Here is a 144,179-nt window from a genome sequence, read left to right on the forward strand (position 1 = left end):
GGGAGTTGGTGATGGACAGGGAGGCCTGGCATGGGGTCGCAAAGAGTCAGACACGACCGAGCGACTGAACTGAACTGAACTGGTTTATTTATTAATTATCCACTTATATTAAGAAAGCTTTAATTTGCAATATTGTGCTAGCTTCAAGTATACAGCAAAGTGATCCATTTATAGATATATATTTTATCAAAAATGCTATTCTTTTTTAAATTACTGTTTTGAGTTCCATTTGATGATTTTGGTCAGATTTCTGTGATTTTGGTTTTGATTCTGTCTGTCCTCTGATGGATGAGGATAAGAGGTTTGCTCAAGATTCTTGATGGGAGGGACTAAGTTCAGTAGCTCAGTCATGTCTGAATCCATGCAAACCCATGGACTGCAGCACGCCAGGCTTCCCTGTCCATCACCAACTCCCGGAGATTGCTCAAACTCATGTCCATTGAATGGTGATGCCATCCAATCACCAACCTCTGTCATCCCCTTCTCCTCCTGACTTCAATCTTTCTCAGCATTAGAGTCTTTTCTAAGGAGTCAGTTCTTCTCATTGGGTGGCTAAAGTATTGGAGCTTCAACTTCAGCATCAGTCCTTCCAATGAATATTTAGGACTGATTTCCTTTAGGATTTACTGGTTGAATCTCCTTGCAGTTCAAGGGATTCAAGAGTCTTCTCCAACACTGCAGGAGTCTTCTCTATCCCACAGATGGGAGGGGCTGACTGTGGAGAAAACTGGGTCTTGTTCTGGTGGGCAAGTTCCTTTTATTTTCTTCTGAGGGGTAGGGCTGTATTGCCTTCCTATAGTTTAACCTGAGGCCAAACCATGGTGGGGCAATGGTGACCTCCTTCAAAAGGACTTACGCCAGCACACTGCGCCTCCCAGGACTGCTGGTGTCAGTGTCCACAACTCCTCAGCAGGCCACTGTCAGCCCAAGACTCCCACTCACAGGCAAGTCTGGCTCAGTCTTTTGAGGGGATCACTGCTCCTTTCCCCTGGGTCCTGTTGAACACAAGGCTTTGTTTGTGCCCTCTGAGAGTCTCTTTTCCCCAGACCTGTGGAAATTTTGTAATCATGACTGTAGCCATGAAATTAAAAGATGCTTACTCCTTGGAAGAAAAACTATAACAAACAAAAGTATTAAAAAGTAGAGCATCACTTTGCCAACAAAGGTCTGTCTAGTCAAGGCTATGGTTTTTTCAATAGTCCTGTAGGGATATGAGAGTTGGATCATAAAGAAAGCTGAACGCTGAAGAATTGATGCTTTCAAATTATGGTGCTGGGAGTTCCTTAGACTGCAAGGAGATCAAACCAATCAATCCTAAAGGAAATCAACCCTGAATATTCATTGGAAGGACTTATGCTGAAGTTGAAGCTCCAATGCTTTGGCCACCTGATGTGATTAATTAGCTCCTTGGGATAGACCCTGATGCTGGGAAAGATTGAAAGCAGGAGGAAAAGGGGATGACAGAGGATGAGATGGTTGGCTGTATCACTGATTCAATGGACACGAATTTGAGCAAACTCTGGGAGACAGTGTAGGACAGGGAAGCTTGGCGGGCTGCAGCCCATGTGGTCACAAAGTGTTAGACATGACTGAGCAACTGAACAACAACAGCAAATTTTGAGTTATTTTTGTGTTTAATATTGCCTTATTTTTAAAACCTTTCTGTATTTTGATATGTCTTCATATTTTGTTCTCAGCACTCTAATCTTCATACTGCATTTCACTGCAATTTGAATATAGCAATCATATGATAAACGTTGAAAATGGAATCAATCCCAATTGCCAATGTTCATACAGAAACATCTGTTATGAGTCAGTTGTAAGGTGTAAGCGGCTTCCTGGTGGCGCTAGTGGTAAATCCCCTGCCTGCCAATGCAGGAGACTCAAGAAACTCGGGTTCAATCCCTGGGTCAGGAAGATCCTCTGGAGGATGGCATGGCAACCCAGTCCAGTCTTCATGCTTTGAGAATCATGGACAGAGGAACCTTGCAAGCTAAAGTCCATAGAGTCACAAAGAGTCAGACACAACTAAAGCAACGCAGCCCACACATGTAAGGTGCAAACATCGGCCATTCTACTCCTCTTCATATATCCCATTGGTTAACTCATTCAGATTGGTTCTGTAGACATGGACTGAAAGGTCGCTTCATAAATGCTTTAATATTCTTGCTACTTGTCTGAAACATGCTAGGCAAAAAATGCTGCAAAATATGTAGTAGTGTTTTTATCTATTATCTTCTCCTTTTAAAAGACTAGCATGTTCTGTGACAGAGCTAGTGAACAGCTGTTACTTCATTTCAGCAGCTGATTATTTCTGGGAATTGCCAGAAGAATTATTGTCACTCAGGTTATTTGTTCAGATATCATCACATTTGTTTATAATTTATATACATTGAGGAATTAAAAAAAAGTTTTTGGGATATAGACATTAATTCACAGCTGTGGAGTATGGAATATATTTGAAAAATGTTCAGATTAATACCGTTTAGTATCTTAATGTTAGCAGCACATTTTAACTGGAACTTTGAAAAACCAAAAGTGCTGACCTAGAAAGAAGCCCCTAAAAAATCATTCACTATGGATTTCTAACAGAACTAAATATGCCTCTCTTCTGTACTTTCCATCAATTTCTTGTCAGATCCAACTCAAAAATCTGACCTTGATCCTTTACAACTTAAATGAGGCAGATAAGATGTTCTGCCCTTTACTGAATTCTGCTTTTAACAAAGTGGGTTCTATAAAAACACACATACAGGAGTAGATATTTTCAAGTGATTAAAGTGGACTCTACTACTAATTAGAATCCAGTTTGATGACTTTGCAGAAGCCTTTACAATTGTGACTTACTTCCTATAATGTCTAATTTGCAAGTTTGCTGTTTTGCCACCTGAAACTGCATAAATCTTTTTTATGTTGTGGCTAATTAAGTAACTGAAGTACTTTTAGCATAACACTGTGTGGATTACAAGGTGCTTTCAACATACATCACTCCATGTAATAAATTATAAACTGTCTTTCTCAAAAATTGCCATAAATCTTCAGGATTTTAAATCATTTTGATCAAAGTGAAGACTGTGCTTTTTTGAAATCAGATTGGAGCCATAAGGCGCCCTATATGTATCATATGCTTCCTTACCCTAGAGAGATTATGTAGAAAGAGCAACCATGAGTTTCATTAACAGCCATGGAGTATAGAAGGAGAATCCATAAAGTAGTACTATGACAGTCAAAATAATTAAATCGCATTGATAAAGTCAAATGATTCTTTTGTTGTTGTTGTGATATGCATGATTGTATTTACTTTTTTAAAAAAATATTTATTTTTAATGGGAGGATAATTGCTTTACAATATGGTGCTGGTTTCTGCCATACGTCACCACGAATCAGTCGTGGATGTACCTACGTCCCCTCCCTCCTCAACTTCACTCCATCCCACCCCTTAGGTGGTCACAGAGCAGGGTTTTGAGCTTCCTGCATCATACAGCAAATGTCCACTGGCTGGCTGTTTCACACAGGGCAGTGCATGTGTTTCAATGCTACTGTCTCAGTTTGGCTTACCCTCTCCATGCCTCCCTGGGTCCACATGTCAGTTCTCCAAGTCTGTGTGTCCGTTGCTGCCCTGCAAATAGATTTATCAGTGCCATCTTTCTAGATTCCATACACATGCTTCCATAGCTATTTGTTTTCCTCCTTCTGACTTATTTTACTCTGTATAATAGGGGCTCTCTTTTCTTGACCAACAGCAGCTATATAACTGGGGAGAGCAAATGCAAAATGAAAATCTGAAGCCTCTTGTTAAAAAATTATTAAGAATTTCAAGTTGGTAACAGCAAAGCATGAATTCCAGCATGGGAGTTTTTCTGACTGTGGTTTTCTGTGTGACTGCACAGACTGCCTGCCCATGAAATTGGCCTTGATTGTGACAGTGCACGTGCCATAGGTTAATAATAATTTAAAAAATTGTGCAAAGTACTATGTGTCAGACACAGTGTTAGGCTGTCATTGTCTGTATAACTTTTAACTCCCAGAAAACAACCCCTGTGAGGACTACTGTCACCTCATTCTGGAGAAGAAACTGAGGCTGGGGTTTTGCAAACTCACCTCATGTCTTCAGAAACTGACACTATTTCTAGCCTTCATTTTTCTCCAGAATGAACTTCTACTTAATGAATGATTGTAAATTATAAGGAGTGGGGACTTAAAGGAGGAGTAGTCTAATTAAGAAATTTGAAATTTCTGAACTGAGTTCGGCTGAGAGAAGAATGGTCAGTGACCCTCCCTCCTGTTGCTGCCAGGCTTGTCTGTGGCATTCCTACCTGCTTCTTCCCCAGTTTTGGACATTTCCCCAAGGTGGGGCTTATTTCTTTTCTTTCAAACTTGTGTCAGTTTCTTTGATTAGCATATGGTAATGTATCAACTTATACAAAGGATTTTAGTTCCTGTTTTATCTATGAATGCAAGACTTAGATGAGGTCTCATTTTCACTTCTTTTATACTTCCTGGTGAAACTTTTAAATTTTAGGAACAAAATGAAAATGGTCTGAACCAGAAAGAGGCTACAATGTTGAGAAAACTTTGCCTTATACGATTGTCCAAATTAAGCCATTGTATCTGGGATGGAGAAAACTCAATGTCCACGTTTTCCATTGCTGGTGGGTTTCGTGTAAGAAATCAAGTCATCTACCTATCTACACCCTCTTTTGACCATAATATGCTTTGGAAAAATCATCTTTGACCATGCTATCATATGCTAACAATTACGTCAACACCTTAAAATTAATTCCAATTTTTCCTTCGTTTCAGTAATATTTTAATGAACATGTTTTTGAATAAAGATTTAATGTTCCTTGAAAATATTTCACTAAGGTCTCATATCAAAGGAGTAATTGTTGTCTCAAATGTTATGTATTTTACTTAAATCAGCTTCAGTTGCTTTTCTAGTTATAAAGAAAATTATAAGTTAATTTTAACCAGAAACTGTATAAAATATAAAGAAATGTCACCCCAAATTACAATAAGAAATATCGGTCACTATTAAAATTTTAGCATAGTTTTCAGTCATATTTCAGGCATATTTAGTCTTCATTTTTCTCATATTTCTTTCTCTGTGTATATACATATCTGTATATGTTACTGTTGTTCTGTTGCCAACTCATGTGTGACTCTTCACAACCCCATGCACCCCAGCATTTCAGGTTTCCCTGTCCAAAGTATTGGAACTTCAGCTTCAGCGTCAGTCCTTCTAAAGAATACTCAAGATTGATTTCCTTTAGGATTAGCTGGCTTGATCTTGCTGTCCAAGAGAACCATCTTCTCCAGCACCACAATTTGAATGCATCGATTTTTTGGCCCTCAGCCTTCTTTATGGTACAACTCTCACCATTTGACTATACTGACCTTTGTCAGAAAAGTGATGTCTCTGCTTTTTAATACACTGTCTAGGTTTATTTGAGAGTTTGACCATAAGAAAAAAAGCTGAGTGCTGAAGAATTGATGTTTTTGAACTGTGGTGTTGGAGAAGATGCTTGAGAGGCCATTGGACTGCAAGGAGATCAAACCAGTCAATTTTCAAGGATATCAGTCCTGAATATTCATTGGAAGGACTGATGCTGAAGCTGAAACTCCAATACTTTGGCCACGTGATGCAAAGAACTGACTCATTAGAAAGGACCCTGATGCTGGGAAAGATTGAAGGCAGGAGGAGAAGGGGGCGGCAGAAGATAAGATGGTTGGATGGCATCACCGACTTGACATGAGCTTGAGCAAGCTTCTGGAGTTGGTGATGGACAGGGAAGCCTGGCATGCTGCAGTCCAAGGGGTTGCAAAGAATCGGACACAACTGAGTGACTGAACTGGCTAAGGTTTGTCATAGCTTTCCTTCCAAGGAGCAAGTGTCTTTTAATTTAACGGCTGCAGTCACCATCCATAGTGATTTGGAGCCCAAGAAAGCAAAATCTGCCAGTGTTTCCACTTTATTTGCCATGAAACCATGGGACCAGATGCCATGATCTTAGTTTTATGGATGTTGAGTTTTAAGTCAGCTTTTCCACTCTCCTCTTTCACCCTCATCAAGAGGCTCTTTAGTTCCTCTTCAATTTCTGCCATGAGAGTGGTATCATCTGTGTATCTGAGATTTTTATATTTCTCCCTGCAATCTTGTTCCAGCTTGTGATTCATCCAGCCTAGCATTTCACATGATGTACTCTGCATATAAATTAAATAAGCATAGTGACAATACACAGTCTTTACAGTATACTCTTTTACTTTGAAAATATGCTACAGACATTTTCTTGTAGTTTATTTTCCTCTTTATTATAGGCAATTATATACATATATAACATGTAAAATCTTTATCTAAAGAAATTGAAAAGAGTTTCAGGAAAAATAGAAAATATCTGTAGACATATCTCAGCCCTAGAATATTATAATGGTCAGATTGACTCAAAAGGGTTATTGACTAGAGACCATGGTAGTGAGACTTCACACCAAGTAGACCTTCACCCTAAGCTGAAGTGCCTCCTTCTTTGTCTCTGTTATTTCTGTTACTGGCTTTTTCCCAAAACATTAACATCTAGTTTACTATCAAAATTTAAAATTATTTTCTACTCATTACTGCAATTTTAAATGGAAATGGATTTTGGAATTTACCAGATGCATTTTAGACATTTCTTAAGACCTACAGTTTCTCCACCTTTAATCCACTAGCATGGTGAATCATAGTAATGTCTCTTCTGGAATAAAACTAAACACGGAATAAATTATATGTGATCATGGTTTGTGTCTTTGGGTGATTTCGGTTGCAGTTTATTTAGAATATCTGTAAGCTGAGATCCAACCAGTCCATCCTAAAGGAGATCAGTCCTGGGTGCTCATTGGAAGAACTGATGCTAAAGCTGAAACTCCAATACTTTGGTCACCTCATGTGAAGAGTTGACTCACTGGAAAAGACTCTGATGCTGGGAGGGATTGGGGGCAGGAGGAGAAGGGGACGACAGAGAATGAGATGACTGGATGCGTCATTGACTCGATGGACATGGGTTTGAGTGAACTCTGGGAGCTGGTGATGGACAGGGTGGCCTGGCATGTTGTGATTCATGGGGTCGCAAAGAATCGGACATGCCTGAGCGACTGAACTGAACTGAACTGAATTCTTTATTTGTATATACTTTTTTCTCCTTATCTAATTATAATTCTGACCATATTTTTAATATAAAAGTTCCTACTCTGGGATGTGCTTCAGGTATATTTTAAGTTCAAAATTTATTAATCTCTACACTAATTGTTACTATTCTTTCCCTTTCTATTATTAAACTTAGTTTGCTATTTTTTCTTACTTTAGAGTTAAATGATAACTTTTTATACTTGTTTCATTTGAACATTGAAATACTGCTAAGGCAGTTATTTTTAATAAACACAACTTAGACTATAACATATATTTTGAAATGCAAAATATTAAATATAATTGTTTCATGAATGTTTTAATTAAAAATTTATGTTTATCATTAACTTTATTTAAAACTAAAATTTTGTTTGCTTTATTGTAAGCAGAAAGCATGGAAAATACCATATCATGTATGATTATCACTAATTTGATTTTCTTCAGTATTTTACTGTTTATTTACTGATTTTGTTAGTTAGGGTAATACTAACTACTTGTAATAAATAAAAGTTGAAATAACATGACATGTAGCAAAAATTTTTTCTCCCTCACATTATAGTCCATTGTGGATTTTATGGTTAATAGTTAGCTTTTCACCACTTCATGATTGAAGGAAATGGCTTATGCCTGTTCTTTTCTTTTTTTGTCTTTTCTTTCTTTTTTTTAAGTCTAAGACTTAAGAATTATTATCTTTCATCTTTTGATTCTAATATCACATTTACATGCTGCTTGTATATTTTCTATTCTTCAGCATTTTTTCTTTTTTTATTTCATTTTTTAAAAGTTTACTTATATTAGTAATCCAATTTCTTCAAGTAGCTTTTTCTATATTGTAAAGAAATACTATAAAAAACCAATTGAAGAATTTTCTCCATTTTTTTATTCTGCAAGTTTAGACCCCAGTTAAAATCTACTAACTTAAAGCCTCCCTTGAGTAAATCTTTTTTTTTTTGTAATTAATTTATTTTTTATTGGAGGCAAATTATTTTACAATATTATATTGGTTGGTTTTGCCATACATTGACATGAATTCGCCCCGGGTCTACATAAGTTCCCCCTCCTGAACCCCCCTCCCACCTCCCTCCTCCCTTTATCCTCCCTCTGGGTCATCCCCGCATGCCAGCCCCGAGCATCCTATAACATGCATTGACCCTGAACTAGTGATTCATTTAAATCTTGACACACTTTGCTATTTCAGAATCATTGTTCTAGATGAACGCCAAGGTTCTATTTCACCTATTTTTCAACCTTTTGGAGAAATACCTGATTTTGGATCATTTTAAGACTAAATTGTTGAGCTACATTAATCAGTTTGGGTTGGAGCTTACTGTCAAAAGAACAAAGAGGTAATCCTTCTTACTTGCTCACGTTGTGGACACTGCATTTTTTCACTTTGTGTGATCCCTTTCATTCCTCACTTGGAATCCTCATCACTCTTTGAAATTGACTCTGGTTTCTCTCTAGGATACACTTTCTTTTAAAACCTTACTTGACTAGGGTTTTAAGAGGTTTCAAGTTTATGCTAAAGCTGAAACTGCAATACTTTGGCCACCTCATGTGACGAGTTGACTCACTGGAAAAGACTCTGATGCTGGGAAAGATTGGGGGCGGGAGGAGAAGGGGACGACCGAGAATGAGATGGCTGGATGGCATCACCAACTCTGTGGACATGAGTTTGAGTGAACTCCGGGAGCTGGTGATGGACAGGGAGGCCTGGCGTGCTGTGATTCATGGGGTCGCGGAGAGTCGGACACGACTGAGCGACTGAACTGAACTGAACTGAACTGAAGTTTTCTGCAGTTTTGGAAAAAATCTCATTCCCAAACAAAGAGGTAACTGGAATGGGTTTCAACGTAAAGGAGTTAATGGAGTAACTCACTTAAGTCCCATCATCATGACTTGCATTTGGACCTCAACTGTGCCAGACACCAGGTTATTTAAAGGATTTAAAATTCTAATATACAGTGCTTGTTTAATCTTGTCATCTATTTTCATATATTAGGAGAGTTCTCCAGTGTCATAGAGCCAATAGGATATCTATCTGCCTACTATCTACCATCATTTATCCAGTATCTTCTATCATCTCTCTGTCTACTATTTATGTATATGTTTATGTACTCTCTATGTATTGAGAGATTCATTTTAAGGAAATGGCTCATGTTGTTGTGGAACTTGTTGTGTTCAAAACAGATGCACTAGGCTGGCAAACTGGAGACTCAGGAGAAGTTGTAGTTCAAGTCCACAGTCAATCTGCTGAGAGAATTCTTTCTTGCTTAGGCAAGGTCAGTCCTTGTTCCACTGAGGCCTTCAACTGACTGGATAAGACTCACTCACATGTTGGAAAGTAGTCTGCTTCACTCAAGTTTGCTAATTTAAATGTTAATATCATCCAAAACCCTTTGCAGGTCCAGACAAGTTGACACATAAAATTAACCAGCCCGTCATCCCAACATATATGTATATATATATGACCCAAAGTTACAGACTGGAAGGAAAATATTTTGGTCCTCTTCATAGCTATGCTGCTGCTGCTGCTGCTGAGTCGCTTGTTGTGCCCGACTCTGTGCGACCCCATAGATGGCAGCCCACCAGGCTCCCCCTTGCCTGGGATTCTCCAGGTAAGAACACTGGAGTGGGTTGCCATTGCCTTCTCCCTTCATAGCTATATCCATCACAAAAAAGCATAAATCAGATGGCATAGCATTTAACAATATCTAAGATATTTTTCTTGCCATATTCCTTCTTCAAATGTGTGTCTTTCTTCTATACTTAGAACAGGTCTTCTTTTGATTATGTTCTTACAGGTTGACCTCCACCAGTCTCTACTTACTTTATGCTAATTGGTCTTAAAGGAGTACTAATGAAATTCATTTTTGCTCACTAACTCTATACCTGGATGTGCTCTAAAGCCACCTCTCACTATTTAACTCAAGGGCTATTTGTACATTTAAATTATCAGCTTAGTGATTCAAGAGGTTGAACAGTAGGAACCAGGGTCTTGACCTAACAAGATGCCTTTTTTTCTAGCATTATTTCTCTTAATGAAAGTGTTGTGATGCTTTATAGGTATTTTAAGTTAAATTTTCTGTTTAGTTTAGCCATTTCTACTGAGACAGACTTTTTTTTTTTACAGGTGCTACTTTTGCTATATAACAGAAATGATGGTAAACCCAACCCTAATTACCTGATGACTTTCTCTTCACTGCAGTTGATATAGATTTGAGGACCCCTAAAATCTACTACTAATATTTCCAAATGCTATTTTTCTTACTGAGAAATTAATTCAATTTGGAGATCCTATTTGTCCCATATTGTCCCAATTTTAGTCACCTCACAAATTTGGAAAAGAGGCTAGTGGGATTCTGCTACACTTTTGCTTCCAAAACTCTTTATAGATTTAAAATTAAAAAAATATATAAAATAAAATGTTTGTTAAGGATATAAGCACTTTTCAGTTCTTGTAAAAAAAAAAAAAACTGATTTTACTTTTAAACACTTGTTTCAGTGCAGTCCTCCCTTGGTTTTGTTTTGTTTTTTCCTTATTCCCCTGAGATTTATGTCTATTTTTGATTCTGTTCCTCAAGCCCTCTCTGAGAATAGGAAGGCAATGAACTCATTTGATTTTTGTTTTAGCAATGCCTGTCTTTTCAGTCAGTAAATTGCTCTGGCCATCTGTAAGAAACTCAACTCTCTCTGTTACTGACCTTTTGTTCTTTCCATGCTTGAAAAATGTCTTATTATTTGTCTTAATGTCTTCTGCAATCTTCTTTTCATTTGACACCTTTCCTTTCCTTATCATATTTTCTTTTACACTTCAAGCTTCAAAATCATGTATATATTCATAGGTTTTGCATGAACTTTTCTTTCCCTGATACTATTTTATTTTGCATTTAGTGTTGGTAGTATGAGCATTGATCCCAAGTCTTTACGTTCTGGTGCAGTACATTTATGTCAAAAAAAAAAAAACAAAAAACTTTACATTATCTCTTTCTTATTTCTATCTGAACTTTCAAACTGAACTAGTAAAAACATTATCCACTTAATCAGTCATTAAGCAAAATTATACTAAATACCTGCTCTGCTTCATAGTTTTTGATTTGTTATGTTTAAGTTCAACTTAAGAAAAAGTGCATACTTTCCCAGTTTTTAATATAATGTGTTTGCATTTTCTTTTCTTTCATTTTTTGGCCTTCATTTTCAGTCTTCTAGGATACATATAAAATTTAGGAATATTTCAAAATCTGATAGAAACATTTTCACTGTAGCCCCAGAAGGCAAATATCTCTACTTATTTTAATACACACTTGTAAAAAAGGATGTGATATCATAGTTTGTTAAAACAATCAAAGTTGTTTCAATGCAATCTGTTCATGTAAGTGATGTTTATTCAATGAGAAATTTCTGCAGTAACTAGCAATTAATACATGGCCATGCATGAGTCCCTTTGTACTGTGCATAAAAGTCACCCCAGTTGGGGCAGTCCCAGAAGGCTTAGTTTCTCTGTTGCCTTCAGAAATTCATAAGGTTTAAAATTGTTTATGTATATTGACACTATATTTCATAGGAGGTGGCAGTTTTCACAAAACTTCTCATCTAAGTGGCCTATAAAGATGAGGTGTATTCTTTCGTAACATTCTTCGAGAAAATAAAGCAAAATAGTGAGTAAAATAATAATGCAGCCTTAACCTCAATCTTTTATATTCATTATATTCATTGCTTTTAGATTTTTAGATATTAGTTCCTCTATGATATTGCTTCTGAAGTCTGCAAGGTAATTTGCTTTCTTGTTACACATGAGTAAACTGCCAGACCTAACCACTGAGCTGTTTACTAAAGTGATCTGGCTTGCTCCTGTTAACCATGAATAAGACAGCCCCAGCTAATTGGGCAATGAAAATTAAGGAAAATGCACCCACAAAGAAATTCCCTGCATTCAACTCAACTCAGCATAAAATATTGTTAATTCAACATTAAAATGAACTTCTATCTTAAATAAATACTAGGCTTTGTATTGATCTTTTCTTGATCTAAGGCTATTTTTTAAAAATATATATCTTGCTTGCTAAAAAAGAGTTTAGATTAGATGGAACATTAAATATTAAGCTTTTTTTTTTTTCCCTAGCACTAAGGTGACTACTTCTCTGGCACATCTTGAGCAGTTTCTGTAATAAGGATATAGAAAATGTCAAAATCCAAAACAGATCATAGGCAGTGGTGGAAATGGATCTGTTTCATGTACATAGTATAAAGTGTGACTAGTTCTCCTGTATTGTAATGTTGGTGCTTCTATCATTGAATTGAACTTTTTTTTAGGTGTACATAAGCAAACTTGTTTTATATCATTCTGGCTTCCCTGATAGCTCAGTTGATCAAGAATCAGCTTGCAATGCAGGAGACCCTTGTTCAATTCCTGGGTCAGGAAGATCCTCTGAAATAAGGGAAAGGCTCCCCACTCCAGTATTCTGACCTGGAGAATTCCATGGACTGTACATTTCAAGACTTTCCATGAAAGTTGTAGTCAGACATGACTGAGTGACTTTCACTTCATTTTTGTATCATTCCATATATTTAAAATGATACATGTATAAATGTCTAGCCACAAAACGGCTGCATACATAATTTTTTTACACTGCCACTTTAGAAAAACAAACCTTTCCTATTTTTGTTTTGGCTAACCTTAAGAAGCATTCTCTAATATTTTTTTCCAATTTGTAATTTATTTCCTTGATTCAGGTTATGTTCCTTTCTTTTATTATGCTATTTACAATCATCAGTAACTTCTCTCCGTCATTTCTGCCTATGGAAACAGTGTTTGTCAGTTTCCCTTCTGTATTTACTGTGTCTTTCCCCACACCTCCACAGTTCTTCTAGCTGAAACATTCACCTTTAGTGCCTCAGGTCTGTTATCTGAGGACAGAGATCTGTTAACTCGTAGCAAGCAGTCGGAGAGAAATTGCATTTCTCTTTTCCTGGCAATGTGTGCATGAAGTCTTCACAAGAAATTATTTGGATGTTCTGTAGACAGTGCCTTCAGTTTCCTGGGGTCATTTAATTTAAAGTGATCATGGCCAGGATCATAGTTGGCGTTGTGTGTTCCCGCATTTTGTTACAATCTCACTCTTCTATTCCATGTTAAAAAGATCTGAGCATACTGAACAAGGATGAGGTTTTGCTTGGGGCTCCAAATGCAATGCAAAAGATAAATTGAGGACAGGGAAGGAAGAAGGGTTATTTGCATGGATGTTTGCCTTTGCTATTTTTATCCTTTCCTAAATATTAAGATGATGGTTGAATTGTTGAAGGAATAGCAATTACAATCAGTATGTGAGTTCATATAATTTGCTTTCTGCACTACTCTATAATCCATATTTTTCTGAGTATATATATAACACTTCTTGGCTTTCTTTAGTATCAGCAATTATTTTTATGCAGTATCTGTTGATCCTGTTAGCAGAGATGATATACTATCTGATCATTAGCAAATATTATTACAGGAGTCAGGCAGTCTCTAATACTTTGTATGTAACTATGGAAAGGATTGGAGTAGAAAATGGTAACCTACTCCAATATTCTTGCCTAGAAACTTCCAAGAGGAAGTTTGGTGGGCTATAGTCCATGGAATTGCAAAAAGTCAGACACAACTGAGCATGCACTCATGCGTGGAAAGGATACGAAGTATACTAAACCATTGATTATCACAACAGTTTGTATATATGAATTTTTTACAGGTGCAGCCATTAATGCAATTAAATGTGACTTTTCAGAGTCCCAAGGTGTAAGACAGGTAATAGGCCCGAGAATGCAAGTGCCAACTTGAACCAAAAAGTTAGTAGATTCAACCTTAAAAATATTTTGTAAACATAAATCTGAAGTTTAATGGTAAAATTGGTATAATATTATGCAATGACAATCAAAGTTTAGGACAAAATATTGCTTGACACATATTTTAAGAAGGCGATAGAAAGTGTCAACAAAATCCAAGCTAATAGTCTGTGTTGTGAAGGCTTCATGCTTACCTGTATTAATGTCACTTTCTGTTACGGTTCATTCTAGTTAAGGTGTTCTCTAGCTTCAAGGAAGAATAGCAATGAAGCACGCAGAGGAAGAATTAGAAAAAGGCAAAAGTGTGTTGATGGCCAGTTTCTCCTTATAGATGTTACCTATGTTGTTTCTGACATATATATCAACACGCTGTCTTAAAGTGAGGTAATGTGTAATTCTGTGTACTTAAGTAAACTATTTCAAAGAAAAGGTCAATAGCCATTGACTTCCAAATGCAGTGTGGTGATATATCAACCTCGGTGCAGCTCAGAAATGGTGACTCTGAGGCCTCATTTTAGAACAGTATGCCATAATTTGCATTTCAGCAAAATCTCCTGGCAATTTGCATGCATAGTCAAGTTTGAGGAGCACTGGTCTAAAATGATCTTAGTTTTCTACCAGTTAAATATTATCATGACCCAAGAAGTCCTTTTCTATATGTACTAAGAAAATAGTAAAAGCAAAAATACAAATTTATTATAAAAGGTGCTGAATGGTATAGGAGTAGATGTGAAGAAGTGTCTTATGACCTCACAATTCACTTAAAAATCCTGTGGTATTAACATTCATTTATTGGGGAAATATAGCAGCTGACATGTTTCAGCTAGAGTAACTGGTTAATTACAGGAATGTAGTAACACCTTTTTTTATTTTTTGCTAGTCATACAACAAATTTATTATCATCCTATTCGATAATATGTTAATGATTAAAGCTAGTGCAGAATTCTTTATTTAAAAGGTGTCTAAATCTGAAACTTTGCTTTTATCTCCAAAGAACTTTAAAAAATTACCTTACAATTTTTCTTCCAAATAATTGAAGTCATTATTCAATCGCGGATACATTTTCCATGCTGGTGATACGTTTTTTATATCAACTTTCTTTTCTGCTATTTTTGAGAATATAGACATTTTAAATTTTCTTTCGAGTGTTATTTGATTTCTATTTTTTACTAAATTGTTCTAGTTGGCATAGTCCTTAGAATTCTCTTTAGAGTTCCACAACATTTATTTATCTTTTTTAGAGCCAATGTATATGTATTCTCTGCTGAAATACTATGTTACATAATCCTCACAAGTTAAATTCAGATTTTTCCAGGTCTCAGTGAGCCCTTAAGTAGAGTACCAAAACACCCCAAACAGTTACATGTTCCCTTTGGAGTTTGAGTAGGAATGTGATATTCACACTGCAACACGATTTACGGTTCTTGGAAACAAATCATATTACAAACGTGAAATACGGTAATGGAATTCCTCAAACTTATACTTTTGAGTTTCTGGCATTTTCTTGGGAAAAATGGGAGAGACAAAGAGTGTGCATTTGTTTCCAAGCTGCTTTGAGTTGTGCTGTTTCTTGTCGTATTTCATAATGAGTCTGGATGCTTTCTGGCAAAGACATCTGTGAGCTACTGCAAGATAATTCTTCAGGACATCACAGAAATTAATGACAGAAAGAGTTTATTTCTAAAAGAAATAGCTGCCTTATAGAGCTTGAGAGGAGCTGAGGCTACTGGGGTAATCTGAGTCAATTACACTGAATTCACATGGGTGAGTCTGCAGTTCTCAGCTCCTCCCTCTAACAGCTGTCCTTAATCAGTCCTGATTCCTCAGTTCATCCAATGCCCCCTACAATGCTGACTCTGTCCAGCTCAAGCCACACTCCTTAATAATTGTGCACTCATTTGGATTAAACTCCCCAATCGCTGGCCTTTCCATTTTTGCTTCCTCCCAGGTATTTTCTGACTTCTTTTATCAAATATTTATGACATCTTGTTGTACTACTTTGCCATAAGATGTGAAATTTATACAAAATGTAAAATTTACAATGACTGCTGAGTTTTGTAAATATCAAAGTAGAGGCCAGAGAAGTGTAAGAGCTTCACTTTTACTCACTTGCCATGGCTAATTGCTGGACCTAAAAAAGAAAACAAAACATTAAGAAATGGGCATCTATACTCCCATTTAAAAATTATTTCTTGAACTTTATCTGTAATCTATGATATTGTTGCCTTTCTTTTGCATCCTATTTAGGACTAAGAATGACATACATGCTAAATGAAAAGAAATAACTTATTTGTATCCATCTCAGGTTGACTTTCTCTATCATCTGTTTTTAGAGAGTCATAGAAAAATAGAACTGATCCTACATTTTCTAAGATCATATTTCTATATTTGTATAAAACAATAACTATCGTAAACCAGACAATGAATAATGATTTTATGGAAGAAGCTTCCTTTACCAAACATTATTAGCAAATACTGTGGAGTAACCATGTTACTTTATGCTTAAAAATATAAACTGTTTATAATCTGGTGTTTCCAGTGGGGACAATGAAATGTAACCCTGTGAACCACCAGTGAATAGCTGGATTCTCAAAGTACTTCAATTCCTGGTCCTATTTACAGTAGCTACTGTTTGCTATATATGAAACTAGTTGTTAACAATACTATGTAATTCAGCTTTTCAATGTATTTTCAATATAACAATCTACAAGGTAAGTTTGATTCCCAGCTTACTGATGAAGTAAGTTGATTTGAATCCTCCTGTTTTCATTGAGGGTTCTACCCTGAGAACTAAACAAGTACTTCTCCTTCAGTTCAGCACCTTGCTCTCTTACTCTCTCAGCTGCTTTAGAATAACAGAGGCAAAATGATCAGACCAACACAGCAGCCAGTGCCTCCCCCACCCCCACCCCCAGCTTCCAATCTGTTTGACCCAGATATTGGGTTATTTGAAAGATAACTTTTCAGACTTATCCCTTTCTTCTCCCCATCTTCCAAATTCCATTTTTGTGTTTTTCAAAATGAATTTATCATGGAAGCAAAATAAGCAATTAATGATTTTATGCTAATGCATTAATAATTCATTTAACTTGATATGCTTCTCAGCCCAAGAGTGTCTGCAATTTGAGAGAGATAAAAAAAATCTATGTTTATTCTAAGAGATTTCCAATATGGAATTTCTAATGTTTTCATCACAGATGTCCACAAGGAATGGTGTGTTGGAGTTGGCTTGTACGAACTTGAGAGAATCAATTATTAATAAAAATGAATGTTGTTTCTATAGACTTTGCATTCTAGTGTATGGTAGCAAAAACAGCAATAACATTCCCTGCAAAAATAAAAAGCAAAAAGAAGACATAAGTAAAACATATAAATATGTTTTATGTAACGTGGTATAGTGAAATCCTCAGTGGACAGGAATTTCTCACTGAGAAGGTAAAATTTTAGTTGTGATTTGAAAGAAGCAACAGAGTGAGACTTGATATCTGAGGTAGTATATCCCCAGTAGAAACGATGGCATGTGCAAAGATCCTGGAGCATGAATGTGCCTGCAATGTTTGAGGAAAAGTGAGGACCGTAGGCCTGAGTGAAGCAGGGATGAGAAGCTGGCAGTTAGGGCAGAGAAGTAGTGTAAGGCCAAGAGGGCCACATGGTTATAGTAAGAGCTGCGGCTTTTATTCTAGATAATAGGAAAGCGTTTTCAACATTTTGAGCAAAGGAATGACACAGAAACTCATTTTTATCTGGCTGCTGTAAGGAGAATATCGGAAGGGACAATAGTAGACACAAAGATACCTATTAGGATTGGACTCATTCAACACTTACAGTGAATTATAATACTTGCAGAAGAGATGGTAAAATTTGAGTGAGATTCTTTGAGAAGGTCTGGATTGAAGGAGAAAGGATTTATGCTGGTTCTAAAGTTTTTACTTTAGCAACTAGATGTGGGGAATTCTCAGTAAGTAATGGCTTGTAAGAGAATCACAGAGCTTATTTTTGGGCATATTAGATTTCTAAATCAAGATGTTGAGTAAGCAGTTGGATATACACTAGCCTGAAATTCAAGGAAAAAGTTCAGGCTAAAGGGATAACTTGGAGTGTTATCAGCAAATAGGTGGTATTTAAAATCACAAGCAGGATGTGATCACTTGGCAAGTAAATGTAGATAGAAAAGCAAGTCTATTGAACAGGAAATATGTGATCATTCAGATTACTACAGTAAAATCAGTGCCCACATAACAATCTGTCTTCTCCCCCCACCTTTGCACATACATATGTTAATATAAATAAAACGTATTCCATTCCATATTCTTTATAAAACTCTGATTAACTTCTACTAGTGCTTTAAGATTCAGCTTCCCCATCATGTTCTCCTTATGTCTAGAGAATGGCTGAGTTGTCACTGTAATGAAAATCATAGGAATCACACATTAATCTGCTTTTATTTAACTTATATTTCTGTATTGTTATTATCTCAATCATCTTATCCATGCATTTGTTCATGAACTTGGTGAGAATCATATATTTCCAATGTCTAGTATTTAACTTGAAAATTTGAAGACACTTGGTGTATTAATGAATAAAATAAAAGACAAAATAATGGCAAGTAAAGGTTAAAGAGAGTTTTCAGGGTGCGCTGTGGAGGAGGGTGTTAGAGAGGAAGACTGAGATATATTTTACCCAGTGTGTAATCCTGGTTCTGAAAATCTGCTTGCAATTTTTGCAAACATGGAATACATACTGTATAACTTAGCAGAACATGATTCAATTTCCTCTTCTGTGAAATGAGAGTGTTAAACTGAGCCCTTCCAGCTTTAAAATGCAAAGATTTTATGACTCTCAGATTCCCAAGTGAAATATGGTCTGAGAGTCATGGGCATCTTTTCTTCCCTGTGTTTGGTCATGCTAGTTCAATCAATCCCCGTGCTGGCTGTAAGTGCCCTCACCACATTTGCTTAGCCTCACTTCCTCTCACCCCTGACTTGGTAGACTTTACTACCCTGCTTGTTTTACAAGTTATCATTACCCTCAAAAAGTCATGTGTGCTATATTTTCATTATTTGTATTTTCTCTGTGTTGCCTTGACTTTCCTTTTCATTCTGTAAAGCAAAGAAAGCAAAACAAAACAAAGAAAATCAAAACTTTCTGTTTTTTCCCATTTTGAAAAACAATTGACATTAGGCAAGGAAATTATCTCTAAATACAACCATTTAAAATTTGCTGAAAAAAAACATTGGATGGAAAAATGTGATAGATTCTGCCGTTATTATAATTCATTCACTTACAGTGCTTCAGAGGAGTTTGCCATTGATTCACAGAGCTCCATATTCTTCCATATATTACTGCTGCTGCTAAGTCACTTCAGTCGTGTCCGACTCTGTGCGACCCCATAGACAGCAGCCGACCAGGCTCCGCCGTCCCTGGGATTCTCCAGGCAAGAACACTGGAGTGGGTTGCCATTTCCTTCTCCAATGTGTGAAAGTGAAAAGTGAAAGGGAAGTCGCTCAGTCGTGTCCAGCTAGTAGCGACCCCATGAACTGCAGCCCACCAGGCTCCTCCGTCCATGCGATTTTCTAGGCAAGAGTACTGGAGTGGCTTGCCATTGCCTTCTCCACCATATATTACTAAAAGTTAGTTAATAAAGAACTATCCTTATCCTCTTTCCATTCTTTCTGCTTCACTCAAAGGTTGATGATGAAATATAAACTAATGAAACATGCATGACACGGATTTCATTATAAACTGATTCCATTTAATTCATCCTCCATGGTGACTAACTAGTTTCTGAAATTAGGCACTTTTTATACCAACACTAAAAGCTCAAAATTTTATTCTTCTTCCTAGATTATAGAAAATCCCAGGGAGAGAAGTATTAGATTTAAAATTAGTGTGTTTATAGTGAAGTTAAAGTCCCAGATTCTAAAATTCATTAAACTAAAACATATTAAGTCAATTTTAAATCCCTTACTTATTGCTTAAAAATATAGCGCAAGCTCATTAGTTTTCCTGTTCTTGCCAAGTAACAACCTGGAGTTGATTTTTCACTAGAGAGGAGATTAAATTTAAAAACCAGAATAATGGAAAGTTTAAGTGATACTAAGTGAGTCATATTATATTTGTAATCTAAATTCCTCCTTTGCAATTGTTTAATAATTAAATAAATCATATTAAGTACACTTCTTTAGCATCAACATGATTAGTTCATCTAACACTGGACCTGATTACTTATCATTCACTGTATGTATTGTGAGCTATTTCAACTAATCAAGTGGAAGGTACTTACTGAGTTTCTATAATGTGATCAGTGCTGTAATTCATTCTACAGAACAGGAGCTTTCAAACTTTTTAAACTAAGATCCACAGTTAAGCAATACTTCTTATATTGTGAGCCAGTGTAGCACACACATTTAATAGAAGGAAAGTTTCTAGAAACAAAACACAGGTTTATATCTGTGAAATACTCTGATGCTGTTTTTGCTTTCTACTCTATTGAGTTATTCTGTATCATCCAAAATGTTCTTTGAGATCTAGGACAAACATTAAAAAACACCACTGTAGAGTACAGAAGGACCCTTTCTTTAAAAAGGTTGTAACTAGGTCAGGAGAGAAGGATAATATGAAACAAAATACAGTTTAATATCACAGTCAGTGACATTGTCTTCAAAAAGCTGAGACCTGAGCCAGACTTTGATGAGCAAAAAGAATGTGGCCAAGTGAGGTACAAATGGGAAAGTCCAAATTGTCGAGAGGAAGTGTGTGTGTTCCCAGAACAGTGACAAGACAATCCTGGTGGGGGCACGTGGTTTGCTTTGGGCGCTGGAGAATTATAAAGACCGAGAAATTGTTTGTAGTTAGCAGTCTAATAACTGACAGTAAGAGGGAAATTTACACCTAATAGAGGAGGGATTAGATTTTGATCATTACAGATGTGTGGATGAAGTGATGTTTAAGGACGATTGAAGTATGATAAAACATACAGAATGAATTATAGAGGATTTGTTATACTCCTCTATAGTCCACAGAGGGAGGAAGACCCACTGTGGCAGTAATTTTGATTATTTTATGTGAGTAGAATCTGAAAAATATAATTAGTGTTCCCTCATAAAACAAATATTTAGTAAGCATCTGCTATTAAGCACTTAATAAATGTTGGGAATAAGTGGTGAACTGGTTGAAGTCCTTACTTTTATAAAATAATTTCTAGTGACAGGAAAAAGATAATATCAGAAAAGAGAAAATAATTTTAGATAGTAAAAGTGTTAGGAATAAAATGAAACTGGGTAGTAATTATGTTATTAAAGGCTTGGGGCTTAGAATAGTTTAACTGCAGGCAACAATGCAGAAGTGAGGATGAGAAAGCAGAACCCACACTAGGAGTTTCTATTCTGTATGTCACCTTTGCATGTCACATGGGAAACAAACAGAAACTACATATAAAAACATAGGACCTGGATCCTGAGAGCACAAATGCTTTGTAGATATGATGATATCATGAAAATAGAGCCTAACCCATTCCATAGGCTGTGGAATTCAGAAGGGTTTTCCTTCTGACTCCAATAGGTCATGTAATTCGATTCTAAAGCAATTTTTCTTAAATCTTTAAGTGTCCAGGTTGTCTAGGTGCCATATGGGTTACCATAGGATTGCTGAGTTTCAACCAAAGCCATAACAGAACAAAGCAAAAGCAGCATTTGTTGAATAGATGTTGCAAGGTGAGGTCAGCCAAAAGCATGGTCCACACATCACATGAATCAGAATCTCTAGGAATTACTGTTCAAAATGTAAATGATTGGACCCTCACTCCAAATCTGCTTGATCAAGTTCTTCAGAAGAGACTAGAAAATCTACATTTATAGAAAATATTCTAAGGGTATTCTAAGACTATTCAAGTTTAAGAACAACTTTTATTTTATAGTTCAGTGAACTGAAGCTAGGGGGATTAAATGAAACTTATGATCACAGTGTCTGTGATAGAGCTAAGACTAGGTTCTGAGTTTTCTGCCGTAAAATAGATAGCCAATAGGAATTTGCGCTATGTCTCAGGGAACTCAAACAGGGGCTCTGTATCAACCTAGAGGGGTGGGGTGGGGAGGGAGATGGGAGGGGTGTTCAGAAGGGAGGGGACATATGTATACCTACGGCTGATTCATGTTGAGGTTTGACAGAAAACCACAAAATTCTGCAAAGCAATTATCCTTCTATTGAAAAATAAATCCATTTTAAAAAGCGAGAACAGGTTTTGTATTCAGACATACCCAACTAAAAAATTTGACTCTGCTTTTTTACTAGTTATATGACTCATGTCAAACAGATGTCCCTGAGCCATGATGTCCCTTTCTGAAATTTGGAAAATAATACTTATCTTAAAAGTGTAGCTTAGGTTGTTTTTGCAGGAATAAAGACCCATCTTTTAAACCACAAGCACTTGGCATAAAGAGTACACGTGGACTATAGCTGCTGTTGCTCTATCTGCTGTTCTAGGGTTAGTAGAGCAAGTAATCAAGTGCTTGAATTCTGAAGCCAAATGCTGTATGATCAGATCATAGCTTTGCCATTTACTAGCTCAGTGACTTAGGGGGATGTCTGGTGACCTCATTGTGCCACAATCAGTAGAGTGGTGATGGCAGTGTAACCACCTCAAAGACTTGTTGCAAAGATTAAATGAATTAATACAAGTAAAGCACTTAAAACAAGGCAAGCCATGTTCTCATATGTAAGATCTCAATATGCTACTATCATTATGGGCTCACACAGAAAGAAAAAAGAAATAGCCTCTAAGAGGTTATTCCTCCTGTAGATGCTGCTGAATAGTCAGGTAGTTTCAGTGAGAGGAGAGTAAGTGTGGAGCATTTAAAACAGGTCAGCGCAACCTGAAGAGTCAGGAATGCTTGGATCCCTGCTTCTCCTATACAGAGAGTTGTCTACTTGGATATTTCACATTCAGATAAGACTGAAAACTGGATCGACTGCATGTTCCCTCTGGGTGTCCTTGTTCTGCTATTTTTTTATTCTCACCTGTCTTTCTCCTTCTTACAACTTTTCTCATTCCTTTACTCTGGGCAACTTTGGGTTTTCTTTGGATTGCCAGAAAACCAGTAAGACAGAAAGGTGGTTGTTATATTTAAAAATATTCTGTAGCTTCTTGGCTCTAAAATATTGCATTTATTGAAGCCACAAAATAAGTTTTTATTCCCAAAGAGGAGAATTATTTTGAAAACTTCTTTTCCATGAAAAAAATTTAGATCAGCAACTAATTAGACTCTTCATGTAATACAGTAAACACTATGATCAGCTACTTTTATCTGAAAACATGTTCATTATGATTACCATTAGGCTGAAAGAGTGAGTCACATTTATATGTGCATATAAAAACAGGCAATCATTAAGTCTTAATGTTCCTATTTTTGAAACTATTCTCAGACTGGTTATTGGTATGTCTCAGGCCTCTGATTGGAGAAGGCAATGGCAAGCCACTCCAGTACTCTTGCCTAGAAAATCCCATGGATGGAGGAGCCTGGTAGGCTGCAGTCCATGGGGTCGCTAAGTGTCGGACACAACTGAGCGACTTCACTTTCACTTTTCACTTTCACACATTGGAGAAGGAAATGGCAACCCACTCCAGTGTTCTTTCCTGGAGAATCCCAGGGACAGGGGAGCCTGGTGGACTTCCGTCTCTGGGGTCACACAGAGTCGGACACGACTGAAGTGACTTAGCAGCAGCAGCAGGCCTCTGATTCCGCTGGCCAGCACCATATTACAAGCAGTCCATCTCTAAAGACTATCATAATAGCCTTCTATCTGGAATCCTAAAGCATTCCCCATACACAAATATTATGATTGTTTAAAACTACAGATCTCTCCACGTTACGCCTCTGCTTCAAGCAATTCAATGGCTTTCCATTGCTCTTAGGATAAAGTAAAAAATTCCTTAAAAGACTTAGGGAGTCTGGTTTTTACCTCCCTCCTGTTCCTATCTTACTTCTCTCTTTGGATTTTCTATAGTTTCATGGACCCAACCTTCTTTGAAACTTCCTACTGAATTTCACCACTAGAAAACTCTTTCTTGCTCCTTATCCATCAGCAACACATGCGGATGCAGATATATTTACCTAGCTACTTTTATTCCTAAACTTAGATGACATTTTATTTTGAAATCTCATTTCTCCAAAACATCTTCTCTGATTTCAGAGTATATGTTAGCCTTTGCTTTTTTTACCAGCCTAGCATCTGATAGTGTGCATTCACTTTATAATCTTTATGACGGTTGAGTCCAAATAATAAATTATTTAAGACTTGTGGTCTGCACTGTGTTTAAATTCCACTGTGTCAGAGTCCAGGCAAGAAATGCTCAATATTACAACTCCAAGTCCTGGAAAGTGACAAGCATAGGGTAGGAACTCAACAAATATTTGTTAAATGAAGAATATATGAATGAATAGCACACAAGGTTGAAATTTAAAAATTTGGAACATATTTCTGCTAATAATAGGGACTACTTACATTGACTAAGATAATTTTAATAAATTAAAAATTATGTTAGAGTTGGTAACAGAATGAATCTCTATTAGTTCCTTCTTATTTTCTGATCATAGTTGCTTTTCCTTTATTGTGATAACTAGGCCTTAGTGTGACAAATATACTAATTGATGTTAATTTGAGTTAATGAAGATTTATGATTTGACTTTCAAATATTGTCTATTAGTACCAGATGAAGTGGATAAATTGTCTTCTGTTAGGTTTTGGTCTGAAAAAACATCTTTTAAGAGCAAGCCTTTTCCATCTGCTGGACTATTGATCAAATAGTACCAGTGACTCTAACCTAGATGTGGGTGTGAGATCATTGTTACTCAATCAAAACTTTCCCACAAATACATGGTTTATTATGGTGTATGTATGTGACCTAAATAGAAGCAATAAAATTTAGTTACAGTGAGTTCTGAACATTCAGAGTTAAAGTCTTCCTTTTTCTGAGATTGTAGCTACTTAATTTTGAGGTTTTGGTGGTCATCTTTCTTGTGAAGTGGAGATAGTCTACTTAAAAATAAAACAAGGACAAAGGTAATGATAACTGAGAGAGAAACAAAATCACCCACTTTTTGTTGTCCTTTTTTGAAATAAAATCCACTCAATGAGACACAGACTTAAAAATTTTAATTTAATTTTGCATTCTAGACAGAGTTTATGGAGGCAAAATTTTTCTTAAAAGCACACTTTTAATGGGATGTGAGTGTATACAAATGATAGAGTATTTTGTCAAAAACAGATTTGTGGATATATCTCCTTTGAATAAACAAATTAAAGCTGAAGAAAATCTAGAGTATTGTAAAATTCTTGCTGTGAATTTTTACAGACATGAACATGTGGACAGTATTATGTACAGTTATATGTCCACTTTAAGGAATATATTACAAAACTGATGTGTGCCAAGGAGACCAAACAGAGTAAACCATGCTGCAACAGCATAGGATGTTTAGCTTAAGGGAAGAAAGACAAAGAGGAAAAGATTATATTTGTTTCCAACACTTGTAAAGCTGTCATACCTGGGAAGAAATAGAAATGGTCCTTTTTATGTTAAAGAAAAATATATAGGAAACTGGGGTACAGTATTGAATACCAAACTCTCAGATCAATATTAAAAATCACTTTAAAAAATATATAGCAATGGAAAGTTATTCTTGTAAGTAGTTCCCAGATACTAGAGTTTTGACCCAATTTAGTTAGTTCTAATCAGAAAAGTTGTAAAAAGATTTTGAAGTTGGGAGAGTGGAGTGCATGGCTTCTCATTTTGTAAACCACTGCTTGCAACAGTCGGTGACACAGCAGCCCAGTAGGGGCCCTGCTGGAAAAGAATACACCTGCCAATGCAGGAACCATCAGAAATGCAGGGTAAGTCCCCAGGTTGGGAAGGTCGCCTGGAGGAGGGCATGGTGACCCACTCCAGTATTCTTGCCTGGAGAATCCCATGGTCAGTAGAGCATGGTGGGCAGTCCATAAGGTCATAAAGAGTAAGACACACTGAAACAACTTCACACACATATAGGATATACATATATATTAATATATGAGAAAAATATATGAGATTCTCTCATAGCTCAGTCGGTAAAGCATCTGCCTGCAATGCAGGAGACCTGGGTTTGAGTCTTGGTTTGGGAAGATCCCCTGGAGAAGGAAATGGCAATCCACTCCAGTATTCTTGCCTGGAAAATCCCATGGACAGAGGAGCCTGGTGGGCCTGGTGGGCTCAAGAGTTGGACACGACTTAGTGACTAAACCACCACATGAGAAAGAAATATGTATGTTCTTTAGAAACAAGTGATCCCAATTTTATCTTATCTGTCTTACTTCCTATTATTTAAAAAAATATTATTCAAATTTATAGTGTCTGAAGTCAAAAACATGTTTTTTTTCTCTTTCTGCTCAACATGATAGCTCATGTGCTTAGAAATTACTTGTGAGCATATGTCAAACTCATTTGAGATATGTTCATTTACAGATATGCTCACTTTGAATCAGCTTACTGATTCATGAACACTCAACTGATAGAAAACACCTATAAGTGATTTGGCAGACTTTAAAGGTAATAAACTTCAAATGATGATGATATGGGACCCATAAGTGCACTGTAAGAGAAAAGAAAATAACCTCATAGATAAAGATGACTAAGCTTAGATACTCATTTTAAAACGTATAAGGGAGAGGCCTATACTGAAAATATGGATTCGTCAAAAATTCACGTTTCATTCTAGAAAAACTGTTCTGTTGTTTGTCTTTATAGAAACAGAATGCCCAAAATTAAGAATGAAGTTGATAGCACCAAATATTTGTTTTCTAGTTGCTAATGAGTAAACAAGACTGCTCAATAACATCTGGCTTCTGCAAAAAGTCCCATTTTTAAAAATCATTCAATTTTAATGCTGGAAGGGACCTTAGATGGAAAATCTGTCTGAATTTCAAATTTTATAGGTAATGTGAAAAACAAGACTGACAAAAATATTAACAACTTTGAGGATTCATTGTAACTCTGCTCCCTCCCTCAGGAGGGAAAAATATAAAAAACCCCATAATTCTATTTACTTTAATAAACTGTAAATGCCAAAATATTTTCACAAAATGGAAATATTTTAAAGATAGAAAATAAGAAAAACAAATACAAATCACATCCTCCCTAATGGAGGACAATTTTGATGTCAGTTTGCCATTGCTACTGTGAGATCTCTGCTCATGAATTGATCCTGTTTGAATATGAAAGCTTTTAGTGGGGAAGAGACCCTATATGAAGTGAGTACTGTATTTTTTGACACATTCCTTCTGATGATGCTCATCTGACAAACATTAGAGGAGAATCCAGGTTAATAGAGATAACAGTAGCTTTCTTATCACAATATCTAAGGCATAGTATGACCCAATGATCCATAATTCCCTATATATTCTGAGTCTCCTTGTTATAACTTTGAGTCTCTCAATTAAGAATTCATTTAGTAAATGGCAAGGAACAAAACATGACAACTATTACTAAAAATAAGTTATGAAAATATCTAAAAGCAAGAAGTAGGTTTTATTTATACAGGGATGTTATAATTTGACATAAAACTAAGCTTTTAACATAGGCCAGCAAATTCCAATAAAGTGTCCAATAGTAAATATCTTACGCTTTCTAGTCAATATGTTCCCTGGCCAAGGTAGCAGGAGAATAGCCACAGACCATGCATATATGCATGACTGTACTGCAGCAAAACCTTGTTTATAAAAACAGCTGATGGGCAGGATTTGACAAAACAAAAAATGTCTGCAGTTGCTAATCACAGCTTTATATCATACTCTTCAATACTATCCCCAGTGATATAGTCAGAAATTTTCTTTTCAAAACTGAAGAATGGGATGGAGAGAATTCATTCCTGAATATTGATTTCATATTGATCTTATAGAAGTCTATTGTAGAATAGTTCATCTTGAAATCATAGCCTTCAGTTTCAGAAGGTGGGAATGTATTAGAGAGAATATTTTACAATTCTAAGTCAGATTTAAGGACTGACAACCAATGACTAAGACTAAAAGTATAGAGTTTATTCCATAAGACAAGTAATAGAGAAGCATGTATCATGACATGTGTCATTTTTTTTTTTCTGCTCTGAAGTATGTGAGAGTTTAATCAGACAGTAAAACAAGAGGGGAAAATCAGGGGATAGGCTGTAGATATGTGGTTGGTGTTTAGATGTTGAATGTTTCCTGAAAACGTGTAGCTCTTCAATCTCCTTTGTTGGGCCAAACTCCTCGGTATATGGGAAACAAAAAGTCTCTCAAAGCAGAAGGGAAGAATGCCTAGCCTCCCAAAGTATAGCCTGGAACATACAAATCTTTAGAAAACTATTCCTGCAACACAGCTCCCGAAACATGGCTCCTGAAATCATTTTTGCTCGGAGGTGAGGACAGGCAAATGCCTGTACTGAGAACTACCTACTGTTCCTTCCAGTTCACCTTGGTGAGGAGAGCACAGCCACAGTTCCCTGAGTGCCCCCACAGCCATAGGAAATAGTGGATAATTGCCTCAGAGACATGGCAGGGCAGATGAGGATTCGCGGTTGAGAAGGTGAAGAAACAGTGTGTGCAAACTAGACACGTGGAGGCCATCGTGGGACCAAGGACACTTATCAGGAAATAATACTGGATAAAGAGAAAGAACTTCCAAGTGTTAAAATTATTTCCCAAACTTAGAATTCCACAATGATGCTTAGATTGCCACCCTGATGCACTTTAGTTACAATTTAGAGAAAAGATAAAAAGAAGGAAGGGTGGGACATCCAGAATTGAGATAAGTAGTTATCAAAAGAAATTATTTTAAACTGGTAGAAACTGAATTACTTGAAATGATCAGCTTACCATTGAAGCTTCTCAGTAGGATTTTTTTTGTGTGTGTGTGTGTGTGTGTGCGCTAAGCCAGGTTGAGAAATACAGAGAAATAATGAAGCTATATATATGTTTTTAATCTCTACTTTACTGTTTATAGATGACTCACAAACTGCCTCATGCAAATCCTATATGACATATATGTTGCCAAAACTTCACCATCTTATAGACTCCAGACAATATCAGAACAATATGTGACAATAGCAATATGTCACCCAGAAAGAACAATAGTAGCTGTCTTGGAACCTACTCCACATCAGCCTCAAGTGATGTTATGATAGATGCTGTTATTTTGAGGACATGGAAGGTCTTATTGGAGTATTTCTAGGAGACAGTACCTCACCATGTGGGTAGAAGCAATAACTACATCTGCCACTATATGAAAAGAGATTCAATACTCATTTCCATGGACAGTGATTCTAAAGCTCAGAATGTTTAATTGACTTTGGTTTTAAGAGTCATGCAAACAGTACTGGCAATGTCACAGCATCATAGTTAATGTTCATTCTCTATGAACTAATGAATAAATTTAAAAGAATCTCAAAAAATTGTTGAAATCCATGGATATTTATAATATTGGATAATTTGGGGAGGCAGGATCCAACCAGTCCATCCTAAAGGAAATTAGTCCTGAATATTCATTGGAAGGACTGATGCTGAAGTTGAAACTCCAGTACTTTGGCCACCTGATTCGAAGAACTGACTCATTGGAAAAGATCCTGATGTTGGGAAAGATTGAAGGAGGGAGGACAAGGGGACAACAGAGGATGAGATGGTTTGATGGCATCACCGACTCAATAGACATGAGTTTGGGTAAACTCCGGGAGTTGGTGATGGACAGGGAGGCCTGGCATGCTGCAGTCTATGGTGTTGCAAGGAGTCAGACAGGACTGAGCGGCTGAGCTGAACTGAACATTAACTAAGCTATTCAGATTCTCGATATTACTCTAATTCATGAGTTTCTTACTGTAGCTATTTTTTTTTAGCAATTAGTTTGTTTGAACTTTTCCTTCAATTCTGTGTAAACTAATCCAGATCGTCTCAATAAAATCCTCTTTGAAACAAAAGTGAAAGTGTTAGTGCCTCAGTCATGTAACCCTCCAGGTTACTCTGTCCATGAACTTCTCCAGGCAAGAATACTGGAGCGTGTTGCCATGCCCTTCTCCAGGGAGATCGAACCCAGGTCTTCTACATTGCAGGCAGATTCTTTACCATTTGAACTTCTATAATACTGTATAATCTGGAAAGGCAAATTAATTGAACTCTTCAGATCCTCAAAATTACTCTAATTCATGAGCTTCCTATTGTAGCTATTCTTTTTAACAATTAGGTTGTTTGAACTTTTCCTTCAATTCTGTGTGAGCTAGTCCAGATCCTCTCAATAAAAGTCTCTTCAGGAAACTAGAATTAGTTTGTATTGCTACTGAAAGAGTCCTAAATTATACTTACTCATGTATGATTACCTATTAGTTGTTAACATCAGGAATTGAAACTATTTTCCAAAATAACATTCATTAATCTACATTCAGTTAAATGCTATTTTAGAACCTAGACAGTATACTAAAAGCAGAGATACCATTTTGCTGTCAAAGGTCCATATCATCAAAGCTATGGTTTTTCCAGTAGTCATGTATGGATGTGAAAATTGGACCATAAAGAAGGCTGAGTGCTAAAGAATTGATGCTTTCAAATTGTGGTGCTGGAGAAGACTCTTGGGAGTCCCATGGACAGCAAGGAGATCAAATCAGTCAGTCCTAAAGGAAATCACTGTGAATATTCATTGGAAGGACTGATGCTGATGCTTAACCTCCAGTACTTTGGCCCCTGATGTGAAGAGCTGACTCACTGGAAAAGACCCTTATGCTGGGAAAGATTGAAGACAGGAGAAGGGGATGACAGAGGATGAGATGGTTGGATGGCATCACCGACTCGATGGACACGAGTTTGAGCAAAATCTGGGAGACAGTGAAAGACAGGGAATCCTGGCATGCTGCAGTCCATGGGGCTGAAAAGAGTCGGACGTGACAGTGACTAAGCAACAACAGCCTTATGAATCTACTGTTAGAAGTAATTTTTCTCCAAGCATTTTGAAACTCCAAATTCAAGTAGCCAGCCTACAAGCAACAGAAAAGCTTCACTGTCATTCATTATTTTTTATATAATAAAAATTATATAATATTTATACATAAAATATATAATATTATATACTCCTGCTCCAATAATCGGAGAAGGCAATGGCACCCCACTCCAGTACTCTTGCCTGGAAAATCCCATGGATGGAGGAGCCTGGTAGGCTGCAATCCATGGGGTCGCTGAGAGTCGGACACGACTGAGCGACTTCACTTTCACTTTTCACTTTCACGCATTGGAGAAGGAAATAGCAACCCACTCCAGTGTTCTTTCCTGGAGAATCCCAGGGACGGTGGAGCCTGGTGGGCTTCCATCTATGGGGTCGCACAGAGTCGGACACGACTGAAGCGACTTAGCAGCAGCAGCAGCAGCTCCAATAATAGGCCTTTATTTATTATTAAAATTCACAGGAAGCTCACAGCTAACATACTCTATAGTGATAAGATAAAATCTGTTTCTCTAAGATCATGAAGAAGATAAGGGTGCCCGTTCTTGACACTTTTATTCAATACAGATCTAGATGGAAGTCCTAGCTACAGCAGTTAGCCAAGAAAAAGAAATAAGAAGCATCCAACTTGGAAAGGAAGAAAAAATGTGCTCTAGTTACAGATGATATAAAATATATGTTGAAAATCTCTAAAGAATCAAGCAAAACTTTTAGAATTAATAAATATATTCAGTAAATCTGCAGCATACAATATATATAAACATCAGTTGTACTTCTGTACATGAAAAATTAAGTATCAAAAAGATAAATTAAGGAAATGATCCATGTAGAAAAATGCTTGCCATGGGCTTGAGGCTGGTGAAAATAGGACAATATTAGTAGAGTACAGAGTTTCAATTATAAGATAAATATGTTCTGAGGATCTTATGAAAGGCATGGTGACAATAGCTGATAACACTGTATTGTATAACTAAACTTTTTGCTAAGAGAGTAGAACTTAAATGTTTTCACCAAATGAACAAACAAAAGGTAAATATGTGAGCATATGGATGTATTATTAACTTGATGGTAGAATTTGCTCATAATGTATATGTATATTGACACATCATTTTGTGTGCTTCATTCTATTGTACAATTGCATCTGTCAATTGTACTTCAATAAAGTTAGAGAAAAAAGCTTCACAAGAACAACAACTATATGGGCACAGTCCTTTATAAACTTTTAAGGGTCTGACGACATAGAAGTAAGCAAGAGAGACATGTTGCCATTCTGTGTGAAATTTATATTTCAACAGAACACAAAGGGAACACTTGCAATTAAACAAAGAAGAAAATATCTGCATAGGGCTATTAAAATAATTAAAACAGATGATATTATAGTATGTATTGGGATAACGATTTGGGATTGGTGGTCAGAGATTGCTTTTCAGAGAAAACGATGGTGAAATTTTTAATAATGCATGTTAACTTTAAATATGTTGGCCTGTAGCTCTTTACACTGTAAATAGCAAATAATAATAATAATTAATTTAAAAAAGAGAAAAATATTTAAATGAAGGCATGGATGCCTTGAAAGCACCAGCCATGTGAAAATCAGGAGAAAAACATTCCAGGCATACACAAAAACTATAAGGTCAAAAATATTTCATTATTGAATAAATAGCTAGTCAGTGGCATTTAAAAAGAAAACGGTTGCAGAAGAGTGCTTTGAATGAGGTTAGAAAGAAGTGTTTAAGTCTATAGGACTTTGTAAGGGGGATAAAGAGTCAGGATTTACTTCAAATATACAGAGTGAAATCAGTGACAGACTTTGAGTAGAGAGTGATTATATCTGATATATGTTTTAGAAGATGACTCTGATTACTACAGTTTTTGAGGGGAGGGATGAAGTGCTGAAATAGGAAAACAGCTGGAATGCCAGACAATGCATGATGAAGAAAATGCATAGATTCACTCTAGGCTTTTGGATGTGACTGAAAACATTCACTGATGAAATTAATGTGGTGAATGAAAGAAAGAATAATCAAAGATGTTCCCTAGATTTTTGACTTGAACAAAGGGGAGGGAGGGTGGACGCATGATGCTGTGGTTTGATGAGCTGAGGATAGCTACACAGCAGAGGTAGATGAGCAGGTGTGCTCTATATTCATTAAGTTTGAGATGATACATAAAATGTACTTAATGCATATTTATTACGTGAATGTGGAGAAGGCAATGGCAAGCCACTCCAGTACTCTTGCCTAGAAAATCCCATGGACAGAGGAGCCTGGTGGGCTACAGTCCATGGGGTTGCTACTAGTCGGACACAACTGAGCAACTTCACTTTCACTTTTCACTTTCACACATTGGAGAAGGAAATGGCAGCCCACTCCAGTGTTCTTGCCTGGAGAATCCCAGGGATGGCGGAGCCTGGTGGGCTGCCGTCTATGGGGTCACACAGAGTCGGACACGACTGAAGTGACTAGCCAGCCATTACGTGAATGAGTGAATGACCTTTTTTCAAAAGTTTTGACATCTAATAACATCAAGTTCAATTTTGTCATTATTTGGGAAAATTAAGTCTATCATAAAATGTTAGAGAGGTGTTCATATATGAAAATCTTTAAAGTTAAAAATATCATATCAGGGAAGGTTATATAATGGGAAAGGAAAGGAATTTATGAACTCATCTAATCAAACCTTATTCCTTTCTCCAGACGATGAAATGAGAATCGATGCAGATAAGTGATTCTCTGTGTAAGTAAAGCTGGTGATTAAAAGAGCCAGAATACATGAAGTTTCTGAGCTATCAAAACAGTGCTGTCTTTTTTTTCTGCATACCGTCATGTTTCTCCCAGATCTTTCCCCTACTGTAGTGGAAGACAAAACCTGCTAAGAATAGAGTGGGCAAATTAATCATCACTACATGCTCATTATTCAGATAATGAAAACCTTGTGTGACAAGAACTGACAAGAGCAAAGTTTCAATTAAGTACTGAGGGTCCAGCAACCATTGCAATCAACATTGACATTTGTATACCTTTAAGAATATTATGAAACGCTTATCTTTAATCTGTCCAGATAACTAAAGCATTGATGTGCCGTGGAAACAAAATAAACTCAAGCCCCTCACGCTTTGTTTTCTTTTTTATCCTGGACACACTTAGCATATATTTTAAAATTGCTTTTGGTTTCTTATTCAGACTCTCAGTTTACTATTAAATTTATGTTCTTGATTTCTGAATATATTAGAAAATCCAAAATTCTATTTTTAAGTGTTGACTGATACTAGAATTTATCTTTAGTTATACTGAATATTAGGGCCTTTTATACTTTGTATACATGTTTTATAGCAGAACCTACTCATATGCACACTCCAATAAAAAGAGACTTTAAAATTATTATTGATTGATTGGTAAACCTCTAGTAGCAGCTTCTTTCTCTCTGTCACTCTCTTTCTATTCCCCACTCTTTTCTTTCTTTCTTTTTTAATGCTTGGACCCATTATACAATGTAATAAATACTTTTCTTTTTGACAATAATACCCTTCAGATATTTAATAGTATGGAAATTATTGACAGTACTTTTTTCTGGTTCCTTATGTAGCTGCAAACAATAATACTGAGTAATATTCAATTTATATAAAGTTATTATCAAAACAACAACACTGGATTTTTATATTCATTGATTTCATGCTTGATAATAAGCTGGGCATATTACCTACAAATAAACTTATCTCTACAATATCTAACTTTTTCACAGTTATTTTAATAACTTTTGGTAATAGCAGCATAAATATATATAGCAGTAAAAGCAAAGTATGGCTTTAGGTCTATCTTAGTAAATTGTGATTTTATGAACAATGTGTAACTTTTTCCTAAATTAATAGATTTATTGACATATAGGTCCTCCTTTAAAATCTATGTGATCAGTAAAGCTATCCTTTCTTTCAGTTTTATGTGTGTATAATCCACATCAGTAGCATATATATCCATGTAAATCCAGAGTTCTTACCCCAGTTTTAACTCTCAGTGTTTGATCATCCTGAAAAGACAAGGGGACCCCCACTCAAGTGTACTGGTGTACTCAGGACTGAGTACACCACACATGCACCAGAAAGAGGTAGAAAGTTTATTTCTCACACAGATTTGCAGGTGGCTTTCTGCAGAGAGCAAGGAGACTTCCAAACTGGACTGAAAACAGCTTGAGAGAGCCGAGAAGGAAAATGGAAACCAGTTCTGGGGTTTTATTGTGGTCAGAGGGTGAGCCAGGAGGGAAGGTTCTCACACAAAGGTCAGTGTTTGCTTGAGTTGAATTTCTTGCAGTCACTAAAGGGAAGAGCACTCAGACGTTCTTGTCTTATACAGAAGGGCAGAAGAGAAGGGAGAGGAACGGGCATTGAACGCTGTCAACGTGCGCTCAGTCGTGGCCGATTACTGTTTGCAACCCTAGGCCTGTCTGTCCATCAGGCTCCTCTGTCCATGGGATTCTCCAGGCAAGAATACTGAGTGGGTTGCCATTTCCACCTCCAGGAGATCTTCCCAACCCAAGGTTGAAACCCACATCTCCTGCATCTCCCACATTGGCAGGCAAATAACTTTACCAATGAGTCACCTGGGAAGTCAGAAAGCTGTCAGCAGTCATGTCCAAATTGGAATCAGACTATTATTCCCAGTCATAGCATTGTTAGTTTAGGATAAGGCAAAGAACAATAGGTGCATTCACAATTTTGCCTCTTGTAACTTAAAAAAAAAAATCTCATAGGAATGATGATTAAAATAAATAGGTTTAATTTTCATTTTGGAAGAGAGGTCTCTGGATTCTTACATTTCCGTTTAGCCCGATGATGAGCATTCTGATTATGGGATTAATTCTGAGAGTACTAGAAAATAGCTGAGCTCTGAGGGAGGTAAAATTTGTCCAACTAACACAAAAAATTAGGCCACATTACTCCCCATTATTATAAAGATTAGTTTGTTTCTATCTACCTTTGTGGCCAAACTACATGTTGCTGATTCATTTTCTTCCTTTAGCATTTTTTTGGAGAGGGGGCTGAAGATGTTCATGTCAGCCTAATATGTTGAAGATTAATTGGTAATGGGGCATCCAGCATGTTGACAGTGGTTAAGAACCAGCATGCCAATGCAGGAGACATTAAGAAAGGAGGGTTGGATCCCTGGGTCAGGAAGATCTCCTGGAGAAGGAAATGGCAACCCACTCCAGTATTCCTGCCTGGATAATCCCATGGACAGAGGTGCCTGGTGGGCTACAATCCATGGGGTCACAAAGAGTCGGAAACAACCGAAGAGTCACTGTGTTCCTTTACTTTTGATCTTAAAAATATACATATTTCTAAAAATAACTGTTAGCCTCCTGACATGCCACCACACCATACAATAGAGTGTAAAATAATTTTTGGATTTCCCTGATAGCACAGTTGATAAAGAATCCGCCTGCAATGCAGAAGACCTAGGTTCAATTCCTGGGTTGGGAAGATCCACTAGAGAATGGATAGACTACTCACTCCAGTATTCTTGGGCTTCCCTTGTGGCACAGCTGGTATCGGCTTATTTACCAACACAACATACCTAAAATATAATAATAATAAATCAATAATCCAATCAACAAATAATATATGCACACTAATTGATTAACTATATGCCAGAAGCCATGAAGAAAGCAGAAAGGTTTAAGATTAAGCTATTTCCACTAAAAATGTATGTTCTCAAGAAAACAAAAATTAAAGATATATTGATAGAGATAATTTACACTAAATGTAATAGTGAACTATATGACAAATTGTGTCAGAAGGAATGTATGACATGTGAATTTCACTTTGGTTGTAGTTACATGGTAAGATAAATGCTGACTGGTTAAAGACCAGAAAGAACTATGGTATGGTTTGTGGATAATACTTGAACAGTAATTTGAAAGATGTATTTACCAGAGAGGAAGGAAAGAGACATTCCAGGGGGGGTAAAAAATTAACAAATACAGAAAAGTAGAAAAACACAAGGTACTCTTTGAAATGGCCTATCATATTTTGTGGTTTGCAAATAAGCTTGGTTCTAGCAATATAGTTAATAGCACACTCCTTAATTTAAAATATGTGTTTAGGTATGAACATTAATTATATGGTCATTCTATTCTAACAGGATATCAAGGAAACAAATTGTGTTCAGTTAAAAAGTTAAGGAGATGATGAGGATTGGCAAAGAATTTGTGGTGGAGCTGTTCTACATGTTATGTATTTTCATCCTCATTTCATTCATGAAGAACTTGAGGCCGAGAGAATTAAGTGACTTCTCAGAAATTTGTAAGACAGAGGCAGGGCGGACATGTAAAGAGTGATCAGCCTGACTTCCAGGTCCATGATGTCACAGGGAGAGATTAACAGAGAGAGAGAGAGAGTGACCTGGAAGCTAAGATAGAGAAATTCACAATGTGAAACACTTTTGAGACTGAATGTGATGAAGTCTTTAAATATGGTTGTTTTAACAGACTACCTTTAAGAAGAAAGAATCAATGATATGATGGCAGCAATATGACTATAACCCTGAATTAATGAACTAGTGAGTAATGAAATAAAAACTTTAGTCAGCAACTGTAAAACTCCCTTGAAAACAAACTTGAGTATGAAATAGAAAATTGGTTTAGAAAAATAGATTTGAGAGTGAGACTCTTGCTTATCAATGGAGGGACTGCTTCAATAATCTGGAAACATGGGGAAAATAGCGGATTGAAAAAGTGAGGGAAAATAAAGGTATCTGAGGAAATTTTCACAGGACAAAGGCCACATGACCTCAGGGATTGTGGCAGAAAACACAAGTGGAACAGATACAAGCATGACACCTATTTAAACTCACCGTCTCAAGTGAATTTGTCATTCCAAACTGAATGACAATGAAGCTCTGTTTGACTTTACTATGATTTGTCACTTTCTGAAAATTAGCAGAAAGGATATTTTTCTATAAATTGAGAAAGCTGTTGTCCAAGTCTGAGCAAGGTCAAAATCATTAATATAGTTGGAGCATTAGGTGAAAGGATCAAGAGAACTCAGCCCAACGCTGGTTTCTGGGAAGCCTGGGCACCTGGAAAAGAATTAATTGGTGACCCAGCACTAATTGGAGAGCAGCACAGCCAAGATCATTAACCAGCTGATTTTCTAAAATATGTCTGTTCTTTCCAATTAACATTATGAAATGTTAGTCTTAAGGTTGGTTTCCTGTTTTCCGCAAATTAATGGAAAAATATTTGGTACGATTTTTGAGACAAATAGGTTTACCTATTTAGCCACTTGTTTTAGTTGAATGTATCAATAGCTATGACTTAAACGCATGCACTTAAAACAATTAGTTCAATCAGCTATTAAGTGCCCATGTGTGCTTACACTTGCTTAGTTGCACGGTCAGGTCTGACTCTTTGCAACCCCATGAACTAGTAGTCCACCAGGCTCCTCTGTCCATGAGATTTCCCAGGTAAAAATATTGGAGTGGGTTTCTTTCTCCAGGGGATCTTCCCAAACCAGGGACTGAACCAGCCTCTCCTGCATTTCAGGAGGATTCTTTACCTGTTGAGCCATCAGCAAAGTGCCCAAACTATTAAATTATTTTAGAACAGATATTTGTGTTATGCAAACTTTATGCTAAACAATTACTGACTTATTCATATTTTTCATATCAATAATCATAGTTGACTCAATTAATCAAAGATTGTCAGCTTACCATTCTGTGCAAGTTATGAGGTATGAGTAAAATTTTATTTGAAATTTCTATCTTTTATATTGTACTAATTCTCTATATATATATGTGAAACCATGTATATATAAATTATGTATATGAGTGTGAAACACACATATGTATGTGTTTACTGTTTTTGTGAATATTCACACATCTGCTCAAAATAGATCTGGCAAGTTGATAATATCTCTGTTTTTATTCATTAAAAAGAGCATTTTCTTTTATGGCAATAGTTTCATGACCTTCATTTTATTATTTGAAGGTTTTGACACCTATTGTAGATCTGCAGACTATTATCTGAAGTTCCAAATTATCATCAAACAAGAAAATAAAAACTGAGTCTTTATCCAGTAATATAATCATTTAATAATAGTCTTTGTTTCTGTGATGTAAAATAGCTTAGAGGAAATGTCAGGAAATCAAGAAGACCTTGGTTTAACTCAAGTGAAATTTATAGAATACTTACTATATGCCAGGCTCTGATTTAAGCAACAAAAAGCTTTCTGTCATCACAGAACTCTCTGTCTAGGAAGGGAGACAGGCATGTAAACAACTGCACTATAATGAACTGTGATAAATATCCTATATTATCCTAATCAAGTCAATTAAATGCTATAGAATTAAAAAGGATGGATGGAGAGATTCAGTCTTTGGAGCAAAGCCAGTGAGTTTTGGCAAAATGTTGAAAGAATAGTTGACATTTAAACTGGCCCTTGAAAAATCATTAGAACTCTGCCAGGCTGTGGGTGGGAAATGTGGAAAATAAAGAAAATGCATTTGCAAAGCATGTGATGTGGCCATTTTCAGTTTAGCTCAGTTCAGTTCAGTTGCTCAGTCGTGTCCGACTCTCTGTGACCCCATGAATCACAGCATGCCAGGCCTCCCTGTCCATCACTAACTCCTGGAGTTCACTCAAACTCATGTCCACAGAGTTGGTGATGCCATCCAGCCATCTCATTCTCTGTCGTCCCCTTCTCCTCCCACCCCCAACCTTTCCCAGCATCAGAGTCTTTTCCAGTGAGTCAACTCATCGCATGAGGTGGCCAAAGTATTGCAGTTTCAGCTTTAGCGTCAGTCCTTCCAATGAACACCCAGGATTGATCTCCTTTAGAATGGGCTGGCTGGATCTCCTTGCAGTACAAGGGACTCTCAAGAGTCTTCTCCAACACCACAGTTCAAAAGCATCAATTCTTCGGCGATCAGCTTTCTTCACAATCCAACTCTCACATCCATACATGACCACGGGAAAAACCATAGCCTTGACTAGACGGACCTTGGTTGGCAAAGTAATGTCTCTGCTTTTTAATATACTATCAAGGTTGGTCATAACTTTCCTTCCAAGGAGTAAGCACCTTTTAATATCATGGCTGCAATCAGCATCTGCAGTGGAAAACCATTAGACCATTCAGATATGACCTAAATCAAATCCCTGATGATTATACAGTGGAAGTGAGAAATAGATTTAAGGGACTAGATCTGATAGATAGAGTGCCTGATGAACTCTGGACGGAGGTTCGTGGTCATTTTAGGGATCAGCAAAGTAGCTCAGATTTTTCTTACAATCTTGACCTTGACTATGTGCCCAAGGGTATGTTGCCAACTCTTGATATACTACTCCAACGTAGTGTGGAAGTAAGGAAGAGAATTTCAGTTCATCAAGAAAAGAGCATGTATTTCATCTGTGCATATTCCTTAACTGTATACATTTTCCTGTGGGGAAGTATGAAACATTCACAGCTGGAGGGAAGGGAAGAAAAGTTAAGTTAATTTTTAATAGACACTGGAAAACCAAAAGCCAAACAAGACACATGGGCAATGACTTCCAACTCCAAACTCAGCACTCCATCCTTCGACCACTCTGGTCTCATAACTGGAGGTTTCCCTGTGCTAGAGTAAATGAGAGAATGAGCTACTTTATTAAGCACATATCTATGCATACACAGTCAAATCGCCCACGAAGGTCTGGGGACTATCGGTTACCTTAAAAATATGAAACACATATTTAACTTGTGAATGTCGATTGAAATTATATTCTGGAAACTTCAAACTTCATGTAGCTAATGTATCTTAAAATAGCAAGATGGAGAAACAATATTTATAGAGAATTTATTATGTTACAGAGTATACATTAGATGTTTTACACACTTTTCTCATGTAATGACAGATAACACTCTCAAAAGGGTATAGTTATTTTCTTCGTTTCTGTGAATTAAAGATGTAAAGTCAGTTGTACAAAGCTACGCAAAGAATGCTACATTTGTCTGGAACTCTCATGTTTTTTCTATGATCCAAAGAATGTTGGCAATTTGATCTCTGGTTCCTCTGCCTTTTCTAAATCCAGCCTGAACATGTGGAATTTCTCAGTCCACGTACTGTTGAAGCCTTGCTTGGAGAATATTGAGCATGACTTTGCTAGCATGTGAGATGAATGCAATAGTGTGGTAGTTAGAGCATTCTTTGGCATTGCCTTACTTTGGGATTGGAATGAAAAGTGACCTTTTTCCAGTCCTGTGGCCACTGCTGAGTTTTGTAAATTTGCTAGCGTATCGAGTGCAGCACTTTCACAGCATCATCTTTTACGATTTGAAAGAGTTCAACTCGAATTCCATTACTTCCACTAGCTTTGTTCATAGCGATGCTTCCTAAGACTTCACTTTCCAGGATTTCTCTGGATCTAGGGGAGTGATCACACCATTGTGGTTATCTGAATCATTAAAATCTTTTTTGTACAGTTCTTCTGTGTATTCTTGCCACCTCTTCTTAATATCTTCTGCTTCTGTTAGGTCCATACCATTTCTGTCCTTTATTGAGCCCATCTTTGCATGAAATGTTCCCTTGGTATCTCTAATTTTCTTGAAGAGATCTCTAGTCTTTCCCATTCTATTATTTTCTTCTATTTCTTTGCATTGATCACTGAGGAAGGCTTTCTTATTTCTCCTTGCTGTTCTTTGGAACTCTACATTCAGTTGGGTATATCTTTTCTTTTCTCCTTTGCCTTTAGCTTCTCTTCTTTTCTCAGCTATTTGTAAGGCCTCCTCAGACAACCATTTTGCCTTTTTGCATTTCTTTTATGTGAATATGTTATTGGTCACCACCTCCTGTACAATGTCATGAGCCTCCATCCAGAGTTCTTCAGGCACTCTGTCTATCAGATCCAATCCCTTGAATCTATTTGTCAGTTCCACTGTATAATCATAAGGGATTTGATTTAGATCATAACTTAATTGTCTGGTGGTTTTCCCTACTTTCTTCAATTTAAGTCTGAAGTTTTGCAATAAGGACTTCATGAACTGAGCCACAGTCAGCTCCTGGTCTTGTTTTTGCTGACTGTATATAATTTCTCCATATTTGGTTGCAAAGAATAAAATCAATCTGATTTCAGTATTGACCATCTGGTGATGTCCATGTGTAGAGTCGTCTCTTGTGTTTTTGGAAGAGGGTGTTTGCTATCACCAGTGCGTTCTCTTGGCAAAACTCTGGCAAAAAAAAAAGACAAAAATACAAATGGGGAAAAAAAAATAATAATGATGGCTCTCAGTGACTATCAAGTGTTTGCATGATGCTAAAGTGCTAATGAATCTGGTTCCCAATGCAGGAGGTGTAACAGACCCATGTCCCATCCCTGGGTTGGGAAGATCCCATGGAGGAGGGCATGGCAATCCACTCCAGTAAGTTTGCCTGGAGAATCACATGGTCTGAGAAACCCATCAGACTACAATCCACAGGGTCACAGAGTCTGACATGATTGAAGCAGCACAGTGTGTTTCTAAACATATTATATGTGTTAACCAATTTGATCATTACAACAACCCACTGGACTGAGAACTTTTCTTGTCTTCATATTACACATAAAAAGTGGACGTAATTTACCCATGTTGATTCAGAGGGTCTATGGCTTGAAACACAGGCAGTTTTCTCCCCTCTCTGTACTGCATCCTGGTGACAAATTCAGAGGAAGAAGAGAGAAACCACGTGGTTTAGTGCCTAATATTGTATCTGATACTTGGGAAGATGAGTTTTCTAGATATCTCATTTCATTGTCAGAAAAGCATGGTACAGTGAGCTGGGTAACAGGAGGATCGGAAGTCGACAGGAAATGCTGTTTGGCTAAATGCTGACATACACTATTATTACTATCCTATTTTATGTGCTAAAGACAACATCCTGAAATGCAGAGAAGTATCTTGCACAGAGTGACATAGCTCATATATGCTATAGTAGAATTGAAAAAAACATTCATGCTATTTACACGTAAATTTTAAGGCTATGGATATAGAGGTTAGAGACTATGAAGTTGTATTTAGGTTTTGGAGTAGAAAAAGGTAAAAACATGGCATATATAATTTTCTGTTATTAAATGTAGACAGAATATTGTAAAGTTAATAATGAAATAGGAAAGAAGGCATAACTGAAGGAAAAAAAAATCTAACTTTTTAGAGATAGAAGGAAAAGGTACTTCGGATTAGAAAAAAACATTCTCCAGTTCATATGCCAAACAGTGATATGTGAAATCGCCTTATTTTTCCCTTAAGCCATGCTTGCATTTTTAGGAGCTTAAAATCCATACAGAGCGCCAAAGAACTGATGCTTTTGAACTGTGGTTTTGGAGAAGACTCTTGAGAGTCCCTTGGACTACAAGGAGATAAAAGCAGTCAATCCTGAAGGAAATCAGTCCTGAATATTCATTGGAAGGACTGATGCTGAAGTTGAAACTCCAATCCTGTGCCGACCTGATGTGAAGAACTGACTCACTGGAAAACACACTGTTGCTGGAAATGATTGAAAGCAGGAGAAGGGGGCAACAGAAGGTGAGATGGTTGCATGGTACCATCAACTCAATGGACATGAGTTTGAGCAAACTATGGGAGATAGTGAAGGACAAGGAAGCCTGATGTGCTGAAGTCTATGGGATCTCAAAGAGTTGGACACAACTGAGTGACTGAACAGCAACAACAAACTATCATGTTGGTAAAGTTAATTTTCATTCTCATATCCTGAGATTCTTTTGTTCAAGAGATAAAAGAATCCATTAATTAAATTCCAGAAAATGTACCAAAGACTGATTCCACAGTTCTACACCTACGCTGCCCAATGCAGTAACTTGAAAGTGAAATTGTTAGACATTCAGTTGTGTCTGACTCTTTGTGACCCCATGGACTGTTGCCCACCAGGCTCCTCTGTCCGTGGGATTCTCCAGGCAAGAATACTGGAGTGGGTAGCCATGCCCTTCTCCAGGGGATCTTCCTGACCCAGGGATTGAACCTGTGTCTCCCATATTGTAGGCAGATTCTTCATCTGAGCCACAAGGGAAGCCTGTACAGTAGCTTATTTGCATTTATATTATTTGCATATATTTAAGTTTATATTATTTTTAAAAGTAAAAATCCAGTTTCTTGATCACAATTCCAGTGGTTAGTAGTCACATGTAGCTGGTGGCTGCTGCAGTGGGCAGTGCAGATATAAAGCACTTCCAGTACTGAAGAGAGTCCTGTTGGATCTGTGTGTCCCAACCAGGCAGTGCAAGCCTGAACAACAAGAATAAGACGGGGGCTTCGGTCTGAGATGCTTCTCTGGGGTGAAGTTCTGATTGTGCCAAGTGGATATTCTGACTTTAGGGCCAATCAGAAAGGCTTTGATAAGACAATAAAACCAAGTTAGAATTTAAAGACAAAATGTAGGACCTAGAAAGAATCTGAGTTCTAATAAGTTAGACAAAGGGCTATGTTACAGTGTGTCCAATGATTCACTCCATGACAGATAACTTTTCTTTTCATGGAGTAGGATTGATTGGTGTGCTGTGAACTCACAGAGGAACTGTATTAATCTCCACTTGGGTAATTAGGGAAGGCTTGATGAATGGAAATTATTATGAAGGATAAGCAGGAGATATTTAAACAAGAACATGAGAAAGAAGGAGGTAAAAAAAATAGCAATTCAAATGGAGAGTGTAAATATATAAAATCTTAGACTCTAAGAAAAGCTTCACTTATATCAATATGGCTGGACATGGGGCTATTGGAGGAAGATTTTTAGTAGATAGATGTAGTGTATAGAGATAAACAGTTTGCAGATAATAAAAAGTTATGGAGAAATCAAGGAGGCAACACAATCTTAATATTCTACATAGGAAATTTACTTAGAAATGAAAATCTGATGAATTACTCAGTATACACTAGTAGAAATATAAGAGAGTTAGTAGATTTTAAAGATGACCTGAATGATAAATTTGGTTAATATTAATAGAAAATAAATACAAGGTAACTCAAACTGAAAAACTAATTAGCTCATACAATAAAATTTACAGTAGAAAAAATTAGTGAAGAAAACAAAGACCAAAGAGAGTTGACAAAAATATGTTTTATTTCGTGTTGCCCCACCTAAATAAAAACCTAGTGAAATCATACAATTAGAGACTTTGTAGTTAAAGTATTTATCATGCCATTACATATCATTGCACAGTTGAATTAATTTTCTAAACAATGAAGGAATATTATATCAGCATGAGAATTCCTAATCTACTTAAATATATATTAATACATATTTCTCTCTTCTTTTGTTAATATAAGAATATTGTTCTTAATATGCACCATATTTTAATCTGTATTATTTCTAAATAAATATTAGTGTTTTTTTTTTTCCTAAGAGTTGCACTTCTATGTTAGTGGATAGATTTAGATCTTGGAAAGATTTCAAAAGCTTTTTATTAAATAATAGAATAACACCATGCACATTGTGTTTTACTTTGGCAGGTGCATGTGGCTGCCTGTAATAAATTGGCATATTGAGGAATGTTCACATATTTTTAGCGATTGAAGAGTACAATTTATGTTATTCATCTCAAGATAAAATATAATCAACGTGTCATTGAGGTAATTTTCCCAAAGTGATATTTTAGTAAGTATCCTAAAGGAAAAACCCCACAAAATATTAAAACTTAAATTCAAATTGTTGTATCCAATCTCAGCAGATCTCAGGGAAGATGGTTAATGATTTTTATATTTCTATATTAGATACCACAAATAATTTTCTTTTTCAAGGAATGAGTCATTTTTTTTCATCATTTTTTCAAGAATGAATCATCTTTCAGTTCCTTCATATTTGTTTATCAGGAAATATCTTTAATAGACATATGGGTGCAGTCAATTGCTTCTGTAACTTTGAAGATCTAGCAATCCAAGCAAATCATTTTCATATGTTGCAGGTGCTTTCTATTAGAAAGAAAGATGTACTTTGATGTTATTTTAATTAAAGTTTCAATTAAATTAGTTAGCATTCTGCAAAAGGGTAATTCTGTTTCCTGTTTATCACCCTGTCAATTTCTGAAAGTACCAATAGCTAGTTAATTCTGTGTTTTGAGTACTTTCACTTTGGCAAGTACGAAGAACTATATTTATCTTTTAATTCAAACTTTCCTTGCAACACTAAATTACACTTTATATGGTCTGGTTTAGAAAATTTGTAAACACTATAGGTCTCACCAAGGGTAGTTTCAGAATCCAGCAAAAGTAAGTTTCTATCTGGTATTCATTTATATTTTAAAAGGAATATATGTTCTTCTTATAATAAAAATAAAACATTACTAATTGCAGTATTAAATTTTACCCGAATCTAGTAACTTGTAGTGGAAAATCACAATAAATTAGTATTCTAAAAACTAGGACCTGCTTCTGCTTCTTTCCCTTACTAGTTAAAATGTCTTCAGTAAATAGCCTCTTTATTTGGGTTTCTAGTTCTTCATTAACAAATTCAATAAAACTGCAATTTTTAGAAGATCTGAGAGCCAAGCACTGAGCAGGCATCAATCACCAAAGAATGCCTGTGTCTTGTTAAGAGTTTAGTTTGTGAAATGATGTCCATTGTCTCAGCCAACTCTGAAATTTTGTGAATTTATAGAAGCATTATTTATAATCAAATCACAAAAAGAAAAGAGAAGTAGCAGGAGAAAACCTTGAATTTTTACTTGAGCATAGTGAGAATTTTTATTCATAAAATAGAAATGTGCTCTTCATCTAATCCACAGATAGTAGTAATTCACTTAGACCTACAATCAAAAGAGAATGAGAGAAAATCTGAAATATGTTTTTTCCTCTTAGGACTATTGAAGTCATTTTGCATTTTTGAAGTATTTTTGACCATCAGTGGTTAATTATCTCGGCCCTGAATATATTTTTCTCTGCTTCACCCTGTTTCTAACCTGATGTGTTATAGAATAGCATCCATCTTTATAGTTATAACTGAAATTATTGCTTTTGATATATTATTCTGAATTATTTGGTGACAAAAGTGCCTAATGAAAGGATTATTTCGCCATGAAGTAAATCTTTAAAAAATGTATCCCTGGAAATATTTTTAAAATAATTTAAAAATACAGGAGAAATTATAAGGCATTCTGGACCACATCTGCCCTATTATGCCAAACACTTTAGGGAGAGTCCTTTAGAATGACCATTTAGCACCTGTATCACTACCTCTCATGGGGGAAGGCAATGGCAAGCCACTCCAGTACTATTGCCTAGAAAATCCCATGGATGGAGGAGCCTGGTAGGCTGCAGTCCGTGGGGTCGCTAAGGGTCAGACACAACTGAGTGACTTCACTTCACTCACTTCACTACCTCTCATAGTGAAGCCTGTAATCAGAGTGTGAAGCAATCACCAGAGCAGTTATAATTTAGATTATGATTTAATAGCACTGGCTGTGAAGGGCTATTTTTGAGTAAGGGTTACTTTTCCCTAACCATTGATTGCTAAAAAATGGGCACAATTGAGTCAGGAGCTAAAATGATATGCTTATTCCTCTGAGACAGAAGTGATGGATAAGTTTGACTGAGCTAGGTTTTATGTGGGACATGCTTTGCCCACTGGTATCTATATACAACGGAGAAGGGAATTGCAACCCACTCCAATATTCTTCCTGGAGAATCCCATGGACAGAGAAGCCTGATGGGCTACGGTTCAAGTGGTTGCAAAGAATCAGACATGACTGAGCGCACACACACACACACAGAGTTCAGTTCAGTTCAGTTCAGTTCAGTCGCTCAGTTATGTCGGACTCTTTTCTACCCTATGGACAACAGCACACCAGGCCTCCCTGTCCATCACCAACTCCTGGAGTTTACCCAAACTCATGTCATTTGAGTCAGTGATGACATCTAACCATCTCATCCTCTGCCATCCCCTTCTCCTGCCCTCAATCTTTCCCAGCATCAGGGTCTTTTCAAATAAGTCAGTTCTTCGCAACAGATGGCCAAAGTATTGGAGTTTCAGCTTCAACATCAGTCCTTCCAATGAACACCCAGGACTGAGCTCATTTAGGATGGACCGTTTGGATCTCCTTGCAGTCCAAGGGACTCTCAAGAGTCTTCTCCAACACCACAGTTCAAAAGCATCAATTCTTCGGCGATCAATTCTCTTCATAATACAACTCTCACATCATCTATATATAAAACGTACTCTCACAGAGCTTTCATTCTAAGGACATTTTTGCAACCTCCCTTCTCATCAGGGGTCCGTTTGTGTAACTTTCAATCAATCACATCTACATTTTTAAAAACAGCTTTAAAATAGTGGCCATATTTTTTAGCCTGAATTAGATAAATCCTAGTTAAACTGAGTAAGTACAATGTAGCTTTTGTTGTAACATTTATTTAGCAGCAGCAGCAGCAGCAGTGAGAATTTCAACTAAAGTGTTCCTCTTGACTTAACAGGAACTCAAGCTATCATTTGAAAAATGGAGATTACTAAAAGACCAAGACCCTCAAATTCATCCCTCTAGCTTTTTACTAACCTTGACTTACTGAGTGTTTGGGGGAAGTAAAATCAGGTATAAAATTCACTAAGAATATAAAATACATAAAAAAATCCTAATGTGATTTTGTGATATGTGTCACAATATACTGAGTGACATATATTTAGATAACTGAAGTAAGATAACCTATTCTATTAACTAAACTTTTTCAGAAAAAAATGCATATTTTCTGTTTATGAGAGAAGCTACCTTCCTGAATTTCTTTCACTTATAGATAATGCTTTTTGTGCTCTATTGCATGTCATTTCAAAATGAAGTTAGGTAGAACATATGTAATCAAAATTAATTGATAGAGACTGAGTGTGGAGATTAAAAGCTTTATAGCTATGTTTTTTATTAGATAAACCTTTAGAAAATATTCTTATTATAATGCTACATTGTCACTTATAATGTAGTCTTGGATGACGTTTTGCTTCTTTTATCCTCAGTTATTTTATCTGTAAAGTAGGAATGATAGTATCCTCTGAACTTTGTATAGATTAAAGAGATAATGCATATGCAATATTTTATCTAATGAATATAATAGAATAAGTGTGTGTGTGTGTGTGTGTGTGTGTGTGTGTATGTGATTGCTCATTCACACTTGTCCAACTCTTTGCAACCCAATGGACTGTAGTTCTACAGGCTCCTCTATTCATGGAATACTCCAGAAAGAATACTGGAGCAGGTTGTCATTTCCTTCTCCAGGGAATCTCTACAATGCAGGGTTCAAACTCACGTCTCTTGCATCTCCTCAACTGGCAGGCAACTTCTTCACCACTGTACCATATGGCAGCCAATACTTATACTATGCATTTATTTGTATTCATGTGTGTGCATCAAATAGAACAACTCAGGCTTTACTTGTACTGCTACTTTTTCAATTTATTATTTATTCTCCTTCTTAATAAATTTTCTGGCTTTTGGGCTAAAAAGCAATAGAATGGGAAAGACTAGAGATCAGTTCAAGAAAATTAGAGATACCAAGGGGACATTTCATGCAAAGATGGGGACAATAAGGATAAAAATGGTATGGACCTAACAGAGGAAGAAAATATTAAGAAGAGGTGACAAGAATACAAAGAGAATCTCTACAAAAATGATCTTTATGACCCAGGAAACCATGATGGTGTGATCACTCACCTAGAACCAGACATCCTGAAGTGCAAAGTCAAGTGGGCCTTAGGAAGCATCACTATGAACAAAGCCAGTGGATGTGATGGAATTCCAGCTGAGCTCTCTCAAAGTCTAACAATTGATGCTGTGAAAGTGCTGCACTCAATATGCCAGCAAATTTGCAAAACTCAGCAGTAGCCACAGGACTGGAGAAGACCAGTTTTCATTCCAATCCCAAAGAAAGGCAATGACAAAGAATGTTCAAACTACCTCACAATTGCACTCATCTCACATGCTAGCAGAGTAATGTTCAAAATTCTCCAAATGAGGCTTCAACAGTACATGAACAGGGAACTTCCAGCTGGATTTAGAAAAGGTAGAGGAACCAGAGATCAAATTGCCAACATCCATTGGATTATCAAAAAAAAAATCTACTTCTTCTTCATTGACCACACTAATGCCTTTGACTGTGTGAATCACAACAAACTGTGGAAAGTTCTTCAAGAGATGGAACACCAGACCACCTGCCTCCTGAGAAATCTGTATGCAGGACAGGAAGCAACAGGTGCAGCTGAACATGGAACAACTGGCTGGTTCCAAATTGGAAAAGGAGTACATCGAGGCTATATATTGTCACCTTGCTTATTTAACTTATGTGCAGAGTACATTAAGAGAAATGCTGGACTGGATGAAGCCCAAGATGGAATAAAGATTGCTGGGAGAAATGTCAACAATCTCATATATGCAGTTGACACCACACTTTTGGCAGAAAGTGAAGAGGAACTAAAGAGCCTCTTGGTAAGAGTGAAGGAAGACAGTGAAAAAACTGGATTAAAACTCAACATTCAGAAAGCTAAGATCATGGCATCCGGTCCCATCACTTCATGGCAAATAGATGGGGAAGCAGTGAAAGACTTTATTTTCTTGGGCTCCAATATCACTGCAGATGGTGACTGCAGCCATGAAATTAAAAGACACTTGCTCTTTGGAAGAAAAACTATGACCAACCTAGACAGCATATTAAAAAGCAGAGACATTACTTTGCCAACAAAGGTCTGTATAGTCAAACTGTGGTTTTCCAGTGGCCACGTATGGATGTGAGAATTGGACAGTAAAGAAAGCTGAACACTGAAGAATTTATGCTTTTGAACTGTGATTTTGGAGAAGACTTCTGAGTGTTCCTTGGACTGCAAGGAGATCAAGCCAGTCAATCCTAAAGGAAATTAGTCCTGAATATGCATTGGAATGACTGATGCTGAAGCTGAAGCTCCAGTAACTTGGCCACTTGATGTGAAGTACTGACTCACTGGAGAAGATCCTGATGCTGGGAAAGATGGAATGCAGGAGGAGAAGGGTATGACAGAGGATGAGTTGGTTGGATGGCATCACTGACTTGATGGACTTGAGTTTGAGCAAGCTCCGGGAGATGGTAACTGACAGGGAAGCCTCGTGTGCTGCCATCCGTGGGGTCACAAATAGTTGGATATAACTAAGAAACTGAGCTGAACTGAGAGGTCTGAGATACTCAAACTTTTGCTGCTTCTTTACCAAAAATTTTACCCAGAAACAGGCATTCTGCACCAAATTATTGCTGAAACATGATCAAAATCCATGTTGTTTGGTTTGTCTGTCCTAAAAAGTTAAAAGTACTACAATATACCAATGTATATATATATGGGGCTTCCCTGTGGATCAGTAAAGAATCTGCCTGCAATGTGGGAGACCCAGGTTTGATCCATGGGTTGGAAAGATCCCCTGAAGAAGGGAATGGCAATCCACTCCAATATTCTTTCCTGGAGAATCCTATGGACAGAGGAGCCTGGCGGGCTACAGTCCACGGGGTCACTGACATTTCATTTCATTTCATTTCATAAAAGTATATATAATTAGTATATTGTTTAGCTTGATTCTTCTAGCAGTCATAGAAATAACAAGAGGGTTTCTTTTTAAAGCTCGTTGTTCTTAGTTTGACTTCAAATAGTTACAGAAGCAGGGTTCAGGGCTGTTTCATATTCATCATAAAATGATTATCCACTATAGTGAATAAGCCTATGGAGCTTATGGAAAATATCTTAGAGGAAACAGATCATTGCCCATAACAAACAGAGTTATTTAATTAATCCCCAATAGATATTTCTATTGGAGAAGGAAATGGCAACCCACTCCAGTGTTCTTGCCTGGAGAATCCCAGGGACAGGTGAGCCTAGTGGACTGCCATCTATGGGGTCACACAGAGTCAGACATGACTGAAGAGACTTAGCAGCAGCAGCAGATATTTCTATTCGGCCCAAAGTCTTTATTCCCACCACCCTAGAGATGTTACTCTAGCTCTGACCTGTCTTCTTTTGTATGCAAAGTCACTTCCTGTAAAATTCAGCACAGGCCCAGCCTCAGGCCAATTTCTACCCTCAGTGGACTTCTCAAAGGTTCTTTGCAACAAAGTTGGTCTCCCACTTGAAGATAATTCAAACATAATCTGCTAAGAAGATAAATTTTTCTCCACATCTTAGACTTCCTAAATTCTGGTAATCATAATCAGTGCTTCTCATATGAACAAGGGGCAGGGTCTACTTTGGGGGCATTTTTAGTTTTTCAAGGATATTAGACTTCTAAAAAGTTAATTATAATGTCACTAAGCTTTATACAAGGTAAATGTACAAACTACTGAGCTACCTAGTGTATGAAAGTGGACTTCTAACTACATGTTGAAGCAAGTTGAAATACTTTAGAAAAGCTGCTTAATGAAGGATGAATAGGATATCTTTTCACTTAAACAGGGAAATAGTCCAATCAAAATAAAGTAAATATGGCTAAAACCTAAAATTCCATTGAGGGTAGTGGAGTAAACTTAAATCAGGATGAGTGTATGCTGTCATGGAGAGTAAGTGTCAAACTGGAGAAAGATCAGAGGCAGGAATGGCAGTTAAGACGGTCCTAAAGTCATCCGGGAAATAGCTGTTAGTTTTTTTACCTGGGAGTTTGAGAACGAAAACTGTTCTTCTCTAGGATCTCCAAGTGAACCACCACAGACTCTAGATCTCATTAGAGCATTGCAAGATCTAGAAAATGCAGCTTCTGGTGATGCAGCAGTTCATCAAAGGATAGCTTCTTTGCCTGTTGAAGTTCAAGAAGTATCCCTTCTAGATAAAATAACAGATAAAGAGTCTGGAGAAAGACTTTCTAAAATGGTAGAGGATGCTTGTATGTTGCTGGCAGACTACAACGGCAGGTTGGCAACTGAAATAGATGATAGGAAGCAGCTCACTCGAATGTTAGCAGATTTTCTTTGTTGTCAAAAGGAAGCCCTTGCAGAGAAAGAGCATAAATTGGAAGTGCGTAACCTTTTCCTTATTTAGTGCTTGTTTATTAAATTTATTTTTGGTAGGAACTTTAAAATAGCTTAATATTCCTGCACATTTTTCACTTTTTGAACATAGACCCCTTTAGACAATGGCCGAGGTAAGCTACTCCAATTAACCTACATTAATTGGTTTTTTACTTGAATCAAATCAGTCTGCCTAAGAAAATTTAGAGATTTGGAATGAGCAAAAATTGGTTGTGTTTTTAAATTACTCATGTGAAATTCCAGTAACAGTAATTCATCTTATGTGTTTAAACCTTATCCTCAATAACAAATATAATGGGAAAATAGCAGTTAGTATAAAGTCTGGTTTTAGCTACAGTAAATTATGGTTGGACTTAAAAAATAAATAAATAAAAGCAGCAAGGGAAAAGCAGCAAATAACACATAAGGGGATTCCCATAAGGATAACAGCTGATCTTTCAACAGAAACTCTTCAGGCCAGAAGGGAGTGGCAAGACATACTTAAAGTGATGAAAGAAAATACCCTATAGCCCAGATTACTATACCCAGCAAGGATCTCATTCAAATATGAAGGAGAAATCAAAAGCTTTACAGACAAGCAAAAGCTGAGGGAATTCAGCATCTCCAAACCAGCTCTCCAACAAATGCTTAAGGATCTTCTATAGACAGGAAACACAGAAAGAGTGTATAAACTTGAACCCAGAGCAATAAAGAAAATGGCTACGGGATCGTACTTATCAATAATTACTTTAAACGTAAATGGGTTGAAATTTTCAAAAAGGCTAGGAAACAATTCTCATAGCCATCAATAGTTCAGTGTTGAGTTCATGAATAGTTTTTAAAGTTTGGGACAAACTGTAGTATTTGCTATTTGAAGTACTATTTGTAATTGGCATATTACAATGTAACATTGGTCTTCATTTCCAACTTAAAATGCCTAAAAATGCCTAACAGGTTTTTAGATTTGTGAATTTTAGTTGAAATGTATTTTACGATGTTACTAAACTTGCAGAAATATTGAAATATTTCAGAGAACTTAAAAAAAAAATGGGATAGAATGTCAGGATCCAAGTGGGAGTCAGATTATGGTCTGTCCATCAGAAATTACCACAAAACTAAGGTAATACACCTTTTGCTATCATATTTATGGCTATGTCCCCAAGGTAACTGGTGGTTGCTGCTCTATGAAAGTCTTTTAATAAATTAAGAAAACTTTAAAAAAAAAAAAAAGGGATTAAAAAAAAAGCCAGGAGATACTTGATGATATTGTGATAAGGAAAGAGTGATAAAAACAATATGGAGGACATTTCCAGGTATCCTAAGGTAAGTGTCATGGTTAATTTTGTGTCAGCTTGACTGGGCTAAGGGATGGATACCCAGATAGGTGGTAAAATATTACTTCTGAGTATGTCTGTGCAGGTGCTTCTGAAAGAGATAAACATTTGACTGAGTAAAGAGTGTGCCTACCAACACAGGTGGGCATCATCAAATCTGTTGGACATCACATGAATAGAACAAAATACATGGAGGGAAGGTTTATTTGCTCTCTGGTAGACCTGAAACATCCATGTTCTCCTGTTCTCAAGCATCAGTGCTCCTGGATCTTGGACCTTTGAATTACAACTGGGACTTCCACTATCAGCTTTCCTGGTTCTACAGTTTGAAGACAGCAGATGGTGGGACATCTTAACCTTAAGAGTCATGCTGATTTAAATAATAAATCTTCATATCTCTATCTGTATCTACATTTATTCTATTGTTTTTCTGGAGAACCATGACTAATGCTGCTGCTGCTGCTAAGTCACTTCAATCATGTCTGACTCTGTGTGACCCCATAGATGGCAGCCCACCAGGCTCCCCCGTCCCTGGGATTCTCTAGGCAAGAACACTGGAGTGGGTTGCCATTTCCTTCTCCAATGTGTGAAAGTGAAGTCGCTCAGTCGTGTCCGACCCTTAGCGACCCCACGGACTGCAGCCTACCAGGCTCCTCCATCCATGGGATTTTCCAGGCAAGAGTACTGGAGTGGCTTGCCATTGCCTTCTCCCCATGACTAATGAGTAATTTGGGAGTGATCCTACTGACAAGGGGATACAGATAGCTTGAGAAAGAAGATACTATACTCGCTTTTAGACATGTTTAGGTGTATTTAAGTGAAGATATCATGTAAACAGCCACAAATGGTGCCAAAGACATTGGTTTGTTAGTAGTGTGCGAATGATAGTTGAAACTTGAAAGGTAATTGCATACAACATGCAACGATAGGATATACTAAAGCAGTGATTATAAACTAAGGAGCAGTACTTCCGTGGGGTGTCATAGCCAAATATCTAGAGGACAATTTTTATGTCCCTCTAAAGGAGTTTAGAGACTTCTTCATAACTGCTCTCAAAACTCATCTCAGAAGAATGCCCTGAAACTCTGATGATGATTGTCTATGGCCAACCTTAAATACTAGGCTAAAAAAATGAAAGGTAGGAAAACTTTAGTGAGATTTAATAGAAATGGAATTCTAAGGGAAACTTTGATTGCAAATGGAGTGTGTGATGGACATTTCCTAATATTGTCTTGCCTCAGTTTCCTTACTTGTTACATGATAGTACAATTATTATCTACTTCCAAGAGTTTCCATATGGAGGAAATAAGTTGTCTTATCTAAGAAACTTTAAGTAGATATTTAAAAATATTAAATACTATTTTTATTACCTGGGGAAGATAACAAAGATTGGTCTCAACATTGGTCAAAAAAATTTATCCTGAAGAGTAAGAAGAATCATGAATAAATGAAAAGAAAAGTTGTATATAAGTAGTAGCAAGCAAGAAGAGGGTAGGAGATTCCTCAATCTGAAGGAAAAGCCAAGAAAGAATTATGAAGGGTGGGTTTGTATAGAAGAGCTGACAACCGAGTACTGGATAGCCCAAAGTAATTTCTTTGAATAATTTGTTTGAACATAGGGCAATTTTCATTACCTAATTCCTAGGGCTATTATTTACTTTTTCTTCAAGAATGTCCTAAAAGCAACAGAGGTGACTAATTAATCTGAAAGTATAAGTAAATTGTGGGTGAATTCTATTTGAATCCATAAATACAATGGATCATAAATATTTAACTTGAAGCAAAGAACTCTTTAGTGAGTGTATTCCTAGAAATATCTCTTACCCAATAAGTTTAATACACTCATAGAATTTGTAGGTGACATGAAGGTTCATATTCCTTTCTGACCAATAGAACAGACCAGGAAAAAAAAAAAAACAACTTCATTTATTCAGAATCTTTCAATTCTGTTTTTCCTACTGTGATTTACAATGAACCAATACCACAGCTCTGTTGGATGGGTTATGTCAAAGCAAGGACAATAAGACTTAAGGCACAAACTTAAATCAATAATAGAGATACCATGAGGATTTAAAGTAAAAATGGACATCTGTATCATGGAAGCTAAAAATAAAGTTCTAGAATCAAGAGGCAATTAGAGAGATTCACTGTCATCACCAGCTAAAAGTGAAATTAAAATTGATGATTTCAGCTTCTAAACGCTGATGATCAAATGTGATTTTCTCCTAGGTAAATGTCATTTTTGCCCTTAAAAACGCTATATATCCCTGGTAGAATAGTTTTTATGAGTTTGCTCTTAGTTAAAGGGTGGTTTAAAGCTGGATCATATTTTTCTGAATAAGAAAAAAAAAAACAGATAACTTCCTCTAACAGAATATTTGATCATTTCTCTTGGCCCTGAAATAATAAGTTACCAAATTACACTTTTTTCTAAAGCTAAACATTTTGTTTATTTGTGTATAAATATTTCAGAATACTTGTATTCGAAAGTAATCAAGTTAGCAAAACATGGTGATTTTTTAAAATGTCTAGATTTTTACAAGTTGGGAAGATTAAGATATACCTATGCTGTTCTTAATTATCATTCCAGAAAACTATTACCGCATCTCCAGATTGAGAGCTCTGGAGTCAAATATAGACAGAATTTATTCCTACTCATACTTTGAGCAAATTGGAGCACCATACTTGAAAATCTTTGGCCCCATTGATTTAATTTTTAAAAGAAGAAAGCTTGTTTTCAACATTACACTTGTAATAATATTTTTTCTTCTTAGAGTGTTAGGAATTCCTTAGGTGCATAGTCAATGCTTCCTTTTATCATTTTTTCTTCTCCCAATCTCTTTTGTTGTATCCCCTACATATACACACAATTAATCAGTGCTCACCGATAGGGCTCCTACATTGAAAATATCTAAGTCTTTGTTCAGAGAAAGGGTTTTTCAACTAATCTCCCTTATAGCACAGGTACTTTAATTACATATTGGAAATATGTGGAAGTCCTTGGAAAAACTTTGCTGTTTTGAAGAGACTGATTAAGTGAGAGAAAATCTCATTAAGAGAAAATCTTAATCATTTCTTAGAAACAAAAGACTAGTAATGAATAAAATACATGGAATTTAACACATTCCGAAGACTCACTATTTTCTTTTTATTAAAAAAAAAAAATCACACCTGCTTATAAATTCTGGGCGATTTTTCAGCTGTCCTCAGATTTCAGCTGACTCTATCTACTGTGAGAACTGAATTCGAGATTTCTTCAAGTAATTTAAACGGCTGATAGCAGCACTGAGAAAGCAGATCTTACTGTTTAATGAATTGTGTTCTTTTAGCAAACATTTTTCTCCACCTTCTCCTAGAGCCTCCCTGATAAAACATAAAGTATGAGACTCTGAGAAGTAGAAAAATAAGTCATGAAACAGCTGTATAGACTACCTCTCCAAATAGTGTTTGATATTGATTCCAAATAAACCTTCCCAAATAAACCTTCAAGGGTTATCATGATTTAAGAAAACTTTCAAGTTTGTCTTCAAGATAGCATGAGGAAATATTGATTTATATATTGAATGAATGAATATGAGACTAAATATTATGAATATTTGACAATTTTACAATGAGTACATGTAGTAAAATGTATTTTAACAAGTCCTGGGTTCAATGACATTCCCTGGTGGCTCAAATGGTGAAGAATCTGCCTGCAATGTGGGAGACCTGAAAAATCAATAATTCTGAGTGCCAATCTAGTAGCTTGGGCCTATATCTGAAAATAAAAGTGAATAAAATGATTAAAATTTTGAAATAATAGGGAAATTTATATGCTCAAAATCTTATATGTGAGACTCCCTCAAAGTTCTACCTATCATTACAAGGTTCATATAATCATGTAAGATACCATGATTATTCAGAAAACAAGTCAATGAAAGTGGATTTATTTTGAAATTAGTTTCTTATAGATCTTTTTAGTTGTAATTGTGAAAGACATTAGCATCTTACTGAATTGAAATAAAGCTGCCCTTAGTTAAACCACTGAAAAATAATTCAGCAGGGTTTAAGAAGCGAGGGGAATCTGGTTTTCTAGCTATGTTCTAAATACTGAAGCAAAGACAAATGGAAGAGAGTTTATATTAAATCTGAGGATTTATCAAATATCCTTTTCAAATGGAAACAATCTGAATACAACCCTAAATATGTGATCATAATGGATCACACTTGTTTTAGTTATTCCCAAGCTAGAAGTTTAGCCATATTGTTTGCATTTAGTCTTTCTAAACCTCTGTGTATATTCTTGTCAGTTATTACACTGCCTTCTGCAAAGAAAGGCAATATCTGTATTCCCAACCATCCAGACATAATAAAGAAGCAAACATTTCTGCACAAAGCCTCTTTGAGCTACTTAATTTACTTTTGACAAAAGGAGAATGACACTGAGCACTCCACAAAGAACTAAAGCAATTTTTCTTACCATGAAATGCAAATGATAATTTAATAATTTCTAGCAAATCCATTAATATATATTCAGGAAAACCTTATCCTATCGTCTTCATGTAGAACTAGTTGGCTTAAACACATGACATCTTAAAAAAGGGAGCTTTCTATTTCTTAAGAAAAACATATTAAAATTTTTATTTTAGGTGGAAATCAATCAAAGAGAAAAAAAATCAATTAAAATTAAAACAACAGTAAAGGTTAATCCTCTATATTCCTGATGACTTTTTTCATCATTATGTGTTACCATTCATTCACCTAATTTATTTTAGAAAGACATGAATATCTCTATTAAAGGAGATTTTTAATAATATTGCAACTATATATATATATATGTTTGTGTGTGTGTGTATTTCATAAAGCAGTCCATGAAATCACTGAATAGTTGGGTAGGGTGGAATGATTTCAGAAATATTGCATGTGCTGTATTAATTTCTAATATGGCAACTGTTAATGGTGAGAATAACATTTTATATGCTATATTAGAAATAGATACTAGTGGGTAGAAAACATATATTATAAAAATAGAATTATTACTTTGTTCTTGTGATGGTCTGCCTTGAACTTTGTCAAGGAGATATTTAAGCTAGAATTTCATAAAATATTGTGATGCCTTAGGTCTCAGATGAGTTAGCATTCCTATACTTAAGCAAAGGCAATACTGACGGAGCCATTCAACTTAGACATCAGCCTAAATTTTATGCCAAACCATCTTGTGTAATTCTAGATTAGACAAAGCAAGGGCTGTCAGGTTTATTCACAAAATAATGTACTTTTTCTTCCTTCATAAACACATACTTGCACAGCAACAGCCTTGATGTTTACTGCATTAAATATTTGGGATAGCTCATCCATATTGCTCTGTGTCTCTTTTAATTTACCTTTGTGACCAGTAAAACAATCTGGTTCTTAACCTAAATTATATCAGGGATGGATAGTTCCCTTAAATCCATCTTTTTGCTTTAGCATTATTCAATTCCACTTACGTGTCATGCTTCATTCAACATATCTCAAACAAAGCTTATTGTCATTTCCATTCAAGTTATTTCTTTTAACTTCTGTATATGCTATTTAGGAACCTGCTTTTTTATGATCCCAGAATTAGCAGTTACCTAATCCTCCTAATTCCTCCATGCATGCATCACATTTTTATTTTTATTATTTATTGATCTCTATGACAGCAATCATTTTCAAGAGCTCATAATTTTAGGTAGTTTCTTGAAGAGTTCACCAATTAACCCTCCCATCTCACTCTCTAAAATTTGTCCTACACAGAAAATCATCTTCTGAAGCACTACTCTGATTATAAGCCATTCTTCTGCAAATGCTTTAATTATTGCTTTTCACATGACATTAAAGTGTTCACATTTATTAAGACTCAGTTCTGCAAAATGATGCTTAAAAACTTTTAGTTTTCTATATTGCTGTGTATATACCATCTGCCATTTTATTGTATTTAGTTGTTTGTATTATAGTCGTCTTTCTCTTAATTTGATCTCCTAGAAAAATGTATATTTTACTATATTTCAAATGATTCATTATAATATTCTTTCACATGTTTTAGTTCTATATTTTATGATGTCTATCATTTTACATCCTAACATTTATCAATATATTTTAATACTTTTTATAATTTTTTCAAATTTATGTTTTCAATTGTTAAAATATATAAAAAGCTCATACAAATTATATCAAACAAACAATATAATAAAAATATATAGAGAACACCTGAATAAATATTTTTCCAGAGACAACATACAGATGGCTAACAGGCACATGAGAAGGTGCACAGTATCACTTCATGAGAGAAACACTCATCAGAACAACAACAAAATATCACCTCACACCTGTCAGAATTGTCATCATCAAAAAGTCTGCAGATAAACGTTGGAGAGGATGTAGAGGAAAGCGAATCTTGCACACTGTTGGTGGGAGTGCAAATTGGTGCAGCCACTAAAGAAAACAATACGAAGCTTCCTCCAAAAACTAAAAATAGAGTTACCTTATGATACAGTGATTCTACCCCTGAGTATATATCTGGAAAAAAAATGAAAGCATTAATACAGGAAGATAAATGAACCCCAATGTTCACAGCAGTGCTATTTATTAATATAGTAGCCAAGATATGGAAGCTACCTGTGTCTATCAACAGATTAAGATGTGGTATACATATACTGTGTAAGGTTACTTAGCCATTCCAAAAAAGATAAAATTCTGTCACTTTCAGCAACATAGATGAACCTAGAGAATATTATGCTTAGTGAAATAAGTCAGAGGAAGACAAATACTGTATATCACTTACATATGAAAACTAAAAATAATACAAATGAATGTATATGCAAAACAGAACCAGACGCACAGATGTAGAAAACAAGCTGGTGGTTACCAGTAAGAAGAGTGCAGGGGAGAGGAGCAGGTTATGGATATGGAATCAAAAGATGCAAATCAGTATGTATTAAACAGATAAGCAACAAGGATATATTGTAGCACAAAGAATTACAGCCATCATCTTGTAGAAACTTCCAGTGGAGTATGTGTATGTGTGTGTGTGCACAGTCTCTTCAATCATGTCTGATACTTTGCAACCCCACGGACTGTAGCCCACCAGGCTCCTCGGTCCATGGGATTCTCCAGGCAGGAATACTGGAGTGGGTTGCCATGCCCTCCTCCAGGGGTCTTCCCAACCCAGGGATCAAACCTGCCTCTCCTACATCTTCTACATTTTTTACTGCTGATCCACCTGGGAATATCTCAATTGAGTACAAACAAGAAAAATTCTGAATCGTTCTACTGCACACCTGAAGCTAAAATAATACTGTAAATCAACAATATTTCAATAAAAGCTTGTTTAAAATTAATATAACCCTCAGAGATACACAGTGGTCTACAGAATAAAATCCAAACACCTTAGGCTGCACTCAAGTTTTCCGTCACAGTTCAGTTCAGTCGCTCAGTTGTGTCTGGATATGTGATCCCAGACTGCAGCACACCAGGTTTGCTGTCCATCAGCAACTCCTGGAGCTTACTCAAACCCATGTCCATAGAGTCACTGATGCCAACCATTTCAATCATTTCATACTCTGTTGTCCCCCTTCTCCTCCTGCCTTCAATCATTCCCAGCATCAGCGTCTTTTCAAATCAGTCAGTTCTTCACATCAGGTGGCCAAAGTATTGGAGCTTCAGCTTCAGCATCAGTCCTTCCAAAGAATATTCAGGACTGATTTCCTTGAGGGTGGACTGGTTGGATCTCCTTGCAGTGCAAGGGACTCTCAAGAGTCTTCTCCAGCACCACAGTTCAAAAGCATCAGTTCTTTGGTGCTCAGCTTGGTTTATAGTCCAACTTTCACATCCATACATGATTACTGGAAAAACCATAGATTTGACTAGTTGGACCTTTGTTGGCGAAGTAATGTCTCTGCTTTTTACTATACTGTCTAGGTTGGTCATAACTTTTCTTCCAAGGAGTGTCTTTTAATTTCATGACTGAAATCACCATCTGCGGTGATTTTGGAGCCCCCCAAAATGAGGTTTCTCACTGTTTCCATTGTTTCCCCAACTATTTGCCATGAATTGATAGATCAGATGCCATGATCTTAGTTTTCTGAATGTTGAGTTTCAAGACAACTTTTTCACTCTCCTCTTTTCTTTCATCAAGAGGCTCTTTAGCTCTTCTTCGCTTTCTGCCATAAGGGTGGTGTCATATGCATATCTGAGGTTATTGATATTTCTCCTGAAAATCTTGATTCCAGCTTGTGCTTCATCCAACCCAGCATTCCTCTTGATGTACTCTGCATATAAGTTAAATAAGGAGGGGGACAATATACAGCCTTGAAATACTCCTTTCCCGATTTGGAACCAGTCTGTTGTGCCATGTCCAGTTCTAAATGTTGCTTCCTGACCTGCCTACAAATTTTTCAAGAAGCAGGTCAGGTGGTCTGGTATGCGCATCTCTTTAAGAATTTTCCAGTTTATTGTGATCCACACAGTCAAAAGCTTTGGCGTAGTCGATAAAGCAGAAATAGATATTTTTCTGCAATTCACTATCTTTTTTGATGATCCAATGGATATTGGCATTTTGATCTCTGGTTCCTCTGCCTTTTCTAAATCCAGCTTGAAAATCTGGAAGTTCATAGTTCATGTACTATTGAAACCTGGCTTGGAGAATTTTGAATCTCACTTTACTAACATGTGAGATGAGTACAATCATGTGGTAGTTTGAACATTCTTTGTCATTTTTTTGGGGATTGGAATGAAAACTGACCTTTCCCAGTGCTGTGGCCACTGCTGAGTTTTCCAAATTGGCTGACATATTGAGTGCAGCACTTTAACAGCATCGTCTCTTAGGATTTGAAATAACTCAACTGGAATTCCATCAGCTACACTTGCTTTGTTCGTAGTGATGCTTCCTAAGGCCCACTTGGTTTTGCATTCCAGGATATCTCGCTCTAGGTGAGTGATCACACCATCATGGTTATCTGGGTCATGAAGATCTTTTTTGTACAGTTCTTCTGTACATTCTTGCCAGTCATACCTCATAGTAGATACTAGCTTTAGTACTAACATGGGAATTCTTTTATACAATGTTTCCTTCTTTCCATAATCTTCTTCACACTCATCTGAGCGATTTTTCTTTTCCTCCTATACTAGTGCACTGACTACCCTGCCTACATTCTTGTCTCATTCTTTGTATTTTTTTTCTAAGCACAACTGCCATTGCTCCCAATAAAACTTAAATCATGTGAGTTTATTATTTTGCTTAAAACTTCTCAAGTCTGTCATTTTTACTCAGAGTAAAACTCAAGTTCTCCTAAGAGCCTAAGAAGCGAGACAGTCTGACCCTACTATCTCTGACTTCATCTTCTCCCAGGCCCTCTAACTCACGTGACACTCAAACTCCAGGCATCTCCTTGTTTCTCCAGCAGAATGTCTCTTTCACTCTTTGTCCTCCCATAGTATAGGCCTTGCATTTCCCTAATGATGTGCATCTCTTTATGTACTGCGTTACAGTTACTTGTCTCTCCCTTGCCCCTCTCCTGCTAGTTTATCAGCTGTTGGAAGGAAACAATTTATTCCCCACCTTATATTGGGAAAACTGCCTCTTTAACATCTAGATGCTTAGACAAATACACGTCTGATGTGGTCATAAATGCATGTTGACCCATAGTAAATGAAGCTGAGGGCATTCAGCTCATTATGGGCCCCAAATGACATTATATTAGAATTCAATTTAGGTCTCTATTTTAAACAGTTTAATTACATATAAATATGTGTTTTCCTATAAGATTTATAGGAAATAAATGATTTAAATATGCATGAATAGATTAAGAAGCTGTGGTACAGACATACAATGGAATACTACTCAGCCTTAAAAAGGAATGCATTTGAGTTTGGTCTAATGAGGTGGATGAACCTAGAGCCTGTTACACAGAGTGAAGCCAGAAAGACAAACGCAAATATTGTATATTAACCCATATATATGGAATCTAAAAAGATGATACTATGAACCTATGTGCAGGGCAGCAATATAAGCACAGACATAGAGAATAGACTTATGGACAGGGGTGCGGGGGAATGAAGGAGAGGGTGGGATACGTGGACAGAGTCACATGGAGACATATACCTTACTATATGTAAAACAGATAGTCAATGGGAATTTGCTGTGTGACCCAGGGAACTCAAACAGGGCCTCCATAACAACCTAGACAGGTGGGATGCGGAGGGAAGTGGGAAGGAGGTTCAGGAGGAGGGGATGTAGGTATCCTTTTGGCTGATTTATGCTGATGTTTGACAGAAACCAACACAATTTGTAAAGCAGTTATCCTTCAATTAAAAATAAATAAATGAGATATACACAGGCTACCACAAATGTATGAGTGCAGACTCTGAATAAGTCAATTTGCGGTATGTCTTCAGTGTTTAATGGTTTCCCGAGTCTGCTGGTTTGAGGATGTTTTGATATATGTGTAGGCTGCCAGAAACGACCAACACTAACAGATTTCTCTCAGATCACTCTGCTGCGATCTCAGACTCTGGGAAAGTAACAAACATGCTTAGATCAGTCCCGCTTATACACGTGAATAAGGCTGGCATTGATCAGAGTGGCTAAAAAATAAGTGAGAGCTGGTTTTATTACTGAAAATAAAGCTCAACTCTGAGTTTCCTGCAGAATGTACCACGTGATTGTGCAAAGGACAATGCTTCCACCAGAAAGTCACATCTAGTTTTCTCACACTGGGTGAGAGATGGATTATTTAGCTCTGTGTTATTTTTAGCAAATTCGTCTGTGGAACATTTATTAAGACTCTTTTTTTTTTTTTCTGAAGTGTGGGAACATTTGGGGAAATTGACACTTTTAAAAGAAACAGTTGCAAAAGCATTTCCCTGTCTTTTTTCTTTGATTGATCTTAACTGTGTTATCATTTCCTTATTGGGCTCCAAAAGAATTCCAACAAAAAGAAATGTATCTCTAGTTTTCATTTCAGTTTTCAGATTTTTTTTTCTTTTAGTAATGATAAGCACTTCAGAGAAGGTATTTCCTTCTGACATGTTTCTTGAGAAAAATAATACAAAATTCTTTTCTTTTAATGTTCCTTTTCTGATAGCAAGAAAGATTCATGTCTCACACTATAATGTTATTAATAGTTTTTCTGAAGATGTTAGGGACCGGATAGGCACTAGGTAATCTTGCTGTCCCAATTCTGTAACCAGCAGAACTCTGTTAACTCCTAGTCAGACTTGCAGACAGCAAGTTGCATCAGTAAGAACTGATTCATGCACAAATTATTTAAAAGGTAAAGTTTTCTCAGCATTAAAACAGCAATAATAAGAATATATCTGTCATAGTAGTATTCTAAATATTAAGTGAAATAATATATTTAAAGCACTTAGCACAGAGTGTGGCCTAAAGTAAGGGATTGGTCATTTTGTTTTAAAATCTCCTATTTTAAAAATTCTTCCCTCCTGTTTTTCTGTTTATTTTCCCTTCAGTTCAGTTCAGTTCAGTGGCTCAGTCATGTCCGATTCTTTGCGACCCCATGGGCTGCAGCACGCCACCCTCCCTTTCATTCACCAACTCCCGGAGATTGCTCAAACTCATGTCCATTGAGTTGCTGATGCCATCCAATCATCTCATCCTCTGTAGCCCCCTTCTCCTCTGACCCTCAATATTTCTGAGCATCAGGGTCTCTTCAAATGAATCACTTCACATCAGGTGGCCAAAGTATTGGAGTTTCAGCTTCAGCATCAGTCCGTGAAAAGAATATTCAAGACTGATTTCCTTTAGGATGGACTGGTTGGATCTCTGTGCAGTCCAAAAGAATCTCAAGAGTCTTCTCCAACACAACAGTTCAAAAGCATCTATTCTTAGGTGCTCAGCATTCTTTATAGCCCAACTCTCACATCCATACATGACTACTGGAAAACCCATAGCCTTGACTAGATGGAACTTTATTGGCAAAGTAATGTCTCTGCTTTTTAATATGCTGTCTAGGTTGGCCATAACTGCAGTCATCATCTGCAGTGATTTTGGAGCCCCCCAAAATAAAGTCTGTCACTGTTTCCACTGTTTCACCATCTATTTGCCAAGAAATGATGGGACCAGATGCTATGATCTTAGTTTTCTGAATGTTGAGTTTTAAGCCAACCTTTTCACTCTCGTTTTCACTTTCATCAAGAGGCTTTTTAGTTCCTCTTCACTTTCGGCCATAGGTTATTGATATTTCTCCCAGCAATCTTGATTCCAGCTTGTGCTTCATACAGCCCAGCATTTCTCATGATGTACTCTGTATTTAAGTTAAATAAGCAGGGTAACAATATACTGCCTTGACGTACTCCTTTATCAATTCGGAACCAGTCTCTTCCATGTCCAGTTCTAACTATTGCTTCCTGACCTGCATACAGATTTCCCAAGAGGCAGGTCAGGTCGTGTGGTATTCCGACTCTTGAGAGTCCCTTGTACCACAAGGAGATCCAACCAGTCCATTCTAAGGGAGATCGATCCTGGGTGTTCATTGGAAGGACTGATGCTAAAGCTGAAACTGCAATACTTTGGCCATCTCATGCGACGAGTTGACTCACTGGAAAAGACGCTGATGCTGGGAAAGGTTGGGGGCGGGAGGAGAGGGGACGACCGAGAATGAGATGGCTGGATGGCATCACCTACTCTGTGGACATGAGTTTGAGTGTACTCCGGGAGTTGGTGATGGACAGGGAGGCCTGGCGTGCTGTGATTCATGGGGTCGCAGAGAGTCGGACACGACTGAGCGACTGAACTGAACTGAACTGAACTAAGAGGTTTCCACAGGTTGTTGTGATCCACACAGTCAATAGTTTAGGAATAGTCAATAAAGCAGAAATAGGTGTTTTCCTATAACTCTTGTTTTCTCAATAATCCAATGGATGTTTGCAATTTTACCACTGGTTCCTCTGACTTTTCTAAAGCCAGATTGAACATCTGGAACTTCACGGTTCATGTATTGCTGAAGCCTGGCTTGGAGAATTTTGAGCATGATTTTACTAGCATATGAGATGAGTGCAACTGTGCGGTAGTTTGAGCATTCTTTGGCATTGCCTTTCTTTGGGATTGGAATGAAGACTGACCTTTTCCAGTCCTATGGCCATTGCTGAGTTTTCCAAATTTTCTGGCATATTGAGTGCAGTACTTTAACAACATCATCTCTTTAGGATTTGAAATGGCTCAACTGGAATTCCATCACCTCCACTAGCTTTGTTCTTAACGATGCTTCCTAAGCCCCACTTGACTTCACATTCCAGGATGCCTGGCTCTAGGTGAGTGATCACACCATACTGATTATCTGGTTCATGAAGATCTTTTTTGTATAGTTCTTCTGTGTATTCTTGCCACCTCTTCTTAATATCTTCTGCTTCTGTCAGGTGCATACCACTTCCATTCTTTTTTGAGCCCAGTTTTGCATGAAATGTCCCCTTGATATCTCAAATTATCTTGAAGAGATATCTAGTCTTTCCCATTCTATTGTTTTCCTCTTTCTTTGCATTGATTGCTGAGGAAGGATTTCTTATCTCTCCTTGCTATTCTTTGGAACGCTTCCTTCAAATGGGTGTATCTTTCCTTTTCTCCTTTGCTTTTTGCTTCTCTTCTTTTCACAGCTATTTTTAAGGCCTCCTCAGAGAGCCATTTTCCTTTTTTGCATTTATTTTTCTTGGAGATGGTATTGATCCCTGTCTCCTGTACAATGTCATGAACCTCCATCCATAGTTCATCAGGCACTCTGTCTATCAAAACTAATCCCTTAAATCTATTTGCCACTTAAACTGTATAATTGTAAGGGATTTGATTTGGATCATACCTGATTGGTCTAGTGATTTTCCCTATTTTCTTCAATTGAAGTCTGAATTTGGCAATAAGGAGTTCATGATCTGAGCAACAGTCAGCTCCTGGCCTTGTTTTTGCTGAGTGTATAGAGCTTTCCATATTTGGCTGCAAAGAATATAATCAATCTGACTTTAGTGTTGACCGTCTGGTGATGTCTATGTGTAGAGTCTTCTCTTGTGTTTTTGGAACAGGGTGTTTTCTATGACCAGTGCATTCTCTTGGCAAAACTCTATTAGCCTTTTTCCTGCTTCATTCTGTACTGCAAGGCCAAGTTTGCCTGTTATTCAGGTGTCTTTTGACTTCCTACTTTTGTGTTCCAATACCCTATAATGAAAAGGTTATCTTTTTTGGGTGTTAGTTCTAGAAGGTCATATAGGTCTTCATAGAACCATTCAACTTTAGCTTCTTCAGCATTACTGGTCGGGGCATAGACTTGGATTACTGTGATATTGAATGGTTTGCCTTGGAAATGAACAGAGATCATTCTGTCATTTGAGATTGCTCCCAAGTACTGCATTTTGGACTCTTTTGTTGACTATGATGGCTACTCCATTTCTTCTAAGCAATTCTTGCCCACAGTTGTAGATTCAATGATAATCTGAATTAAATTCATCCATTCCAGTCCATTTTAGTTCACTGATTCCTAAAATGTTGATGTTCACTCTTGCCATCTCCTGTTTGATCACTTCCAGTTTACCTTGATTCAAGGACCTAACATTCCAGGTTCCTATGCAATGTTGTTACAGCATTGGACCTTGCTTCCATCACCAGTCACATCCACAACTGGGTGTTATTTTTGCTTTGGGTCTGTCTCTTCATTCTTTCTGGAGTTATTTCTCCTCTGATCTCCAGTATTATATTGGGCATCTACCATCCTGGGGAGTTTATCTTTCAGTGTCTCAATTATTATTTTCCCTAATCCAATAATATTCAGTTGAAGGCAGTATTACCCCTTGACCCCTGAACTCTTCCAAGGGAATATTTGACAATGTTGGAGACATTTAATTCTCGTAGCTGGGAGGTGGGAAGCTACTAGATCCTAGTGAGTGTCAAACACAATACAATGTACAGGGCAAGCTCCCAAAGTAAGAATTGTCAGTACCAAATAATAGTCAAACAAGGTTGAGAATCCAGCCTTCATCTATGCACTTCACTTGCATCCACTTACTTATGTCATTTTGATTCCTCTACTGCCCACTACTTTTCTCTTTATTTGTTATTATATCTAGTTGGCCAAAAAAATTGTTCAGATATTTCCATAAGATATTAACATCTTACAGAATGAACTTTTTCATCAACCCAATAGTTTTGCCTTTCTTCCTTAATAATAATATTTAAGTAAATCATAAAGCTTGAATTTTATTTTACTTTTGTGAATTAAAAAATGCTTTGTCTTTGGAAGAAAAGCTATGACAAAACTAGACAGCATATTAAAAAGCAGAGACATCATTTTGCTGACAAAGATCCAGGTAGTCAAATCTATGGGTTTTCCAGTAGTCATGTAGAGATGTGAGAGTTTGATTACAAAGAAGGCTGAGTGACAAAGAATTTATGTTTTCTAACTGTGGTGCTGGAGAAGATTCTTAAGAGTCCCTTGGACAGCAAGGAGATCACACCAGTCAGTCCTAAAAGAAATCAGTCCTGAATATTCACTGGAAGGACTGATGCTGAAGCTGAAGCTCCAATACTTGGGCCACCTGATGTGAAGAACTGACTCATTGGAAAAGACCCTGATCCTGGGAAAGAGTGAGGGCAGGAGGAGAAAGGGGCGGCAGAGGATGAGATGATTGGATGGTATCACCGACTCAATGGACATGAGTTTAAACAAATTCCAGGAGATGGTGAAGAACAAGGAAGCCTGGAGTGCTGCTGTCCACGGGGTCGCAAAAAGTCAGACACGACTTAGCAACTTAACAACAACGAAAACTTGAATTTTATTTTACTTTTATGTTTTTAAAATATTGCTATGAAAAATGACACATATCATTCTCACACTGAAATTGAGAGGGGAAGTCCATATGGGCCTGTAGCGTCAGTGACCTTATGAGTTGAATATGCCAGATGGCAAGCATAATGGTTCCCAGACAACAAAAAATTCTCTAGCCAGTTCCAGAAGCAACAACTTAGATCCAAGTGACCAGAGAGTGTTTACTACTTACGTACTTGCTTGTTCCCTGAGGGAGGAGGAAGGGAAGCTGGCTTGTTTGTTGCCTTCTTTTGCCCTTGCTTGAGACTTAACCCTGGCTCGCTCAGTTTTGGAGCAGTGTTGGGTACATAACCTTCCTCTGAGTGCATCATGTCACCCTGAGGACCTGGAGGATAGGCAGTAGTGTCAATTCTCATAGTAGTAGTAGTGTTGGTCATGCAGTTGTGTCTGATTCTTTGCGACCCCCCCGACTGTAGCTTACCAGGCTCCCCTGTCCATGTGATTCTCCAGGTAAGAATCCTGGAGTGGGTTGTCATTCTCTTCTCCAAAGGAGAGTTCCATAGACAGAGGAGCCTGATAGGCTACAGTCCATTGTGTCGCAAAAAGTCGGACAGGATGGAGCCACTAACACTTTCAGACAGTCAGGGAGAGGCAAAATTTCTCATACTGTTGCTTAATTGTGAACGATTATCTACCTTGCTCTGATACACCATGTCTTGTTTTTTGTGTTATAGGCAGTTGTGGTGGGTTTATTCCTTGTCTCCCTTTGCAGCATTGGAATTTTTTTTTCTATGTTGCACAACCAGATAATCTATGTGAATCAATGTGCCCTATAGAATTCAACTTGTAAGGTTTTTTTCGTTTTGTTTCTATTCCAATACTGTAGCAATTGATCCTACAGGTTTATTCCATCATCATAGCAATCACTGGGAAAGCAAAGATTGCACACAGATCTCTCTGATTCCAAACTCCATAGTCTTTCTCCCATATTAAGGATGCTTGCCTTGGTTTACTTTAATTCTTTTTAACCACTCTATACAAGCTTTTTCAAATTTTAGATTTTCTAATAACTCTGTCTTGAGTTGCAATGATTTCTTAAGGGTGGAATTACATTTTAATTTTGCTAGGATGTAAATTCCTCAATATCAAATTTTACTAGAATTTGCATTTGTAGATCATAAACTTAGAAAATACCACAAACACCAGTCACACAGTGGCCTTTGACTCTTTGTGACCCCATTTACTGCAGCACGCTAAGCTTCCCTGTCCATCACTAACTCCCAAAGCTTACTCAAACTCATGTCCATTGAGTCAGTGATGCCATTCAACCAGCTTCCCAGCATCAAGGTCTTTTCCAATGAGTTAGTTTTTTGCATCAGATGGCCAAAGTATTGGAGTTTCAGCTTCAGCATCAGTCCTTCCAAAGAATATTCAGGACTGATTTCCTTTAGGATGGACTGGATGAATCTCCTTGCAGTCCAAGGGACTCTCAAGATTCTTCTGCAATACCACAGTTCAAAAGTATCAATTCTTCGATGTTTAACTTTATGTTCCAACTCTCACATCCATACATGACTACTGAGAAGAAATAACTTTGATTAGATGGAACTTTTTTGCCAAAGTAAGGTCTCTGTTTTTTAATATGCTGTCTAGGTTGATCATAACTTTTCTTCCAAGGAGCATGCATCTTTTAATTTCATGATTGCAGTCACCATCTGCAGTGATTTTGGATCCCTCAAAAAAAAAAAAAAGTCTCTCACTGTTTCTTTTGTTTCTCCATCTATTTGCCATGAAGTGATGGGACCGGATGCCATGATCTTAGTTTTCTGAATGTTGCATTTTAAGCCAACTTTTAACTCTCCTCTTTCACTTTCATTAATAGCCTCTTTAGTTCTTCTTCGCTTTTTGCCATGAGGGTGGTGTCATCAGCGTACCTGAGGTTATTGATATTTTTCCCCAACAATCTTGATCCAAGCTTGTGCTTCATCCAGCCTGGCACTTTGCATGATGTACTCTGCATATAAGCTGAATAAGCAGGGTGATAGTATACAGCCTTGTTACTCCTTTCCTGATTTGTAACCAGTCTGTTGTTCCATGTCCAGTTCTAACTGTTGCTTCTTGACACTCATACAGATTTCTCATGAGGCAGGTAATGTGGTCTGATGTTCCCTCTTCTTTAAGAATTTTCCACAGTTTGTTGTGATCTACACAGTCAAAGGCTTTGGCAGTCAATAAAGCAGAAGTAGATGCTTTCCTGGAACTCTTTTGCTTTTTCAGTGATCCAATGGATATTGGCAAATTGATCTCTGGTTCCTCTGCCTTTTCTAAATCCAGCTTGAACATCTTTAACCTCATGGTTCACATACTATTGAAGCCTGGCTTGGAGAATTATGAGCATCACTTTACTAGCGTGTGAGATGAATACAATCATATGGTAGTTTGAACTTTCTTTGGCATTACCTTTCTTTGGGATTGGAATGAAAACTGACCTTTTCAAGTCCAATGGCCACTGAGGAGTTTTCCAAACTTGCAGGCATATTGAGTGCATTACTTTAACAACATCATTTCAGTATTTGAAATAGCTCAACTGGAATTCCATCACCTCCACTAAGTTTGTTCATAGTGATGCCTCCTAAGGCCTGCTTGACTTCTCATTCCAGGGTATCTCGTTCTAGGTGAGTGATCACACCATCATGGTTATCTGGGTCATGAAAATCTTTTTGTTTAGTTCTTCTGTGTATTCTTGCCACCTCTCCTTTACATCTTCTGCTTCTGTTAGGTCCATACCACTTCTGTCCTTTATTGTGCACATCTTTACATGAAGTGTTCACTCAGTATCTTTAATTTTCTTGAAGAGATCTCTAGTCTTTCCCATTCTATTGTTTTCCTCTATTTGTTTGCATTGATTGCTGAGGAAGCCTTTCTTGTCTCTCCTTGCTATTCTTTGGAACTCTGCATTCAAATGGGTATAATCTTTCCTTTTCTGCTTTGCCTTTAGCTTCTCTTCTTTTCTCAGCTATTTGTAAGGACTCCTCAGACAACCATTTTGCCTTTTTGCCTTTTTCTTGGGCATGGTCTTGATCACTGCTCCCTGTACAATGTCATGGACCTCCATCCATAGTTCTTCAGGCACTTTGTCTATCAGATCTAATCCCTTGAATCTATTTACCACTTCCACTGTATAGTTGTAAGGGATTTAATTAGGTCATAGCTGAATAATTTAGTGGTTTTCCCTACTTTCTTAAATTTAAGCCTGAATTTGGCAGTAAGGAGTTCATGATCTGGGCTACAGCCAGCTCCCAGTCTTGTTTTTGATGGGTGGAGACTTTGGTCAAAACTTGGTCCACTGGAGAAGGCAATGGCAAACCACTTCAGCATTCTTGCTTTGAAAAGCCTATGAACAGTATGAAAGGGTCAAAAGGTATGACACTGAAAGATGATCTACCCAGATTGGTAGGTTCCCAATATGCTACTGGAGAAGAGTGGAGAAATAACTCCAGAAAGAAGAGGCAGAGCCAAAGCAAAAACAACGCTCAGTTGTGGATGTGACTGGTAACGGAAGTAAAGTCCAATCCTGTAAAAACAATATTGCATAGGAACCAGGAATGGTAGATACATGAATCAAGGTAAATTGGAAGTGGTTAAATGGCAGATGGCAAGAGTGAACATTGACATTTTAGGAATCAGTGAACTAAAATGGATGGAATTGGTGAATTTAACTCAGATGACTGTTATATCCTACTACTGTGGGCAGGAATCCCTGAGAAGAAATGGAGTAGCCATCATAGTCACCATTAAAGTCTGAAATGCAGTAACTGGATGCAATCTCAAAAATGACAGAATGATCTCTGTTTGTTTCCAATGCAAGCCATTCAATATCACAGAAATCCAAGTCTATGTCCCGACTAGTAATGCTGAAGAAGCTGAACAGTTCTATGAAGACTTACATGACCTTCTAGAACTAACATCCAGAAAAGACATCTTTTTAATTATAGGGGACTGAAATGCAAAACTAGGAAGTCAAGAGATACCTGGAGTAACTGGCAAATTTGGCTTTGGAGTACAAAATGGAGCAGGACAAAGACTAGCAGTTTTGCCAAGAGCATGCAGTGGCCACGGCAAACACCCCTTAGAAAACACAGAGCAGCACGTCTCTGTTTAGTAAAATGGAAACAACAATATGTATTCTTAGACACAATTTTCTTAGTCCTAAATATGAGTTTGATATGTGTGGGGTTGTAAAATTATTTTTTGAATGCTCTTTTGACTATATGTGTGCTTGCTTAGTCTCTCAGTCATGTCTGACTCTGCAAACCCATGAACTGTAGCCTGCCAGGCTCCTCTGTCCATGGGGAATTTCCAGGCAAGAATACTGGAGTGGGTTGCCATGCCCTCCTCCAGGGTATCTTCCCAACCCAGGGATTGACCCCAGGTCTCCCATATTGCAGGTGGATTCTTTACCATCTGAGCCACCAGGGAAGCCAATGAATACTGGAGTCGGTAGCCTATCCATTCTCCAGGGGATCGTCCCAACCCAGGAATCAAACTGGGGTCTCTTGCATTGCAGGTGGATTCTTTATCAGCAGAGCTACCAGGAAAGCCCATCTCAGTATACTTGCTTTCATTAGGCCTCATTTTTTTGCAGTCTGAAGATGCCAGCCTCATTCCCTGGGGGCGATGAAACAGTTCAACGGTTGACAAATCTTAGAAGCAAGGAAATGTTCCCCCAAGTATTAGTCCTGAGCTCAACTCATATAAAGAAAGCTCCACTCAAATAATAGTGTCTCAGCTATTTTTTGGAGCAATTTCATCAGCTTTAGCTGACGTTTAGTTCATCTACCTCTCCCTTTCTCTTTTTTTTTTTTTTCTTTTATGTCTCTATCTTCAAATTTACCTTACTTTGATTTTAGTATATACTTATAGTATTTACTATAGTATATATATATATTTATTCGAGAAGGCAATGGCAACCCACTCCAGTACCCTTGCCTGGAAAATCCCATGGGCGGAGGAGCCTGGTAGGCTGCAGTCCATGGGGTCACAAAGAGTCAGATACTAGTATTTAGTATATAGTTATAGGAAAGTATTTATTTGTATATTTGAAACTGAGGTTTTACAGCTCCCTTCAAGGTCTTTCCTGATAGCTCAGTTAGCACTCCAGAGTTCTTGGCTTCCCTTGTGGCTCAGGTGATAAATAATCCGCCTGCAATGAGGGTGGCGTGGATTTGATCCCTGGGTTGAGAAGATCCCTTGGAGAAGGGAAAGGCTACCCACTACAGTATTCTGGCCTGGAGAATTCCATGGATGAATCCTTGGGGTCGCAAAGAGTCGGGCACGACTGGGCGCCTTTCACTTCAATATCCTACTGCTTTAGCAGGAACAGTGATACTGCAGCATACCCTGAAAGAAAAAATCTTCCACATAGACTAATAAGAGGGTTATGAACTTTTTGCTTGATGTTGGATTTTTTCTTTCTTTCTTTTTTTTTTTCTTCAATATCACAAGGAAAAGTGAAGCATGACTCCAGACCTCATTTTGGTGTTGGTGCCATTCTCCAGGACTGTTACCCACAAATTTTCTTCAGGAATAAATGTTTTACATTGTCTAGGAGAGAAACTTTTCTTGAAAATAAGTGTGAATTTTTCAGTTTTGTAGGGAAAATTCTGGGGCAGTTAAGTGACATTCTTATTATAGCGGCACGCACAGTGCACTTCCTCTGCCATAACAGGTTACAGAATTTAAACACATTTATTTTTAAGCTTATAGCTGCTTCTGAACCAGTGAGCATCCAATATATGTTTTAAATAATGTTCTCATTGAAAATAATTATTTTCCAGTTTTATGAGCTCAGTATGTAACATGATAAGCGGAAAATAATGTTGGTATTGCATATTCTTCAAGTCATCTTTAAGAAGCCACACATAGTATAAAATAGGTACCTCACATCTTGTACCCTTATGATAGGTCAAAAAAAGAACAACTTTCTATGTTTAGCTTCACATATTCTGCAAAGGTGTTTTCAGTAAATAAATACAAAGAATACTAGAATATTTAATTTAGCTATGGAAAACAAGCAAACAGAACAGGGTAGTAAATTTGTAAATGCTGGCTTCTCTGGTTTTAGAACAAAATGCTACATTTAATCTCTTTGAATGTTCTAAAAATGCATTATGTGGGGTTATTTCTGACTTTTGAAAGCCTCACTGAAGTGTCATAATTATCAGGAGCAAGGGACATAAATGTTCCAAAACTTGTACTTTTCTGTTCCAAGCTGTGTGCATTTAGTTAAATCTCTAGGCAGACTTCTCAACCACTGAATAACTTTATATACATGCGCGCGCACACACACACACACACACACGTACATAAAAATATATACACACATATATATGCCTCCGCATTACAGGCAGGCAGTCAATCTAATAATTAATACATTGCAGAGATGTTGCTTATCACAAATACTTTTAAACCAGATCTTCCTTCCTGTCACTGGTATCTAGCTTTCAGATTCTCTGTGCTGCATTTGCTTAACTTTGATTTTAAGGCCATTGAACTGACTGTGTACTCTGCCGTGTCTTGTACATTGTGGGATAAATGGGCTTTAATCAGCAGGAGTCTTCCAGTATGCAAATGACTTCCTGGGATTAAGTTAGCACACTGGGAACTGCGCTTCCCCTTTTGGGTCGCTAGAGTACCATTTAGCAAATTGTCATTGGTATGGGCTCAGTGATACACCAGAGCTCTGAATAAGTTAATTGCAGGTCCTAGGGTACCTAACTTAGTCTCAGGGCCCAACTGAAAATAAGCATTTGGGCAGTTTGCCTGTAAGTACTGAGCTGATGGTATATGAAATGCTCTGAACTTTTCAGGACTGCTGTGTAAATGAGCAGTGCTTCTTCACTTGCCTATTCATTATTTGGGAAATCCTGCCCTTCCTGGGACAGAGCAGAGACAACTGTTCTTTTGTTTGTCTCAACCTTTGGGGAATCTGTTTTTCAATTGTTAGCAAAGAATCCTCTTACTTACCTTCATGACTTGTGGAAGCTTTGTCAGACATGGGAAAGCTATTACTGTGCATCTGAATTTTGAGGATTAAATGGAAGTTCTCTGCAATGTCTTGTGTTTTCTAGGTTTTCTGGAACTGTTTTAAGTACTTCAGTAAGTGAACAAATGAAGCTTACATTCTATTTAGGGGTTGAGGAAATCAGTAAACTCTATACCTTCCCCTAACATTTTTCAACCCACAGAACATGCAATTTAAAGTGCATGAGACCTGAACTCTTCAATTAACTGGTGAGAAAAGAGTTTTGGAAAGGGAGAAGGTTAAATGAGAAGAGAACAGATCAGGTTAATGCCATCTTTCTTGAATGGCAATTTGGCCTTTGAGCAATGGATTAATGTAAGATAATTCCCTTTTTTTAATTAGAAAACATTTGACTCTGAAGTCACACTGAATGATGTGACTTTGGGATGCTGAGACCTGTGTGTGTGCATGCTCAGTTGCTCAATCATGACCCACTCCTTTGCAAACCCATGAAGTGTAGACCACCAGGCTCCTCTGTCCATGGGATTTCCCAGGCAAGAATACTGGAATGGATGGCCATTTTCTTCTTCAGGGGATCTTCTAGACCCAGGGAAAAAACTGTGTCTTCTATGTCTCTTACACTGCAGGTGATTCTTTACCTCTGAACCACCAGGGAAGCCCACTGAGGCCCATGCAAGTAAGTGAAAGTAGTAGTTGCTCAGTTGTGTCCAACTCTTTGTGCCCCCAAGGACTAGAGCCTGCCAATCTCCTCTGTCCATGGAATTCTCCAGACAAGAATACTGGAGTGGGTTGCCAAGTCCTGCTCCAGGGGATCTTCCCAACCCAGGGTTTGAAGCCAGGTCTCTCGTGTCACAGGCAGATTCTTTACCATTTTAGCTACCTGGAAAGCCCATTGAGGCCCACAGAGAAAAAAAATTCAGATTTTTAGAACAACTGAATTAGGGGGAAAAAGGTTCTTTCTAGAAAACTAAAGTGTTTGACTATATGCCCCAAATTATAGAGACTGACAGGTATGGGCCCTGCCTCCCATAACCCCTTCATGAAAAGTACCGCTTTCCATTCCACTTATGAGAAGACTGTTGAAGAGAAGGTTTAAGGGAACTCTTGAGTAAAATAACTAAATATAAAATTTATCTATTAATTTTAAAGGAAAAGAAAAACACATTATTTTAAAGGAACATTGGACAGTTTCCATTAACATTTGCTGTGCCACTGAGATATGTTACTGTAATTACATATCTGTAACTGAAATACAATTTAAAAATATTGTATACCTTTTAAAGCAGATGGGACTCTGAAATTGTCTAAATCAAAACTACATAAAAAATAACTCATTCACACAACCCATATTCAGAAATTATATTAAACACACACATATATGTGCTGCATATTCATATATATATATTAGATTCCTATTCTTATCTTGTATGAATGTTCAGTTCAGTTCAGTCGCTCAGTCGTGTCCGACTCTCCGCGACACCATGAATCACAGCACGCCAGGCCTCCCTATCCATCACCAACTCCCGGAGTACACTCAAACTCATGTCCACAGAGTCGGTGATGCCATCCAGCCATCTCATTCTCTGTCGTCCCCTTCTCCTCCCGCCCCCAACCTTTCCCAGCATCAGAGTCTTTTCCAGTGAGTCAACTTGTTGCATGAGGTGGCCAAAGTATTGCAGTTTCAGCTTTAGCATCAGTCCCTCCAATGAACATCCAGGATTGATCTCCTCTAGAATGGACTGGTTGGATCTCCTTGCAGTATAAGGGACTCTCAAGAGTCTTCTCCAGCACCACAGTTCAAAAGCATCGATTCTTCGGCAGTCAGCCTTCTTCACAGTCGAACTCTCACATCCATACATGACCACGGGAAAAACCATTGCCTTGACTAGACCTAGGACCTTGGTTGGCAAAGTAATGTCTCTGCTTTTTAATATACTATCAAGGTTGGTCATAACTTTCCTTCCAAGGAGCAAGCGTCTTTTAATTTCATGGCTACAATCAGCATCTGCAGTGATTTTGAAGCCCAAAAAAATAAAGTCTGACACTGTTTCCACTGTTTTTCCATCTATTTCCCATGAAGTGATGGGACCAGATGCCATGATCTTTGTTTTCTGAATGTTGAGCTTCAAGCCAACCTTTTCACTCTCCTCTTTCACTTTCATCAAGAGGCTTTTGAGTTCCTCTTCACTTTCTGCCATAAGGGTAGTGTCATCTGCATATCTGAGGTTATTGATATTTCTCCCAGCAATCTTGATTCCAGCTTGTGCTTCTTCCAGCCCAGCGTTCCTCATGATGTACTCTGCATATAAGTTAAATAAGCAAGGTGACAATATACAACCTTGACGTACACCTTTTCCTATTTGGAACCAGTCTGTTGTTCCATGTCCAGTTCTAACTGTTGCTTCCTGACCTGCATACAGGTTTCTCAAGAGGCAGGTCAGGTGGTCTGGGATTCCCATCTCTTTCAGAATGTTCCACAGTTTATTGTGATCCACACAGTCAAAGGCTTTGGCATAGTCAATGAAGCAGAAATAGATGTTTTTCTGGAACTCTCTTGCTTTCTCCATGATCCAGCGGATGTTGGCAATTTGATCTCTGGTGCCTCTGCCTTTTCTAAAACCTGCTTGAACATCTGGGAGTTCACGGTTTACATACTGCTGAAGCCTGGCTTGGAGAATTTTGAGCATGACTTTACTAGCGTGTGAGATGAGTGCAATTGTGCGGTAGTTTGAGCATTCTTTGGCATTGCCTTTCTTTGGGATTGGAATGAAGACTGACCTCTTCCAGTCCTGTGGCCACTGCTGAGTTTTCCAAATTTGCTGGCATATTGAGTGCAGCACTTTCACAGCATCATCTTTCAAGACTTGAAATAGCTCAACTGGAATTCCATCACCTCCACTAGCTTTGTTAGTAGTGATGCTTTCTAAGGCCCACTTGACTTCACATTCCAAGATGTCTGGCTCTAGGTCAGTGATCACATTATCATGACTATCTTGGTCGTGAAGATCTTTTTTGTACAGTTCTTCTGTGTATTCCTGCCACCTCTTCTTAATATCTTCTGCTTCTACATATAATTATGTAAGCATGAAAAATGGAAGCAATTGTATCACATGATAATAACATATACTTTTCAAATACATTTTTTTTAGCTACACACAGTAGTAAAATGCTATGATTTTTCAGAATTTGTTCCTGAATCATTTTTTCTCCCTTAAATGGGCACTCCTTTAAAATCCAAGCGTTTTATATCCTGGTTAAAAAGAAGCATATTGGGTTTCAGTTTGAAAGACCAAGATCTGTCAATGCATTTTCTTGTGACTGTCAAAATCCCACGTTCCCCTCTGTAAGATCAGTGTTTATAAATCACTTGCTCTCTAAGCAACCACTTAACAGACATCATCTCTCGAAACATCACAATATTCCTGTGAGGGTACAAAGGAGCAAATAGCATTCTTCTCACTGATCAGAATCTGAGGCTTTTGGTTGAGTTACTGAATCACAGGGATGCCTGTGTGTCAAATGACACAGTAAACTTAGAGCAACAATGATAACCTGAGGGCAATATTCTCACTACTGCAGTTGCAATTGGTTTCTCGGGGCAGTTGAATGTCCTTTACCTACCAAAGGGGTGTGAGAAATGGAACATTCATGATAAACAAAAGGTACATATTTCTTCCAGCAGTACCCTTACAGGTTAATGTGAATTTCATTTGCACACTCAAATTCCCCAGTTAGACTTCAGCAGTTCACAACCTAAACCAACAAAAACAACAAAAAATCACCATATTTCCACTTGAATTTTACTTTTCAAAACCCTTTCTCTTTCTACCTGAGTCAACTGTGACAATCAAGTTTACAAATTATTTTTCTTTTGATTAACCACCCTCAATATATATTTGCAATCATGCACAGCTTTTTTTTTTTTTTCTGGAATATTATGACAGTTCCATGTGATATGTTCCCCGGATAAGATGACTTTTTATTGTGGAAAGTTTACTAACAGAGTTAGCAATATTAACATTGGAGAAGGAAATGGCAACCCACTCCAGTGTTCTTGCCTGGAGAATCCCAGGGACAGGGGAGCCTGATGGGCTGCCATCTATGGGGTCACACAGAGTCGGACACGACTGAAGTGACTTAGCAGCAGCAGCAGCAATATTAATGCAAAATGACATGGCCTTGACTTGCTCTAGCTCAAGGTTTCCGTTTTAGCAATATGAGGTCAGTAAAAAATAATTCTTCCCAGTCTAAAATGTTCTAAACTTTGTTTGTATAAAAATAAATGGAGTACTGACAAAAATACCACTTATTCACACACTATCATTATATTTAATACTATAAACCTGATTGCTAAAGACCCCTCCTGCATTGGAAAGAAAACTGTCTCATAATAGTTTCATAAAAGTATGGCTTCCAGGGGAAACCCTTATCTGGGCTTTCTATTGATGACAATTTAATGTTTCATATCTTTTCCAGACTTTGAACAGTTGGTGGAAATGTCTGTGGATGCACAAATTTGTTTTTGTCACTTTCTCAAATTCAATGTACATTTGACTTATATCTTGAACAAAGGCAGGTTATCAAATGTTAACCTTTGCTGAAGCATTGTTTTATAATTTGTGCAGTTCCCTTAAAAACAGGCTTAAGGATTGGACTGAGGCAATGGACTGAGCTTCACTGCTTTCCCTCCCTTAGGAGGAGCAGCTCAGCTCTCATTTCTCTTTTCTATTAAGCTTTTGTTTTAGATACCATAGGATGAAATGGTTCGCGGATATTGGGAATAAAACAAGTTCAGCTCCATTAATTGTTGAGCTGGCTGTTTCACCTTCCTTGAAGCACCCGGAATAAACTAGACCGAAGTCAGAGATCTCTGTTTTTAATCTCCGTATTTGCACTGAGGTATCAACCCTCCTTTCTTTACAATTGCTAGAACTCTATGAGAACATTTTGAAAGGTCTTTGAAAAAGATTACTCATAATTACCTAAATTTGTATTAATGTACATGATTTCTTACTAATAAACTCAGATTGTATGTCACTCACCCGTGAGAATTCTGAATGTAGAAATTTGAATTTATATAAGTGACAAGATTAGTCCAATTGTCAAACTCATTTTCTTAAAGCATTTGGCCATGTAGGTCCTTGAGCAAATTACTCTTTCTAAGACCCTATTTTCCCATCTGTGATGAGGGAAAAATCATAGTATTAACGTCATCTGGTTTTATAACAAACTACATGATAACTTCAAAGTAAGTAGCACAGTATCTGGCATAACAGGTGAATATAATAATCAATAAATAATTATTATTGTTGTTCCTCCCATTATTATTTACATTCTGTTTGTAAACTTGTTTGTAAATTCATCCTTGATTATTTACTGGATAAAGCAAGAAAGTATTTTGAGCGGAGAAAGAATAAAAATATGACTTTGAAAAGACTCTTTGTCTGTCTTTTATAATTTTTTAAAACTTCTGCTGAGATCATAACAAACTCATGTGAGTCATTATGACCTCATGAGAAGCATATGAGATGTTTTCATTGACATTTCACTGAAATCTTAATGGAACCATTATGGTTTTTCTGCTGAAATCATAATCCTATGTTGTGAAGCCATCATGGTGTATCGTGTCAGTGCACACTCAGGGAGTCCTCACGCACAGACCATTGGCAGGATAAACTATAATGGCTCTTTTCAAGTGGCATGGTCCACTGTGTCAATGCACATCGAGGGAGGCTTTAAATCACTGATCCAAGGCTAAAGAGTGCTTCTCTACTATTAGGAGGAGGGATAGTCTGATGAATATTTTGATGAAAAGCTGGTCACTAGATTTTTGCTCATTTTTAATAACCTTCACAGTGATAAAGAGATTAGTGTGCTTTGTATTAGGGGAAGGTTCAGGTTTTATTTAAGAATATATACCAGTTGCCATCTTCCCAAGATGCAAGACAACTTCTGAAAACCTCTGTCTCCACCTATCAGGGATGAGAGCAACTTGTGGCGTTCATTAGTAGATGCTTCAGGGTAACCTTCCAACCTAACCATCCCAGAGTCTTTGCCAACCATTAACAAAAACTGGAGAAAGCACTTCCTCATCATTCCTACACAATGCATCTCTGCTTTCTATTTGTTACTGGAAATTCTGGATCACAAAAACAGAGTGCTTTCCTAAATTTATTTCTAAATGGAGGGGGAAAAAAAAGATGTTAAAAGTATTACAGTTCAAGAACAAAATAGCTATTTTAGTCAAGTATTCATTAGGGATAGTATGAATCCTTTTTATCATGGTGAAGGAAACTCAGTATTAGACTATGTACATGGACACTCATTTCTCCTGATTTTTATATTTGCTTGCTTAAATAAAAGCTATAGCCACCTTTATGTATTTTGCAATTAACTAATGTTATTAATCAATTAGGGAATCCAATTTACAAGATAATTCTAAGACTAAAGGCCCGATAAAGGTTAGAAAATTAAAAAACACTTTGCAGAGTTCTGGTCTTTGTTTCTTCTCAAAGCTGGACCTTGTCCAAGTCGATGTTGCCCTTTTCCACTGATACATTTTTTTTTTTTTCATTTTTCCCCTTTACATTACTTTTCCAAGTATGTGGACTTTTTTCTTAACCTACTTTTGCCCACAGCTGAATGTCAGATCATTCTTTCTAAAGTGTGAATTTATAGCTGCAGTTACCTCTGTATGATTTCCATTGTTACTAATCCTTCAAGGAGTAGGTATGTGCTAAGTCACTTCAGTCATGTCTGACTCTTTGTGACCACATTGACGGCAGTCGGCCAGGTTCCCCTGTCCATGGGACTCTCCAGGCAAGAATACTGGGGTGCGCTGCCATTTCCTTCTCCAGTCACGGAATATATTATTATCATATAGTAATTAAATCTTACAAACCAACTTCTTAACCTCAAAGAAATTAAATGACAATATGTGTTTGTATCAAGAAAGCTCTTTGTATAACCCATGCCACATGCCACAAACTTAATTTTATGTTTGTTGAAAAGACTGTCCATGACTAGATTCACCAGTGGCCCAGAATCAACAGAAATAAGACTGAAGAAAGATTAATAATGATAAAATAATAAAAATAGGTAACACAAAATGCCAAATATTGTCTTTCTGCCCAGCCAGCTGCATTCTCCCTTTGCTCCATTCTGGTTCCTAGTGGGTTGAAGCTAAGGGTTTTATTGTTTCAGTTTCCTTGACCTTTGGTATCCAGTTAGTTGGTTGCAATCAGTGGGACGCATAAGCAAGAAATATGAGGGAATGACAAGGTGGTCAGCTAATGTTTCCTCAGCTCCTCTCCTTTAGTTCACCAGTCTTGCATTGGCTAAGAGTCAGCTCTCAAGACTTTAACAGTGTTGGGACTGTAGACATGGAAAGAAATGACTTCCTGCTCTTGCTAGTTCTTGGAAATCTTAGCATGTATTTTTGGATCCTTTACAATGGTACATTTATCTGTAAATGTAAGTCCATCATTAAAATTTTTCATTTAAGCCATTTGAGTAGAATTATCTTTCCAATGAGACTATTATTATTTTTTAATTTTAATATATTTTATTAAGGGCTATAAAATATCCAGAAAGACAAATAAATGTGATGCAATGATGTATGTCCTAATATGAAGAACTTGTTTTCACTGCATTGTTTTCCTTCACAATGGCTTTCAAATCACAGGAGGAATGATTCCATGCCATTTCCTCTTCTTTTATTACATGCTGCAGAATTTCTGAATCAGTATCCCACTCTCGATCTTCTCATTTATAAATCAAATTCATTTTCAATCCATTGTTTAGAGGGGGCATATTTTTTTTGTTCCACAAAGAGGACTTTTTTTTTCACTACTGGATCATAATGCAATAGAGTCAGTTTCTCCCATAGTCGGCTTCTCTTAGTGTTGAAGGAAAAACCTGTTCCAGTTTGGCTAACCATTTTCACCAGAATTGTTTTTGACTTGCTCTTGGCAAATGTAACTGCCAACAGGAACATGGTGACAGTACCCTTGAAGACTCGGTAACGGGCCCTGAGACTATTATTGATATAACAAATGGTGCTGGTCCCCAAGAAACATACTATTAAGATGGTATGGGATTCTGGGATTGGTTGCACTCACCTTACCTGCCTCCTGAAAAATCAGTATGCAGGTCAAGAAGGAAAGGTTAGAACCAGACATGGAACAACAGGCTGGTTCCAAATTGGGAAAGGAGTACATCAAGGATGTATATTGTCACCCTGCTCATTTCTCTTATATGCAGAGTATATCAAGCAAAATTCTGGGCTGGATGAAGCACAAACTGGAATCAAGATTCCCAGGAGAAATATCAATAACCTCAGGTATGCAGATAACACTAACCTTATGACCGGAGAAGGCAATGGCAAGCCACTCCAGTACTCTTGCCTGGAAAATCCCATAGATGGAGGAGCCTGGTAGGCTGCAGTCCATGGGGTCACTCAGTCGGACACAACTGAGCGACCTCACTTTCACTTTTCACTTTCATGCATTGGAGAAGGAAATGGCAGCCCACTCCAGCGTTCTTGCCTGGAGAATCCCAGGGACGGGGGAGCCTGGTGGGCTGCTGTCTATGGGGTCGCACAGAGTCGGACACGACTGAAGCGACTTAGCAGCAGCAACCTTATGACAGAAAGTGAAGAAGAACTAAAGAGCCTCTTGATGAAGATGAAAGAGGAGAGTGAAAATGTTGGCTTAAAACTCAACATTAAAAAAATGAAGATCATGGAATAGGTCCCATCACTTCAAGGCAAATAGATGAGGAAACAATGGAAACAGTGATAGACTTTATTTTCTTGGGCTCCAAAATCACTGCAGATGGTGATTGCAGTCATGAAAGTAAAAGACAATTGCTTCTTGGAAGAAAAGCTATGATGAACCTAGCCTAAAAAGCTAACCTAAAAAGCAGAGACATTACTTTTCCCACAACAATTTGTCTAGTCAAAGCTATGGTTTTTCCAGTAGTCATGTATAAATGTGAGAGTTGGATCATAAAGAAAGCTGAACACTGAAAAATAGATGCTTTTGAACTGTGGCATTGGAGAAGACTCTTGAAAGTTCCTTGGACTGCAAGGAGATCCAACCAGTCCACCCTAAAGGAAATCAGTCCTGAATATTCATTGGAAGGACTGATGTTGAAGTTGAAATTAAAATACTTTGGCCACCTGATGAGAAGAACTGACTCATTGAAAAAGACACTGATGCTGAGAAAGATCGGAGGCAGAAGGAGAAGGGGATGGAAGAGAATGAGATGGTTCGATGGCATCACTGACTCGACTGACATGAGTTTGAGTAAGCTCTAGGAGTTGGTGATGGACAGGTAAGGATGGCGTGCTGCAGTCCATGGGGTTGCAAAGTGTCAGACATGACTGAGCAACTGAACTGAACTGAACACTCACCAGGGATATATCTATTAATCTGGCACTTATACCTAGCCACATCTTGACTCTAATAACTTGCTTTGTTGATCCATTGAAGCCTATACTCAAAAGTGTCCTAGTTTCAATAAGTTAAGACTCAAGAATATCCATTGCAGGCCATATAAGGTTAAACGAAAACACTTTGAGAAGGTGAGTGGGTGTGGGACATGCTTTCATGATTATATTAGAATCCATTCTCTCAGCCATTGCCTATGCTACTGACTAGAATATTCCTTTCATCAGGACACTAGGGAATGCATTGTCAAAGAATTATCAACATCCTCTAAAAACTCCTGTCTTGGCTTCACTCTGGAGGTTAGAGAAGATGGCTGGATATGACACCATTGCATTGCAGGCCTTAATGCCAATAATTATCTCCGTGAGAGGCAAAGGTAAGGTAGTAACACCTAATCATCAGAGACAAGGTGGGAGCAATTGCCACAAGGAATAATTAGAGCGCTTTGAAATCCACGGGCTTTGACAATGGCTAGTTGATATCAGTGTCCTTAAGAGTGAAATAGCTAGGCAACCTACTAAGGTGGCCCCACCTGCCTCACATGGGCAGTCCTGTGCATAACAGCTTGTTTAAGTGTCAGGTGCTAAGAGTTCACAAACACTCCTTCTTTAGAGAAGTGCTATCTCCTGAACACATGTCACTTTGTCCTCCTGGGAGGGATGATCTCTTTATCCTTGTGGGTCTGAAATTACATTTAAAGGTGGCACATTTAAAGCCCACCTCCATTGGTGAATAGTGAGACAAATTCTGTGGTGCAAATCATGACACAAAGCTGCCAGAAGGATGAGCCTGAGTCTACGCCTAAGCATAGACTTAGGATTTGCTATCCAGTCCTTACCTAACTTCTTTCCTCACATTGTCCTGTCTGCTTTACTCCTTTTCTCTAAAGAGCATTCACTTATTTAATAGTATACCCTTGAACCCTTACCCCAGATTCTGTTTTAGAGGACTTTCCAGAAGTTTACTGAAGCAAAAAAGAATAACATCTCATCTCTTCCCTAGAAAAGGATATCCTGAATTCCAAAAAAGTCATTTGGAAACAGCTCACTTTCATTTCCTAGGAAAAGTACACCTTTATTAAAGTACACCTTCTCACAAAGGTGAAGAAGGAACTTTGACAACCAAATAAATAATAACTTTGATCAAGGAACTCATTTTTTTGGTGGAGAAATTATAGCAATAGGCTCATGTACTCAAAAATCACTTCTCTTCTGATACACCCCCACTACATAGAAATAGCTGGCCTGATATGGAATGGGTACTAAATGCCCAGTTATGTTGGATTATTGAAAAAGCAAGAGAGTTCCAGAAAAACATCTATTTCTGCTTTATTGACTACGTCAAGTCCTTTGACTGTGTGGATCACAACAAACTGTGGAAAATTCTTAAACAGATGGGAATACCAGACCACCTGACCTACCTCCTGAGAAATCTATACGGAGGGCAAGAAGCAACAGCTAGAACTGGACATAAAACAACAGAATGGTTCCAAGTCAAGAAAGGAGTACGTCAAGGCTGTGTATTGTCACCCTGCTTACTTAATTATATAAAGAGTACATGCTGAGAAATGCTGGGCTGGGGGAAGCACAAGCTGGAATCAAGATTGCTTGGAGAAATATCAATAACCTCACATAAGCAGATGACACCACCCTTATGGCAGAAAGCGAAGAAGAACTAAAGAACCTCTTGATGAAAGTGAAAGAGGAGAGTGAAAATGTTGGCTTAAAGCTGAACATTCAGAAAACTAAGATCATGGCATCTGGCCCCTTTACTTCATGGATAATAGATGGGAAAACAATGAAAACAGTGAGAAACTTTATTTTTGGGGGCTCCAAAATCATTGCAGATGGTGACTGCAGCCATGAAATTAAAAGATGCTTGTTTCTTGGAAGAAAAGCTATGAACAAACTAGACAGCATATTAAAAGGCAGAGACATTACTTTCCCAAAATAGGTCTGTCTAGTCAAAGCTTTGGTTTTTCAGTAGTCATGTATGAATGTGAGAGTTGGACTATAAAGAAAGCTGAGTGCCGAAGAATTGATGGTTTTGAACTGTGGTGTTGGAGAAGACTCTTAAGAGTTCCTTGGACTGCAAGGAGATCCAACCAGTCGATCCTAAAGGAAATCAGTCCTAAATATTCATTGGAAGGACTCATGCTGAAGCTGAAACTCCAATACTTTGGCCACCTGATGCGAAGAAGTGACTCTTTTGAAAAGGCCCTGATGCTCAGAAAGATTGAAGGCAGGAGGAGAAGGGGACAACAGAGGATGAGATGGTTGGATGGCATCACTGACTCAATGGACATGAGTTTGAGCGAGCTCCAGGAGTTGGTGATGGACAGGGAGGCCTGGCGTGCTGCAGTCCATGGGGTCGCAAAGAGTCAGACACGCCTGAGCAAATGAACTGAACTGATGGTGCTTCCCAGGAGAATGCATTGTCTGAAACTGAGGTGCTATCCTGCAAGTTTCAGAATAAGTTTTAAACTAAACCCCCACACTTTAGTATGTCTTTGACAGCCGAAGAGTAGGAGTCTGGAAAGCCCGGAATGCAGCTGGAGTGCTTCCTCCCCCCTTCTCTCACTCTCTCTCTCTCTCCCACTCTCTCTGTGTGTGTATTTAATATGCCTTTGCCACTTACAGATCTTTTATTTCTCTTTCCACAACCTTAGTCATGGTAGGGTTGTAACTCTTAGAGAAGAATGCTTCAATGAAAGTGCATAGTCATTCTTCCAGCAAACTGGAAGCTAAGACTACCTCAAGCCAGTACACTTTGGGCTCTTTATGCCAGTACACTGCAAGCAGAGTGAACAGTCCTAGTTATTAAACGGAAATTGAGTGTTCTTTATAAACATAAGTAAAAGGCTAATTTTGAAACAAGCAGACTAACTGAGGCACGTTTTAATAATCTGCATCCAAAAACAATGACCAAAAGTTAACTATAGGGGTCAAGTGAAGACAGGATGGTGAAAGTCTTGTATCATGTAAAAGTGATGAGTTGGGTCGGTCCTCTGGTAAAGAACCAAGACCAGCTTAGATGCTGACAAAGATTAAGAGGGAACATAGAATAGATGATGCAAGAAGAAATCAATGGTTAATAACTGAGGATTTATGACCTACTTATAGTAGGTGTTGTTGCAACTGAATTTCATATTGTGTTTGCTTTTTTTTTGATACCTTTTCCCTGTCTTTTATATATGAAAAGCATTGGCTATGATTCATGTTACAGTTTATGTTCTAGATGGTAGGGAGCCTGGACTGACGCCATCCTGTGATGACATGATGGTTAATACAACACTGCTGTCTGTGTTTGAAATATATTTATCCAAGTAGAGGACAGACTTCTATCCTACATGGCAAAAGGAATAGAATGTTGTGGTTATAAAACTATTCCTTCTTTCCCTATCTCATACAATCTCTGTTTCTTTTTGCAATAAACTGGAGGCAGCTGCCTGCTAAGGGCCTCATCGCTTGGGCCCCTTTGTCTCCCTTGGGTTCAGCCGGACAGGTGATGGCAGGAAGAAGTGGTTGCATCTCATTAGGCACTGGCACTGTCAGTTCCTCTTCTCCTCCTTCAGGCTTAGGTGTAGCAATGACGCCCTCCTGCCGCTAGTCCGTGAACGTCCCACATTCCTTGTTGGGTCCCTGAACATTCCACACACCTCTTTTAACAGATTATTCATTAACTTCTCTTTAGTGAAACACGTCTGAGAGGAATATTTTTGTTTTTGGGGGACCACAGCTAACACAATGTGACAATCATCAAGGGGTCAGACACTTTTCTAGGCATTGTCCTACTTCTTCCTTCCAAGCTGATAAGTTAAGAGCTACTCCTTTGGCATTTTACTAATGAGGAAAACACACCACTAATGGCAAGTGTCTTGTCCAATATCATACGGATAGTAGGTAGTACCACACAGAATTGACTCAGGAAATTTTTAGTCAAGTTCAAACTTTGAGTGCCTTAAAAAATCAGAGGTATACAGTTTTGTGTAATAAAGTTCCCATTATAAATGGGATAGTCTACTTGTAGAACAAATAAAAACAGGCAACAAGATAAAGTATTTCTGTAGTGAACTTCTTGTTTTTGTTGTTCAGTCACTCATTGTGTCTGCCTCTTTGCAACCCCAGGGACTGCACCACTCCAGGCTTCCCCGTCCTTCACTATCTCCTGGAGTTTGTTCACACTCATGTTCATTGAGTCAATGATGCCATCCAACCATCTCATATTCTGTTGCCCCTTCTCTTCCTGCCCTCAATCTTTCCCAGCATCAGGGTCTTTTCCAATGAGTTGGCTCTTTGCATCAGGTTGCCAAAGCACACCAACCAAGATAGACACTGAGGAAACTGCACAGTACATAAAGATAGAAGTACTTTGGCACACCAATTTTGCATCCTATAATATATTCTAAGCTCTTTGTTATTATGTACTCAAACTTTAAAAGAGTATTCAACATTTCTGCTAGAACTTGCTTTCTGAAAGCATTTTTTTATTTGAATTTGGTGACACTTTTCTTCATTCTTTCTTTCAGTTTCTCTGGTTGTTCCCTGTATGCCCACAGAGCCTTCTAATTCCATATGCAGTTAAAATTGTTGGAGTTCATGACTTTATTTGGGAGCCTCTCCTGATCTTTCTTCTGCTGCTTTGCCTCTCTCCTTCTCTTTCATTTTAATTTTATATTAATTTTTTTTTTCACTACATGTTTGGTTATAGGTCTATCCATCAAAGTAAAGTGCTAGCAACGATTTACCTGGTGAAGTCTGGTTGGCTGAGTTTGTATTTTCGTATCTGTAATTATACAAATAAGACTGAATAAAAAAGTCATAAATGAATAGCAAGTGATAATAATAGATACAAAAACATTCAAGCTAGGAATTCAGACTACTGAGATCTGCCATCTCTGCAACATACGACTGCTCAAAATATACAAGTTTTCTGTTGGTTTCCTCATTTGTGAAATGCTTTTCATGAGCTGACTCTGTGGTTATATTTTATGATTTTTAGATTTCTTATGTTTCTACTGGCAAAATTAAGTAATAAAGATTTGCTTTTTGATATTAATTGGTGTCCCAAGAAAAATGTGTTACATATTCAAATAAACTTGAACACTCCATAACATAGTGTTATCCATATTGCTAACTCAGCATGAACTCTGGGAGTTGGTGATGGACATGGAGGCCTGGCGTGCTGTGATTCCTGGAGTCACAAAGAGTTGGATATGACTGAGTGACTGAACTGAACTGAGCTGAACTGAAGCATTTTAAATTTGTAAAACTTTTTTAAAATCAAACACTGCTTGTTTACACAGAGAAGAATTATATTATAAACAGTACATTTTAAATAAGAACTACATTTTTCTATGCTGAAAATCTCATTGCACATAACACAGTGAGAAAGTCTAAATACAACATGAATTTGAAAAGAAAAAAGTAACAAGAATCAGTCACCATCTGAATCGTCATTTTAATATATAGATTTTCCAACATAATATTATATTTGTTCTTAAAGTAACACCACATGGGGCAAAAACTCTGATCTCTGGATAGTGGATGAAAAACCACAGAAGAAAATTGTTGCTTTTCTTAAAAATGAAAGAAAAAAAAAAGAAGATATCATTCAAGAGTCAGTGTTTTGGCATGAACAAAAACTCTATTTTAAGATCATCTGAAAATGACTATCTATGTATGGTTAGTGAGAGACTGAAGCTATTTCCGAGAAAATGAATGAGTCACAGTAATGAGTTCTTCCTTTATTGTAGAGTTTAAAATAGACTACTCACACTCTTTCTTGGTTGAAACTACAGCAGCACACAAGCGTCTTTGAAGCTGAATCTCTGCCAAAGAAAAAAGAGCTCACATCCAACATTTCTGATACATTTCACATGAACTGATCATTAGTGAGAGTGGCACACTTCACTATTATTGTCAGCAAAGATTTTGATAAATAAAGTTTTGAGACCCAACGTGAAAATTCCGGTGTGCATGAATTTTTCAAAAAATTGAATAATGCCACATGCACAATGACCCCAGTCTGGGCAACTGATTATGAATACTGAACAAGAGAAGGTAAACATATGAAAGTACTTTCAATCTCAGAATGTCTTTTCTTCTTATTTCTCTCTCATTCCTCTCATTTCTTTGTTCCTTCTCTTTTCTCTAGTCTTATCTTTATCACCATTTTTTCACATTTCTCTTGGTTTTTTCTTGTTTCTTCCCTGATATATTGTTTGACCTTTCTTATTCTCTCTCCTCCGCTTTCTAACTCCCTTCTTCTGATCTCTTTCATCTCATTTCCCTTTCTAATTCTTCATCTTCATTTGGATTACACTTTGAAAAAGGAGGAAAGACCAAGTCTAATGATGATTATTATAATTGAGGAATGTATTTTTGAATGGAAAATTTAGGTCACTTACATTAATGTCATCATTTGGTTCAAATATTATAAAAACTTAATAAATTAAAGTAAAATCACTCTGAGATTTTCTTTCGTTTAACATGAGGCTTATCTTTTAAAATAATTATTTTTCAGCTTGGCCAAAGAATGAGATTGTGTTATGATGAGAGCCATGTGCCAAAGATCAAGCTGGCCTACTTCTCAATGTTGTCCTGCTAGAGCAAATTGGCAGCTCATCAATGCACTGGTTGATGATACAAACAAAAATACATGCATGGAAGGCTGGTCTGCCTGCTATTATGTGGGGCCAAAGAGTTCCTCTTGTCAGCTGCTGAGTGCACTTGTATGGTTGCTCCTGGCAGACAGGCTTCCCTGGAGCAGGAGATTCGGAAAGACTTTCCCATACATATGAAAGGGCATGTTACTAGCTATCACTCTGAGAATTAAAGAAATTGTTTCTAATGAGCTTCACATTTAGAAACATCACGGTCTGGAGGGAGAAAGCATTCAAATTCATGTCAGGATTCTGGGCATATCTCACTGAGCTCTATTTTACTAAAGAAATAGGTTTAAAATGTTTAATAAGAGAAGCCTGAAAAAGGACAAGGTAATAGGCATGAAGTGTTAGTCATTCAGTCGTGTCTGACTCTGCGATCCCATGGACTGTAGCCCACCAGGTTCCTCTGTCCATTAAATTTTCCAGGCAAGGATACTGGAGTAGGTTACCATTCCCTTCTCCAGGGGATCTTCCTGAGCCAGGAGTTGAACCCAGGTCTCCTGCATTGCAGGCAGATTCTTTACTGTCTGAGCCACCAGAAAGTATATACATAGGGAATAGAAAAAATAATCTTACTGTTTGTATTGATGTTAGTGTGTTTTAGTCTGTTTTTAAGTATGGAATAAGAACACTTTTTCCCTATGTTCATCCCTATGTCCATAGTTAACTATCCCCAAGCTAAAGATAATCACTCAATTTTCTGTAGCCCAAGTGTAGGTTTGTTTCTTGCCTCAATCCCTTCTCTTTTCCCTTCCCTTCCTTGAAAGAGTCAAAGCAACTTATTATAAGCACACTAGGAAAGGATGAAGCAATTCACCTGAAATATGAAATGGGAGATGACAGTGGGGGCTAGAAACCAAATAATTGTGATAGTATTGGTAGCAATAAAGAAAATACATATTTTTAATGAGATCACAATGTAGTTAACAAAATTAAATTTTTAACATTGTCCAACAAACAATCCATAATTGAATTTCTCTTCTTATCCACAAATAATTATTGTATTAATTGTATCAGATTCCAAACTTGATTGATTTTCACATATTTTATTTGGCTGTTATTTATTAAGTCTGATAATTTAAATATATTTCTTAAGGATGGCACTTCAAATAGAACCTCAACATTGCCCTAATATTACATTTGGTTTAAGATTTATGAATTATGTTCATTTAAAAAAATAAATTCAAAGCTATAAAGAAAAGAACCAACATACCATTGTCTATAAGTCAGAAGATAACCAATTTCTCAAAAAAAGATTTTGGAGAAAAATATAGAAATTATGCAAAAATATTTTGTTTTCAAACTTTAAATATTATTTCAAGAGAAATATGTGCATGCATTTAAAATATGTTTAAATTTATGAATATATTTATATTGGTTTAATACACTTAAAATATATAATAAGCTAGCTTTCACTTTTACTACCTCACTCTGCTATTAGAGGAAATATGTCTAAGAGTCATTATTAGTAATTGAATAATCTATCAATCCTGGATGTTCATTGGAGGGACTGATGCTAAAGCTGAAACTCCAATACTTTGGCCACCTCATGCGACGAGTTGACTCACTGGAAAAGACTCTGATGCTGGGAAAGGTTGGGGGCGGGAGGAGAAGGGGACGACGGAGAATGAGATGGCTGGATGGCATCACCGACTCTGTGGACATAAGTTTGAGTGTACTCCGGGAGTTGGTGATGGACAGGGAGGCCTGGCGTGCTGTGATTCATGGGGTCGCGGAGAGTCGGACACGACTGAGCGACTGAACTGAACTGAACTGAACTGAATATTAAATTTAAATTTTAGATGTCTCAGACAACAAAATACTATTTATATTGTCAATAAAGAAGCTTTTTCAGTCTTGATTAATAATTTGCATTTCGGAAGATCCAAATTATAATGACTAGTTATACTCATGATAAATTCTTAACAATTCATCATTAATATTTGAGATTATAAGCATATAAATAGATTTGTAGACATAAATGTACAAATAGGATTCTCAGCCTCTTTCTTATATTTCAGTCACATTTTGGCTGCACTTCATAAGCAGAAATGGAATACTGATTTATATTTGAAATTTCTTTTCTATGAAAAGAATTTAAAAATATTTTTTTCTTGCCTATTAATGTTTTTTACAAGTTAAAGTGTACTTTGAGTTTATGACTTTTAATAAAAAGAAAAAAAGCAAATATTTCTTAATACAGATAACATTTTCATTCAAGTTCTTCCTCACTCTGTAGTTTCAGAAGAGTTTAAAAAGTTCCCTGACCATATTTCACAGAATCTGACACTCACACAACAAGCCTCACCTTTCTAGTGAACTCCAGACTGCCGCTGCTGCAGCTGCAAAGTCGCTTCAGTCGTGTCTGACTCTGTGCGACCCCATAGAGGGCAGCCCACCAGGCTCCGCCATCCCTGGGATTCTCCAAGCAAGAACACTGGAGTGGGTTGCCATTTCCTTCTCCAATGCATGAAAGTGAAAAGTGAAAGTGAAGTCGCTCAGTCGTGTCCGACCCTTAGCGACCCCTGGACTGCAGCCTACCAGACTCCTCCGTTCATGGGATTTTCCAGGCAAGAGTACTGGAGTGGGTTGCCATTGCCTTCTCCAACTCCAGAATGAGTAGGTATAAAATGTTTTTTGTGCTATTTTGGGAAATTAAAAGCTGTGTGATTATTTTACATAATTAAAATTTTTTCATTGCAAACTATAATTCATTAAATATTGACAAAAAGACATCTTTCATATATTGTAGTCATGATGGAATTATTTCACAACATGCATTGTTAGCAAAATTAGTTTGTTGGCTAAGTTATAAAATATACTTATTGTGAAAAAAATATACACTGAGGGTTCTATTTATTGATGTTTAGGTTAAATATATATGCAGAGGGGTGTGTGTGTATGTGTGTGTCATATGGTTATGAAGACAAATAAAACTGCTATATGATAACTGAGATTTCAGTTCAGTTCAGTTCAGTCACTCAGTCGTGTCCAACTCTTTGCAACCCCATGAATCACAGCACGCCAGGCCTCCCTGTCCATCACCAACTCCCGGAGTTCACTCAAACTCATGTCCATCGAGTCGGTGATGCCATCCAGCCATCTCATTCTCTGTCTTCCCCGTCTCCTCCCACCCCCAGTCCCTCCTAGCATCAGACTCTTTTCCAGTGAGTCAACTCGTCGCATGAGGTGGCCAAAGTATTGCAGTTTCAGCTTTAGCATCAGTCCTTCCAATGAACATCCAGGATTGATCTCCTCTAAAATGGACTGGTTGGATCTCCTTGCAGTCCAAAGGACTCTCAAGAGTCTTCTCCAGCACCACAGTTCAAAAGCATCAATTCTTCAGCGATCAGCTTTCTTCACAGTCCAACTCTCACATCCATACATGACCACAGGAAAAGCCATAGCCTTGACTAGACGGACCTTTGTTGACAAAGTAATGTCTCTGCTTTTTAATATGCTATCTAGGTTGGTCATGACTTTCCTTCCAAGGAGTAAGCGTCTTTTAATTTCATGGCTGCAATCAGCATCTGCAGTGATTTTGGAGCCCCCAAAAATGAAGTCTGACACGGTTTCCACTGTTTCCCCATCTATTTCCCATGAAGTAATGGGACCAGATGCCATGATCTTCGTTTTCTGAATGTTGAGCTTCAAGCCAAACTTTTCACTCTCCTCTTTCACTTTCATCAAGAGGCTTTTGAGTTCCTCTTCACTTTCTGCCATAAGGGTGGTGTCCTTTGCATATCTGAGGTTATTGATATTTCTCCTGGCAATCTTTATTCCAGCTGGTGCTTCTTCCAGCCCAGCGTTCCTCATGATGTACTCTGCATATAAGTTAAATAAGCAGGGTGACAATATACAACCTTGACGTACTCCTTTTCCTATTTGGAAAGATTATAACTTTCAAAATTGTGAATCACTATATTGTACACCTATAACTTACACAATATTGTATATAAACTTCAATTAAAAATGTAAATTTGTGATATTCAAGTATTTGATTAAAACTTCAAGAATACTCATAGTCAGTTCAGTTTAGTTCGGTCACTCAGTCGTGTCTTATTCTTTGCAACCCCATGGACTGCAACACGACAGGCCTCCCTGTCCATCACCAACTCCCAGAGCTTGCTCAAACTCATGTTCATTGAGTTGGTGATGCCATCCTACCATCTCATCCTCTGTCGTCCCCTTCTCCTCCTGCCTTCAATCTTTCATTCATTCAGAATTGTAAATAATTCCAATAACTTTAAAAATAAAGTTGAACTTTAAAATGTTTCATGAAAATTCAGTAATCAAATTAATTATTTAAACAGAATTATTAGGAGATTAAATTTATGTAAGAACACAATGTGTATTCAAATCATAAAATAATGTATACTTCTCTGAGAAGTGGTACCTTTTCCTCATTCATGGTTTCCATGAGAGGAATTTTCCCAAGCAATACTTTTGGCCTTTTTGTGGTCCCTTTACCCACATTACCTCTAAGGAAGTAAACTATTTACTGATGGGGAAACCTGAGAAGAATAATCTGCAAGCCCGTCCCAAGAATGACATCAGCTGCTAGTGTTTCAGTGCGTCCTCCTCGGAAAGGCAGGTCTAACCCCACCCAGCACCCCCAGTTCTGGCTTTCAGAGAGCAGCTGCACTTGGCTGTCACCCTGTGCTATATCCTCAACCTAACCGTTATCAATAATAATAGTGGCATTTGGATTTTTTGTTTGTTTTACATTACTTCTCAAATTAAACACATTTCAGTCAATAAAGAAAGAAAAATGTACTTATTGGGCACTGACTAGGACCAACCAACACATAGATATAAGATACTAATCTCCCAGAATTTTCAAGCTCGTTGAAAGAAAGACTGGGAAATATTTCAATATTTGATTAGTCATTAGCTTACATTATAACTGTATTTAGCTAACAGTACAAAAATAAACTGCTGTCTAATTACTTGAACCCCAATTATTCTGCTTCTTGTGGCTGGAGCCAGCTCAGAGAAGTTTGGTAGTTCAGTAATTTCTATGTATTTCCATGATCTGGGAAATTAAGAAAAGGCAGATGTTTTAAAGCTCAATCTTTCTGAACTGTGGGTGCAATTTTAGAATATAGAGCTAAAGTGAATGTCTAAACAAAGGTTGGATTTCAAAGTGAATAATGGATCAAAGAAGGCTTGAAACCAAATAACAGATTTAAGACAGGGCTTGTTTTTTTGGGGAAAAAAAAGTGATATGAATAGCTACAGAGTGTGCTGTCAGGTTTTCTCCTAAGGTTTCAGCAGAACAATCTCTGTTTTTCCCAGACCTGTGATTAGCTGATTCAATTTCATGTCCCCCAGTAACCGCAAAGACAATATGTATAGCTGCAATTGAAAAAGTCCAAAATAAACCTTAAATGCACAGTGTGTGGGACATTAGTTAAGAAGGATAGTTCAGTTCAGTTCAGTCGTTCAGTTGTGTTTGACTCTTTGCAATCCCCATGGACTGCAGCACACCAGGCCTCCCTGTCCTTCACCAACTTCCGGAATTTACCCAAACTCATGTCCATTGAGTCAGTGATGCCATCCAACCATCTTATCCTCTTTCGTCCCCTTCTCCTCCCGCCTTCAATCTTGCCCGGAATCAGGGTCTTTTCAAATGAGTCAGCTCTTCGCATCAGGTGGCCAAAATATTGAAAGAAAACTGGGATGAAAATTGGGAGCCGAGACCCTTGGACCTATGTTTGCAAGTGGATCTGTGTGAACAAAGAAAATATATACATATCTATGACAATGCAGAGAAATAAAATAAAAGAGATGCTTAATGTAGTTAAGTAGTTTGTACTCGGTATAATTAATAAATCTATCAAAAACCATGTTTTTGCACAATCCAAAGAGTAATCAGATAGTTATCCTTTCTATACAAGCATCTATATGAGGCAAAGGCCAGACAGTATGGAAAAAGGCAACAGAAAATTAAAACTGTATGAGTAATAACTTAATAGAGTAGTCTGATGAAGGACATGAAAGAAAGTCTATGCCAAATAATCATTAGTGTTTTAAACACTCAGCAAAATACACGTGTATAAGCAGAAATAAGGAGTATTAAATTCCATAAACAATGCAGAATCTATGTTGTCACTGTGCTATGCAACCAGATTCAGGCCCAGGAAGATATGGCCAATTTCTCTTTCTTGTAATCATGCCAATCGGGAAAGGAAAAAAAAATAAAAAGATGCATTTCCTTGAATTAACGTGCTGTATGACTTTGTGCATGCTCCTTCAAGCTGTCAGTCTTGCCAGTACAGCAGCAGCATTAACCAACAGGAATATGGACGTATTTCAGCCCAGGTGTCGAGCAATTTGAAATGCATGAGCTCCTTGTTGTGAAGCAATCCTTTCCTGTGAGGCTCACATTGTCCTCATCACCCCAGGAGCCATGCACAGAGTGAATATGGATTTGCTTGATTTCCTACATGCAAATCTCCAAGAGGACTAGAAGATTGCTATCTCCATCGAGCTCTCTTGACAAGTCCTTGCAGCAGGAATCAGGGAGGCAAGCTTTAAAAACAAAAAGGAAGGCAGTGGATTTGAACACTGTCCTAAAAGATTCTACAATTATGGGTCACAGGTGAGCAAAATCCATCCAAAAGATGGTTTCTGACATAGGTAAGTATATGATTTAGCATTTTTGAAGAAACCTCATGCAATAGAAATAAACTGCAAACCCAGTGGGGATTCCTAGGTCATTATTCTTTGTACTTTTTTTACTACTTCTTAGCTGATTGTCATTTTCAGCTATTTTTGCTCTCACAAAACACCAAAGGTAATTGTAAGCAAAGTCTTTAATGTGCTAAACTTGATTTTATTTAGAAATAGGACTTGTAAAATAATTTGTAATTCTTTATGTCTCTTAGCAGTTTCCAATATCCTCTCCCCAGGGGAAAAATGACAATAATAAGTGTACAGATAAAAGTCTCCCAAATGATGGGCTCATAATTATTTCCTAATGTCATGCCAATATCTAAAATAAAACATAGTCAATGACAATTTAATTAATTTTTGCAATATTACAATCAAGACTGATGAATATATTTGGAACATAAAACTCGATCATGCACAGTCTAATGGAACGGCATATGTAGAAAAATTCTATATTTCAAAAGCATATATTCTAAGAATAAGCAATTTTTTTTCTGGAAAACAATAATTCAATCCACTAAACTGACCAAAAGAACAATGTGACTAATTTTTTGATAGAAGCATAGGTTCTGGATTCAAAAGGTCTAAGATACAATACTGGTCCTACAATTTATTGGCTGACCAGCCTTCAATAAGGCAATGAATCTCTGTACCCCACTTCTCTCATCTGCAAAATGGAAATAAAGCAGTGTCTACATTATAGAGGCCTGGCATGCTGTGATTCATGGGGTCACAGAGAGTCGGACACAATTGAGCGATTGAACTGAACTGAATTGAACTGAACATTATAGCATTATTAAAACAGTTATACTTATTAACACGACTAAAGTGACAAGAATATTGCCTGGGATAAAGCACATGATCAACAGAATTTGAGGATTATAACTAATATTGGTTTGTTCAGTTTGATGACATACATATCTCTGGTGCATTTATGAAATATAGAGAAATGTCTTAGTATATATAGCAAGGAAATAAGATATCTAAAGCCTTTCCTCAATTCTTTTTAATGATGATTTATAATTTTATTCTGAAAGACTATCCGTACAAATATAGGTACATTTTAGAAAGGAAAAGTAATATGAATTATTTTAAATAATCCATCAGCAGTATACATGTGCGTGTTTTCTGATGCTGTTCATTTAAATATTTGTCTGAAAAATTTCCTTATGTCTCCCAGGAAGAAGTTTTTAAAATGCTGAACACAATTCTGTACACTTGGATATATAAATAAAATATGCCCTAAAGCTTTTTTAGAAAACTATAAGCTAAAACTTTGCTCATAAATTGTGTTTTGGAGTTAATATATTGTTTTATCACTAAGGTATAAGCACCGTACCTTAATTATAGCAGAGAGAATAGTGATAGTCTTATGAATTTAGTAAACACCTCCCTGAAAAATTATTCACCAATTGGAAAAAAATAGATCAATGTTAAAAGATACCGAGCCTTATGAAAATAAGATGCTAACAGAATTTTCAGTGCAAATTAAGGTTGCTTCTAAAACAAGGAACAATGAACAACATATTTGCAAGCATAAAAAGAATTTTGAATTGCTTCTGGAGCTTTGTTTGCAACTATAATATAGCAGTCATTCAACCCATTATAAAGGAGCTTGTGAGCTCTGTTAGCTCCTTATTGGTGTTATGAGACAAACAAAAAAGACTGTATATTGTACGTTGAGGATGAATGCCTTCTTCCAACTCAAGCTGCAAATTAAATGTTCCAAATAGTAGGAAGAAATTGTCCTTACTCTCCAAGCACATCACGAGTATTTCCAGGAATCTCTTCTTTCACCATGTAGAATTATAACAGAAAGAGAAATGTCAATCCTCCTAAATTTCTCTCTTTCTCTTTTTTTAATCAAAGAAAGTCTACTAAAGAATATTTAAAAAGAGAAAGTTAAAGTCTGAGCTTTATAAGAGTGGGTTATTTAGGAATCTGGAGGAATTATTTTAAACTAATGACTCAGTATTAACTCAACTTTCCTTAACACAAACTCTCCTAGGTGAAATATTTTTCTGACTGACTTATTTAAAGAGAGAAATTGATGTCATTGATAATCACTGAGGTTGATAGCTGTCACTTTCTACTAATCACAGCCCTTTTTAGGGGGACATATCCTGACTTTTTGTGGGTCTCTCGCTCTTTGCCATGATGCGTCACCTACATTATGTGAAGAAAATGAAAATTATGGAAAAGTCAAAACTTGACACTTGTGATCATATTACTAACAGGTTGTTAAGGTCTTAGGATTGGAAAATGGACTTGGAAGAGGCAGGGAAAGCTTCTGCCCCCTGAACTTGACCTCTGCCAAGCGTGCTCCTCTTCATTCTTGACCTTACTGCCACCAGTGAGTGCCCATCCCTTATGAAAAAAACATCTGCTCCTAGGCTATGCTTGGTGAAAGGGGGGGTTAGGAAAAACCCCATAACTCTTTTATTGCTGCCCTCCATGTTGCTGTTGTTATTTTGTTCAATTGCTAAGTTGTGTCCAACAATGTGTGACCCCACAAACTACATCAGGCCAAGCTCCCCGTCCTTCACTATCACTGGAGTTTTTTCAAATTTATATCCATGAGGCACGGATGCCATCCAACCACCTCATCCTCTGCTGCCCATATCATTTGCGAATATTTCTCCACTTTCCTAGGTTGTTGTTTTGTTTTGCCAGTAGCTTCCCTAACTGTGCAAAAGCTTTTAAGTTTAATCAGGAGAAAAGACAGTCCCCTTTCTGCTTTTCATGATTATGCTGTCTAGCAGTTAGCTATCTATGAATTTTCTACTGGAACCTAAAATTAATATGAAAAATAAATTCTGTGTAAGTTCTCTGTCTTCCCACCAACTTCCTTTCTTGCCTTATTTTAATGAAAGGCCTTGTAATCCAGGCAAAATTTCAAAATGAATTTTGCGAATTATCTATAATTCTTCCCCAGATCAGTGTAGTGTTGAGCTAATACTTCCTTTTAATATTTCTCAGTTACACTCTTCCTTTTTTATCCCCTACACTATTGCCTCCGCTCAGGTTTTTCATTTCTCCTGTTTTAATCTCTATAGAACTCATCCACTTACTTGGAAAAGAATTAGGTCTCCCTAATTCCATTTTGCCTTCTTCTGATCTGCTTCTACCACATTTCTGTAGTAATCTTTCTGAAATTGAAATCTGTTCATGAATCTCTTTTACCAATCATTCTTTAAGAGTTTGACCATTTCCTACAGAATAAATTGCAAGTTTCTTTCCACATACTGTAAATTCTACAAAACTTGGCTGATCCTTACAACTCTGTTGCGTGTTCTATCACTTTTTTCTTTCTCCTTTCTGCCACACACAAACCTATGGTAAAAACCCATTATTTCCTTTTTATATTTTCTCCAAAGAGCACATAATTATATATCTCCCTGGAAACATCTGTCTTCCTAGTATTTCTTATGCAATTTTTTAAAAACACAGCTCAAAATTTTGCTCCTCTTGGATGACTTTGTCGTCAAAAACAAATTTCATTGTTACTTCTCTCTGCTTCTCCATAAACTGTTCCTATTTCCATAATTTTACTAATCATTCTATATTAAATGTATAAGCTTTTCCAGATAAGCTTATATTTGTGAGAAGTGGGGTCATTTTTCATTTCCTTATATTTTCAGAAATTAGCATATTACCTAATAAATTGTTTTGGATATGTGAATCCTTGCATCCTTTGGGGTCTTTTTATTCCTCTCGCTATGAATTCCATTTCTACCCTATGCTCACTGTCTGCAATGTAAAGATCCTTTATCATTTATGGTTCAGCCCACTGTCATCTCATTCAGGACACATTTGTTGACGAGTTCAGCTCTCCATTTTCCACATAATTGAACTTTATCAGTTGTGATGACACTTATTTATCAGTCCTCTGTTAAGATAAACAGACTAAATTAATTGTCTTTCTACCCAATTCATGCATGTGTCCCTAATCTCTGGAAACAGAATCTAAGATAAGGAGAGGAAGCAGTGTAAACAGACCCATGCACTAAACTATTCGCATGCACTAAACTTTCCGTTTCTAATTTTCTACTTAATTATCTCTGTCATCATCATACACAATTCCCAGTGTGCAAACAAGGGAAATAAATTAATGCACTTCATAAGTGATGATTTCTTTTTTTTTTTTTATCTCATTCTGTATTGCTCTCAGCAGAATTGGGATCAATATCCTTTTCAGTCTCAGATTTTTTATCTCAACATTCCTTCTCAAAATAAATTTTTCTACCATTTTTCAATGCTTTCTATGAATTTATATCATTAAGATGTTAGGAGGTATGTCTTTCTATTTCTCATTTACATTGCTTTTTCTGCATAGATTAATAGTTGACACTTGAGTAGCAAAAAGGAATAACGTAAGAGATGTGTTATAATGAAGAAAGAGCTCTTCAAGCGCATCAGAATTGAGTGTATCCATGGAGACAAGTGGCTTGAATGAATTACCTGAATAAGCATAACTTCGTGTAGAGAGCTAATGCAGATGTCATAAATAAAGAAGGAGTTTCAGTAAGTTAAAATCATTTCTCAAACCTTTATTCTTTTTTCCATGTGGAGAGTCTTTTGTAATGGTCATGTCTGTACACATTAGAGTCAGACAAATTGGATCCAAGTCTCAGCTTTCCTCCTTCCCATAAGAGTAACTTTGGTCAGTTGTATTATCTCTAAAGCTCACTGGGAAGAATTATAATAATAGAGCAACTCATAAAGATATTGTGAGGGCTGAATGTTGAGCATACAGAGTAAGTAAGGTTGTTTAATACCATAGGCTATATGGACAAAACATATATGACATGTTAAATATAGATATGTAATAAGCAGATAGTGTGTGTGTGAGAGAGCAGACATCATAAGGTGCATTGTGTGTGAGTGTGTGTGTGTGTGCCCAGTTACTCAGTTGTGTCTGATTTTTTTGTGACTCCATGTACTATAGCCCACCAGGCTCCTCTGTCCATGGGATTTTCCAGGCAAGAAGACTGGAGTTGGTTGCCATTTCCTTCACCAGGGGATCATCCTGACCCGGGGACCAAAACTGTGTCTTTTGTGTCTCCTGCATTGACAGGCAGATTCTTCACCCCTGTGCCACCTGGGAAGCCCCAAGTTTCTATATATATTTTACATATATATATATTATATATATATGAATCTAGTAATCTACAAAATATGCTATAGATAGAATAAATAGAAATGTGAGTGCTGATTTTACATAGAAAGATCAACTGAAAAGATCAGCTCACAATCATAGCTCTGTCATTATTTGGAATCCACTTGATGACACTCAACACTGTTCTCTTCTTACCCCCAAAGATGCTTTGCCCTGAAAAATCTGCAAACCCTCTCTGAGGCAGTTTAACAGGTGAGTTTTTAAGGCACAGCTGTGGCTATATACTTGTCACTGTGCTCTTTTAGAGCACTTGTCCACAAAACTCAGGCAACTTATGCCTGGTTATGCTCCTTTGTTCTCTGCTTAACTTTGGTTTCCATAACTATGTTATCGGTAGGGGAAGCTGACGTGGAAAAAAGAGAGGCAGGTCATAATATTTATTCCAGGACTCAACTGGTATATACTTTTCACTTGCCATGTCTCCTATGTCATTTGATTTTATCGCTTTCCGTTTGTCTCTCATTGTGAGTTTTAAACTGATTTAGTAAACGCCACAACTCAAACATTTAAATTTGGTCAGTTTCATGACTCATAGCATAGCCTTTTCAGTAGTGACTTAGAGACTATTACAGCATCATGGATTTTCTCATAACATACACTCTAAAGAAAAAAAAAAGAAAAAAGAGGGAAAGGGAAATCAGCAAGTACTTCATAAAAAAATAAATACAAATAAGTAAAAACATCAACATAATATTTATTCCTACTAGTGACAAATTAAAGAAATACTAATTAAAACTAACAGTCATTTTTACTTTTCATGAAAAAGAATGATAATGACAAGCATTAACAAGCGTGAATATGTGATTGGGACATAATACAAACTTTCTTCATGCAATTTGACAATATGCATGAAATTACATAAATATGATTTAGTGTTTGGCCTGGCAATTATACTGATAGTATATCAGAGGGTTATCTCCATGAAGTTCTGTTAATTAGTGTGCTAAGCATTCATTCATTGTGTATTCTTAATTCACAGTACATTTCATAGAATTCATGTGCATCTGTATGGTTAGATACACAGATACCTGAAAAGAAATACATCAATTGCTGCTGATACTTCAGAAAGGAAAAACATTACTCTTCATATTTTTGAATGCTTTATTATGTTTCTATAACAAACATGGGTTACTTATGTAAAATATGTGTTAAGATGTATTTCATTTTCTAACCTTTTTATTGTGAAATGTAAAAAACATGTATAAAATATAAATGTTCAACTTAAGAAGTAATTAAAGGCAAAATCCCATGTAGCCCGATCAACCAAATAGGCTCTACCTGTTCCAAAAGCTGTCAGCATGCCACCTCTTGATTCCTCTCAGAGGACCTGCTCCATTTGACAGCTATCTTTCTTTTATGGAAAATATCGCTTTTAGAAAATTGCTTATAAGGCAAAAATCTTCTTTGCCAACTAGATAGTCATCCTTAAACAATAGTATTTAATCCTGATTATTAATGACCTTTCAATACATGTTGTCATATTGTAAGGATTCATCTGTATACGACATATGCCGTGAGTTAATTTTTATAGATACCCTTTAAAAGATGAAGGGAATTCTCTCCCATTTCTAGTTTTCTAAAAGCTCTTTTGTTTAATGATTGTGTCAAACATTTCTTTCAATTTATTAAACAACCATATGATTTTTAAAGTCTCTGTCAATCTGTTGATATAATAAATTAAAACTGCTTGCTTTCTAATCTAAGACACATCTTGAAGCTTTCAGTGGATCAAATTGTTCATGTTGGAATTATTTTGCTAATATTTTGCCTAGGATATTTGCATGTTCTTTTAAATTATTTTATTTTATTTATTTGTTGTTGACTGTACTGGGTTTTTGTTGCCTCATGGGCTTTTCTCTAACTGCAGTGCGTCAGGGCTGGTTCTATTTGTGGTGTGTGGGCCTCTCATTGTGGCGGCTTCTCTGGTTTCAGAGCACATTGCTCTAGAGCACAGGCTGAATAGCCCGTGGTGTGCGCGTTTAGTTCCAGGGCATCTGAAATCTTCCTCATCAGGGATCGAACCCATGTCTCTTGCAATGGCAGGTAGATTCTTTACCACTGAGCCACCAGGGAATCCCACTTCACATGTTTTCATGAGTGATATTCTTGCAAGTTTCTTCTCTCATAGTCCCCTACTAAATTTCAGCATCAAGTTCAGGTTACCTCATGAAAAAATTTGAAAAGTGAATCCCCTTTGCCTAGTCTTTGGAAGATTTTATGAAGCAATGCAAAAAATTTCTCTGGTAGGTAGAACACTGTGCTTCCCTGAATGCCCATTGCTGAATCTTCTGAATCCATGAATTTTTTTTTTTTTTTTACAAGGCAAACTGAATTTTGCAGATACAATTGAGATTATCACCCAACCCAATCACATGAATCCAAGTGAGGAAAATCCTTCCATGCTGTGGTGAGAGAAAAACGTATGAAGACAGAATCAGAATAAGAGAGATGCTACATTGCTGGAGTGGAAGAGGAAGGAAAAAGTCACATGGCAGGGAATGAAAGAAACCTCTAGAAACTAGGAAGGAAAGAAAACAGATTCTCCCCTAGGAATATCGTCTTGCCATCATCTTGCTACTGTTCCTGTTGCTAAGTCACTTCAGTAGGGTCCGACTCTGTGTGACCCCATAGGCAGCAGCCCACCAGGCTCCACCGTCCCTGGGATTATCAGGCAAGAACACTGGAGTGGGTTGCCATGTCCTTCTCCAATGCATGAAAGTGAAAAGTGAAAGTGAAGTCACTCAGTCATGTCCGACTCTTAAAAACCCCATGGACTGCAGCCCACCAGGCTCTGCTATCCCTGGGATTCTCTAGGCAAGAGTACTGGGGTAGGGTGCCACTGCCTTCTCCAGCATCTTGATGCTGCTCTAGTGAAATCCATGTAGGATTCTCAGTCTACAATATTGTAATATAAGTGTGTTGTTTTAAGCCACAATGTTTATGTCACTTTGTTACAGTGCAGTATGAAGCCTGGCATGCTGCAGTTCATGGGGTCACAAAGAGTCAGACACAAATGAGTGACTGAACAACAATTTGAAACTAATCCAATCTCTTTCATGAATTTTATTGGGATTGGTGTCGAAGTTATATGGCCTTGACTAACACTTACGGAAGATATTTGAATACTCATTTAATTTGGTTATTGCTTATGGGTTAACTTATGTTTAAAATTTTTTATCATCTAAAGGATATATAATAATTATTTTTGACAATTTCACTTTTTTTCTAAATTTTAGAACCTACTACATATATTATTCATAGAATTTTTAAATTTTCTTTTAAATTATGGTAAAAACATAAAATGATATCTACCATCTTAACAAACTTTTAAGTGTATAATTCTATGCTGTGCCTTGTTGAGTTTATTGCTGTTTTAAATTTATTTATGTATAGTTAATTTATGGTCTGTGTTTGTTTTTCTAACACCTGAAATTTTGATGATTCATTTCTGGTTCTCTTTTCTGTATTTTGTTGTTGTTGTTGTTTGCTGGTTTTTTAAATTTCCCCCTCAGTTCTCTCATGATGCCCTATCATTTTTTCCCCTTTTGTGTCTAATTATCACTGATTGGGCTTCCCTGGTGGCTCAGATGGTAAAGACTCTGCCTGCAATGTGGGAAACCTGGGTTCCATCCCTGGCTTGGGAAGATCCCCTAGAGGAGGGCATGGCAATCCATCTCAATATTCTTGCTTGGAGAATCCCCATGGACAGAGGAGCCTGGTAGGCTATAGTCCATGGGGCTGCAAAGAGTCAGACACCACTGAGTGACTAAGCACAACACATCACTGATTATCCGATGGACCATACTCTTGAAACATTATCTATCTACAGCAAAATTTGGAAAACTCAGCAGTGGCCACAGGTCTGGAAAAAGTCAATTTTCATTCTAATCCCAAAGAAATGCAATGCCAAAGAATGTTAAAACTACCACACAATTGCACTCATCTCAAATGCTAGTAAAGTAATGCTCAACATTCTCCAAGCCAACTTCAGCAATATGTGAACCATGAACTTCCAGATGTTCAAACTGGTTTTAGAAAAGCCAGAGGAACCAGAGATCAAATTGCCAACATCCACTGGATCATCGAACAAGCAATGGAAAAAACATGTATTTCTGCTTTATTGACTATGCCAAAGCCTTTGACTGTGTGGATCACAATATACTGGAAAACTCTGAAAGAGATGGGAATACCAGACCACCTGATCTGCCTCTTGAGAAATCTGTATGCAGGTCAGGAAGCAACAGCTAGAACTGGACATGGAGAACAGACTGGTTCCAAATAGGAAAAGATCATAAAGGCTGTATATTGACACCCTGCTTATTTAACTCATATGAAGAGTACATCATGAGAAACACTGGGCTGGATGAGGCACAAGATTCAAGACTGAATCTTGAATTTCCCAGAATCAAGATTGCCGGGAGAAATATCAATAACCTCAGATATTCAGATGACACCACCCTTATTGCAGAAAGTGGAAGAACTGAAGAGCCTCGTGATGAAAGTAAAAGAGGAGAGTGAAAAAGTTGGCTTAAAGCTCAACATTCAGTAAACTAAGATCATGGCATCTGATCCCATCACTTCATGGCAAATAGATGGGGAAACTGGAAACAGTGACAGACTTTGTTGTTTTGGACTCCAAAATAACTGCAGATGGTGACTGCAGTCATGAAATTAAAAGACGCTTACTCCTTGGAAGGAAAGTTATGACCAACCTAGACAGCGTATTAAAAAGCAGAGACATTACTTTGCCAACAAAGTTCCATCTAGTCAAGGCTATGGTTTTTCCACTAGTCATGTATGGATGTGAGAGTTGAACTATAAAGAAGGCTGAGCGCCAAATAATTGATGCTTTTGAACTGTGGTGTTTGAGAAGACTCTTGAGAGTCCCTTGGACTGCAAGGAAGTCCTACCAGTCCATTCTCAGGGAGATCAGTCCTGAGTGTTCATTGGAAGGACTGATGGTGTAGCTGAAACTCCTGATGTGTTTCTTTAGGAAACTGATGAACCTCTAGCTCCAACTGGCCACCTGATGTGAAGAGCTGACTCATTTGAAAAGACCCTGATGCTGGGAAAGATTAAAGGCAGGAGGAGAAGGGGACAACAGAGGATGAGATGGTTGATTGGCATCACTGACTCAGTGGATGTGAGTTTGGGTAAACTCCGGGATCTGGTAATGGACAGGGAGGCATGGTGTGCTGTGGTCCACGGGGTTGCAGAGAGTCGGACACGACTGAGCGACTGAACTGAACTGACAGCAAAAATATGAAGCTTGGGTTAAAATTTCTTTTCCCTCAGAGTAGATAGACACTTGTTTTCAGCCAAGAATCTGCAAAGAATACTGATTAACAACCAGCTTAAACCAATTTCAAATCAGAACATTTCCTAGATTGTCCAAGCAAGAATTCTGTGAGAAAGTAGTTCATTTCTCAGTCTCGGGTGCTTTCCTTTGCGATACCAGCAAGTTGTAGGGCAGGTCATTATTTTGGACTCACTGCTTTCAGTTGTCCTGTACTTTGAATTCAATCAGCCTCATTCGGTAGAAAGTTCAAATTTCTTGAAATCTACATATGTCCTTAGGGCAAAAGTAGATTCAGAATTCATTTATTTCTCTGAATCTCAAGTCCTTGTGATACTTCTTTACTCTCTTGTTCATTCTTGTTACTGTTACAAAAATTTTAGTAATATATTTGTAGCCCATATATTTTAAGCTGCTATACCAGAAACAGAAAATCAGAAATGAACCTTTAGTGTGTCCTATAGACAATACAAACCTAATTATTTGCAAAAGATTTTTCATGTTCACAAGGATTATTATATTATATAAAATATTGAAATATGATTGACAATTAAGATTTATATGTACTTCATTTTTAAAGTGTGGATTTTAAAAGATGTACATTGATATGATGATGATTCAAGTATACGTAGTGAAATGCTTACTATAATCAAATTAATTAACACATCTATTATCTCACTAGCTACAATTTTTTATGGTGATGAGAACATTTAAGATTTATACTCAGTAAATTTCAAGTATAAAATACAGCATTTTTAACTCTTAACACTATGCTGTACATTAAGCCTCCAGAACTTATTAATCTTGTAACTGAACATGTTTATTCTCTAACCAACATCTCCCCAATTCCTGCAACCCTCAGCCCTTGGTGGTTCAGTGCATTTCAGTTGCTCAGTTGTGTCTGACTCTTTGAGACCCCGTGGACTACAGCACACCAGGCTTCCCTGTCCATCACCAGCTCCTGGAGCTCAGTCCCTGGCAACCACCACTCTAATCTGTTCTGTGAGTTTGATGTTTTTAGATTATACACATAAGTGAAATCATTCAGTTTTTATTATTCTGTCTAGCGTATTTCACACAGAATAATATATTTTAAAAAAAGCTATATTATAGATATATTCTAAAATAATGGTTATATTTTCCATAATTACAAAAACATCAATTGATAAATATGCTAGAAAATACAAGTTTTCCCCCCTCTTCATTAATGCTTTAAATTATTAGCTTTGAAAATAGCAAGTATACTGGTCTATATACCATTGAGGAAAAAAGACTTTTAAATATAAAAGCATATTTTATTCTGAAAAGAATCACAAAAATGGAAGGGTTTTGTTTAGTCAGCTTTTCCACTGATATAATCTAAACAGCTGCCTAGATTCTTGACAAATTTGAGAATCTTAAGAGAGACAAAACCTCTGAGTTCTACTTTTTAAAGTAAACATGATAGCTCTTGTGTTCTTTTACAATCAAGATTAAAATAGACTGACTTGTAAATTAAAAATCTTATACATTCTGCTTTTACTAAGAGGATTTGACAGTTAAATATGAGTTCCAGAGCATACATACAAATTCCATAAACAAGAATGCCTTGCTCTTAACTGTGACAAGTTTTCAAGGAGAAAGCAGTGTACTACATACTTGTCATATGGCCAATCATGATCGAAAAGCCTTGCTTTGATGATTTCTGTAAGTATTCTACAAGACGCTTTGCTTATTCTCTTTGCAAAATACTACAGGCAGACATTAAAATGATTGGTATAGAATCACCCAGTAGTTGAATAAAGTCCATTTTTCTTTTTCTCTTTGTTTTCAATAACAATGAAATAATGTTTTTAGTCCCCAAATATATATTATATATTATATTCCTTTAAAAGAGTTTTTTCCTTGGGGCTGCCTAAAATTTGATCAACACATATCACTTATAACTGAGAGAAACTTGTGGTAATTAAGATTTTAGAAAGAAAAAAGATAAAAAATAGAGACTAAAAGACAGGTGGTTTTCATTATTAAAATTTCAGTTTATTGAAGTATAGTTGACATAGAATATTTGTAAGTTTTGTGATTTGATGTACATACACATAGTGAAAATAGTCTCCCCTCCATCTACTTAATCAACCCCTTTATCATCTAATGTATTTATCCTTTTGTTTTTATTTTCTTTAGCGAGAGGATTTAAGTCCTACTTTCATAGCAAATTTCAATTATATGGTACAGTTTTATTAACTGCTATGAGTTGACTCACTGGAAAAGACTCTGATGCTGGGAAAGGTTGGGGGCGGGAGGAGAAGGGGACGACGGAGAATGAGATGGCTGGATGGCATCACCGACTCTGTGGACATGAGTTTGAGTGTACTCCAGGAGTTGGTGATGGACAGGGAGGCCTGGCGTGCTATGATTCCTGGGGTCGCAGAGAGTAGGACACGACTGAGCGACTGATCTGATCTGACCTGATCTGATCACCATGTTTATTTCATATTAGTTCATCACCCTTTATTCATGGTATTCCTGAAAGCTTATGATTTTTGCCAATAATTGTCCACTTCTTAAATCTTGGAGAGACAGATATTATAAAACAATTATTGTTCTTGTTGTTTAGTCTTTCAGTGTTGTCTGACTCTTTGTGACCCCATGAACTGTAGCCAGTCCAGGTTTCTCTGTCCATGGGATTTTCCAGGCAAGAATACTGGAGTGGGTTGCCATTTCCTCCTCCTGGCATCTTTCCAACCCAGGAATCAAACCTGCATCTTCTGCAAGTTTCCTGCATGGCAGGCAGATCCTTTACCACAGAGGGTGATTCCTTGTATTTATACTTTTCATCATAGGGCTATTCATTTTATTTATATTTTTTATTAGTGCCTTTCACTGAGTCACTAAATGTTAACAGAGTATCATTTGGTTAGTTTGGTATGTAGAATTCAATTTTCTACCATGCGTTGTACCACTTTGAGTAATGTCTTCCCTTTCAGAGTTACAGAACATAGGTATATAATGGGACATATCTCCTATGATGTTTTATGCTTATGTTTATGAAAAAATGATTTGTGAAAATATGATTAAGGCTTCCAATTTGTTCAATAATCAAAAGGGAGATTATCCTGGTTTGGCTTCATCCTGACAGTTGAGGACATTAAAAGAGGTAAGAAGCAACAGTATAGATTCACCTACTGGTTTTAAAGGAGCAAGCTAAAAGTGGTGCAAAGAACCACATGTCAAGAAGGGATGGGTGTCTGCTAACAGCTGAGAATTGACCTTGATGAGCTAGTTCAGTACAGTTCAGTCACTCAGTCGTGTCCAACTCTTTGTGATCCCATGGACTGCAGCATGCCAGGCCTCCCTGTCCATCACAAACTCCTGGAGTTCACTCAAACCATGTCCATTGAGTCAGTGATTCCATCCAACCATCTTCTGTCATCCCCATCTTCTCCCACCTTCAGTCATGCCCAGCATTAGGGTCTTTTCCAATGAGTCAGCTCTTCATGTCAGGTGGCCAAAGTGTTGGAGTTTCAGCTTCAGAATCAGTCCTTCCAAAGAATGTTCAGGACTGGTTTCGTTTAGGATGGACTGGTTGGATCTCCTTGCAGTCCAAGGGACTCCCAAGAGTCTTCTCCAACACCACAGTTCAAAAGCGTCGATTCTTCCACGTGTAGCTTTCTTTATAGTCCAACTCTCACATCCACACATGACTACTGGAAAAACCAAACCTTTGACTAGACGGACCTTTGTTGGAAAAGTAACGTCTCTGCATCTTAATATGCTGTCTAGATTGGTCATAACTATTCTTCCAAAGAGTAAGTGTCTTTTAATTTCATGGCTACAGTCACAAACTGCAGTGATTTTGGATCCCCCCCCCCCAAAAAAAAATGAAGTCTGTCACTGTTTCCGTTGTTTCCCCATCTATTTGCCATGTAGTAGTAGGACCATGTTGGAGAAGGAAATGGTAACCCACTCCAGTGTTCTTGCCTGGAGAATCCCAGGGATGGCGGAGCCTAGTGGGCTGCCATCCATGGGGTCGCACAGAGTCGGACACGACTGAAGTGACTTAGTAGCAGCAGCAGTAGGACCATATGCCATGATCTTAGTTTTATGAATGCTTCATTTTAAGCCCACTTTTTCACTCTCCTCTATGACTTTCATTAGGAGGCTCTTTAGTTCTTTGTATTCTGTGATAAATGTCATGTCATCTACATATTTGAGGTTATTGATATTTCTCCCAGCAATCTTGATTCCAGCTTGTACTTCATCCAGTCCAGCATTTATCTGATGTACTCTGCATATAAGTTAAATAAACAGGGTGACAATATACAGCCTTGTCATACTCCTTTCCTGATTTGGAACCAGTCTGCTGTTCCATGTCCAGTTCTAGCTGTTACTTCTTGACCTGCATACAGATTTCTCAGGATGCAAGTCAGGTGGTCTGGTGCTCCCATCTCTTGAAGAATTTTCCATAGTTTTTTGTGATCCACATAGTCAATAAAGCAGAAACAGATGTTTTTCTGAAACTCTCTTGCTTTATCGATGATCCAACAGATGTTGGCAATTTAATCTCTTGTTCTCCTGCCTCTTCTAAATACAGCTTGAACATCTGGAAGTTCATGGTTCATGTACTGTTGAAGCCTGGCTTAGAGATTTTTGACCATTACTTTGCTGACATGTGAGATGAGAGAAATTGTGCAGTAGTTTGAGCATTCTTTGGCATTGCCTTTCTTTGGGATGGGAATGAAAACTGACCTTTTCCAGTCCTGTGGCCACTGCTGAGTTTTCCAGATTTTCTGGCATATGGAGTGCAGCACTTTAACAGCATTATCTCTTTAGGATTTGAAATGGCTTAACTGGAATTCCATCACCTCCACTAGCTTTATTCGTAGTGATGATTCCTAAGCCCACTTGACTTCTCATTCCAGGATGTTTGGCTCTAGGTGAGTGATCACACCATTCTAATTATCTGGGTCATGAATATATATATATTTTAAATAGTTCTTCTGTGTATTCTTGCCACCTCTTCTTAATATCTTCTGCTTCTGTTAGGTCCATACCACTTCTGTCCTTTATTGAGCCCATCTTTGCATGAAATGTTCCCTTGGTATCTCAGATTCTCTTGAAGTGATCTCTAGTCTTTCCCATTCTATTGTTTTCCTCTATTTCCTCTAGGTAAGCTAGTAAGAAGACAGAAATGCCAGTCAAATCTCAGTGTAGTGCTGGAATTCCAATAGCAATCAGGAAGCTTAGAAAAATTCCTTGAACTGCGGATGAGACCACATCCACTGATACCTTGCTTTAAGATAGGGGATACTATAAACAAAGGGCTCTGCAAAAAAAGTATCAGATTCCTTTCCCACAGAAATGGTGAGATCATAAATGGATGATGTTTTAAGCCACTAAAATTTTGCTAATTTGTTGCACATTATTGAAAAATACTTTTCCAGATAGTCAAAAAAACAGTTGGAGATATAATTTAATAATTTCTAAAGCTCATTATTCATCTGTGGCAAATATATTACAATGAATAAATTGGTCTTGGGAAAATTCAGTTTCAACCTCTCAATGTTAACTTGGAATTGTAAAAATATACATATTATTTAAACAATTTGTGTCACTTTTCCTATGGTTATTTATCAACTTATATGATGATTTTTAGATAAAAATGAGATAAAATCTTCCCCCGATGGTATTTCAGGATTATGATCCAGTGATCTTAGTTGTTATCAGTTCAGTTCAGTTCAGTCGCTCAGTCGTGTCTGACTCTTTGCGACCCCATGAATCACAGCACGCCAGGCCTCCCTGTCCATCACCAACTCCCGGAGTTCACTCAAACTCATGTCCACAGAGTCGGTGATGCCATCCAGCCATCTCATTCTCTGTCGTCCCCTTCTCCTCCCACCCCCAATTCTTCCCAGCATCAGACTCTTTTCCAGTGAGTCAACTCGACACATGAGGTGGCCAAAGTATTGGAGTTTCAGCTTTAGCATCAGTCCTTCCAATGAACACCCAGGATTGATCTCCTTTAGAATGGACTGGTTGGATCTCCTTGCAGTCCAAGGGACTCTCAAGAGTATGGATTACCCCAAATTTCTTGTTTTCTGTACCTTAGATTCATTATCTATAAGTTAGTCAAATTATAGTCTTCTGAAGTCTTTTTTACATGAAAAGGTTTATATACTTAGATACTTTAGTGAAAATACAACATATTGTATTTGAAAATGTATTTGAAGGAGAAAAATATCAGAGTTCTTAACTCTATGAACAAAACAAGTAAGTTATAAAAAGTAGTGAAAAGCTTTCACTACAGGCAAAATCAAATATTTTAGTGAGAATCAAGAACTATATCTTGTAATTCGTTTTTCAAGGCTAAAAAAAGAAAACCTCTATGTATACTCATAGACATTTTGAAAATCATTTTTGTAAGCATATGAAAAATTGAAAGGATATTGAGACTTTTCCTTTAAAACTAGATTTCCTTTTTATCTGTACTGGACCTATGAAAGCTCAAAAAGCACTGTTGAGATAAAGATGAATTCCATTCCAATTCAATTTATAAATATTCTATAATAAATAGACTAATGTGAACATGAAAGTTGAATGGAGTCAATACCATTAACTCATGGACAGCATAATTATAATCAGGTCGAGCCTCACACAGGGGTATCATTCATTTTACCATATAAAAGAAATGTAAGACAATTAACAGTTTCCAAATTACCTTGATGGGAGAAAACCTACAATACAGCAATCTATTACTTACTAATGAAGTTACATTCCGTAAAGGAGTTCCTCCAGGAATTTCCTTTTGAAATAATATTTCTGTACAGTTTAGCAGAGGTGAGCATTGATTGCTTATCTCAATTGCAAATTTATCAAGTTCCCCAGAGGAAAAAGCACACAGATTGTTTGACTGAATTGTTGTGGGTGGTTTAAAATTATGATGAAAAGCAATGTAGAAATAAAAACCATGTGGATTTCTTTATTTTGCTTGAAGGGACTGTTACTAATTTATTTTTCTTATAAAAATTCAATGAAACTGGAATTTATGTTTTGCTTCCAAACTGACAATAGCAAAAGGGGGATTAAATTAGCCAATTTGTTATATTTATTGGTTCTATGTCATTCATTTTAGCCCAGCCACTGAACATGAGTGTTTATTCAGTGGCAGAAAGTACAACATAAAGAGAAATAAATACAAAAAAGATTGTTATAAAATGGTATGTGTTATTAACTATATGTATGAATGTAAATTTAAAATACTCAGCAAAGATTTAGTTCCAGTAAAAACACAACTACAATAGAAGTTTTGTAGAAGTACAAAGAAGCATATAATATCATCTAAGACACTTACAATGAATTTGGTGTTTATAAACATATGTTTTTCAAACCTATAATAGTCTATAATTCATTCATCCATATAATAAATGAATTCTAGTAGATATTTGACATTAAGAAAAAGCCATAATTCCTATTTTGGAATTTCCTATAAAATGAAAAAGACAGAAAATAAACATGCAAACAATAAAGAACTTTAACGTGACAAAAGTTTTCTCTGACAATGTTGGAAAGAATTAGTGTTGGACAAAAATAAATGAGGGGGCAGCTAATTAGACGGGGGGAAGGCAATGTATGTCTTTTTGAATATATCATTTAAGATGAGATATGAAGTTTATAGAAGAGACAACTATGTAATGAACCCACAAAATGCAAGTGGTTTGTGTCTGGCATAGGAAGGACTTGGCTAATTAAAGCATCTATAGCATCCATTGTGATTGGAGTACAGAAAGCCACAATCAGAGTTGTTTAAAATGTGTTGAAAATGTTCCTAATGATCAGGGTTTCTAGGCCATGCACAGGATTTTAGATTATATTCATAATTCCACTGAAAGTCAATGAAAAAAAAAAGAGGTATGATGTTTTAATTTAGGGCTTTTAGAAAAGGTGATCTGTGCTATTTTGTGGGTTTTTTTTAAAATTTATTTATTTTAATTGGATTCCAATACTTTACATTATTGTATTGGTTTTGCCATACATGATTATGAATCTGCCCTGGGTGTACATGTGTTCCCCATCTTGAATCCCCCTCCCGCCACCCTCCCCATCCCATCCCTCTGGGTCATCCCAGTACTCCAGCCCCGAAGGTTATTGGCAGCTGAAAGTGTTGAGGACAAGAGCATAGATCAGGAGACCACTGGCCAGAGACTGGCCACAGAGCAGCCCAGATATGGCCTGGATGATAATATCAGCACTGGATAGGAAGACAAACAGGCTAACACTAGATCATTTTGGTAGTGGTATTAGCAGTATCTGCCAGTATTTTAGGCTTCCCCATGTGGCTCAGAGGTACAGAATCCACCTGACAATGCAGGAGACACAGAAGACTTGGGCCAGTATTTTAGACAGAGGGGGATGGAAAAGAGGAATGAATAAAGCAATTCCCCAGAATTTATTTTCTTCTTGAGAAGCTGTATGAATGGTTGTATCATTTACTGAGATAAGAAACACATACAGGTTTCATAAGAATAAATAATCATGTGCACTGTGGATGTGTTATTTTTGAGATTGTAAATAAAACAAGGAAGTTGGGCTTAAGTACAGGCAGTAAAGAGATTCAACAAGGAATTTGACTCATTAGCAGCCATAGAAATAGAATGTAGACAGAAAAGAGAAAAGGATGAAAGAATAAGCCCTGGAGACTCCAACAGGAAATTGTCAGGAAGGTTATTGGAAAGATTATTAGAAAAACCAAGATAAGATTGATGTTCTTGAAGCTAAGAGAAGAGAAGGTTTTCAGAAGATCAGAAACACTCACCTGTGCTAAAGACTGCAGGGAAGTAAAATCAGAACCAAATATGATCACTCAACTTGGGGAAAGTAAGGTTTCTAGTGACTTGACACAAGGCATTTCAGTGTAATAATGAGAAAAGAAACTAAATTGTATTCCCCGTGTGTTTCCTGGGAACATATGTACACCCGTGGCTGATTCATGTGAATGTATGTCAAAAACCACCACAGTATTGTAAAGTAATTAGCCTCCAATTAAAATAAATAAATTTTAAAAATACAAATAAAAAATTTTAAAAAAGTAAAATATAGAGCCATGAGAAGTGAACTTAAAGTGAGAAAGTGGAGTCTGAGTGTAGTTAGTTCTTTCTAAAAGTTTATTTACATAAGTAAGCATGGAAAAGGAGTAGCATCTGGAAAGATCTGTGAGGAAAAATAAATCTATTTTTAAGAAAATGAGAAGAGAAGTTTGTATGCTGGTATAAGCATTGTATTAGAGAGAGAGAGAATGATGATCTAGGACCCCAGAATAATGACTGCCCAAGGTCAGAAACTTCTTAACGTTTTCAGATTGTTAAAGGAGATAGGGTCCAGAGTAACTGGAATGGAATAAGATAGAGGAGAAAACTGTGAATGCAACCTGAGGGAGAATAAGGAAAAGTGAGGCATGTGCAAGTAAGCTAGAAATTAAGTAGGGATTAGGGAATTCCAAACCGATAATTTCTGTATTACCAAGCATTTGGAATCAAGGTCACCATCTCAGTGATTAGGTAGATGGGATGGTTGAGGAGTACCAAGATGTTTGGGGCTAAATGATAATATATAAAATTATTTGTTTTATAATAGAATATAAACTTTCCACAGAAATGTTTTTGTGCTATCAGAGATGCTGAAAGAATATTTGACTGATGGATGTGAAAATTGGACCATAAAGAAGGCTCAGCGTGGAAGAATTGATGCTTTTGAATTGTGTTGCTGGGAAAGACTCTTGAGCATCCCTTGAAGAATAAGGAGATGAAAACATTTAAATCCTAAATGAAATCAACCCTGAATATTCATTGGAAGGGCTGAGGCTGAAGCCAAAGCTTCAATACTTTGACCACCTGATGTGAACAACTGACTCATTGGAAAAGACCCTGATGCTGGGAAAGACTGAGGGCAGGAGGAGAAGGTGCAATAGAGGATGAGATGGTTGGATAGCATCATTGACTCAATGGACATGAGTTTGAGCAAACTCCAGGAGAGGATGGAGAGGGCAGCCTGGCATGCTACAGTCCATGGGGTTGCAGAATCGGATGTGACTGAGTGACTGAACACCAACAAATCACAAATTTAATCTAAACTTTGCTTTGAGTCAACTTAACTGGTTGTGCAACTTTGATTTTCATTTATCCACCTTCCTTCGGGGTATACCCTATTGAGTCCTTATAATGAATATTGAGGATCTTTCAGCTGAACAGGCAAGAAGGTGAGTGAAATGGAAGTTAAATATTTTTGGAAAGGATTTTTTGCTTTTCTAGATTATGAAAACTAAGCTGGACATAAGAGAAGACAGAAGAGTATTGGTAGATAGTTAATAGAATGGTGGTTTTAGTATATTTGGAGAGAATGATGGAGCTACCTGAAAAGATGAGCTGGAAGTGGAGAAGTGAGTGGGATTTAATATCTTGGAATTAGATATTAGGAATTGGTAAACTTGGGAGTGTATGGCTGAGAAGCAGAGAAAATGAAGGTCATTGAAAATAAGGCAATACATTTGAAGAATAAGGAAAGAAAATGTGGGGGAGCTATAGGGTCTAGTTCAGTTCAGTCGCTCAGTTGTGTCCGACTCTTTGCGACCACATGAACATAGGGTCTTATACCAGCTGAACAAAAACCCTGGGCATAACTGTTTTTGAAGACTGGTGGGAAGAAGATGTAAGCTGCGTTTACCATAACTGAGGAAAAAATGCCCTTTCATCATAGCAGAGAGCCAAATACCCATGTCTAAAATCAATAAAATAAATAGCAATTCAAGTATATTATTGGAAACTTTGAATTAGCTAGCTAATCTAAAATTAGAGATACTCAACGCTATTATTTATCAAACTTTTAATCATTTTTTCCCCTATGCTAGTAACTGTAGGCTTAGACCCTATAGCCTACAGATACTAGCATAGGGGAAAAAAAAAAAAAAAAGATTAAAAGGTTGATAAATAATAGCGTTGAGTATCTCTAATTTTAGATTAGCTAGCTAATTCAAAGTTTCCAATAATATACTTGAATTGCTATTTATTTTATTGATTTTAGACATGGGTATTTGGCTCTCTGCTATGATGAAAGGGCATTTTTTCCTCAGTTATGGTAAACGCAGCTTACATCTTCTTCCCACCAGTCTTCAAAAACAGTTATGCCCAGGGTTTTTGTTCAGCTGGTATATACCAGTACAGCCTGAAGAGCCATTGAATATTGAAATAGGCCTGAAAGTTAGCCCAACAGTGCATCCTAGGGCCCAGGATGCCCCCTGCCGCATCTCCATGTCTCGTAGGAGAGGGGCAGCTGTCAAGAGCTCTGCTTCAGGACTGCAGCTGGTGGATGGGTGCCTTCTAAGTGATCTAATTAAAGGTGATGCTCAGTCACTCAGTCATACACTACTCTTTGTGGATCCATGGACTGTAGCCCACCAGGCTTCTCTCTCCATGGGATTTCCCAGGAAGAATACTGAAGTGGGTTTCCATTTCCTTCTCCAGAGAATTAAATGTGAAAGTTGACACAGTATATAAATGTCACTCCTGGTTATTTGTCTATCTAACTTCCTTGACAGGTCACTGCATCAATATTAAATGACATATTTAAAAGTTTTTAAAAGATATATACTCTCTACTATAAAAAACAACTCCTGATTGTTCACTCTTAAAATTTGGCATTAGTGACCTACTCTTTTGTCTACCTGTTTTTTTCCCCTTTCCATCCTATCACATGTAGGCCTTACTTTAAGATTTATGATATCACCTTATGTTATATACACAACTAAGTGATATTTAATAGCTAGTGTCTAGTAATTTCTATGTACCACACAATATCTCATATCATGGGAATGATTGGAAAATTGTCTATAATATTTTTTCACTTCTTTTGGCTAACAAGAAAAAGAAATTTGTCTGATTGACTAGTTCTTTATAACATGTTCTTTAGCTGGAATTTGCAAATAACTTGATGAGTCACCTATGAAAAAGGCAACCATTCACATTTTGGACATTTTGCTCAGATAGTAATTGAGTGAACAAAATTTAACAACTGGAAGGAAAATATGCCAATTTCTTAAAATCCTTCACTTCCTCTTCTTGATGGTAGTTGTACTTTGTACTTGAATCATGACTTTGTGATTCTGCTTCACTGTTGCTCTGTTTTTTTAAGCATTTCATCACATTTTCCTATCCCAATAATATGACCTCTGGGGTCTACTTTTCTCCAAAGTGACAATCCTCTGGAAGTGTTATTTAAAATTGTATAAATCATGATACAAAGAATAACAAATTTCCCCAAGTCAGCTTAAGAAATAAAGGAGACTTCCCAAGTGGTGTAGTGGTAAAGAATTTACCCGCCAACACAGGAGATGCAAGAGATGTAGGTTCAATCCCTGGGCTGGGAAGATCCCCTGAAGAAGGAAATGGCAACCCACTCCAGTTTTCGTGCCTGGGAAATCTCAAGAACAGAGGAGCCTGGCTAGCTGTAGTCCATGGGGTCACAAAGAGTTAGACACAACTGAGCAACTGAGCACACACATGCACACTCACACCTGTAGTGCTGGGTGTTTCTGAATCTCATTTGCTTGCTCTCAACCTGCTTGTTCCCATCTGACATCAGTCTGAGCTAATTACCATCCTGAGTTTATGGTTTATAATCTTCTTAAATTTCTTAAATAAATAGATCACTATCTGTGTGCTGCTGCTGCTGCTAAGTCACTTCACTCGTGTCCGACTCTGTACCCCATAGACGGAAGCCCACCAGGCTCCCCTGTCCCTGGGATTCTCCAGGCAAGAAGACTGGAGTGGGTTGCCATTTCCTTCTCCAATGTGTGAAAGTGAAAAGTGAAAGTGAAGTCGCTCAGTCGTGTCCGAACCTTAGCTACCCCACAGACTGCAGCCTACCAGGCGTATATATCACTAAAAAGCATAGCATACTTCTATGTACTATAACTTTATTTAAATATTCCCATACCAGCATGCCATTCACTAATTTGATTTTTCATTCTTGTTATGTTTTAAGACTATCCATGAATCTATTAATACATCTACTTTTAAATTATTCATTTCCATAACTGTGTAGTAGTATTTACTGCATTAACTTATCACAAATTATTTATCTATCCTGAAGCTGACAAATCTTTAAGATTTTGAGGTCTTCTCCTCTTATAAAGAATTCTCTATTAGACACTTTTATACATGTATATTTCTGAGTTTCAGGAAAGATTGTCTAAGGTATTATATATATAAGAGAATAATTGTTGGGTCATAAACATATGCATATATCTTCAATTTTATTAGGTACTGCCAAATTGCTTACCAAATTGCTTTAAACAATCTATACTGTCACTGACTTATCACTGCTCTAAATTCTTGCCAAAAGCTGAACCAGTCAAATGTATAAAATCTTTTCAAATAAAACAGCTGCTGCTGCTGCAAAGTCACTTCAGTCCTGTGTGACTCTGTGCGACGCCATAGACAGCAGTCCACAAGGCTCCTCCATCCCTGGGTTTCTCCAGGCAAGAACACTGGGTGGGTTGCCATTTCCTTCTCCAATGCATGCATGCATGCTAAGTCGCTTTAGTCGTGTCTGACTCTGTGCGACCCTATGGACAGCAGCCCACCAGTCTCCTCTGTCCATGGAATTCTCTTGGCAAGAGTACTGGAGTGGGTTGCCATTTCCTTCTCCACAAATGAAACAGAGTTTTAACTATTCCTTTGTTGCTTATTTATTTGCATTTGTTGATTCTACAATGTTATTTTTGTATATTTGGTTATTTTTCTGGCTTCCCTGGTGGCTCAGACCGTAAAGAATCTACCTGCAATACTGGAGACACAAATTCATTCCCTGGGTCTGGAAGGTCCCCTGGAGAAGGGAATGGCAACCCACTCCAATATTCTTACCTGAAGAATTCCATGGACAATTGCCAGAATTCAGAATTCCTAAAGAAGTCCATGGGGTTGCAGAGAGACCCCAGATGGCTTCCCCAGAGAACTTTACAATTGTCTTTCTCCTTTTGGTCTAAACTGGACTCGTGGTTCCCTTCATATCCTGCACAGTAGCCACTGTGAATATTATTATTCTGAGTTATATCCATATTTAGTGAGATAGTCTCTAATAACTTCGCAAGAAAGCCAGTGTGAGAAGTAACACACTTTTTTTATTCTTTATTTCTGAAACAAATCATCAGAGCAGATCTGGAAGCCTGTACCTCAGATAGTAGAGTATAATAAATATTTGAGTTTCTCAAGACAGATTGCCAGACTTTGTGCCCTAGTCCTTCTACTTACTACTTATAAGATGATCATCCCAATCCTCAAGCTGACATGAGTACCCCTGGTGGGTACTTTAAGAGCTTAGAATGGTTAAAGGATATAAATGTTCAAAGGATTCAGTTTTCACATCTCCAAACTTTGTATGTTTGACTGAGGTTTGGCTTTTCTTTCTTACTTACCTTTTCACAATCACCTCTCTCTATTTTACCAAATAAGGGCATAACCCCTTTCCACCCTGAATCTTAGTATAATCGACTTTTTGTGGATAAGGTCATAGGGCTGCTAACAGATAGACAATTCAAAATGCCGTTTGTGAGTGACTGTAAAAACTAAGTGGCAAATACTTATGCAAAATAGGTGCTAAAGGTTTTGTGTATTTCAACTGAAGATTTTGCTTTCAACATAATTGAAAGTTGACTTGATCCAATTGTGAGCTGAGATATCACTAAACATAACCTTTGATGATAGATCAGTCTGTGATATTTGGCATGTAACTGAGTAAAGAGTCTAGCTTCTGGTTAAAAAGTCTATGTGATTTCTCAGGCCAGATCACAGACAATTACAAAAGCTCTGCCTCGCAGGCCTCAAGGGGAAAGTTTCCCTCCCAACACCAGACTTAGTGCACAGCCCATTAATTACGGGCACTGGAAACTCTAAGGGGATTGCAGTCACAAACTCAGGCTCCACGACTGGTCAGTCTCTTCATGCTTGCATTGCTAATCCCCGGTGGCTTTATTTGAGCCTTTGGAAAGAAGTGTCCTTCAGTCTCCTCTGCTGGGGTCTCCTGGGGGCTGAGAAGGGGGAATTTTAGAGTAATTTCCCAGTCTGACTCAGTGTCAGGTTCTTTTCCTTTCCAGGCTCTCCGCCTTCTTTTTTTCCCTCTATCCTCTCCCTTCCTCCTGTTCCACAAACTGTCAGAATCCCCCTCAGAGCTTCCTTAGCAATATGATGAACCCAAATCTATACTGATCCATCTGGTCTACCCGGGCTCCAGTCCACAAGGGGAAGAAAGGACGTGCTTTCTCCTCCATTCTTTCTCTCCCAGTTTAACTGAGTCCCTGACACTTCAGTTCAGTTCAGTCGCTCAGTTGTGTCTGACTCTCCGCGACCCCATGAATCACAGCATGCCAGGCCTCACTGTCCATCACCAACTCCCGGAGTTCACCCAAACTCATGTCCACAGAGTCGGTGATGCCATCCATCCATATTATTCTCTGCTATCCCCTTCTCCTCCCGCCCCCAACATTTTCCAGCATCAGAGTCTTTTCCAGTGAGTCAACTCATCGCATGAGGTGGCCAAAGTATTGCAGTTTCAGCTTTAGCATCAGTCCTTCCAATGAACACCCAGGATTGATTTCCTTTAGAATGGACTGGTTGGATCTCCTTGCAGTATAAGGGACTCTCAAGAGTCTTCTCCAGCACCACAGTTCAAAAGCATCAATTCTGCGGCGATCAATTTTCTTCACAGTCCAACTCTCACATCCATACATGACCACTGGAAAAACCATAGCCTTGACTAGATGGACCTTTGTTGGCAAAGTAATGTCTCTGCTTTTTAATATACTATCAAGGTTGGTCATAACTTTCCTTCCAAGGAGTAAGCGTCTTTTAATTTCATGGCTGCAATCAGCATCTGCAGTGATTTTGGAGCCAAAAAAAATAAAGTCTGACACTGTTTCCACTGTTTTTTCATCTATTTCCCATGAAATGATGGGACCAGATGCCATGATCTTCGTTTTCTGAATGTTGAACTTCAAGCCAACCTTTTCACTCTCCTCTTTCACTTTCATCAAGAGGCTTTTGAGTTCCTCTTCACTTTCTGCCATAAGGGTAGTGTCATCTGCATATCTGAGGTTATTGATATTTCTCCCAGCAATCTTGATTCCAGCTTGTGTTTCTTCCAGCCCAGCGTTCCTCATGATGTACTCTGCATATAAGTTAAATAAGCAAGGTGACAATATACAGCCTTGACGTACTCCTTTTCCTACTTGGAACCAGTCTGTTGTTCCATGTACAGTTCTGACTGTTGCTTCCTGACCTGCGTACAGATTTCTTAAGAGGCAGGTCAGGTGGTCTGGTATTCCCATCTCTTTCAGAATGTTCCACAGTTTATTGTGATCCACACAGTCAAAGGCTTTGGCATAGTCAATGAAGCAGAAATAGATGTTTTTCTGGAACTCTCTTGCTTTCTCCATGATCCAGCGGATGTTGGCAATTTGATCTCTTGTGCCTCGGCCTTTTCTAAAACCTGCTTGAACATCTGGAAGTTCATGGTTCACATATTGCTGAAGCCTGGCTTGGAGAATTTTGAGCACGACTTTACTAGTGTGTGAGATGAGTGCAATTGTGCGGTAGTTTGAGCATTCTTTGGCATTGCCTTTCTTTGGGATTGGAATGAAGACTGACCTTTTCCAGTCCTGTGGCCACTGCTGAGTTTTCCAAATTTGCTGGCATATTGAGTGCAGCACTTTCACAGCATCATCTTTCAAGATTTGAAATAGCTCAACTGGAATTCCATTACCTCCACTAGCTTTGTTTGTAGTGATGCTTTCTAAGGCCCACTTGACTTCACATTCCAAGATGTTGGCTCTAGGTCAGTGGTCACATTATCATGACTATCTTGGTCGTGAAAATCTTTTTTGTACAGTTCTTCTGTGTATTCTTGCCACTTCTTCTTCACTTAGGAACCAAACAAATGAAGTGACATTGTTATAACACAGCTCTTATTCTCATTAACTGTTTACGTGAACATGTTTCTTCAGCATTTACATCTAAAAACAAAAGTCGCAGGAGACAGATTTGAAGTTAAATTGTTTCTCCTTCTAGCAACTGGTAATAATCATACACAGATATCAAACATAATGGGAACAAAGAAATCTTATCCATTTCATTAAGAAATGTGTACATAATTAAACTTTTTACTTTTATGCTCAATGATTATATGCTAGAATTTTAATACATTTTTGTTGATTTGAAATTAATTAGGAACTCAAACCAGGAGAATTTCTTCTAACACATAGTTTAGGTTATTGGAAAAAAGTTCAATGTCAATTTATATATTTATTTTTTCTTCAGTGAAGAATGAAAAGGGATCAATAAAATACTTTCAAGGATAAAAATATGCTACATTAAGATGTAATTCTGTGCGGGAAGTAAATGGAAATATGAGTATATAGAGAAAAGAAAAATGATACAAAAATTTTCATTTATTGATGAAGATCTTTTTCATCAATATTTAAATTGGATTATAATGATATCAAATTGCTATGATATTCTAATACCATTGGGCATATAACACTGAATGATGTGAGAGTAATACATTAAAATATCTATGTATACAAATAACATACCTTGTGCATTGTGCTGTGCTGTGCTAATTTGCCTCATTCATGTCCTATCCTTTGTGACTCTATGGACTTTGGCCCCCCGCCTCCTCTGACCATGGGGTTTTCTGTGTAAGAATACTGGAGTGGGTTGCAATTCCCTCCTCCAGGGGATCTTCCCAACCCAGGGATTAAACCCAGGTCTCCTCCATTGCAGGTGTTTTCTTTTTCTTTTTTAAACACTATCGTCATCCAGGAAGCCCCAATATACCTTGTAGCTATATTTAAACTTTGGGTAAAAGATTTTACATGCTAAGTTAAAAATATGTGTTGAGGTACATTGCTTTCAAAAATTATGTTAAAGGTGCATGATCAAAAATATTTCATGATCAGCTACCTAAGAGGTCATGATGTTCTCTGATACATTAGAAATAATGTGGAACGCCTCTGCCCTAGTGAAGTAGAGCCTCCCTAAGAAAGTAAAGCTTACTAAAATGGGAGAATATCTTTGTCTCTTGTACAGATGTCCAGGAAGGAAAATTATGAGGAATCCAGAGGAGAAAATAGACATAAAGCTTCTCGGGTATCTTTTAAAAACCTATATGGGCAAAAATTCAAGTCTCACACTTTATATCAATCCCTTCAGGGCTTGCTCCTAAATATGCAAACTCCTTAGAAGAGTCTAGTGTAGAAATAGTAGCTATAGCATATAAAGAATATTCTCTGTGTCAGTCATGGTCTTGGTAGAAAACAGATGATTCATTCAAATGGGTGACTGAAGGAAACTGAAGGTAGGGACTCTGTACAGAGGTGTAGCCAGGGTTACATGAAGAAAGAATGCTGAAACACTAGCATAGATGGGAAACCTTTACTAGCCATGGTCTTTACCAGATCCCATTGAGAGAACTGTAGGCAGAAAACATGGGTTGCTTTCCAGCATATGGTCTTATACAGAGAAACACAGGCAAAGTCAAATTGGGGTTGGCAGTGAGAGAAAGAGGAGAATAGTGCCCAGAATATTTTCCCTTCTTCCTTCTTGTTCTCTTATTGGGCAAATCAAATAGGGAGATAGAAGTTAAGGGATCCTGGGTTATGTAGTCAGGTAGAGATCAGACTCCCATGGTGACAGCAGGATGAAGAAGTGTACAGTAGAGAGAAAAATAGAGATGGTTCAATATTTTCAAAAAATCACTTTTCAGTAAATTAATAAGTGTTGTAAATCCCTATATGTGTGTGTGTGTGTGTGTGTGTGTGTGTGTTCATGCATGTATGCATCACTTCAGTCGCGTCTGATACTTTGCAACCCCATGGACTGTAGACCACCAGGCTCTTCTGTCCATAGAATTCTCCAGGCAAGAATACTGGAGTGGGTTGTCATTCCCTTCTCTAGAGGACCTTCCTGATCCAGGGATTGAATCCGTGTCTTTTATGTCTCCTGCCTTGGCAGGCGTGTTCTTTACCACCAGTGCCACCTACATTAACCATAAATTACAAAATCCTACAAAGTTTTCAGAATTTACAATAAAGTATAGGAGTTGGAGGATATATGGATTAATGAAATTTTTAAATGTATGTAACTGCAAATGACTCCATTTTAATGTGTTGACACATTCTTTGTTTTACAGATAAATGTATTTGTTCAATCTAAAAGTAGTTAGAGTGCTAAGAGTCACATACACATTTTTACAGTATATTGAATGGTGTTTAGACACCTCAGTACTAGTTGTCTGTGTGGGAAGATGTTCTCTTGAAAATTGCTGATCAAACAAATAAAATCAGAGTCACATAGGTAATTTTAAACTTTCTATTGGATTCAGTTGCTTAAGAAAGGATAAATTACCATTAATATAGCTTTATTTAACACAATAGTGAAGTCGTTCAGTCGTGTCCTACCCTTTGCGATCCCATAGACTGTAGCCCACCAAGTTTCTCTGTCCATGGGATTTTCCAGGCAATAGTACTGGAGTGGATTGCCATTTCCTTCTCCAGGGGATCTTTGCAACCCAGGGCTTGAACCCAGGTCTCCCACATTGTAGACAGATGCTTTACCGCCTGAGCCACCAGGGAAGTCAAACACTAGATAGGGCTATTACCAGTGCTACATAGTAGAGTATGCCCCTTACATAGGAACCTTCAAGCTGTAAATTTTGAAAGACGCAGATGTGCATCCCATTAGTGTGAGAAATGACTGAAAGTGCCACTTGCCCTCTGTCTTCTATTGTTGACCATCCTTCACCTCTATCGGTTCCTACCTCCTTTGCTTCCTCCAGTCAGTAACGATTCTTGCCTATTCACTCAATGCCGGCCCCTGGTATACCAGATGTTGTACTATACTACTGTACCTTTCAATACTATTAAGATTAGAAATGTTTTCTTTTCTTTTTGTGTTTGCTTTCTATGTATTATTTGTGAGAAAAGGAATATAAACCTAGTCTAGTCAAGGCTATGGTTTTTCCAGTGGTCATGTATGGATGTGACAGTTGAACTGTGAAGAAGGCTGATCACTGAAGAATTGATGCTTTTGAACTGTGGTGCTGGAGAAGACTCGTGAGAGTCCCTTGGACTGCAAGGAGATCCAACCAGTCCATTCTAAAGGAAATCAATCCTGGGTCTTCATTGGAAGGACTGATGTTAAAGCTGAAACTCCAATACTTTGGCCACCTCATGCGATGAGTTGACTCACTGGAAAAGAGTCTGATGCTGGGAGGGATTGGGGGTGGGAGGAGAAGGGGACAACAGAGAATGAGATGGCTGGATGGCAATACCGACTCGATGGACATGAGTTTGAGTGAACTCCGGGAGTTGGTGATGGACAGGGAGGCCTGGTGTGCTGCGATTCATTGGGTTGCAAAGAGTCGGACACGACTGAGCAACTGAACTGAAAAGTACAATACTGTATATCCAATTTTGTTAGTTGGGTACTTTGTGGATTTACAAATAAATTGGATTTAATGAACATGATCTCAGAATGGAACTCTTTTGTATTTAGGACACTTACTGTAAATTAAAATTTAGTCATGGGATACTTTATATTCTCTTTAGTTTCAGAGTGTATTATAAACCAGTGTGGGTTTTACATATATGCCACATTCCAAATGCTTAGGAGCCATACATGGTAAGTAGTGAACTTCTTGGTCAGCACTGTTATAAAAGACAATTAAAATATTCTTGATAGATGAACAGGAATATTTACTGGTAATAGTATAATGAAGAGATTGTGTTTGAATTTTTTGACTGTGTTTTTATATTTCTAGTCAGAAAGGCAGGAAGATTATGCAAGTGAATTTTATGGAGCTAAAAATTATAGTATATATTTTTCTAGTATAATTTTGAAAACAATTAGGAAATTTAACCTTGAACTGACAAGAACAATCTACAACTGAATTAGTAAAATTAAAAAATCAGGAATGAAACTGCAGGTATGTAAAGAGGGGAGCAAAAAGAAAAATTGAAGACTTCTGTTTCAATTTTATTGAGATAGAACTCACATACAATATAATTCAGCATTTTAAAGTATACAACTATGGTTCTGGGAACACTCAAAAAATTATGCAGTCATCATCACTTTCAAATTCCACAACATTTTCTTTCAGTTCAGTTCAGTTCAGTCACTCAGTCATGTCCGACTCTTTACGACCCCATGAATGACAGCATGCCAGGCCTCCCTGTCCATCACCAACTCCCGGAGTTAACTCAAACTCATGTCCATCGAGTCAGTAATGCCATTCACCCATCTCATCCTCTGTCGTCCCCTTCTCCTCCTGCCCCCAATCCCTCCCAGCATCAGACTCTTTTCCAGTGAGTCAACTCGTCGCATGAAATGACCAAAGTATTGGAGTTTCAGCTTTAACATCAGTCCTTCCAATGAATACCCAGGATTGATTTCCTTTAGAATGATCTGGTTGGATCTCCTTGCAGTCCAAGGGACTCTCACAAGTCTTCTCCAGCACCACAGTTCAAAAGCATTAATTCTTCGGCGATCAGCTTTCTTCACAGTCCAACTCTCACATCCAAACATGACCACGGGAAAAACCATACCCTTGACTAGATGGACCTTGGTTGGCAAAGTAATGTCTCTGCTTTTTAATATGCTATCTAGGTTGGTCATAATTTTCCTTCCAAGGAATAAGCGTCTTTTAATTTCCTGGCTACAATCAGCATCTGCAGTGATTTTGGAACCCAAAAAAATAAAGTCTGACACTGTTTCCACTGTTTCCCCATCTATTTCCCATGAAGTGATGGGACCAGATGCCATGATTTTTGTTTTCTGAATGTTGAGCTTCAAGCCAACTTTTTCACTCTCCTCTTTCACTTTTATCAGGCGGCTTTTGAGTTCCTCTTCACTTTCTGGCATAAGGGTGGTGTCATCTGCACATTTGAGGTTATTGATATTTCTCCCAGCAATCTTGATTCCACCCTGTGCTTCTTCCAGCCCAGCGTTCCTCATGATGTACTCTGCATATGAGTTAAATAAGCAGGGTGACAATATACAGCCTTGACGTACTCCTTTCCGTATTTGGAACCGGTCTGTTTGTCCATGTCCAGTTCTAACTGTTGCTTCCTGACCTGCATACAGGTTTCTCAAGAGGCAAGTCAGGTGGTCTGGTATTCCCATCTATTTCAGAATTTTCCACAGTTTATTGTGATCCACACAGTCAAAGGCTTTGGCATAGTCAATGAAGCAGAAATAGATGTTTTTCTGGAACTCTTCTTGCTTTCTCCATGATCCAGCATTTGATCTCTGGTTCCTCTGCCTTTTCTAAAACCTGCTTGAACATCTGGAAGTTCACAGTTCACATATTGCTGAAGCCTGGCTTGGAGAATTTTGAGAATGACTTTACTAGCGTGTGAGATGAGTGCAATTGTGCGGTAGTTTGAGCATTCTTTGGCATTTCCTTTCTTTGGGATTGGAATGAAGACTGACCTTTTCCAGTCCTGTGGCCATTGCTGAGATTTCCAAATTTGCTCGCATATTGAGTGCAGCACTTTCACAGCATCATCTTTCAGGATTTGAAATAGCTCAATTGGAATTTCATCACCTCCACTAGCTTTGTTCATAGTGATGCTCTCTAAGGCCCACTTGACTTCACATTCCAAGATGTCTGGTTCCAGGTGAGTGATCACGCCATCGTGATTATCTTCATTGTGAAGATCTTTTTTGTACAGTTCTTCTGTGTATTCTTGCCACCTCTTCTTAATATCTTCTGCTTCTGTTAGGTCCATACCATTTCTGTCCTTTATCGAGCCCATCTTTGCATGAAATTTTCCCTTGGAATCTCTAATTTTCTTGAAAAGATCTCTTGTTTTTCCTATTGTGTTGTTTTCCTCTATCTCTTTGCGTTGATCGCTGAGGAAGGCTTTCTTATCTCTCCTTGCTATTCTTTGGAACTCTGCATTCAGATGCTTATATCTTTCCTTTTCTCCTTTGCTTTTTGCTTCTCTTCTTTTCACAGCTATTTTTAAGGTCTCCCCAGACAGCCATTTTGCTTTTTTGCATTTCTTTTCCATGGGGATGGTCTTGGTCCCTGTCTCCTGTACAATGTCATGAACTTCTGTCCAGAGTTCATCAGGCACTCTATCAATCAGATCTAGTCCCTTAAATCTATTCCTCACTTCCACTGTATAATCATAAGGGATTTGATTTAGGTCATATCTGAATGGTCTAGCGGTTTGCCCTACTTTCTTCAGTTTGAGTCTGAATTTGGCAATAAGGAGTTCATGATCTGAGCCACAGTCAACTCCTGGTCTTGTTTTTGCTAACTGTATAGAGATTCTCCAACTTTGGCTGCAAAGAATATAATCAATCTGACTTTGGTGTTGACCATCTGGTGATGTCCATGTGTAGAGACTTCTCTTGTGTTGTTGAAAGAGGGTGTTTGCTATGACCAGTGCGTTCTCTTTGAAAAACTCTATTAGCCTTTGCCCTGCTTCATTCCATGCTCCAAGGCCAAATTTGCCTGTTACTCCAGGTGTTTCTTGACTTCCTACTTTTGCATTCCAGTCCCCTAGAATGAAAAGGACATCTTTTTTGGATGTTAGTTCTAAAAGGTCTTGTAGGTCTTCATAGAACCATTCACCTTCAGCTTCTTCAGCATTACTGGTTGGGGCGTAGACTTGGATTACTGTAATATTGAATGGTTTGCCTTGGAAACGAACAGAAATCATTCTGTCGTTTTTAAGATTGCATCCAAGTACAGCATTTCAGACTCTTATTGTTGACCATGATGGCTACTCCATTTCTTCTAAGGGATTCTTGCCCACAGTAGTAAATATAATGGCCATCTGAGTTAAATTCACCCATTCCAGTCCATTTTAATTCACTGATTCCTAGAATGTCTATGTTCTCTCTTGCCATCTCCTGTTTGACCACTTCCAATTTGCCTTGATTCATGGACCTAACATTCCAGGTTCCCATGCAATATTGCTCTTTACAGCATCGGACCTTGCTTCTATCACCAGTCACATCCACAACTGGGTATTTGTTTCACTTGGGTCCATCCCTTCATTCTTTCTGGAGTTATTTCTCCACTGATCTCTAGTAGCATCATGAGGAACGCTGGGCTGGAAGAAGCACAAGCTGGAATCAAGATTGCCAGGAGAAATATCAATAACCTCAGATATGAAGATGACACCACCCTTATGGCAGAAAGTGAAGAGGAACTCAAAGGCCTCTTGACGAAAGTGAAAGAGGAGAGTGAAAATGTTGGCTTGAAGCTCAACATTCAGAAAATGAAGATCATGGCATCTGGTCCCATCACTTCATGGGAAATAGATGGGGAAACAGTGGACACAGTGTCAGACTTTATTTTTTTTGGCTCCAAAATCACTGCAGATGCTGATTGTAGCCAAGAAATTAAAAGACGCTTACTCCTTGGAAGGAAAATTATGACCAACCTAGACAGCATATTAAAAAGCAGAGACATTACTTTGCCAACCAAGGTCCGTCTAGTAAAGGCTATGGTTTTTCCCGTGGTCATGTATGGATGTGAGAGTTGGACTGTGAAGAAAGCTGATCGCCGAAGAATTAATGCTTTTGAACTGTGGTGCTGGGGAAGACTCATTAGAGTCCCTTGGACTGCAAGGAGATCCAACCAGTCCATTCTAAAGGAGATCAATCCTGGGTGTTCATTGGAAGGACTGATGCTAAAGCTGATACTCCAATACTTTGGCCACCTCATGCGACGAGTTGAATCACTGGAGAAGAGTCTGATGCTGGGAGGGATTGGGGGTGGGAGGAGACGGGGACGACAGAGAATGAGATGGGTGGATGGCATCACCGACTTGATGGACACAAGTTTGAGTGAACTCCGGGAGTTGGTGATGGACAGGGAGGCCTGGCGTGCTGTGATTCATGGGGTCACAAAGAGTCGGACATGACTGAATGACTGAACTGAACTGACACAGTCAAAGGCTTTGGCATAGTCAATGAAGCAGAAATAGATGTTTTTCTGGAGCTCTCTTGCTTTTTCCACGATCCAGCGGATGTTGGCAATTTGATCTCTGGTTCTTCTGCCTTTTCTTACTCCCAAATAAATGCCGCATCAATTACCAGTCATTCCCCATCCCCTATTCAACTAAATCATTGGCAAACACTAATCTACTTTTTGTCACTATGGACTGACATGCCATGGACATTTCATACTCCAGAATCACATAGTATGTCACCTTTGTATTTGGCTTTTAATTTATCATAATTTTCTCAAGATTCACACATGTCAGAACAGGTATTAGTGCTTTACTCATACTTATGATTGGTTAATATTCAGCTGTAGGAATGTATCACATTTTGCTTATCCATTCTTCAGTTGATGAACATTTGTGTTATCTTCACAGTTTGACTATTGTGAATTACACTGCTATGAACATTCATATACAAGTCTTTGTGTTAACTTATATTTCCTACTGTTTTGATTATGTATGAGAACTTGAATTGCTAAGTCATGTGGTACAGTTCAGTTCAGTTCAGTTCAGTTGCTTAGACGTGTCCGACTCTTTGTGACCCCATGAGTCATAGCACGCCAGGCCTCCCTGTCCATCACCAACTCCCAGAGTTCACTCAAACTCATGTCCATCGAGTCGGTGATGCCATCCAGCCATCTCATTCTCTGTCATCCCCTTCTCCTCCTGCCCCCAATCCCTCCCAGCATCTGCACATTTAACTTTTGACTCTTTGTTAACGTGCTTTCTAAATGTGCCATTTTACATTCTTACCAGCTATGGTATGCGTCTGTTTTTTTTGGTCACATCCTCATCAACACTTATTACTGTCTAACTTCTAAAATAACCCTCTTCAGTTCAGTTCAGTTCAGTCACTCAGTCGTGTCCGACTCTGCGACCCCATGAATCACAGCACACCAGGCCTCGCTGTCCATCACCAACTCCCGGAGTTCACTCAAACTCATGTCCATTGAGTCAGTGATGCCATCCAGCCATCTCATTCTCTGTCGTCCCCTTCTTCTCCCGCCCCCAATCCTTCCCAGCATCAGAGTCTTTTTCAGTGAGTCAACTCGTCGCATGAGGTGGCCAAAGTATTGGAGATGCAGCATTGGAAGGACTGATGCGAAAGCTGAAAATAACCCTCTCAGTAAGTGTGACATAGATCTCTCATCAGGGTTTCTATATAAATTTCATTAAATATTATCAATGTCTAACATCTTTTCTTATGCCTATTGATCATTTTAATATCTTCACTTGAGAAATTTTTATTCAAATTGCCCACTCATTTTTTCAAGTCAGAGTTGCAAGAGTTTTGTATGTGTGTGTTGTAAATATTTATCTGTACTCTGTACATTGTCTTTTCACTTCCCTTTTTTCTAAGATTTTTTTGGTGTGGATCATTTTCAACATCTTTATTGAATTTGCTGCAGTATTGCTTTTGTTTTTTGTCTGTGAGGCATGTGGTCTGAGCTCCCTGACCAGGGATTGAATCTGCACCCTCTGCATTGGAAGGCAAAGTCTTAACCACTGGACTAATAGGAAAGTCCGACTTTTCACTTTCTTGATGATGTCCCTTAAAACAAAAGTTTGAAATCTGACGTAGTCCAATTTATTATCCTTTTCTTTTGTTGCTTGTTTTGTTTAATGTCATACGTAAGAAACTATTGTCTACTCCATATCACAAAGACTTGCACATTTGTTTTTTGTTTTCTGAGAGCTTTTTACTTTTGCTTGTAAACTGAGGTCTTTGATACATTTTGTGATAATTATTATACATAATATGGAATGGGAGTTGAAATTCAGTCACAACTTCATTTGTTAGAGATTATTCTTTCTTCTTTGTCTTGGCATACTTGTTAAAAATCAATTGACTATAAACATAACATTTTATATTTGCACTGTCAATTCACAGATTTTGGTCTGTGAATTGCTTTAGATCTAATTGTGTAGTGTTCTTCAAGTTTTAATTTCCTTGTTGATCATATATCTAAATGTTCTATTATTAAAATGGAGTAGTGAAGTCTCTAGCTATTGTTGTTGAATTTTCTATTTCTAGTTCATTTCTTTCTTCAATTCAGCCAGTTTTGGTTAACATATTTTGGGGCTCTATTGTTACAAACATATATGTGTAAATCATTATAAGTTTTGGATCTTCCTGATGGGTTAAACTTTAAATAATTATAATATTTCATCTCTTTTTCTTTAGCAGTACTTTCTATTTTAAACTCTATTCTTTGTGCTATTACTATAGTCATCTCAGGTCTCTTTTTTCTACTGTTTAACTGGAATATTTATTTTCATCCTATTATTTTCAACCAAACTGTGTCTTTGAATCTGAATGCTATCTCATGGAGACAGTTCATAGTTGGAGATTTTTTTCATAATCCATTATGCAATCCTGTTTTTAGATTGAAATCTTTAGCCCATTTGTATTCAGTGTAATTAGTGATAATATATAATTTGTCGGTCATTTTATTATTTGCTTTCTATCTGTCTATGTTCTCTTTGTTCCTCTAATTACCCATCCCTTTCTTCTTTGTGCTAAATAAATAATGTCCAGTGTAACATTTTAATATACTTGTTATATCATTTATTATAATTAAAAATTATCTTCTTAGTGGTTTTTCTTGGAATTTCAATTAACAGCTATAAGCTGTTTGAATTAATACTGATTTAATTTCAACTTATACAAAACTGCACCACTACTCATCTTTGTGTTCCTGTTTTCATACAAATCACATCTTTGTACATTATAGACTCCTCAAGACAAATTTGTGTGTATTGCTTTGCACAGTTGTATTTTAAATCATATAGAAGAAAAAAAAATGATTACAAACAAAATAGTCCTCTATTCAAGTATATCTCATTTTATCATATCTGACTTTATTGCTTCACATATACTGTTGTTGTTGTTTTTTTTTTTTAATACATTAAAGGTTTTTGACAAATGTGAGTTGAGAAACCCTATTGGTGCCTTTTTTTCAAGTGACACTTTTTCTCACTTTGTATCTCTGTCACATTTTGGTAATTCTTGCAGTATTTCAAACTATTACAAAATATTATGGCTGACTGAAGGACCATATGAAAAAATCATGTAACTTGCTTTATTGAGATATTTGCTTTACTGCTGTGGTCTAGAACTAAACTTGCAATATCTCCAAGGTAAGTCTGCACTGTCCTTTATGTTTATACATGTAGTTACTCTTACCTGCTCTCTTCATTCATGTGGATTTGAGTGTCTGCAATTCTTCCATTCAGTCTGAAGGATTCTCTTTAGCATTTCCTTTTGCGCAGTTCTGATAGTGACAAAGTCTATTTTTCTTTATATATATCATCTCAATTCTCCTTCACTTTGGAAAAAGCATTTTCTTGGATATACAATTGACTAATCATTTTTTTCTCACTGACAGTTTGAATATGCACTTCCACAACCTTCTAGCTTCCATGGTTTTTGTTAAGAAATTTACTGTTAATCTCATTAAAGATAATGTATATGATGAAATCACTTTTGCTGCTTTCAAGATATTTTTCTTTGTTATTTTAGTTTGATTAAAATGTGGCTAGATATGGATCTCTGAGCTTAATTTAGTTTCTTGTGCTTCTTGACTGTACAGACTGTTTTACATCAAATTTGACAAATTTTCAGCTATTATTTCTTCAAATATTTTTTTTCTGACATATTTTCTTTTCTGCTTCTGGGACTCCTCTTATACATATGTTGGTACAGTTGATGGTGTGTCACACTCTGAGACTCTTCTTTTCTTTAATTTTTTTTTCCTATTACAAACTGAGTAATTCCAATTGATCTATTTTCAAGTCTGCTGATTCTTCCACCACATGTATTTGCTCTTAAAACCCTCAAGTGAATCTTTATTTTTTTTTTCTTTTTCCCAGTTTTAGTATTATCCTACCCCAGAATTTGTATGGTTCTTTTTTTATATAATTTCTACCTAATCATTGATATGTTTTACTTTGTGAGAAATTATTCCCATACTTTCTCTTCGTTATTTAGACTTGGTTTCATTTCTTCAAACATATTTAAAATAGCTGATTTTAAAACTTTGTAAGTCCAATAATCTTAAGTTTCACAGGGATAATTTCTATTGATTCCTTTTCTTCCTTCTGTGTGTGGGCTATTCTTTTTTATTTCCTTGCATGTCATGTAGATTTTTATTGCAATTTTATTATTTCAAGGAATATAATGTGGCAGTTTTAAAAACCAGTTTCTTCCACTCACCAGAGTGTGTTGCTGTTGTTTGTTTATGTGGTATCATTCCTAAAATAAATTTGTGAAGTCAGAATTCTTTGTCATCTTTGGCCAATGTCTCTGCTTGATTAGCTCAGAGGTCAACTAATGATTAGAAGGGATTTCCTTAAAAATCTTGAATAAGTCTCTAGCATTTGCCAAGAGCTTCCTTGTACATGTTGGAGCATACACTCAATCCTAAAGCTGGCAGTCTGAAATTCTGTTTTAGCTTTGACTTCTCTCTTGCACAGAACTCCATGACCTTTTGCAAGAGAGATTTCAATGCCTTTTTACTTCTTTCCCAGATATGTGCACAGCTGTATATATGTGGATCACTTTTTGTATTTCCATTAAAAGCCCCCGAAGGGTATTTTATTTTTCAGCTTTTTTAAAGTGTTTGATCAGATTCTTATTTGTTCCAACTGTTTTCAATTCAGACAGCTGCAATGTAAGCAATTGCAGCTGACTGTTTTCTACAAATACCCAGAAATAAAGACTATCTGCACAGAACAATTTCAGAATTAGGTTAAAAACTACCACCATTTGTAGAGGGGATTTCCATGGAATGGCCAAACAATGAAATTTTTCTGGCAATGAAGATTTCATTGAATTTCAGGTCCATCTGTTATAATCGTGGCACTTTTAACTTGAAAAGTTAATTTTGAGTTTTGATTTTTTAATTTTGATTTATTTCCATTTTATCATAACTTTCATAGAGAAACATTGTAGACGTTCTTACACTGCTACTGATATCACTTCAAAAGAAGCATATTCAGATCTTATCCAGCAATACTGACACAACAACAAGGAAATCTGATTCTTGAAATATGGAGTTTAACTATGCCACTGCAAATTTTGGTAAAATAAAAACATTAAATTCATTGCTTATCAAAATATTTGCTCAGGACTTAGCAATTTATATTATTTTTTAGATTTTAAAATGTAATTTAAATTCATGATTTAAACAAATTACAAAATATAAGTTTTTACTTAATAGTGTACCAGTAATTTTGATTTTTTTTTTTTTTTTTGGTATGGCATTGAAGATATTTGCACACAATAAATAAGTGGAAATTGAGAGATATAGGATATTCTTATACATATTAAGAATTTAAAACTGTATAACACAAGGAACTCAGGTTGGTGCCCTGTAATGACCTAGAGGGATGAGATGGGGAAAGGAAACTCAAGAGGGAGGGGTTATATATATATACTTACAACTGATTCATGTTGTTGTAGTGCAGAAACCAATGCAACATTATAAAGCAATTATCTTCCAATTAAAAATTTTTAATTGAATCTCTAAACTATAATAAATAATTTTATGCTATATAAAATGATATAAAATGAAGTGTGTTAATCAGCGCCTGTCATGGAGTTGAGATATAATCAGCATGATATTGGTCTTTTATAAATTATACCTATTGCAACCAAAATAATTTTAAACTATATTAGAGGTATAATTTAAAGTAAATATATTACAGATATTATTTTCTTGGACTCCAAAATTACTGTGGATGTTGACTGCAGCCATGAAATTAAAAGATGCTTGCTCCTTGGAAGAAAAACTGTAACAAACCTGGACAGCATATTAAAAGCAGAGACATGACTTTGCTGATAAAGGTTCGTATAGTCACAGCTGCAGTTTTCCCAGCAGTCATGCACATATGTGAGAGTTGGATCATAAAGAAGGGTGAGTGCTGAAGAACTGATATTTCAAACTGTGGTACTGGAGAAGACTCTTGAGAGTCCCTTGGGCAGCAAGAAGATCAAACGAATCAACCCTAAAGAAAATCAATCCTGAATACTCATTGAGAGGACTGATGCTGAAGATGATACTCCAATATTTTGGCCACTTGATGTGAAGAGCCAACTCATTGGGATCGAAGGCAGGAGGAGAAGGGGATGACAGAGGTCAACATGGTTAGATAGCATCACCAACTCAATGAGTTTGAGAAAATTCTGGGAGATGGTGAAGGACGGTGAAGCCAGGAGAGCTGCAATCCATGGGGTCACAAAGAGTTGGATATAACTAAGTGACTGAACAACAAATAACATGTACCATTCTATTCCAGACATTAGTTATTAGTTAAATCTTATTAAAAAAAATTGTTCTTGTATTTTTTTCAATTATTTCACTTGCTTTGGGGAAACTAAATCTGCATATCAGTATGGTAGGAATACAGCATTTATCTATGGACCTCTGAGAAATTGAAATTCTACTCTAAAGTTGTCTGTAATTAAAGATACATTATATTATTGAACTGTGAGTTAAATAGGTTTTCAAACAATGCTTCAGGAGGTTTTATTTACATATATTATTCTTTTCATTGATGTGAAATTCCATGATGCTAGATATCTTCTTGATCTTACTTGGAGAAAAACTGGTCTATAGTTGGTGCTGGCTCAAGATTAATGCCAACTGTGAGAAGCAGTTGTGTTTATACACTGCAAACCAAAGTTAAGCTTAAAGTGCTAAGTTAAAATTAGAACCTGGAATTCAAAGGATAGATTTTAAAATTTTAGTATTAGAGTAAGATTTAGAAAAATTAAGTTGCAACTGTAATTACAATGTATGGGTATTAATATAATTTAAAATTTACAATATTAAGATACTAAAATGGTTTGTCTAGCCAGCACTTCTGAGTATGATTCCTTCATTTATAACTATGCATTAGATTATGAAACTGGGCCACTCTTTTGGCAAAATAAAACTCTGATATAAATTTGGAGAATGGAAACCCACTTTCTATCATCTAAAACAAAAATGCTTTCCCTATTGTTGCATTTCTTTACTTTTAAAGAAAGTAAACTTTAAAAGAAGTAAAAAAGTTTAAAAGTAAACTTTTAAAGAAAGTAAAATTCTCTGTTAACCATTACAATATCAGTGTGCTCAAAATGAAGGTAACTTCAAAAAGTAAGCTAAAAGAGCCATCACTTAAGAATTTATATGACAAATGGAAATGAGGAATTATTATTGATTCTAGATTAAATAATTTCCTTGCATTTATAGGGAGATGCAAAGAACAAAATTGTTACCAAGAAAGATCTTGAACTTTATTTAATGTCTTTTTCTGTTTCAATATTTTACTGTTTTCAAAATGTTTTATCATATTTTCACTTATGAAAAAAAGTAATTAAAAGATAAGTAGAATAAGTAACAGATGCTCTTTTGGTTAGCGGTATAATATTTCATTAAGACAAAAAAGCTATTGTCATAAAATCAAAAGACTAGAGTAGAAACTTTATATTACCATATAATTAAAATTGAATTGGGTAACATAGACACATTCTTTCTACATTTATACATGGGAAGGTTTTAAGGGTAATGTTACTCTAGATGGCTAAACATGAAGACAATCTAAATGAGTAATCAAATTGTGATTACTAGCATTGTTATTCCATTAAATACTCAAGGATGAATGGCTAATTCTATGCATGCGGCACAGAGGTTCAAATTAAGGCTGTAAATCCTACCATTCCATACAAAAAGGTGCTTTCAAAGATAATAGAATCTTGTCGAAAGGGCATGGAAACCAATGTAAAATGGCTCCTACACCCAAAGATTTTTATTTGAGCATGGAAAATAATGACTATAGATCACAATACTATTAAATCCTTGAAACCCCAAGATAAACATTTAATATAATGTAAATATAAAGTATTTTAAAATGAGACACATGCTAGCAAATAAAGCAATTTAAGCCATGTTATATAAAATGATGTTGGTATTTTGATACATTTGCTTTAATTGTGAAACATACAGAAACTAATATTTTATACTTTGATTAAAATGCACTTTATGATTAAGTGTATGACAGAACCAAGACAGATATCTAGAATTTAATTAGTTACTTTTTTATTGAAGCATAGCTGATGTACAACATTACATAAATTTAAAATGTATAACATAATGATTCACAATTTTCAAAGATTGTATTCCATTTACAGTTATAATGACATATTGGCTCTATTGTCTGTGTTGTATGACATATCCTTAGTTTATTTATATATATAATATATTTTACCTATTAATTTTGCTCTTAATTTTTTTTAAATTTTCTTTCTAATTTCCCTTTCTCTTTCCATTCTCCCCATTCATAATCACTTGTTTGTTATCTATATCTGTGAGTCTATTTTTTGTTATATTTAATTTGTTGCTGTTGTTCAGTCCCTAAGTTGTGTCCAACTTTTTGCCACCCCATGGCCCACAGCATGCCATCATCCTCTGTCCTCTTCTATTTCCTGAGTTTGTTCAACTTGATGTACGTTAAGTTGGTGACGCTATCTAACTGTATTATCTCTCTTTTCCCCTCTCCTTCTGCAGCCAACCTTTTCCAGCATCAGGGTCCTGCAATAGGGTCTTTTTCAATGAGTTGACTCTTCACATCAGGTGACCAGAAGGCTGGAGCTTCAGCTTCAGCATAAGTACTTATAATGAATATTCGTGTTGATTTCCTTTAGGAATGACTAGTTTGATATCCTTACAGTCCAAGGGACTCCAAAGAGTCTTCTCCACAACACAACTCAAAAGCATCGGTGCTTTACCCCTCAGATTCTTAACAGTCCAGTCTTAAATCTGTACATGACTACTG

General features: G+C 37.2%; 1 protein-coding gene and 1 pseudogene across 1 annotated transcript; one reads left to right on the plus strand and one right to left on the minus strand.

Moving 5' to 3' along the window:
• Positions 1 to 829: 829 nt before the first annotated feature.
• On the plus strand, positions 830 to 52,936 carry LOC148775878 (regulation of nuclear pre-mRNA domain-containing protein 1A pseudogene; annotated as a pseudogene).
• A 31,745-nt stretch (positions 52,937 to 84,681) lies between these two features.
• LOC148775879 (large ribosomal subunit protein bL33m) lies at positions 84,682 to 85,041 on the minus strand. The gene has a single exon (XM_088842859.1). It carries the CDS (start codon positions 85,039 to 85,041, stop codon positions 84,814 to 84,816), a length of 228 nt encoding a protein of 75 aa, XP_088698985.1. The 3' UTR covers positions 84,682 to 84,813.
• Positions 85,042 to 144,179: the final 59,138 nt, after the last annotated feature.

The sequence above is a fragment of the Moschus berezovskii genome, chromosome 13, assembly GCF_049115385.1.
Source record: "Moschus berezovskii isolate FMDL1 chromosome 13, NW_MosBer_1.0, whole genome shotgun sequence".
Classification (NCBI taxonomy): domain Eukaryota; kingdom Metazoa; phylum Chordata; class Mammalia; order Artiodactyla; family Moschidae; genus Moschus; species Moschus berezovskii.

Coding starts and splice junctions, on each gene's coding strand:
- LOC148775879 (XM_088842859.1), bottom strand. CDS start 85,041: ATGTTCCTGTTGGCAGTTACATTTGCCAAGAGCAAGTCAAAAACAATT.